The sequence below is a fragment of the Triturus cristatus genome, chromosome 8 (genome assembly GCF_964204655.1).
Source record: "Triturus cristatus chromosome 8, aTriCri1.1, whole genome shotgun sequence".
Lineage (NCBI taxonomy): Eukaryota > Metazoa > Chordata > Amphibia > Caudata > Salamandridae > Triturus > Triturus cristatus.
In genome coordinates, this window is record NC_140591.1 from 645,527,495 (window position 1) to 645,671,673 (window position 144,179).

Below are 144,179 nucleotides of genomic sequence, written 5' to 3' on the forward strand. Positions count from 1 at the left end.
GTGGTCCATCTCCCTACAGGGTATGGACTTTACGGTGGAGCATCGCCCTGGCACAGATCACGCCAATGCTGACGGTCTGTCCAGGTTTTTCCGCCTTAGTGATGAAGAACTCCCTGGGGTAGGGTAGTTCTCCCCACTTTTCAGCTGGAGGGGACACGTGTTAGACCTGGCACCATTGGCGTGGGTCACCCTTCCATTTTTGTCTGTGCCTCAATGTGTTTTTGTGTTGGTGTTAGCTGCTCAGGGCACTGTGCCACTGCCATCCAGTGCCACAGTGCAAGTAGTGCTCCCTATGGTAAAATGTATTATGTGAATTGACTTCCACGTTTGGCATATTTGGTTTACTGTCAGTCCCTTGTAGAGTGCACAAGGGGTGCCAAGGGATTGTATATCCAAATGCTGCTAGTGGGCTTGCAGCACTGATTGTGCCACCCACCGAAGCAGCGGGGTAAAATGTGTCTAGGATCTGCCACTGCAGAACCTGCGCGCGGTCTGGTACCGTCGCGCTGACTGAGCAAGTGTCCCCACTTGCCAGTCCCTAAAACCTTCCCTTAACTACATGTTAGTCACCCCTCTGGTAGGCCCAAGCACAGGGTGCATTGTAGGCATAAGGTAGGACATGCCCTGATGTGTGTGGCATGTCTTAATAGTGAATTACAGCCATTTTCGTTTTTCACTATTGAAGGCTACCTGCTCTCCGTAGGCCAGAATGGGCTGCTGGGATTGCTACACGCTGTGACCCCAGTGGACTCAGAGAGCATGGTAGAAAGTCATGGTTAGTATGCCTGAACTTGGGATAATAAAATACATCTTTTAGTAAAGGTTATTTTAATATCCTGGGTTTACAAATGCTACTTTTAGAAAGTTAGCCTTTGCGGGCCTGACCATCTCAGTCCGCCTCTGCTGTGGGTGTGGGTTCTGCCTAGCAACAGTACAGGAGCAGGGCTGGGGGATTCCAGGAGACAGGTTGGCTGCCAGGTGGTGGGTAGGGAGATTGCACCAGGATGGGTGGGAGGAGTACGCCCTGACTCTTGAATAGACCTGTGCTCTGCCACCACAAAGCCGGCTCCGCCCCCTGTGGAGCGGCTGATGTCTCTGCCCTGCTGCTGAAAGGAAAGAGCAGAGTCACCAAAACAAAGTACTCCAGAACTGGACTGAGCCAGGCCCAGGCCCCCTGGTGCTAAAGAACAAAAGAATCACTGTATAAAAGTAGGAGCCTGGCTCCTAAGAAATCAGATCCAGATTGAACCACGAAGGAACTCTGCCCGACTAGAAGGACCTGGAAGAAGCTGAAGGAGGAGTAACTTTCCCTGACCTGAGGGATTGGCCTGCAGTATGTGCCTTGCTGAGGAAGGAGAGGAAAAAGACTGAAAGAGACTTTTGCACTTTGTTCTTCAACTATCTCCAAGGGCTTGGAAGAAGAGCTTGCCCCCTGAACTGAACCCCAGGACCAGTGGGTTCACCGTGTCTCCACTCGTCTGAGAACTCGAGCCGTGTGCTTTCTCCCGCCGGAGTGCTCTGCGCACCTTGCCACCCCTCCTAGGGCTGTGACACCCAGAAGCCTGGCCGCCTCCCCTCGCCGAGAGCCCCGCTCTACCTGAGTCGCTCTGGCCCCATCGAGGCTGGCCGCCCCGCTTCCCTGTCACCTGCCTGCCACTGGAGCGTGCCTGGTGCCCTCTCGCCCTCCCGCCGGATTTCTAATTGGGAAGTGAAATCAAGCCTCGGACGGCCGCCCGTACGCCGCAACGTATCCGGCCGCCCCGCTTCACCTCCCAGCCTGAGTCTGACCGTGCCGCCCTCTGCAGTGACCTCCCGCACCGTCCGTGTCGGAGGCCCTGGGCCGCACCTGTCTACCGAGAGCCGCCCGCTGAATTATTGATCCGGAGACCCGCGAGGTGCAGACCCTGCATCTCCCCCGAAGACTCGTCCAAGCACATCGCACGTTCCCAGGTACAGTGAACTCTCTATCGGACTCGGGGTCCGCAACGTTCTGATTTCCCCGTATCACTGTACCTCGGGTGCATTGCGCATCATCGTGACTGGACCGACTCAACCGAGCCCTGTGAAGCGCTCGTGATCGAATAAGTTACCAAAGACAAGAACAGTGCCTAATTATCATCTCGTGGCTTCCATTTCGCAACCGTTATTTATGGTCTTGTACATGCCTGCGTAACAAAGAATATTTTATATAAAGCATCCATATTTTTGATACAACTTACGCCTGGTGTCCGTTTGTGGTGGATCGTTGTGGTTTACTGTGTGTGATCATAAATGCTTAACCGACAGCGCCCTGAAGTTTAGCCCTGACTGCTCGCGCCACACTACCTATAGGGTGAGCAGGGGTTGTTCTAAAGGGGTAATTCTCTCGCCCTGAATAGAAGAAGGGACCGCTGCTTGTCACAAGTACCTACCTGTGCCAACCCGAGGTTCCCCATTCTAACACCACTGCACTACCCTAAACCATAAAACACTTCCCCAGAATGAACCCCTACACTACCCAAACACAAATGCACTACCCTCAGCGCTAAAACATCATCCCGAGCATGAACCCCTACACTACACAAACACCACTGCACTACCCTAAACCCTAAAACTCTACCCCAGCATGACCCCCTACACTACACAAGCACCACTGCAATACCATAAACCCTAAAACACTACCACCAGCACAACTCCCTACACTTCCCAAACACCAGTGTACTACCCTAAACCCTAAATCTATCCCCAGGAGGATCCCCCTGCACTAGCCAAACACGATCGTACTACACTAAACCCTAAAACACTAACCCCAGTACGACTCCCTACTCTACACAAACACCACTGCACTACCCAAAATCCTAAAACACTACCCCCAGCACGACTCCCAACACTACCCAAATACCACTGCACTACACTAAACCCTAAATCTACCCCCAGCATGACCTCCCACACTACCCAAATACCACTGAATTACCCAATACCCTAAAACCTGACCCCCTACAGTACACAAACACCACTGCACTACCCTAAACCGTAAAACACTACCCACTGCATGACCCCCTTCACTACACAAACAACTGCACTACCCTAAACTCTAAAACACTACCCCCTATGCTACACAAACACCACTGCATTACACTAAACCCTAAAACACTACCCCCTTTAATGACCCCTACAATACACAAACACCACTGTACTACCCTAAACCCTAAAACATTATCTGAAGCATGACCCCCTTCACTACTCAAATACAACTGCACTACGCTAAACTCAAAAACATTACCCCCAGCACGACCCCCTACACTACCCAAACACCACTGCACTTCCATAAACCCCAAAACACGACCCCCTACACTACACAAACACAACTGCAATACCCTAAACACTGAAAAACTACCCCAGCACGATCCCCTACACTACACAAACATTACTGCACTACCCTAAACCCCAAAACATTACCCCAACACATCCCCCTACACTACACAAACACCACCGTAGTACACTAAAACATAAAATTCTACCCCCTACACTACCTAAACACCACTGCCCAACCCTAAAACCTAAAACACTACCCCCAGCACAACCCCCTACAATACACAAACACCATTTAACTACCCTAAACCCGAAAACACCACCCCAAGCAGGGCCCCCTACACTACCCAAACACCACTGCACTACCATATTCCGTAAAACACTACCCACAGCATGATCCCCCTACAACACTAACACCACTTCACTACCCTAAACCCTAAATCTAACCCCAGCATGACCCCTACTCTAGCCAAACACCACTGTACTAACCTAAACCCCAAAACACTACCCCCAGCATGAACTCCTACACTTCTCAAACACCACTGCACTACCCTAAACCCTAAAACACCACCCCCAGCACTACCCCATACACTACAAAAACACCACTGCACTTCCCTAAACCCTAAAACACTACCCCAGCACTATCCCCTACATTACACAAATACCACCGCACTACCAGAAACCCTAAATCACTACCCCCAGCACAACCCCTACACTATACAAACACCACTTCACTACCCTAAACCCTAAATCTACCCCTAGCACTACCCCCTACACAACCCAAACTCCACTGCACTACCCTAAACCCTAAAACACTACCCCTAGCATGATTCCCTACACTGCACAAACACCACTGCACTACCCTTAACCCTAAAACACTACCTCCAGCATGACCTCCTACATTACCCAAACACCACTGCACTACCCTAAACCCTAAAACACTACCCTAGCACAACCCCCTACACTACCCATACACCACTGCACTACCCTAATCCCTAAAACACTACCTCCAGCATGACCCCTACACCACTTCAAAATCCTAAACCCTAAAACACTACCCCAGCACGACCCCCTAAAATACCCAAGCACCACTGCACTACCCTAAACCCTAAAACACTACTCCAGCATGACTCCCTACACTACGTACACACCACTGCACTACACTAAACCCTAAATCTACACCCAGCATGACCGCGCACACTACACAAACACCACTGCACTACCTGAAACCCTAAAACACTGCCCCAGTGCGAACCCCTACACTACCCAAACACCACTGCATTACCCTAAACCCTAAAACACTAATCCCAGCATGACCCCCTGCACAACACAAACACCACTGCACTACCCTAAACCCTAAAACACTACCCACAGCATGACCCCCTACACTACACAAGCACCACTGCACTACCCTAAACCCCAAAACACTACCCCCTACACTACACAAACACCACTGCACTATCCTAAACCCTAAAACTCTACCCCAGCATGACCCCCTACAATACACAAGCACCACTGCAATACCATAAACCCTAAAACACTACCACCAGCACAACTCCCTACACTTCCCAAACACCTGTGTACTAACCTAAACCCTAACTCTATCCCCAGCACAACCCCCTAGACTATACAAACACCACTGAACTACCCTAAAGCCTATCACACTACCCCCAGCATGACCCCCTTCACTACACAAACACAACTGCACTGCCTTAAACCCTAAAACACTACCCCCAGCATGACCCCTACACTACACAAACACCACTGCACTACCCTAAACCCTAAAACACTACCTCAAGCACGACCCCCTACAATGGACAGACACCACTATACTACCCAAACCCTAAAACACTACCCCCAGCACGACCCCCTTCACTACCGAAACACAACTGCTCTACGCTATACCCAAAACAAAACCCCCAGCAGAACCCCCTATACTACCCAAACAACACTGCACTACCCTAAACCCTAAAACACGAACCCCTACACTACACAAACACCACTGCACTACCCTAAACCCTAAAACTCTAACCCCAGAATGATCCCCTACACTATAGAAACACCACTGCACTACCCTAAACCCTAAAACACTACCCCAGCACGACTCCCTACACTACACAAACACCACTGCACTACCCAAAACCCTAAAACACTACCCACAGCACAACTCCCTACACTACCCAAACACCACTGCACTACACTAAACCCTAAATCTACCCCCACCGTACCCTCCCACACTACACAAACACCACTGCACTACCCTAAACCCTAAAACACTACCCCAGCACAAACCCCTACACTACCCAAACACCACTGCACTACCCTAAACCATAAATCTATCCCCAGCACAACCCCCTTTGAATACACAACACCACTGCACTACCCTAAACCCTAAAACACTTCCCCCAGCATGAACACCTACACTACCCAAACACCACTGCACTACCCTAAACCCTAAAACACTACCCCTAGCATGATTCCCTACACTGCACAAACACCACTGCACTACCCTTAACCCTAAAACACTACCCCCAGCATGACCTCCTACATTACCCAAACACCACTGCACTACCCTAAACCCTAAAACACTACCCTAGCACAACCCCCTACACTACCCATACACCACTGCACTATCCTAATCCCTAAAACACTACCTCCAGCATGACCCCTACACCACTTCAAAATCCTAAACCCTAAAACACTACCCCAGCACGACCCCCTAAAATACCCAAGCACCACTGCACTACCCTAAACCCTAAAACACTACTCCAGCATGACTCCCTACACTACGTACACACCACTGCACTACACTAAACCCTAAATCTACACCCAGCATGACCGTGCACACTACACAAACACCACTGCACTACCTGAAACCCTAAAACACTGCCCCAGTGCGAACCCCTACACTACCCAAACACCACTGCATTACCCTAAACCCTAAAACACTAATCCCAGCATGACCCCCTGCACTACACAAACACCACTGCACTACCCTAAACCCTAAAACACTACCCACAGCATGACCCCCTACACTACACAAGCACCACTGCACTACCCTAAACCCCAAAACACTACCCCCTACACTACACAAACACCACTGCACTATCCTAAACCCTAAAACTCTACCCCAGCATGACCCCCTACAATACACAAGCACCACTGCAATACCATAAACCCTAAAACACTACCACCAGCACAACTCCCTACACTTCCCAAACACCTGTGTACTAACCTAAACCCTAACTCTATCCCCAGCACAACCCCCTAGACTATACAAACACCACTGAACTACCCTAAAGCCTATCACACTACCCCCAGCATGACCCCCTTCACTACACAAACACAACTGCACTGCCTTAAACCCTAAAACACTATCCCCAGCATGACCCCTACACTTCACAAACACCACTGCACTACCCTAAACCCTAAAACACTACCTCAAGCACGACCCCCTACAATGGACAGACACCACTATACTACCCTAAACCCTAAAACACTACCCCCAGCATGACCCCCTTCACTACCGAAACACAACTGCTCTACGCTATACCCAAAACAAAACCCCCAGCAGAACCCCCTATACTACCCAAACAACACTGCACTACCCTAAACCCTAAAACACGAACCCCTACACTACACAAACACCACTGCACTACCCTAAACCCTAAAACTCTAACCCCAGAATGATCCCCTACACTATAGAAACACCACTGCACTACCCTAAACCCTAAAACACTACCCCAGCACGACTCCCTACACTACACAAACACCACTGCACTACCCAAAACCCTAAAACACTACCCACAGCACAACTCCCTACACTACCCAAACACCACTGCACTACACTAAACCCTAAATCTACCCCCACCGTACCCTCCCACACTACACAAACACCACTGCACTACCCTAAACCCTAAAACACTACCCCAGCACAAACCCCTACACTACCCAAACACCACTGCACTACCCTAAACCATAAATCTATCCCCAGCACAACCCCCTTTGAATACACAACACCACTGCACTACCCTAAACCCTAAAACACTTCCCCCAGCATGAACACCTACACTACCCAAACACCACTGCACTACCCTAAACCCTAAAACACTACCCCGGCATGACTCCCTAAACTACACAAGCACCACTGCACTACCCTAAACCCTAAAACACTGCCACAAGCATGACTCCCTACACTTCCCATAGACCACTGCACTACCCTAAACCCTAAAACACTGCCCCAGCATGACCCCCTACACCACACAAGCACCACTGCACTGCCCTAAACCCTTAAAAACGACCCCAAGCATGACACCCTACAATACCCAAACATAACAGCACTACCGTAAACCCTAAAACACTACCACCAGCCTGACTCCCTACAATTCCCAAACACCAGTCCACTACCCTAAACCCTTAAAAACGACCCCAAGCATGACACCCTACAATACCCAAACATAACAGCACTACCGTAAACCCTAAAACACTACCACCAGCCTGACTCCCTACAATTCCCAAACACCAGTCCACTACCCTAAACCCTAAATCTATCCCCAGCATAACCCCCTAGACTACACAAACACCACTGCACTACCCTAAACCCTAAAACACTACCCCCAGCATGACCCCCTACACTATACAAATACCACTGCACTACCCTAAACCATAAAACAATACCCCCAGCATGACCCCCTTACAACACAAAAACCACTGCACTACCCTAAACCCTAAGGGCCCGATTCACAGAACTAACTTAAGACAAAATCCTAAACTTACTACCATTTTGGTATTCACAGAAGGCACTTACTCATTTTGGTATTCACAGAAGGCACTTACTCATTTCGGTATTCACAGAAGTTAGGAGTCCTAACTTTAGGACTCCTAAATGCCTTCTGTGAATACCGAAAGTCTTAAAATTAGGATTTTTCTCAGTTTAGTAGTAGTATAGTTAGGACTCCTAACTTTAGGACTCCTAAATGTCTTCTGTGAATACCGAAAGTCTTAAAATTAGGATTTTTCTCAATTTAGTAGTCCTAAATCTAAATTTAGGACTACTAAATTGAGAAAAATCCTAATTTTAAGACTTGCGGTATTCACAGAAGGCATTTAGGAGTCCTAAAGTTAGGGGTCCTAACTATACTACTACTAAACTGAGAAAAATCCTAATTTTAAGACTTTCGGTATTCACAGAAGGCATTTAGGAGTCCTAAAGTTAGGAGTCCTAAACTTAGGACTACTAAATTGAGAAAAATCCTAATTTTAAGACTTTCGGTATTCACAGAAGGCATTTAGGAGTCCTAAAGTTAGGAGTCCTAACTATACTACTACTAAACTGAGAAAAATCCTATTTTTAAGACTTTCGGTATTCACAGAAGGCATTTAGGAGTCCTAAAGTTAGGACTCCTAACTTCTGTGAATACCGAAATGAGTAAGTGCCTTCTGTGAATACCAAAATGAGTAAGTGCCTTCTGTGAATACCAAAATGGTAGTAAGTTTAGGATTTTGTCTTAAGTTAGTTCTGTGAATCGGGCCCTAAATCTACCCCCAGCATGACACCTACACTACTCAAACACCACTGCACTAACCTAAACCCTTAAAACACTACCCCCAGCATGAACCCCTACACTTCCCAAACACCACTGCACTACCCTAAACCCTAAAACACCACCCCCAGCACTACCACCTGCACTACAAAAACACCACTGCACTTCCCTAAACCCTAAATCCACCCTCAGAAAGACCCCCTATACTACACAAACTCCACTGTACTACCCTAAACCCTAAAACACTACCCCTAGCATGACTCCCTACACTACACAAACACCACTGCACTACCCTAAAACACTACCCCCAGCATGACCTCCTACATTACCCAAACACCACTGCACTACCCTAAACCCTAAAACACTACCCTAGCACAACCTCCTACACTACCCATACACCACTGCTCTACCCTAATCCCTAAAACACGACCCCCAGCATGACCCCTACACTACTTCACTATCCTAAACCCTAAAACACTACCACCAGCACGACTCCCTACACTTGCCAAACACCAGTGCACTACCCTAAACCTTAAATCTATCCCCAGCACAACCCCCTAGACTACACAAACACCACTGCACTACCCTAAACCCTAAAACACTACCCCCAGCATGACCCCCTTCACTACACAAACACCACTGCACTGCCTTAAACCCTAAAACGCTACCCCCACCATGGCCCCTACACTACACAAACACCACTGCACTACCCTAAACCATAAATCTACCCCCAGCATGACCCCTACACTACTGCACTACCCTAAACCCTAAGACACTACCCCAGCACGACCCCCTACACTACACAAACACCACTGCACTACCCTAAACCCTAAAACATTACCCCAGCATGAGTCCCTACTCTACCCAAACACCACTACACTACCTTAAACCCCAAATCCACCCCCAGCACGACCCCCTACACTACCCAAACTCCACTGCAAGACCCCAAACCCTAAAACACTACCCCTAGCATGACCTCCTACACTACACAAACACCACTGCACTACCCTAAACCCTAAAACACTACCCCCAGCATGACCTCCTACATTACCCAAACACCACTCCACTACCCTAAACCCTAAAGCACTAACCCAGCACAACCCCAACACTACCCATACACCACTTCACTACCATATTCCCTAAAACACTACCCCCAGCATGACCCCTATACTACTTCAATACCCTAAACCCTAAAACACTACCCAAGCACGACCCCCTATACTACCCAAACACCACTGCACTACCCTAAACCCTAAAACACAATCCCCAGCACGACTCCATACACTACCCAAACACCACTGCACTACACTAAACCCTAAATCTATCCCCACCATGACCTCCCACACTACACAAACACCTCTGCACTACCCTAAACCCTAAAACACTACCCCCAGCACGAACCCCTACACTACCCAAAAACCACTGCACTACCCTAAACCCTAAAACACTACCAACAGCACGACTTCCTACACTTCCCATACACCTGTGCACTACCCTAAACCATAAATCTATCCCCAGCACAACCCCCTAGACTACACAACACCACTGCACTACCCTAAACCCTAAAACACTTCCCCTAGCATGAACACCTACACTACCCAAACACCACTGCACTACCCTAAACCCTAAATCTACCCCCAGAATGACCCCCTACACTACACAAACACCACTGCACTACCCTAAAACCTAAAACCCTACCCCAAGCACGACCCCCTACACTGCACAAACACCACTGTACTACCCTATACCCTAAAACACTACCCCCAGCACGACCCCCTTCACTACCCAAACACAACTGCTCTACGCTATACCCAAAACAAAACCCCCAGCAGAACCCCCTATACTACCCAAACAACACTGCACTACCCTAAACCCTAAAACACGACCCCCTACACTACACAAACACCACTGCACTACCCTAAACCCTAAAACTCTAACCCCAGAATGATCCCCTACACTACACAACCACCACTGCACTACCCAAAACCCTAAAACACTACCCACAGCACGACTCCCTAAACTACGTAAACACCACTGCACTACACTAAACCCTAAATCTACACCCAGCATGACCGCTCACTACACAAACACCATTGCACTACCTGAAACCCTAAAACACTGTCCCAGTGCGAATCCCTACACTACCCAAACACCACTGCATTACCCTAAACCCTAAAACACTAATCCCAGCATGACCCCCTGCACTACACAAACACCACTGCACTACCCTAAACCCTAAAACACTACCCACAGCATGACCCCCTACACTACACAAGCGCCACTGCACTACCCTAAACCCTAAAACACTACCCCCACACTACACAAACACCACTGCACTACCTAAACTCTAAAACTCTACCCCAGCATGACCCCCTACACTACACAAGCACCACTGCAATACCATAAACCCTAAAACACTACCACCAGCACAACTCCCTACACTTCCCAAATACCAGTGTACTACCCTAAACCCTAAATCTATCCCCAGCACAACCCCCTAGACTATACAAACACCACTGAACTACCCTAAAGCTTATCACACTACCCCCAGCATGACCCCCTTCACTACACAAACACAACTGCACTGCCTTAAACCCTAAAACACTATCCCCAGCATGACCCCTACACTTCACAAACACCACTGCACTACCCTAAACCCTAAAACACTACCCCAAGCACGATCCCCTACACTGCACAGACACCACTGTACTACCCTAAACCCTAAAACACTACCCCCAGCACGACACCCTTCACTACCCAAACACAACTGCTCTACGCTATACCCAAAACAAAACCCCCAGCAGAATCCCCTATACTACCCAAACAACACTGCACTACCCTAAACCCTAAAACACGACCCCCTACACTACACAAACACCACTGCACTACCCTAAACCCTAAAACTCTAACCCCAGAATGATCCCCTACACTACACAACCACCACTGCACTACCCAAAACCCTAAAACACTACCCACAGCACGACTCCCTAAACTACGTAAACACTACTGCACTACACTAAACCCTAAATCTACACCCAGCATGACCGCGCACACTACACAAACACCATTGCACTACCTGAAACCCTAAAACACTGCCCCAGTGCGAACACCTACACTACCAAACACCACTGCACTACCCTAAACCCTAAAACACTACCCCAGCATGACTCCCTAAACTACACAAGCACCACTGCACTATCCTAAACCCTAAAAAACTACCACTTGCACGACTCCCTACACTTCCCATACACCACTGCACTACCCTAAACCCTAAAACACTGCCCCAGCATGACCCCCTACACTACACAAGCACCACTGCACTGCCCTAAACCGTTAAAAACTACCCCATGCATGACACCCTACAATACCCAAACATAACAGCACTACCCTAAACCCTAAAACACTACCACCAGCCTGACTCCCTACAATTCCCAAACACCAGTGCACTACCCTAAACCCTAACTCTATCCCCAGCATAACCCCCTAGACTACACAAACACCATTGCACTACCCTAAACCCTAAAACACTACCCCCAGCATGACACCCTACACTATACAAACACCACTGCACTACCCTAAACCATAAAACAATACCCCCAGCACAACCCCCTAACAACACAAACACCACTGCACTACCCTAAACCCTAAATCTACCCCCAGCATGACACCTACACTACCCAAACACCACTGCACTAACCTAAACCCTTAAAACACTACCCCCAGCATGAACCCCTACACTTCCCAAACACCACTGCACTACCCTAAACCCTAAAACACCACCCCCAGCACTACCACCTACACTACAAAAACACCACTGCACTTCCCTAAACCCTAAATCTACCCTCAGAACGACCCCCTATACTACACAAACTCCATTGTACTACCCTAAACCCTAAAACACTACCCCTAGCATGACTCCCTACACTACACAAACACCACTGCACTACCCTAAACCCTAAAACACTACCCCCTGCATGACCTCCTACATTACCCAAACACCACTGCACTACCCTAAACCCTAAAACACTACCCTAGCACAATCTCCTACACTACCCATACACCACTGCTCTACCCTAATCCCTAAAACACGACCCCCAGCATGACCCCTACACTACTTCACTATCCTAAACCCTAAAACACTACCACCAGCACGACTCCCTACAATTGCCAAACACCAGTGCACTACCCTAAACCTTAAATCTATCCCCAGCACAACCCCCTAGACTACACAAACACCACTGTACTACCCTAAACCCTAAAACACTACCCCCAGCATGACCCCCTTCACTACACAAACACCACTGCACTGCCTTAAACCCTAAAACGCTACCCCACCATGACCCCTACACTACACAAACACCACTGCACTACCCTAAACCATAAATCTACCCCCAGCATGACCCCTACACTACTTCACTACCCTAAACCCTAAAACACTACCCCAGCACGACCCCCTACACTACACGAACACCACTGCACTACCCTAAACCCTAAAACATTACCCCAGCATGAGTCCCTACTCTACCCAAACACCACTACACTACCTTAAACCCTAAATCTAACCCCAGCACGACCCCCTACACTACCCAAACTCCACTGCAAGACCCTAAACCCTAAAACACTACCCCTAGCACGACCTCCTACACTACACAAACACCACTGCACTACCCTAAACCCTAAAACACTACCCCCAGCATGACCTCCTACATTACCCAAACACCACTGCACTACCCTAAACCCTAAAACACTAACCCAGCACAACCCCCTACACTACCCATACACCACTTCACTACCATAATCCCTAAAACACTACCCCCAGCATGACCCCTATACTACTTCAATACCCTAAACCCTAAAACACTACCCCAGCACGACCCCCTATACTACCCAAACACCACTGCACTACCCTAAACCCTAAAACACAATCCCCAGCACGACTCCATACACTACCCAAACACCACTGCACTACACTAAACCCTAAATCTATCCCCCCATGACCTCCCACACTACACACACACCTCTGCACTAAACTAAACCCTAAAACACTACCCCCAGCATGAACCCCTACACTACCCATACACCACTTCACTACCATAATCCCTAAAACACTACCCCCAGCATGACCCCTATACTACTTCAATACCCTAAACCCTAAAACACTACCCCAGCACGACCCCCTATACTACCCAAACACCACTGCACTACACTAAACCCTAAATCTATCCCCACCATGACCTCCCACACTACACAAACACCTCTGCACTACCCTAAACCCTAAAACACTACCCCAGCACGAACCCCTACACTACCCAAAAACCACTGCACTACCCTAAACCCTAAAACACTACCACCAGCACGACTTCCTACACTTCCCATACACCTGTGCACTACCCTAAACCATAAATCTATCCCCAGCACAACCCCCTAGACTACACAACACCACTGCACTACCCTAAACCCTAAAACACTTCCCCTAGCATGAACACCTACACTACCCAAACACCACTGCACTACCCTAAACCCTAAAACACTATCCCAGCATGACCCCCTACACTACACAATCACCACTGCACTACCCTAAACCCTAAATCTACCCCCAGAATGACCCCCTACACTACACAAACACCACTGCACTACCCTAAAACCTAAAACACTACCCCAAGCACGACCCCCTACACTGCACAAACAGCACTGTACTACCCTATACCCTAAAACACTACCCCCAGCACGACCCCCTTCACTACCCAAACACAACTGCTCTACGCTATACCCAAAACAAAACCCCCAGCAGAACCCCCTATACTACCCAAACAACACTGCACTACCCTAAACCCTAAAACACGACCCCCTATACTACACAAACACCACTGCACTACCCTAAACCCTAGAACTCTAACCCCAGAATGATCCCCTACACTATACAAACACCACTGCACTACCCTAAACCCTAAAACACTTCCCCCAGGATGAACACCTACACTACTCAAACACCACTGCACAACCCTACACCCTAAAACACTACCCCAGCATGACCCCCTAAACTACACAAGCACCACTGCACTACCCTAAACGCTAAAACACTACCACGAATGTTAGAATGGGGAACCCCTGGTTGGCACAGGTAGGTACTTGTGACAAGTAGCGGTCCCTTCATCTATTCAGGGCAAGAGAATTACCCCTTCAGATCAACCCCTGCTCACCCTATAGGTAGTGTGGCGCGAGCAGTCAGGGCTAAACTTCAGGGTGCTAAGTCAGTTAAGCATTTATGACGACACACAGTAAATCACAACGATCCCCCACAAATGGACGCCAGGCATGAGTTGTATCAAAAATACGTATACTTTATATAAAAGGTTCTCTACTACGCAGGCTTAGTACAAGACCATAAATAACGATTGCGAACTGGGAGCCACAAGATGATAATTAGGCACTTGGGGCCATATGTAGGTAAATTATATTTACCGATTCTTAAATACCGAATTTTACCGATTCGGTATTTATGAATCGGTAAATGTAATGTAGGTAAATTATTACCGATTCGGTAAATATCGGTATTTAAGAATCGGTATTTACCGCCTGGGCCTGGAGGCCCATAGGAATGAATGGGAAGCCAGTTGCCATTACCGATTCGGTAAATACCGAATCGGCAATAGGGGAGGCATCATCATGGGTGGCAGGGTGTCACATTGACACCCTGTTGCACCCCTGATTCGTGCATGTGTGCACATGTGGCGCACATATGTCTGCCACATTGCACTTTTCAAATGGCACAATAATGCTTTTGTAAAGGTATTCATCATTTACCATCAACTTTTAGTTGGTGGTAAATAACGAATCCACACACCGACGATACACTCCCCCTACATATCATTTCAGGATTCAGTATTTACCGAATCGGTAAATTTACCGATTCTGTCATTTTACCGATTCGGTAAATTACCGAATCCTGAAATATGCCCCCTACATAGCAAATGCCTAAATACCGGTCGGTAACGGGATATTTACCGAAAATCGGCCGTAACCGACCGGTATTTGGCTTCCTACATATGGCCCATAGTCTTTTCTTTGATCGCTCCGTGGTGCTCTTTCGAGTTTGTCCGGTCACGGTGATGCGCAGGGCACCCTAGGCACAGTGAGGCGGGGAAATAAGAACGTTGCGGACCCCGAGTCCGAGAGAGTGTTCACTGTACCTGGGAGCGTGCGATGTGTTGGACGAGTCTTCGGTGGTGGTGTGCAGGTTCTGCACCTCGAGGGTCTCCGGATCGACAACCAGCGGGTGGCTTTTCGTAGACAGGCGTGGCCCCGGGATTCCGACACAAGCTGTGCGGGAGGTCACTGCAGGGGGGGCGGCACGGTCAAATCTTTCTGGGAGGCGAAGCGGGCGGTCGGGTATACTACGACGTACGGGCGGCCGTCCGAGGCTTGAGCTCGCGTTACGAGTAGAAATCCGGTGGGAGGGCGAGGGGGCACCAAGCGCGCTCCAGTAGCAGGCAGGTGACAGGGAAGCGGGGCGGCCAGACCCGATGGACCAAGAGCGACTCAGGTAGAGCGGGGCTCTCGACGAGTGGAGGCGGCCAAGCTTCTGGGTGTCACGGCCCTTGGAGGGAGTGAAGGTGCGCAGAGCACTCCGGCGGGAGAAAGCACACGGCTCGATTCTCAGACGAGCGGAGACACGGTGAACCCACTGGTCCTGGGGTTCAGTTCAGGGGGCAAGCTCGATCAAGCCCTTGGAGATTGCTGTGAACACAAGTCTTTGAGTCGATAAATAAAGCAAGTCTTTTGCAGGTTTCTTCTCTCCCTTGGCAGCGAGGCAACCACTGCAGGCCAGTCCTCCAGACTTAGGAACAGCGTTTCCTCCTTCAGCTTCAGGTTCCTCCTCCTCAGGCAGAGCGTTCTTCTTGGTCACAAGCAGGATCTGATTTCTTAGGAGCAGGGCTCCCACATTTATACTCAGTTTCCTTTGTCTTTACAGGCCAGGGGGGGCCTTTGCATACTCCTATTCCAGTTCTTTCCAGCGAGGAGCACTTTGTTGTTGAGACTCTGGCTTCTTCTTTCAGCAGGCAGGGCAGAGACATCAGACGCTCCCCAGGGGGTGGAGCCAGCATTGCGGAGGCAGAGCACTGTCCCATTCAGAGTCAAGGTGCACTCCTCCCACCCATCCTGGTGTAATCTTCTTATTCACCACCTGGCAGCCCCAGCCTGTCTCCTGGAACTTCCCAGCCCTGTCACTCAAGCTACACACAAAGAAGATAGCCCTCCCCTCCAGAGGCAGACTGAAATGGTTAAGCAAGCAAATGCTAACTTTCTAAAAGTAGCATTTGCAAACACAGGATATTAAAATAAACTTTACTAAAATATGTATTTTATTATTCTGAGTTCAGGCATACTAAACACAAATTTCTATCATGCTTCCTGAGCCTGCTAGGATTATAGGGTGTTATAATCTAGCAGCCCATTCTGGCCTATGGAGAGCAGGTAGCCTTACAATAGTGAAAAACGAAAATGGCTGTAATTCACTATTAGGACATGCCACACACTTCAGGGCATGTCCTATCTTATCCGTACAATGCACCCTGCCCTAGGGCCTACCATAGGGGTGACTAATATGAAGGTAAGGGAAGGTTTAGGGACTGGCGAGTGGGGACACTTGCCCAGTCAGCATGACAGTACCAGACTGCATGCAGGTTCTGCAATGGCAGACCTTAGACATATTTTACCCCGCTGCTTCTGTGGGTGGCACAACCAGTGCTGCAAGCCCACTAGCAGCATTTGGATATACAAGCCCTTGGCACCCCTGGTGCCTTCTATTAGGGACTGATAGTAAACCAAATGAGCCAAACAGGGAAGTCAATTCACGTAATACATTTTACCATAGGGAGCACTTGCCCCGTGGCACTGGATGGCAGTGTCACAGGGCCCTGAGCAGTTAACACCAGCACAAAAATACGTTGAGGCATAAACAAAAATGGAAGGGCGACCCACGCCAATGGTGCCAGGTCTAACAACGAGCATGACTCCCTACACTTCCCATACACCAATGCACTACCCTAAACCCTAAAACACTGCCCCAGCATGACCCCCTACACTACACAAGCACCACTGCACTACCCTAAACCCTTAAAAACTACCGCAAGCATGACACCCTACAATACCCAAACATAACTGCACTACCCTAAACCCTAAAACACTACCACCAGCATGACTCCCTACACTTCCCAAACACCAGTGCACTACTCTAAACCCTAAATCTATCCCCAGCACAACCCCCTAGACTACACAAATACCACTGCACTACCCTAAACCCTAAAACACTACCCCCAGCATGACCCCCTACACTATACAAACACCACTGCACTACCCTAAACCCTAAAACAATACCCCCAGCACGACCCCCTTATAACACAAACACAACTGCACTATCCTAATCCCTAAAACTACCCCCAGCATGACACCTACACTACCCAAAAACCACTGCACTAACCTAAACCCTAAAACACTTCCCCAGCATGACCCCCTTACAACACAAACACCACTGCACTACCCTAAACCCTAAATCTACCCCCAGCATGACCTCCTACATTACCCAAACACCACTGCACTACCCTAAACCATAAAACACTACCCTAGCACAACCTCCTACACTACCCATACACCACTGCACTACCCTAATCGCTAAAACACGACCCCCAGCATGACCCCTACACTACTTCACTATCCTAAACCCTAAAACACTATCACCAGCACAACTCCCTACACTTGCCAAACACCAGTGCACTACCCTAAACCTTAAATATATCCCCAGCACAACCCCCTAGACTACACAAACACCACTGCACTACCCTAAACCCTAAAACACTACCCCCAGCATGACCCCCTTCACTACACAAACACCACTGCACTGCCTTAAACCCTAAAACGCTACCCCCACCATGACCCCTACACTACACAAACACCACTACACTACCCTAAATCTACCACCAGCGTGACTCCTACACTACTTCACTACCCTAAACCCTAAAACACTACCCCAGCACGACCCCCCACACTACACAAACACCACTGCACTACCCTAAACCCTAAAACACTACCCCAAGCACGGCCCCCTATACTACCCAAACACCACTGCACTACACTAAACCCTAAATCTACCCCCAGCATGACCTCCCACACTACACAAACACCACTGCACTACCTAAAACCCTAAAACACTGCCCCAGCACGAACCCCTACCCTACCCAAACACCACTTCAATACTCTAAACCCTAAAACACTAACCCCCAGCATGACCCACTGCACTACCCTAAAACGCAACACACAGCATGACCCCCTACACTACACAAACACCACTGCACTACCCTAAACCCTAAAACACTACACCCTATACTACACAAACACCACTGCACTACCCCAAACCCTAAACCACTACCCCCAGCATGAACCCCTACACTACCCAAACACCACTGCACTACCCTAACCCCTAAAACACCATCCACAGCATGTGCCCATACACTACCCAAACACCACTTCACTACCCTAAACCCTAAAACACTACACCCAGCATGACCCCCTACACTATACAAAAAACACTGCACTACCCTAAACCCTAAAACATTACCCCAGCATGACCCCCTCACAACACAAACACCACAGCACTACCCTAAACCCTAAGTCACTTCCCCCAGCATGAACCCCTACACTACCCAAACACCACTGCACTACCCTAAACCCTAAAACATAATCTCCAGCATGAACCCCTATACTACCCAAACACCACTGAACTACCTTAAACCCTAAAACACTACCCCAGCATGACCCCCTACACTACACAAGCACCACTGCACTAACCTAAACCCTAAACCACTACCCCCAACATGACCCTCTACACTGCCCAAACACCACTGCACTATCCTAAACCCTAAAACACTACCTCCAGCATTACCCCTACAACATACAAACCCCACTGCACTATCCTAAACCCTAAAACACTACCCCCAGCATGACCCCCTACACTACTGAAACACTACTGCTCTTCCCTAAACCCTAAAACACTACCCCCAGCATGAACCCCTACACTTCCTAAACACCACTGCACTACCCTAAACCCTAAAACACTACCCCCAGCATGACCCCCTTCACTACACAAACACCACTGCACTGCCTTAAACACTAAAACACTACCTCCAGCATGACACCTACACTACACAAACACCACTGTACTACCCTAAACCCTAACACACTTCCCCCAGCATGAACCCCTACACTACCCAAACACCACTGCACTACCCTAAACCCTAAAACATCATCTTCAGCATGAACCCCTACACTACACAAACACCACTGCACTACCCTAAACCCTAAATCTACCCCAGGCATGACCCCCTACACTACACAAACACCACTGCACTACCCTAAACCTTAAAGCACTACCCAAGCACGACCCCCTACACTGCAAAATCACCACTGTACTATCCTAAACACTAAAACACTACCCCCAGCAAGACCCCTTCACTACGAAAACACAATTGCTCTACGCTAAACCCAAAACACTACCCCCAGCAGAACCCCCTATACTACCCAAACACCACTGCACTACCCTAAACCCTAAAACACGACCCCCTACACTACACACACACCACTGCACTACCCTAAACCCTAAAACACTACCCCCAGCACGACCCCCTATTCTATCCAAACACCACTGCACTACACTAAACCCTAAAACACTACCCCAGCATGACTCCCTACACTACACAAACACCACTGCCATACCCAAAACCCTAAAACACTACCACAACACAACTCCTTACACTACCCAAACACCACTGCACTACACTAAACCCTAAATCTACACCCAGCATTACCTCCCACACTACACAAACACCACTGCACTACCTAAAACCCTAAAACACTGCCCCAGCACGAACCCCTACCCTACCCAAACACCACTGCATTACCCTAAACCTAAAACGCGACACACAGCATGACCCCCTACACTACACAAACACCACTGCACTACGCTAAACCCTAAAACACTACACCCTGCACTACACAAACACCACTGCACTACACTAAACCCTAAACCACTACCCCCAGCATGAACCTCTACACTACCCAAACACCACTGCACTACCCTAACCCCTAAAACACCATCCACAGCATGAAACTATACACTACCCAACCACCACTGCACTACCCTAAACCCTAAAACACTACGCCCAGCATGACCCCCTACACTATACAAAAACCACTGCACGACCCTGAACCCTAAAACATTACCCCAGCATGACCCCCTCACAACACAAACCCCACTGCACTACCCTAAACCCTAAATAACTTCCCCCAGCATGAACCCCTACAGTATCCAAACACCACTGCACTACCCTAAACCCTAAAACACCATCTCCAGCATGAACCCCTACACTACCCAAACACCACTGCACTACCCTAAACCCTAAAACACTACCCCAGCATGACCCCCTACACTACACAAGCACCACCGAACTACCCTAAACCCTAAAAAAAAACTACTACCAGCATGACTCCCTATACTTCCCATACACCAGTGCACTACCCTAAACCCTAAATCAATCCCCAGCACAACCCCCTAGACTACACAAACACCACTGCAATACCCTAAACCCTAAAACACTACCCCCAACATGACCCTCTACACTACCCAAACACCACTGCACTATCCTAAACCCTAAAACACGACCTCCAGCATTACCCCTACAACATACGAACACCACTGCACTATCCTATACCCTAAAACACTACCCCCAGCATGACCCCCTACATTACCCAAACACTACTGCACTACCCTAAACCCTAAAACATTACCCCAACACGAGTCCCTACACTACCCAAACACCACTGCACTACCCTAATCCCTAAAACACTACACCCTGCACTACACAAACACCACTGCACTACCCTAAACCCTAAACCACTACCCCCAGCATGAACCCCTACACTACCCAAACACCACTGCACTACCCTAACCCCTAAAACACCATCCACAGCATGAACCCATACACTACCCAACCACCACTGCACTACCCTAAACCCTAAAACACTACGCCCAGCATGACCCCCTACACTATACAAAAAACACTGCACGACCCTAAACCCTAAAACATTACACCAGCATGACCCCTCACAACACAAACACCACTGCACTACCCTAAACCCTAAATAACTTCCCCCAGCATGAACCCCTACATAATCCAAACACCACTGCACTACCCTAAACCCTAAAATATCATCTCCAGCATGAACCCCTACACTACCCAAGCACCACTGACCTACCCTAAAACACTACTACCAGCATGACTCCCTACACTTCCCATACACCAGTGCACAACCCTAAACCCTAAATCAATCCCCAGCACAACCCCCTAGACTACACAAACACCACTGCAATACCCTAAACCCTAAAACACTACCCCCAACATGACCCTCTATACTACCCAAACACCACTGCACTATCCTAAACCCTAAAACACTACCTTCAGCATTACCCCCTACAACATACAAACACCACTGCACTATCCTAAACCCTAAAACATTACCGCCAGAATGACCCCCTACATTACCCAAACACTACTGCACTTCCCTAAACCCTAAAACACCACCCCCAGCATGAACCCCTACACTTCCTAAACGCCACTGCACTACCCTAAACCCTAAAGCACCCCCCCGAGCACTACCCCCTACACTACACAAACATCACTGCACTACCCTAAACCCTAAAACCTTACCCCAACACGAGTCCCTACACTACCCTAACACCACTGCACTACCTTAAACCCTAAATCTACCCCCAGCACGACCCACTACACTACCCAAACTCCACTGCACTACCCTAAACCCTAAAACACTACCCCTAGCACGACCTCCTACACTACACAAACACCACTGCACTACCCTAAACCCTAAAACAGTACCCCCAGCATGACCTCCTACATTACCCAAACACCACTGCACTACCCTAAACCCTAAAACACTAACCCAGCACAACCCCCTACAATACCCAAACGCCACTGCACTACACTAAACCCTAAATCTATCCCCACCATGACCTACCACACTACACAAACACCACTGCACTACCCTAAAACCTAAAAAACTACCCACAGCAGGAACCCCTACACTACCGAAACACCACTGCACTACCCTAAACCCTAAAACACTACCACCAGCACGACTCCCTACACTTCCTTTACACCAGTGCACTACCCTAAACCATAAATCTATCCCCAGCACAACCCCCTAGACTACACAACACCACTGCACTACCCTAAACCACTTCCCCCAGCATGAAAACCTACACTACCCAAACACCACTGCTCTACCCTAAACCCTAAAACACTACCCCAGCATGACCCCCTACACTACACAAGCACCACTGCACTACCCTAAACCCTAAAACACTACCACCAGCACGACTCCCTACACTTTCTATACACCAGTGCACTACCCTAAACCCTAAATCTATCCCCAGCACAACCCCCTAGACTGCACAAACACCACTGCACTACCCTAAACCCTAAAACACTTCCCACAGCATGAACCCCTACTCTACCCTAACACCACTGCACTACCCTAAACCCTAAAACACCATCCCCAGCATGAACCCCTACACTACCCAAACACCACTGCACTACCCTAAACCCGAAAACACTGCCCCAGCATGACCCCCTATACTACACAAGCACTACTGCACTACCCTAAACCCTTAAAAACTACCCCAAGCACGACACCCTACAATACCCAAACATAACTGTAGTACCCTAAACCCTAAAACACTACCACTAGCATGACTCCCTACACTTCCCAAACACCAGTGCACTACCCTAAACCCTAAATCTATCCCTAGCATGACCCCCTACACTATACAAACACCACTGCACTACCCAAAACCCTAAAACAATACCCCCAGCACGACCACCTTACAACACAAACATAACTGTGGTACCCTAAACCCTAACACACTACCACTAGCATGACTCCCTACACTTCCTAAACACCAGTGCACTACCCTAAACCCTAAATCTATCCCCAGCATGACCCCCTACACTATACAAACACCACTGCACTACCCTAAACCCTAAAACACTGCCCCAGCATGACCCCCTATACTACACAAGCACTACTGCACTACCCTAAACCCTTAAAAACTACCCCAAGCACGACACCCTACAATACCCAAACATAACTGTAGTACCCTAAACCCTAAAACACTACCACTAGCATGACTCCCTACACTTCCCAAACACCAGTGCACTACCCTCAACCCTAAATCTACCCCCAGCATGACACCTACACTACCCAAACACCACTGCACTAACCTAAACCCTAAAACACTACCCCCAGCATGAACCCCTAAACTTCCCAAACACCAGTGCACTACCCTAAACCCTAAAACACCACGCCCAGCACTACCCCTACACTACAAAAACACCACTGCACTTCCCTAAACCCTAAAACACTACCCCAGCACAACCCTCTACACTACACAAACACCACTGCACTACCCTAAACCCTAAATCTACCCCAGAACAACCCCGTTTGCTAAACAAACTCCAATGTACTACCCTAAACCCTAAAACACTACCCATAGCACGACTCCCTACACTACACATACACCACTGCACTACCCTAAACCCTAAAACACTACCCCCAGCATGACCTCCTACATTACCCAAACACTACTGCACTACCCTAAACCCTAAAACACTACCCTAGCACAACCTCCTACACTACCCATACACCACTGCACTACCCTAATCCAAACAAATACTGCCCCCAGCATGACCCCTACACTACTTCACTATCCTAAACCCTAAAACACTACCACCAACACGACTCCCTACACTTCCCAAACACCAGTGCACTACCCTAAACCTTAATTCTATCCCCAGCACAACCCCCTAGACTACACAAACACCACTGCACTACCCTAAACCCTAAATCTACCCCCAGCATGACCCCTACACTACTTCAGTACCCTAAACCCTAAAACACTACCCTAAGCACGACCCCCTACACTACCCAAACACCACTGCACTACACTAAACCCTAAATCTACCCCCAGCATGACCTCCCACACTACACAAACACCACTGCACTACCTTAATCCCTAAAACACTGCCCCAGCACGCTACCCTACCATACCCAAACACCAGTGCATTACCCTAAACCCTAAATCTACCCCCAGCATGACCCACTACACTATACAAAAACCACTGCACTACCCTAAACCCTAAAACATTACCCCAGCATGAACCCCTCAACACAAACACCACTGTACTACCCTAAACCCTAAAACACTTCCCCCAGCATGAACCCCTACAGTACCCAAACACCACTGCACTACCCTAAACCCTAAAACACCATCCCCAGCATGAACCCATACACTACCCAAACACCACTGCACTACCCTAAACCCTAAAACACTACGCCCAGCATGACCCCCTACACTATACAAAAACCCCTGCACTACCCTAAACCCTAAAACATTACCCCAGCATGAACCCCTCACAACACAAACACCACTGTACTACCCTAAACCCTAAATCACTTCCCCCAGCATGAACCCCTACACTACCCCAACACCACTGCACTACCCTAAACCCCTAAAACATCATCTCCAGCATGAACCCCTACACTACACAAACACCACTGAACTACCCTAAACCCTAAAACACTACCCCAGCATAACCCCCTACACTACACAAGCACCACTGCACTACCCTAAACCCTAAAACACTACCATCAGCACCACTCCCTACACTTCCCATACACCTGTGCACTACCCTAAACCCTAAATCAATCCCCAGGATAACCCAGAGACTACACAAACACCACTGCACTACCCTAAACCCTAAAACACTAACCCCAGCATGACCCCCTTCACTACACAAACACCACTGCCCTGCCTTGAACCCTAAAGCACTACCTCCAGCATGACACCTACACTACACAAACACCACTGCACTACCCTAAACCCTAAATCTACCCCCAGCATGACCCCCTACACTATACAAACACCACTGCACTACCCAAAACCCTAAAACAATACCCCCAGCACAACCCCCTTACAACACAAACACCACTGCACTACCCTAAACCCTAAATCTACCCCCAGCATGACACCTACACTACCCAAACACCACTGCACTAACCTAAACCCTAAAACACTACCCCCAGCATGAACCCCTAAACTTCCCAAACACCAGTGCACTACCCTAAACCCTAAAACACTACCCCAGCACTATCCCCTACACTACCCAAACATCACTGCACTACCAGAAACCCTAAATCACTACCCACAGAACAACCCTCTACACTACACAAACACCACTACACTACCCTAAACCCTAAATCTACCCCAGAACAACCCCCTTTGCTAAACAATCTCCAATGTACTACCCTAAACCCTAAAACACTACCCCTAGCACGACTCCCTACACTACACAAACACCACTGCACTACCCTAAACCCTAAAACACTACCCCCAGCATGACCTCCTACATTACCCAAACACTACTGCACTACCCTAAACCCTAAAACACTACCCTAGCACAACCTCCTACACTACCCACACACCATTGCACTACCCTAATCCAAAAAAATACTACCCCCAGCGTGACCCCTACACTACTTCACTATCCTAAACCCTAAAACACTACCACCAACACGACTCCCTACACTTCCCAAACACCAGTGCACTACCCTAAACCTTAAATCTATCCCCAGCACAACCCCCTAGACTACACAAACACCACTGCACTACCCTAAACCCTAAATCTACCCCCAGCATGACCCCTACACTACTTCAGTACCCTAAACCCTAAAACACTAACCTAAGCACGACCCCCTATACTACCCAAACACCACTGCACTACCCTAAACCCTAAAACACTATCCCAGCACGACTCCCTACACTACACAAACACCACTGCACTACCCAAAACCCTAAAACACTACCCACAACACAACTCCCTACACTACCCAAACACCACTGCACTACACTAAACCCTAAATCTACCCCCAGCATGACCTCCCACACTACACAAACACCACTGCACTACCTTAATCCCTAAAACACTGCCCCAGCACGCACCCCTACCATACCCAAACACCAGTGCATTACCCTAAACCCTAAATTATTATCCCCAGCAAGACCCCCTGCACTACACTAACACCACTGCACTACCCTAAAACGCTACACACAGCATGACCCCCTACATTACACAAACACCACTGCACTACCCTAAACCCTAAAACACTCTACCCTACACTACACAAACACCACTGCACTACCCTAAACCCTAAACCCCTACCCCCAGCATTAACCCATACACTACCCAAACACCACTGCACTACCCTAAACCCTAAAACACTGCGCCCAGCATGACCCCCTACACTATAAAAAAACCACTGCACTGCCCTAAACCCTAAAACATTACCCCAGCATGAACCCCTCAACACAAACACCACTGTACTACCCTAAACCCTAAAACACTTCCCCCAGCATAAACCCTTACACTACCCAAACACCACTGCACTACCCTAAACCCTAAAACACCAACCCCCGCAAGAAATGCGCTTGCGCGGGCATCCGCGCATGCACATTTGTCACAAGAAGTTGAAAACGAGGAAGAGGGAGCCCCGGAGACGCCGCGCCTCAGGTAAGTCACTTTACTTTTAATTATTTAACATGCAAGATATGATTTAAAAGGAGGGCGGGCGGGAGGCGGGTGGCGGGCGGCAGGCAGTTACGCTTCACCCTGGCGTGTGCGTAACGCTGCCTGCTTCACCTACTTCGAAAACTGCGAAGTAGGCAGCGCTACGTACACTACGTGGGCGAAGCGTAGTGTAACACCCAGGGTTACACTGCACTACCCTAAACCCTAAAACACTACATCCTACACTACACAAACACCACTGCACTACCCTAAACCCTAAACCACTACCCCCAGCATGAACCCCTACAGTACCCAAACACCACTGCACTACCCTAAACCCTAAAACACCATCCCCAGCATGAACCCATACACTACCCAAACACCACTGCACTACCCTAAACCCTAAAACACTACGCCCAGCATGACCCCCTACACTATACAAAAACCCCTGCACTACCCTAAACCCTAAAACATTACCCCAGCATGAACCCCTCACAACACAAACACCACTGTACTACCCTAAACCCTAAATCACTTCCCCAGCAAGAACCCCTACACTACCCAAACACCACTGCACTACCCTAAACCCCTAAAACATCATCTCCAGCATGAACCCCTACACTACACAAACACCACTGAACTACCCTAAACCCTAAAACACTACCCCAGCATAACCCCCTACACTACACAAGCACCACTGCACTACCCTAAACACTAAAACACTACCATCAGCACTACTCCCTACACTTCCCATACACCAGTGCACTACCCTAAACCCTAAATCAATCCCCAGCATAACCCAGAGACTACACAAACACCACTGCACTACCCTAAACCCTAAAACACTAACCCCAGCATGACCCCCTTCACTACACAAACACCACTGCACTGCCTTGAACCCTAAAGCACTACCTCCAGCATGACACCTACACTACACAAACACCACTGCACTACGCTAAACCCTAAATCTACCCCCAGCATGACCCCCTACACTATACAAACACCACTGCACTACCCCAAACCCTAAAACAATACCCCCAGCACGACCCCCTTACAACACAAACACCACTGCACTACCCTAAACCCTAAATCTACCCCCAGCATGACACCTACACTACCCAAACACCACTGCACTAACCTAAACCCTAAAACACTACCCCCAGCATGAACCCCTAAACTTCCCAAACACCAGTGCACTACCCTAAACCCTAAAACACTACCCCAGCACTATCCCCTACACTACCCAAACATCACTGCACTACCAGAAACCCTAAATCACTACCCACAGCACAACCCTCTACACTACACAAACACCACTACACTACCCTAAACCCTAAATCTACCCCAGAACGACCCCCTTTGCTAAACAATCTCCAATGTACTACCCTAAACCCTAAAACACTACCCCTAGCACAACTCCCTACACTACACAAACACCACTGCACTACCCTAAACCCTAAAACACTACCCCCAGCATGACCTCCTACATTACCCAAACACTACTGCACTACCCTAAACCCTAAAACACTACCCTAGCACAACCTCCTACACTACCCACACACCATTGCACTACCCTAATCCAAAAAAATACTACCCCCAGCGTGACCCCTACACTACTTCACTATCCTAAACCCTAAAACACTACCACCAACACGACTCCCTACACTTCCCAAACACCAGTGCACTACCCTAAACCTTAAATCTATCCCCAGCACAACCCCCTAGACTACACAAACACCACTGCACTACCCTAAACCCTAAATCTACCCCCAGCATGACCCCTACACTACTTCAGTACCCTAAACCCTAAAACACTAACCTAAGCACGACCCCCTATACTACCCAAACACCACTGCACTACCCTAAACCCTAAAACACTATCCCAGCAGGACTCCCTACACTACACAAACACCACTGCACTACCCAAAACCCTAAAACACTACCCACAACACAACTCCCTACACTACCCAAACACCACTGCACTACACTAAACCCTAAATCTACCCCCAGCATGACCTCCCACACTACACAAACACCACTGCACTACCTTAATCCCTAAAACACTGCCCCAGCACGCACCCCTACCATACCCAAACACCAGTGCATTACCCTAAACCCTAAATTATTAACCCCAGCAAGACCCCCTGCACTACACAAACACCACTGCACTACCCTAAAACGCTACACACAGCATGACCCCCTACATTACACAAACACCACTGCACTACCCTAAACCCTAAAACACTCTACCCTACACTACACAAACACCACTGCACTACCCTAAACCCTAAACCCCTACCCCCAGCATTAACCCATACACTACCCAAACACCACTGCACTACCCTAAACCCTAAAACACTACGCCCAGCATGACCCCCTACACTATAAAAAAACCACTGCACTACCCTAAACCCTAAAACATTACCCCAGCATGAACCCCTCAACACAAACACCACTGTACTACCCTAAACCCTAAAACACTTCCCCCAGCATGAACCCCTACACTACCCAAACACCACTGCACTACCCTAAACCCTAAAACACCAACCCCAGCATGGCCCCCTGCACTACACAAACACCACTGCACTACCCTAAACCCTAAAATGCTACACACAGCATGACCCCCTACACTACACAAACACCACTGAACTACCCTAAACCCTAAAACACTACACCCTACACTACCCAAACACCACTGCACTACCCTAAACCCCAAATCACCATCCCCAGCATGAACATATCCACTACCCAAACACCACTACACTACTCTAAACCCTAAAACATCATCTCCAGCATGAACCCCTACACTATACAAAAACCACTGCACTACCCTAAACCCTAAAACATTACCCCAGCATGAACACCTCACAACACAAACACCACTGCACTACCCTAAACCCTAAAACACTTCCCCCAGCATGAACCCCTACACTACCCAAACACCACTGCACTACCCTAAACCCTAAAACATCATCTTCAGCATGAACCCCTACACTACACAAACACCACTGCCCTACCCTAAACCCTAAAACACTACCCCCAGCATGACCCCCTTCACTACACAATCACCACTGCACTGCCTTAAACCCTAAAACACTACCTCCAGCATCACACCTACACTACACAACCACCACTGCACTACCCTAAACCCTAAATCTACCCCCAGCATGACCCCCTACACTACACAAACACCACTGAACTACCCTAAACCCTAAAGCACTACCCCAAGCACGACCCCCTACACTGCAAAAACACCACTGTACTACCCTAAACCCTAAAACACTACCCCCAGCACAACCCCTTCACTACCCAAACACAACTGCTCTACGCTAAACCCAAAACACTACCCCCAGCATGACCCCCTACACTATACAAACACCACTGCACTACCCTAAACCTTAAAACCCTACCCCCAGCATGACCCCCTTCAGTACTCAAACACCACTGCACTGCCTTAAACCCTAAAACGCTACCCCCAGCATGACCCCTACACTACACAAACACCACTGTACTATCTTAAACCCTAAATCTACCCCCAGCATGACCCCTACACTACTTCACTACCCTAAACCCTAAAACACTACCCCAGCACGACCCCCTACACTACACAAACACCACTGCACTACACTAAACCCCAAAACACTACCCCAAGCATGACCCCCATACTACTCAAACACCACTGCACTAGCCTAAACCCTAACACACTATCACAGCACGACTCCCTACACTACATAAACACCACTGCACTACCCAAAAACCTAAAACACTACCCACAACACAACTCCCTACACTACCCAAACACCACTGCACTACACTAAACCCTAAATCTACCCCCAGCATGACCTCCCACACTACACAAACACCACTGCACTACCTTAATCCCTAAAACACTGCCCCAGCACGAACCCCTACCCTACCCAAACACCAGTGCATTACCCTAAACCCTAAAACACTACCCCCAGCATGACCCCCTTCTCTACACAAACACCACTGCTCTGCCTTAAACCCTAAAACGCTACCCCCAGCATGACCCCTACACTACACAAACACCACTGTACTATCCTAAACCCTAAATCTACCCCAGCATGACCCCTACACTACTTCAGTACCCTAAACCCTAAAACACTACCCCAGCACGACCCCCTACACAACACAAACACCACTGCACTACCCTAAACCCTAAAACACTATCCCGGCACGACTCCCTACACTACACAAACAACACTGCACTACCCAAAACCGTAAAACACTACCCACAACACAACTCTCGCAGCATGAACCCCTACAGTACCCAAACACCACTGCACTACCCTAAAACCTAAAACACCATCCCCAGCATGAACCCATACACTATACAAAAACCCCTGCACTACCCTAAACCCTAAAACATTACCCCACCATGAACCCCTCACAACACAAACACCACTGTACTACCGTAAACCCTAAATCACTTCCCCCAGCATGAACCCCTACACTACCCAAACACCACTGCACTACCCTAAACCCCTAAAACATCATCTCCAGCATGAACCCCTACACTACACAAACACCACTGAACTACCCTAAACCCTAAAACACTACCCCAGCATAACCCCCTACACTACACAAGCACCACTGCACTACCCTAAACCCTAACACACTACCATCAGCACTACTCCCTATACTTCCCATACACCAGTGCACTACCCTAAACCCAAATCAATCCCCAGCAGAACCCCGAGACTACACAAACACCACTGCACTACCCTAAACCCTAATACACTAACCCCAGCATGACCACCTTCACTATACAAACACCACTGCACTGCCTTGAACCCTAAAGCACTACCTCCAGCATGACACCTACACTACACAAACACCACTGCACTACCCTAAACCCTAAATCTACCCCCAGCATGACCCCTGCACTACACAAACACCACTGCACTACCTTAAACCCTAAAACACTGCCCCAGCATGAACCCCTACACTACCCAAACACCAGTGCATTACCCTAAACCCTAAAACATTAACCCCAGCATGACCCCCTGCACTATACAAACACCACTGCACTACCCTAAACCCTAAAACTCTTCACACAGCATGACCCCCTACACTACACAAACACCACTGCACTAAGGGTGGGGGTAGTGGGCGCAGTGGGGCTACGTGAAGCAGCGCGTAGTGTGCCCAAATCTACGCACACTCCCACGCTCCGCGAAGCCCCACTACGCGCCGCCCGCCTCCCGCCCACCCTCCTTTTAAATAATACCCTGCATGTTAAATAATTAAAAGTAAAGAGACTTACCTGAAGCGCGGCGTCTCCGGGGCTCCCTCTTCCTCGTTTCCAACTTCTTGTGACAAATGCGCATGTGCGGACGCCCACGCAAGCGCATTTCTCGCAAGAAATGCGCTTGCGCGGGCATCCGCGCATGCACATGTGTCACAAGAAGTTGAAAACGAGGAAGAGGGAGCCCCGGAGACGCCGCACCTCAGGTAAGTCTCTTTACTTTTAATTAATTAACATGCAAGATATGATTTAAAAGGAGGGCGGGCGGGAGGCGGGTGGCGGGCGGCAGGCAGTTACGCTTCACCCTGGCATGTGCGTAACGCTGCCTGCTTCACCTACTTCGAAAACTGCGAAGTAGGCAGCGCTACGTACACTACGTGGGCGAAGCGTAGTGTTACACCCAGGGTTACACTGCACTACCCTAAACCCTAAAACACTACATCCTACACTACACAAACACCACTGCACTACCCTAAACCCTAAACCACTACCCCAAGCATGAACCCCTACAGTACCCAAACACCACTGCACTTCCCTAAACCCTAAAACACCATCCCCAGCATGAACCCATACACTACCCAAACACCACTGCACTACCCTAAACCCTAAAACACTATGCCCAGCATGACCCCCTGCACTATACAAAAACCCCTGCACTACCCTAAACCCTAAAACATTAACCCAGCATGAACCCCTCACAACACAAACACCACTGTACTACCGTAAACCCTAAATCACTTCCCCCAGCATGAACCCCTACACTACCCAAACACCACTGCACTACCCTAAACCCCTAAAACATCATCTCCAGCATGAACCCCTACACTACACAAACACCACTGAACTACCCTAAACCCTAAAACACTACCCCAGCATAACCCCCTACACTACACAAGCACCACTGCACTACCCTAAACCCTAAAACACTACCATCAGCACTACTCCCTATACTTCCCATACACCAGTGCACTACCCTAAACCCTAAATCAATCCCCAGCACAACCCCGAGACTAGACAAACACCACTGCACTACCCTAAACCCTAAAACACTAACCCCAGCATGACCCCTTCACTACACAAACACCACTGCACTGCCTTGAACCCTAAAGCACTACCTCCAGCATGACACCTACACTACACAAACACCACTGCACTACCCTAAACCCTAAATCTACCCCCAGCATGACCCCCTACACTACACAAACACCACTGCACTACCCTAAACCCTAAAGCACTACTTCAAGCACGTCCCCCTACACTGCAAAAACACCACTGTACTACCCTAATCCCTAGAACACTACCCCAGCCCGACCCCTTCACTACCCAAACACAACTGCTCTACGCTAAACCCAAAACACTACCCCCAGCACAACCCCCTATACTACCCAAACACCACTGCACTACCCGAAACCCTAAAACACGACCCCCTACACTACACAAACACCACTGCACTACCCTAAACCTGAAAACACTACCCCCAGCATGACCCCCTTCACTACACAAACACCACTGCTCTGCCTTAAACCCTAAAACGCTACCCCCAGCATGACCCCTACACTCCACAAACACCACTGTACTATCCTAAACCCTAAATCTACCCCCAGCATGACCCCTACACTACTTCACTACCCTAAACCCTAAAACACTACCCCAGCACGACCCCCTACACTACACAAACACCACTGCACTACCCTAAACCCTAAAACACTACCCCAAGCACGACCCCCTATACTACCTAAACACCACTGCACTACCCTAAACCCGTAAACACTATCCCAGCACGACTCCCTACACTACACAAACACCACTGTACTACCCAAAACCATAAATCACTACCCACAACACAATTCCTTACACTACCCAAACACCACTGCACTACACTAAACCCTAAATCTACCCCCAGCATGACCTCCCACACTACACAAACACCACTGCACTACCTTAATCCCTAAAACACTGCCCCAGCACGAACCCCTACCCTACCCAAACACCAGTGCATTACCCTAAACCCTAAAACATTAACCCCAGCATGACCCCATGCACTACACAAACAGCACTGCACTACCCTAAAACGCTACACACTGCATGACCCCCTACACTACGCAAACACCACTGCACTACCCTAAACCCTAAAACACTACACCCTACACTACACAAACACCACTGCACTACCCTAAACCCTAAACCCCTACCCCCAGCATGAACCCCTACACTACCCAAACACCACTGCACTACCCTAAACCCTAAAACACTCTACCCTACACTACACAAACACCACTGCACTACCCTAAACCCTAAACCCCTACCCCCAGCATTAACCCATACACTACCCAAACACCACTGTACTACCCTAAACCCTAAAACACTACGCCCAGCATGACCCCCTACACTATAAAAAAACCACTGCACTACCCTAAACCCTAAAACATTACCCCAGCATGAACCCCTCAACACAAACACCACTGTACTACCCTAAACCCTAAAACACTTCCCCCAGCATGAACCCCTACACTACCCAAACACCACTGCACTACCCTAAACCCTAAAACACCAACCCCAGCATGGCCCCCTGCACTACACAAACACCACTGCACTACCCTAAACCCTAAAATGCCACACACAGCATGACCCCCTACACTACACAAACACCACTGAACTACCCTAAACCCTAAAACACTACACCCTACACTACCCAAACACCACTGCACTACCCTAAACCCCAAATCACCATCCCCAGCATGAACATATCCACTACCCAAACACCACTACACTACTCTAAACCCTAAAACACTACGCCCAGCATGACCCCCTACACTATACAAAAACCACTGCACTACCCTAAACCCTAAAACATTACCCCAGCATGAACACCTCACAACACAAACACCACTGCACTACCCTAAACCCTAAAACACTTCCCCCAGCATGAACCCCTACACTACCCAAACACCACTGCACTACCCTAAACCCTAAAACATCATCTTCAGCATGAACCCCTACACTCCACACACACCACTGCCCTACCCTAAACCCTAAAACACTACCCCAGCATGACCCCCTTCACTACACAATCACCACTGCACTGCCTTAAACCCTAAAACACTACCTCCAGCATCACACCTACACTACACAAACACCACTGCACTACCCTAAACCCTAAATCTACCCCCAGCATGACCCCCTACACTACACAAACACCACTGAACTACCCTAAACCCTAAAGCACTACCCCAAGCACGACCCCCTACACTGCAAAAACACCACTGTACTACCCTAAACCACTACCCCCAGCACAACCCCTTCACTATCCAAACACAACTGCTCTACGCTAAACCCAAAACACTACCCCCAGCACGACCCCCTACACTATACAAACACCACTGCACTACCCTAAACCTTAAAACCCTACCCCCAGCATGACCCCCTTCAGTACACAAACACCACTGCACTGCCTTAAACCCTAAAACGCTACCCCCAGCATGACCCCTACACTGCACAAACACCACTGTACTATCTTAAACCCTGAATCTACCCCCAGCATGACCCCTACACTACTTCACTACCCTAAACCCTAAAACACTACCCCAGCACGACCCCCTACACTACACAAACACCACTGCACTACACTAAACCCCAAAACACTACCCCAAGCATGACCCCCCATACTACTCAAACACCACTGCACTAGCCTAAACCCTAACACACTATCACAGCACGACTCCCTACACTACATAAACACCACTGCACTACCCAAAAACCTAAAACACTACCCACAACACAACTCCCTACACTACCCAAACACCACTGCACTACACTAAACAATAAATCTACCCCCAGCATGACCTCCCACACTACACAAACACCACTGCACTACCTTAAACCCTAAAACACTGCCCCAGCATGAACCCCTACACTACCCAAACACCAGTGCATTACCCTAAACCCTAAAACATTAACCCCAGCATGACCCCCTGCACTATACAAACACCACTGCACTACCCTAAACCCTAAAACTCTTCACACAGCATGACCCCCTACACTACACAAACACCACTGCACTAAGGGTGGGGGTAGTGGGCGTAGTGGGGCTACGTGAAGCAGCGCGTAGTGTGCCCAAATCTACGCACACTCCCACGCTCCGCGTAGCCCCACTACGCGCCGCCCGCCTCCCGCCCACCCTCCTTTTAAATAATACCCTGCATGTTAAATAATTAAAAGTAAAGAGACTTACCTGAAGCGCGGCGTCTCCGGGGCTCCCTCTTCCTCGTTTCCAACAACTTGTGACAAATGCGCATGTGCGGACGCCCACGCAAGCGCATTTCTCGCAAGAAATGCGCTTGCGCAGGCATCCGCGCATGCACATTTGTCACAAGAAGTTGAAAACGAGGAAGAGGGAGCCCCGGAGACGCCGCGCCTCAGGTAAGTCTCTTTACTTTTAATTATTTAACATGCAAGATATGATTTAAAAGGAGGGCGGGCGGGAGGCGGGTGGCGGGCGGCAGGCAGTTACGCTTCACCCTGGCATGTGCGTAACGCTGCCTGCTTCACCTACTTCGAAAACTGCGAAGTAGGCAGCGCTACGTACACTACGTGGGCGAAGCGTAGTGTTACACCCAGGGTTACACTGCACTACCCTAAACCCTAAAACACTACATCCTACACTACACAAACACCACTGCACTACCCTAAACCCTAAACCACTACCCCCAGCATGAACCCCTACAGTACCCAAACACCACTGCACTTCCCTAAACCCTAAAACACCATCCCCAGCATGAACCCATACACTACCCAAACACCACTGCACTACCCTAAACCCTAAAACACTATGCCCAGCATGACCCCCTACACTATACAAAAACCCCTGCACTACCCTAAACCCTAAAACATTACCCCAGCATGAACCCCTCACAACACAAACACCACTGTACTACCCTAAACCCTAAATCACTTCCCCCAGCATGAACCCCTACACTACCCAAACACCACTGCACTACCCTAAACCCTAAAACACTATGCCCAGCATGACCCCCTACACTATACAAAAACCCCTGCACTACCCTAAACCCTAAAACATTACCCCAGCATGAACCCCTCACAACACAAACACCACTGTACTACCCTAAACCCTAAATCACTTCCCCCAGCATGAACCCCTACACTACCCAAACACCACTGCACTACCCTAAACCCCTAAAACATCATCTCCAGCATGAACCCCTACACTACACAAACACCACTGAACTACCCTAAACCCTAAAACACTACCCCAGCATAACCCCCTACACTACACAAGCACCACTGCACTACCCTAAACCCTAAAACACTACCATCAGCACTACTCCCTATACTTCCCATACACCAGTGCACTACCCTAAACCCTAAATCAATCCCCAGCACAACCCCGAGACTAGACAAACACCACTGCACTACCCTAAACCCTAAAACACTAACCCCAGCATGACCCCCTTCACTACACAAACACCACTGCACTGCCTTGAACCCTAAAGCACTACCTCCAGCATGACACCTACACTACACAAACACCACTGCACTACCCTAAACCCTAAATCTACCCCCAGCATGACCCCCTACACTACACAAACACCACTGCACTACCCTAAACCCTAAGGCACTACTTCAAGCACGTCCCCCTACACTGCAAAAACACCACTGTACTACCCTAATCCCTAGAACACTACCCCAGCCCGACCCCTTCACTACCCAAACACAACTGCTCTACGCTAAACCCAAAACACTACCCCCAGCACAACCCCCTATACTACCCAAACACCACTGCACTACCCGAAACCCTAAAACACGACCCCCTACACTACACAAACACCACTGCACTACCCTAAACCTGAAAACACTACCCCCATCATGACCCCCTTCACTACACAAACACCACTGCTCTGCCTTAAACCCTAAAACGCTACCCCCAGCATGACCCCTACACTACACAAACACCACTGTACTATCCTAAACCCTAAATCTACCCCCAGCATGACCCCTACACTACTTCACTACCCTAAACCCTAAAACACTACCCCAGCACGACCCCCTACACTACACAAACACCACTGCACTACCCTAACCCCTAAAACACTACCCCAAGCACGACCCCCTATACTACCTAAACACCACTGCACTACCCTAAACCCTAAAACACTATCCCAGCACGACTCCCTACACTACACAAACACCACTGCACTACCCAAAACCGTAAAACACTACCCACAACACAACTCCTTACACTACCCAAACACCACTGCACTACACTAAACCCTAAATCTACACCCAGCATGACCTCCCACACTACACAAACACCACTGCACTACCTTAATCCCTAAAACACTGCCCCAGCACGAACCCCTACCCTACCCAAACACCAGTGCATTACCCTAAACCCTAAAACATTAACCCCAGCATGACCCCCTGCACTACACAAACACCACTGCACTACCCTAAAACGCTACACACAGCATGACCCCCTACACTACACAAACACCACTGCACTAGCCTAAACCCTAAAACACTACACCCTACACTACACAAACACCACTGCACTACACTAAACCCTAAATCTACCCCCACATGACCTCCCACACTACACAAACACCACTGCACTACCTTAATCCCTAAAACACTGCCCCAGCACGAACCCCTACCCTACCCAAACACCAGTGCATTACCCTAAACCCTAAAACATTAACCCCAGCATGACCCCCTGCACTACACAAACACCACTGCACTACCCTAAAACGCTACACACAGCATGACCCCCTACACTACACAAACACCACTGCACTAGCCTAAACCCTAAAACACTACACCCTACACTACACAAACACCACTGCACTACACTAAACCCTAAATCTACCCCCACATGACCTCCCACACTACACAAACACCACTGCACTACCTTAATCCCTAAAACACTGCCCCAGCACGAACCCCTACCCTACCCAAACACCAGTGCATTACCCTAAACCCTAAAACATTAACCCCAGCATGACCCCCTGCACTACACAAACACCACTGCACTACCCTAAAACACTACCCCCAGCATGACCCCCTTCTCTACACAAACACCACTGCTCTGCCTTAAACCCTAAAACACTACCCCCAGCATGACCCCTACACTACACAAACACCACTGTACTATCCTAAACCCTAAATCTACCCCAGCATGACCCCTACACTACTTCAGTACCCTAAACCCTAAAACACTACCCCAGCACGACCCCCTACACTACACAAACACCACTGCACTACCCTAAACCCTAAAACACTATCCCAGCACGACTCCCTACACTACACAAACAACACTGCACTACCCAAAACCGTAAAACAGTACCCACAACACAACTCCTTACACTACCCAAACACCACTGCACTACACTAAACCCTAAATCTACCCCCAGCATGACCTCCCAAACTACACAAACACCACTGCACTACCTTAATCCCTAAAACACTGCCCCAGCACGAACCCCTACCCTACCCAAACACCAGTGCATTACCCTAAACCCTAAAACATTAACCCCAGCATGACCCCCTGCACTACACAAACAGCACTGCACTACCCTAAAACGCTACACACAGCATGACCCTCTACACTACACAAACACCACTGCACTACCCTAAACCCTAAAACACTACACCCTACACTACACAAACACCACTGCACTACCCTAAACCCTAAACCCCTACCCCCAGCATGAACCCCTACACTACCCAAACACCACTGCACTACCCTAAACCCTAAAACACCATCCCCAGCATGCACCCATACACTACACAAACACCACTGCACTACCCTAAACCCTAAAACACTACGCCCAGCATGACCCCCTACACTATACAAACACCACTGCACTACCCTAAACCCTAAAACTCTACACACAGCATGACCCCCTACACTACACAAACACCACTGCGTTAAGGGTGGGCGTAGTGGGCGTAGTGGGGCTACGTGAAGCAGCGCGTAGTGTGCTCAAATCTATGCACACTCCTGCGCTCCGCATAGCCCCACTACGCGCCGCCCGCCTCCCGCCCACCCTCCTTTTAAATAATACCCTGCATGTTAAATAATTAAAAGTAAAGAGACTTACCTGAAGCGCGGCGTCTCCGGGGCTCCCTCTTCCTCGTTTCCAACTTCTTGTGACAAATGCGCATGTGCGGACGCCCACGCAAGCGCATTTCTCGCAAGAAATGCGCTTGCGCGGGCATCCGCGCATGCACATTTGTCACAAGAAGTTGAAAATGAGGAAGAGGGAGCCCCGGAGACGCCGCGCCTCAGGTAAGTCTCTTTACTTTTAATTATTTAACATGCAAGATATGATTTAAAAGGAGGGCGGGCGGGAGGCGGATGGCGGGCGGCAGGCAGTTACGCTTCACCCTGGCGTGTGCGTAGAGCTGCCTGCTTCACCTACTTCGAAAACTGCGAAGTAGGCAGCGCTACGTACACTACGTGGGCGAAGCCTAGTGTAACACCCAGGGTTACACTGCACTACCCTAAACCCTAAAACACTACACCCTACACTACACAAACACCACTGCACTACCCTAAACCCTAAACCACTACCCCCAGCATGAACCCCTACAGTACCCAAACACCACTGCACTACCCTAAACCCTAAAACACCATCCCCAGCATGAACCCATACACTACCCAAACACCACTGCACTACCCTAAACCCTAAAACACTATGCCCAGCATGACCCCCTACACTATACAAAAACCCCTGCACTACCCTAAACCCTAAAACATTACCCCAGCATGAACCCCTCACAACACAAACACCACTGTACTACCGTAAACCCTAAATCACTTCCCCCAGCATGAACCCCTACACTACCCAAACACCACTGCACTACCCTAAACCCCTAAAACATCATCTCCAGCATGAACCCCTACACTACACAAACACCACTGAACTACCCTAAACCCTAAAACACTACCCCAGCATAACCCCCTACACTACACAAGCACCACTGCACTACCCTAAACCCTAAAACACTACCATCAGCACTACTCCCTATACTTCCCATACACCAGTGCACTACCCTAAACCCAAATCAATCCCCAGCAGAACCCCGAGACTACACAAACACCACTGCACTACCCTAAACCCTAAAACACTAACCCCAGCATGACCACCTTCACTACACAAACACCACTGCACTGCCTTGAACCCTAAACCACTACCTCCAGCATGACACCTACACTACACAAACATCACTGCACTACCCTAAACCCTAAATCTACCCCCAGCATGACCCCTGCACTACACAAACACCACTGCACTACCCTAAACCCTAAAGCACTACCCCAAGCACGACCCCCTACACTGCAAAAACACCACTGTACTACACTAATCCCTAAAACACTACCCCAGCCCGACCCCTTCACTACCCAAACACAACTGCTCTACGCTAAACCCAAAACACTACCCCCAGCACAACCCCCTATAATACCCAAACACCACTGCACTACCCGAAACCCTAAAACACGACCCCCTACACTACACAAACACCACTGCACTACCCTAAACCCGAAAACACTACCCCCAGCATGACCCCCTTCACTACACAAACACCACTGCTCTGCCTTAAACCCTAAAACGCTACCCCCAGCATGACCCCCTTCACTACACAAACACCACTGCTCTGCCTTAAACCCTAAAACGCTACCCCCAGCATGACCCCTACACTACACAAACACCACTGTACTATCCTAAACCCTAAATCTACCCCCAGCATGACCCATACACTACTTCACTACCCTAAACTCTAAAACACTACCCCAGCACGACCCCCTACACTACACAAACACCACTGCACTACCCTAAACCCTAAAACACTACCCCAAGCACGACCCCCTATACTACCTAAACACCACTGCACTACCCTAAACCCTAAAACACTATCCCAGCACGACTCCCTACACTACACAAACACCACTGCACTACCCAAAACCGTAAAACACTACCCACAACACAACTCCTTACACTACCCAAACACCACTGCACTACACTAAACCCTAAATCTACCCCCAGCATGACCTCCCACACTACACAAACACCACTGCACTACCTTAATCCCTAAAACACTGCCCCAGCACGAACCCCTACCCTACCCAAACACCAGTGCATTACCCTAAACCCTAAGGGGCCGATTCACAGAACTAATTTAAGACAAAATCCTAATCTTACTACTTTTGGTATTCACAGAAGTTAGGATTTTGTCTTAAGTTTGTCTTAAGACAAACTTAAGACAGACTTAAGACAGACTTAAGACAAACTTAAGACAAACTTAAGACAGACTTAAGACACACTTAAGACAAACTTAAGACAGACTTAAGACAGACCTAAGACAGACTTAAGACAAACTTTAGACAAAATCCTAACTTCTGTGAATACTAAAAGTAGTAAGTTTAGGATTTTGTCTTAAGTTAGTTCTGTGAATCGGGCCCTAAAACATTAACCCCAGCATGACCCCCTGCACTACACAAACACCACTGCACTACCCTAAAACGCTACACACAGCATGACCCCCTACACTACACAAACACCACTGCACTAGCCTAAACCCTAAAACACTACACCCTACACTACACAAACACCACTGCACTACACTAAACCCTACATCTACCCCCAGCATGACCTCCCACACTACACAAACACCACTGCACTACCTTAATCCCTAAAACACTGCCCCAGCACGAACCCCTACCCTACCCAAACACCAGTGCATTACCCTAAACCCTAAAACATTAACCCCAGCATGACCCCCTGCACTACACAAACACCACTGCACTACCCTAAAACACTACCCCCAGCATGACCCCTACACTACACAAACACCACTGTACTATCCTAAACCCTAAATCTACCCCAGCATGACCCCTACACTACTTCAGTACCCTAAACCCTAAAACACTACCCCAGCACGACCCCCTACACTACACAAACACCACTGCACTACCCTAAACACTAAAACACTATCCCAGCACGACTCCCTACACTACACAAACAACACTGCACTACCCAAAACCGTAATACACTACCCACAACACAACTCCTCACACTACCCAAACACCACTGCACTACACTAAACCCTAAATCTACCCCCAGCATGACCTCCCACACTACACAAACACCACTGCACTACCTTAATCCCTAAAACACTGCCCCAGCACGCACCCCTACCCTACCCAAACACCAGTGCATTACCCTAAACCCTAAAACATTAACCCCAGCATGACCCCCTGCACTACACAAACAGCACTGCACTACCCTAAAACGCTACACACAGCATGACCCTCTACACTACACAAACACCACTGCACTACCCTAAACCCTAAAACACTACACCCTACACTACACAAACACCACTGCACTACCCTAAACCCTAAACCCCTACCCCCAGCATGAACCCCTACACTACCCAAACACCACTGCACTACCCTAAACCCTAAAACACCATCCCCAGCATGCACCCATACACTACACAAACACCACTGCACTACCCTAAACCCTAAAACACTACGCTCAGCATGACCCCCTACACTATACAAACACCACTGCACTACCCTAAACCCTAAAACTCTACACACAGCATGACCCCCTACACTACACAAACACCACTGCGTTAAGGGTGGGCGTAGTGGGCGTAGTGGGGCTACGTGAAGCAGCGCGTAGTGTGCTCAAATCTATGCACACTCCTGCGCTCCACATAGCCCCACTACGCGCCGCCCGCCTCCCTCCCACCCTCCTTTTAAATAATACCCTGCATGTTAAATAATTAAAAGTAAAGAGACTTATCTGAAGCGCGGCGTCTCCAGGGCTCCCTCTTCCTCGTTTCCAACTTCTTGTGACAAATGCGCATGTGCGGACGCCCACGCAAGCGCATTTCTCGCAAGAAATGCGCTTGCGCGGGCATCCACGCATGCACATTTGTCACAAGAAGTTGAAAATGAGGAAGAGGGAGCCCCGGAGACGCCGCGCCTCAGGTAAGTCTCTTTACTTTTAATTATTTAACATGCAAGATATGATTTAAAAGGAGGAAGGGCGGGAGGCGGATGGCGGGCGGCAGGCAGTTACGCTTCACCCTGGCGTGTGCGTAGAGCTGCCTGCTTCACCTACTTCGAAAACTGCGAAGTAGGCAGCGCTACGTACACTACGTGGGCGAAGCCTAGTGTAACACCCAGGGTTACACTGCACTACCCTAAACCCTAAAACACTACACCCTACACTACACAAACATCACTGCACTACCCTAAACCCTAAACCACTACCCCCAGCATGAACCCCTACAGTACCCAAACACCACTGCACTACCCTAAACCCTAAAACACCATCCCCAGCATGAACCCATACACTACCCAAACACCACTGCACTACCCTAAACCCTAAAACACTATGCCCAACATGACCCCCTACACTATACAAAAACCCCTGCACTACCCTAAACCCTAAAACATTACCCCAGCATGAACCCCTCACAACACAAACACCACTGTACTACCGTAAACCCTAAATCACTTCCCCCAGCATGAACCCCTACACTACCCAAACACCACTGCACTACCCTAAACCCCTAAAACATCATCTCCAGCATGAACCCCTACACTACACAAACACCACTGAACTACCCTAAACCCTAAAACACTATCCCAGCATAACCCCCTACACTACACAAGCACCACTGCACTACCCTACACCCTAAAACACTACCATTAGCACTACTCCCTATACTTCCCATACACCAGTGCACTACCCTAAACCCAAATCAATCCCCAGCAGAACCCCGAGACTACACAAACACCACTGCACTACCCTAAACCCTAAAACACTAACCCCAGCATGACCACCTTCACTACACAAACACCACTGCACTGCCTTGAACCCTAAACCACTACCTCCAGCATGACACCTACACTACACAAACACCACTGCACTACCCTAAACCCTAAATCTACCCCCAGCATGACCCCTGCACTACACAAACACCACTGCACTACCCTAAACCCTAAAGCACTACCCCAAGCACGACCCCCTACACTGCAAAAACACCACTGTACTACACTAATCCCTAAAACACTACCCCAGCCCGACCCCTTCACTACCCAAACACAACTGCTCTACGCTAAACCCAAAACACTACCCCCAGCACAACCCCCTATAATACCCAAACACCACTGCACTACCCGAAACCCTAAAACACGACCCCCTACACTACACAAACACCACTGCACTACCCTAAACCCGAAAACACTACCCCCAGCATGACCCCCTTCATTACACAAACACCACTGCTCTGCCTTAAACCCTAAAACGCTACCCCCAGCATGACCCCTACACTACACAAACACCACTGTACTATCCTAAACCCTAAATCTACCCCCAACATGACCCCTACACTACTTCACTACCCTAAACCCTAAAACACTACCCCAGCACGACCCCCTATACTACACAAACACCACTGCACTACCCTAAACCCTAAAACACTACCCCAAGCACGACCCCCTATACTACCTAAACACCACTGCACTACCCTAAACCCTAAAACACTATCCCAGCACGACTCCCTACACTACACAAACACCACTGCACTACCCAAAACCGTAAAACACTACCCACAACACAACTCCTTACACTACCCAAACACCACTGCACTACACTAAACCCTAAATCTACCCCCAGCATGACCTCCCACACTACACAAACACCACTGCACTACCTTAATCCCTAAAACACTGCCCCAGCACGAACCCCTACCCTACCCAAACACCAGTGCATTACCCTAAACCCTAAAACATTAACCCCAGCATGACCCCCTGCACTACACAAACACCACTGCACTACCCTAAAACGCTACACACAGCATGACCCCCTACACTACACAAACACCACTGCACTACCCTAAACCCTGAAACACTACACCCTACACTACACAAACACCACTGCACTACACTAAACCCTAAATCTACCCACAGCATGACCTCCCACACTACTCAAACACCACTGCACTACCTTAATCCCTAAAACACTGCACCAGCACGAACCCCTACCCTACCCAAACACCAGTGCATTACCCTAAACCCTAAAACATTAACCCCAGCATGACCCCCTGCACTACACAAACAGCACTGCACTACCCTAAAACGCTACACACCGCATGACCCCCTACACTACACAAACACCACTGCACTACCCTAAACCCTAAAACACTACACCCTACACTACACAAACACCACTGCACTACCCTAAACCCCTACCCCCAGCATGACCCCTTCACTACACAAACACCACTGCTCTGCCTTAAACCCTAAAACGCTACCCCCAGCATGACCCCTACACTCCACAAATACCACAGTACTATCCTAAACCCTAAATCTACCCCCAGCATGACCCCTACACTACTTCACTACCCTAAACCCTAAAACACTACCCCAGCACGACCCCCTACACTACATAAACACCACTGCACTACCCTAAACCCTAAAACACTACCCCAAGCACGACCCCCTATACTACCTAAACACCACTGCACTACCCTAAACCCTAAAACACTATCCCAGCACGACACACTACACTACACAAACACCACTGCACTACCCAAAACCGTAAAACACTACCCACAACACAACTCCTTACACTACCCAAACACCACTGCACTACACTAAACCCTAAATCTACCCCCAGCATGACCTCCCACACTACACAAACACCACTGCACTACCTTAATCCCTAAAACACTGCCCCAGCACGAACCCCTACCCTACCCAAACACCAGTGCATTACCCTAAACCCTAAAACATTAACCCCAGCATGACCCCCTGCACTACACAAACAGCACTGCACTACCCTAAAACGCTACACACCGCATGACCCCCTACACTACACAAACACCACTGCACTACCCTAAACCCTAAAACACTACACCCTACACTACACAAACACCACTGCACTACCCTAAACCCTAAACCCCTACCCCCAGCATGAACCCCTACACTACCCAAACACCACTGCTCTACCCTAAACCCTAAAACACCATCCCCAGCATGCACCCATACACTACACAAACACCACTGCACTACCCTAAACCCTAAAACACTGCGCCCAGCATGACCCCCTACATTATACAAAAACCACTGCACTACCCTAAATCCTAAAACATTACCCCAGCATGAACCCCTCACAACACAAACACCACTGTACTACTCTAAACCCTAAAACACTTCCCCCAGCATGAACCCCTACACTACCCAATCACCACTGCACTACCCTAAACCCTAAAACACTAACCCCAGCATGGCCCCCTGCACTACACAAACACGACTGCACTACCCTAAACCCTAAAACGCTACATACAGCATGACCCCCTACACTACACAAACACTACTGAACTACCCTAAACCCTAAAACACTACACCCTACACTACACAAACACCACTGCACTACCCTAAACACTAAACCCTAAACCACTACCCCCAGCATGAGCCCCTAGACTACCCAAACACCACTGCACTACCCTAAAACCAAAATCACCATCCCCAGCATGAACATATACACTACCCAAACACCACTACACTACTCTAAACCCTAAAACACTACGCCAAGCATGACCCCCTACACTATGCAAAAACCACTGCACTACCCTAAACCCTAAAACATTACCCCAGCATGAACCCCTCACAACACAAACACCACTGCACTACCCTAAATCCTAAAACACTTCCCCCAGCATGAACCCCTACACTACCCAAACACCACTGCACTACCCTAAACCCTAAAACATCATCTTCAGCATGAACCCCTACACTACACAAACACCACTGCACTACCCTAAACCCTAAAACACTATCCCAGCACGACTCCCTACACTACACAAACACCACTGCACTACCCAAAACCGTAAAACACTACCCAAAACACAACTCCTTACACTACCCAAACACCACTGCACTACACTAAACCCTAAATCTACCCCCAGCATGACCTCCCACACTACACAAACACCACTGCACTACCTTAATCCCTAAAACACTGCCCCAGCACGAACCCCTACCCTACCCAAACACCAGTGCATTACCCTAAACCCTAAAACATTAACCCCAGCATGACCCCCTGCACTACACAAACACCACTGCACTACCCTAAAACACTACCCCCAGCATGACCCCCTTCACTACACAAACACCACTGCTCTGCCTTAAACCCTAAAACGCTACCCCCAGCATGACCCCTACACTCCACAAACAGCACTGTACTATCCTAAACCCTAAATCTACCCCCAGCATGACCCCTACACTACTTCACTACCCTAAACCCTAAAACACTACCCCAGCACGACCCCCTACACTACACAAACACCACTGCACTACCCTAAACCCTAAAACACTACCCCAAGCACGACCCCCTATACTACCTAAACACCACTGCACTACCCTAAACCCTAAAACACTATCCCAGCACGACTCCCTACACTACAAAAACACCACTGTACTACCCAAAACCATAAAACACTACCCACAACACAACTCCTTACACTACCCAAACACCACTGCACTACACTAAACCCTAAATCTACCCCAGCATGACCTCCCACACTACACAAACACCACTGCACTACCTTAATCCCTAAAACACTGCCCCAGCACGAACCCCTACCCTACCCAAACACCAGTGCATTACCCTAAACCCTAAAACATTAACCCCAGCATGACCCCATGCACTACACAAACAGCACTGCACTACCCTAAAACGCTACACACCGCATGACCCCCTACACTACACAAACACCACTGCACTACCCTAAACCCTAAAACACTACACCCTACACTATACAAACACCACTGCACTACCCTAAACCCTAAACCCCTACCCCCAGCATGAACCCCTACACTACCCAAACACCACTGCACTACCCTAAACCCTAAAACACCATCCCCAGCATGCACCCATACACTACACAAACACCACTGCACTACCCTAAACCCTAAAACACTACGCCCAGCATGACCCCCTACACTATACAAAAACCACTGCACTACCCTAAATCCTAAAACATTACCCCAGCATGAACCCCTCACAACACAAACGCCACTGTACTACTCTAAACCCTAAAACACTTCCCCCAGCATGAACCCCTACACTACCCAATCACCACTGCACTACCCTAAACCCTAAAACACTAACCCCAGCATGGCCCCCTGCACTACACAAACACGACTGCACTACCCTAAACCCTAAAACGCTACATACAGCATGACCCCCTACACTACACAAACACCACTGAACTACCCTAAACCCTAAAACACTACACCCTACACTACACAAACACCACTGCACTACCCTAAACACTAAACCCTAAACCACTACCCCCAGCATGAGCCCCTAGACTACCCAAACACCACTGCACTACCCTAAAACCAAAATCACCATCCCCAGCATGAACATATACACTACCCAAACACCACTACACTACTCTAAACCCTAAAACACTACGCCAAGCATGACCCCTACACTATGCAAAAACCACTGCACTACCCTAAACCCTAAAACATTACCCCAGCATGAACCCCTCACAACACAAACACCACTGTACTACTCTAAACCCTAAAACACTTCCCCCAGCATGAACCCCTACACTACCCAATCACCACTGCACTACCCTAAACCCTAAAACACTAACCCCAGCATGGCCCCCTGCACTACACAAACACGACTGCACTACCCTAAACCCTAAAACGCTACATACAGCATGACCCCCTACACTACACAAACACTACTGAACTACCCTAAACCCTAAAACACTACACCCTACACTACACAAACACCACTGCACTACCCTAAACACTAAACCCTAAACCACTACCCCCAGCATGAGCCCCTAGACTACCCAAACACCACTGCACTACCCTAAAACCAAAATCACCATCCCCAGCATGAACATATACACTACCCAAACACCACTACACTACTCTAAACCCTAAAACACTATGCCAAGCATGACCCCCTACACTATGCAAAAACCACTGCACTACCCTAAACCCTAAAACATTACCCCAGCATGAACCCCTCACAACACAAACACCACTGCACTACCCTAAATCCTAAAACACTTCCCCCAGCATGAACCCCTACACTACCCAAACACCACTGCACTACCCTAAACCCTAAAACATCATCTTCAGCATGAACCCCTACACTACACAAACACCACTGCACTACCCTAAACCCTAAAACACTATCCCAGCACGACTCCCTACACTACACAAACACCACTGCACTACCCAAAACCGTAAAACACTACCCAAAACACAACTCCTTACACTACCCAAACACCACTGCACTACACTAAACCCTAAATCTACCCCCAGCATGACCTCCCACACTACACAAACACCACTGCACTACCTTAATCCCTAAAACACTGCCCCAGCACGAACCCCTACCCTACCCAAACACCAGTGCATTACCCTAAACCCTAATACATTAACCCCAGCATGACCCCCTGCACTACACAAACACCACTGCACTACCCTAAAACGCTACACACAGCATGACTCCATACACTACACAAACACCACTGCACTACCCTAAACCCTGAAACACTACACCCTACACTACACAAACACCACTGCACTACACTAAACCCTAAATCTACCCATAGCATGACCTCCCACACTACACAAACACCACTGCACTATCTTAATCCCTAAAACACTGCCCCAGCACGAACCCCTACCCTACCCAAACACCAGTGCATTACCCTAAACCCTAAAACATTAACCCCAGCATGACCCCCTGCACTACACAAACACCACTGCACTACCCTAAAACACTACCCCCAGCATGACCCCCTTCACTACACAAACACCACTGCTCTGCCTTAAACCCTAAAACGCTACCCCCAGCATGACCCCTACACTCCACAAACAGCACTGTACTATCCTAAACCCTAAATCTACCCCCAGCATGACCCCTACACTACTTCACTACCCTAAACCCTAAAACACTACCCCAGCACGACCCCCTACACTACACAAACACCACTGCACTACCCTAAACCCTAAAACACTACCCCAAGCACGACCCCCTATACTACCTAAACACCACTGCACTACCCTAAACCCTAAAACACTATCCCAGCACGACTCCCTACACTACAAAAACACCACTGTACTACCCAAAACCATAAAACACTACCCACAACACAACTCCTTACACTACCCAAACACCACTGCACTACACTAAACCCTAAATCTACCCCAGCATGACCTCCCACACTACACAAACACCACTGCACTACCTTAATCCCTAAAACACTGCCCCAGCACGAACCCCTACCCTACCCAAACACCAGTGCATTACCCTAAACCCTAAAACATTAACCCCAGCATGACCCCATGCACTACACAAACAGCACTGCACTATCCTAAAACGCTACACACCGCATGACCCCCTACACTACACAAACACCACTGCACTACCCTAAACCCTAAAACACTACACCCTACACTACACAAACACCACTGCACTACCCTAAACCCTAAACCCCTACCCCCAGCATGAACCCCTACACTACCCAAACACCACTGCACTACCCTAAACCCTAAAACACCATCCCCAGCATGCACCCATACACTACACAAACACCACTGCACTACCCTAAACCCTAAAACACTACGCCCAGCATGACCCCCTACACTATACAAAAACCACTGCACTACCCTAAATCCTAAAACATTACCCCAGCATGAACCCCTCACAACACAAACGCCACTGTACTACTCTAAACCCTAAAACACTTCCCCCAGCATGAACCCCTACACTACCCAATCACCACTGCACTACCCTAAACCCTAAAACACTAACCCCAGCATGGCCCCCTGCACTACACAAACACGACTGCACTACCCTAAACCCTAAAACGCTACATACAGCATGACCCCCTACACTACACAAACACCACTGAACTACCCTAAACCCTAAAACACTACACCCTACACTACACAAACACCACTGCACTACCCTAAACACTAAACCCTAAACCACTACCCCCAGCATGAGCCCCTAGACTACCCAAACACCACTGCACTACCCTAAAACCAAAATCACCATACCCAGCATGAACATATACACTACCCAAACACCACTACACTACTCTAAACCCTAAAACACTACGCCAAGCATGACCCCTACACTATGCAAAAACCACTGCACTACCCTAAACCCTAAAACATTACCCCAGCATGAACCCCTCACAACACAAACACCACTGCACTACCCTAAATCCTAAAACACTTCCCCCAGCATGAACCCCTACACTACCCAAACACCACTGCACTACCCTAAACGCTAAAACATCATCTTCAGCATGAACCCCTACACTACACAAACACCACTGCACTACCCTAAATCCTAAAACACTACCCCCAGCATGACCCCCTTCACTACACAAACACCACTGCACTGCCTTAAACCCTAAAACTCTACCTCTAGCATCACACCTACACTACACAAACACCACTGCACTACCCTAAACCCTAAATCTACCCCCAGCATGACCCCTTACACTACACAAACACCACTGCACTACCCTAAACTCTAAAGCACTACCCCAAGCACGACCCACTACACTGCAAAAACACCACTGTACTACCCTAAACCCTAAAACACTACCCCCAGCACGACCCCTTCACTACCCAAACACAACTGCTCTATGGTAAACCCAAAACACTACCGACAGCACAACCCCTTATACTACCCAAACACCACTGCACTACCCTAAACCCTAAAACACGACCCCCTACACTACACAAACACCACTGCACTACCCTAAACCCTAAAACTCTACCCCCAGCATGACCCCCTTCAGTAGTTTCAAGTTTCAAAAGACCTTTATTCGGGTTTCATAAAATCCATAAAAGTACAACAAAACAATCCATTTACACAATAATACAATCCATAAAAACACCACAATCACAACAATTCATTTTCAAAGATGCAACTATCATAAAATAATTTTCAGGGATTTTCCATCATTTTGCGTGCGTGTACTATTAATCTCAGAAAAGTGCTAGTGCGGAAGATTATTTCATCTGTGTCCAGGGAGAATAATAATGAACAGGATTCCCCCAAAGAAAGGGCTCTTAATTTTCTAAAATAGGGAGTTAAAAACCAATTAATATATTTTAGATAAAATCTGCAGAAGAATAGGAAGTGGATATCATTCTGTTTACTAGTGCCATCACATGGGCAGGGGTTGTATTCTACTGTATGATGATACCCCAAAGGGAAAGCCAACAGGAATTTTACAGAACCTGCCCTTAAACGAAAAAGCAACGATCGTTCCCAATTAGACATGGGGAGAGTTAGGTAGGATGGTAGTGGATACCTACACAAGTCGTACCCCATATATGTGGCAACAGAAGATTTAAGTGACTCCCTCCCCATTCTTTCTGAGTTAAAAAGTGCATAAAGTGCTTGTTTAACTACAACCTTGTCATTATTCTCAATTCTAGTAGGTTCTGAGAAGAGATCGCCTGTATCCACGGCACATAATGTTTTAAAAACTTCAGCTAACCAAGGTATTAACATACAGTGATCACATTTTAGGCAATCCATTATAATGTTTTTTGTTAAGGTCGCTGAGTTATTTGTCCAGATCCTAATCCAAAATAGGGCTGGTCTGGCTCTAATAAAATCGCAAACGTAGGGGAGATTTAATTCTTTGTGGCAGATTAATTCAGAAGCGGAAAAAGGAGCACCCAATATTTTCCTGCAAAAACGGTTTTCCTCACGCTGAATCCCTGGATTTCTCCCTGAACCCCAGACCTCAGCCCCATACGTGGCCACAGGAATGCACTGTAATTTAAAAAATTTTAAGATAGCTCTAGTGGCACCTATTTTCTTCGGGCGTGGGAGGCTCAATATAGAATTGGTGGCTTTCGAGAACTTGCCCATGGCGTGGGCAGAGTGCCCACTCCATGAGCCGTTCGCAGCGAAAACCAACCCTAAGTACGGAAAAGAGGTTACGGATTCTAGTTTATCCGAACCTACATTTATAGTATTGAGCTTCCTTTTCCCAGGTCCGCAAGACATGATAAAAGATTTTTTTAAATTTACACGCAGATCTAGTGTCTCCATATGCTGGACGAATGCTCTAACGAGCAAGCGAAGAGCATTAGGAGTGCGGCCCATAATGACCGCATCATCTGCGTATAATAAAACTGGTAATGGGTTCCCCTGGATAATTGGAACATCTCTCGTCACTTGTTTCAAGGCTTTGGCAAGACCGTTAATATAAATAATAAATAGCAGAGGTGCTAAAACGCACCCCTGCCTCACCCCCCTACCTATTTTTATGGGTCCAGACACATCTCCACCAGACCCGATCCTGACTTGTGCTTTGAGGTCAGTGTGAAGGTAAGCCAGAAAGTTTACAAGAGTTTCGTCCAGACCATAGTTAGAAAGCATAAGCCATAATTTGGATCTATTAACTAGGTCAAATGCGGACGAAAGATCCATAAATGCCAGGTAGATTGGGCTTGATCGAGCAACATTATACTTATCAACAATCAATTTCAAGTTTAAACATTGCTCCACCGTACCCACGCCGCTCCTAAATCCCATCTGGCACGAATCCAATAAATCTGTATCTTCAGTCCACTCTATCATCCTGTTATAAATAACTCGTCCAAGGATTTTTAAAGTATTGTCCAAGAGCGAGATTGGACGATAGTTGGCTGGGTCTGACCTATCGCCCTTCTTAAAAATGGGAACTATGGTACTAGTGGCCCAGGTATCAGGCATAGGCACCATGGGTAAACTATTAAAAACATTAAAGAGAATTGGTGCCCATAAATCCATATTATGCTTAATAATATCTATAGGAAGTCCGTCGGGACCAGGGGCCTTGTTACCAAGGCTCTCTTTGATGGCTATAACTATCTCAGAGAGGTCAATCTTTAGACTGCATAACTCTTTCAAAGTAGGGATAATTACTTCTTTGGAAGGAGTAGCATATATTTTAGCAAAATAGGCCTCCCAGCTGCTGCTAGTAATGTTACAGCTAATTGGGGATAAATGTTTCCCCATGTCTCGCGTCTTCCTGACAGCTGACCAGAAGGGGCCACTGCTCTTCAAATTTGCGCTTTCAACCAGTATTTCCCACTGTTCTGTCAGCAGGGCGGCCTTCCTTTCAGATGTTTTTAATTTATAATTTTTCCTGGCCAACTGTACCTCTAATGTGCACCTTGGTTTGGAGGACAATGCTTTACGTAGTTCCCTATTTGCCATAAAGCAAGTGGAATCAAACCATCTTGGTTCTTTCGCTATCTTTGGCAGTGGGACTGACAGCAATTTTTTAATTACTAAACACAGTTTGCCAAAATCAGTGATTATTCTATTATTATTTCCATTTAAAAGTAAACAAGAATTGATTAATTCAGAATGGTCGTTCCGCACATTTTCTAAAATAGCTCCGCTATCAATTCCCCTCCATTTTAGCCGCAGGCCATCACCTGATGGTGTAATGTCTCTTGCGCCATTAAATTTCGCATATACAGGGCTGGAACCTAAATGCAAGGTAACTGTGAGGGGGTTATGATCGCCAAATGATGTCTTTATTACCTTGGATTCCAACACACGGTCCAATAAATCGGGGGACATAAAAATAAAGTCAATGGTTGAACAACAATCGCGCCCCCTAAACGTAGGGACATAGTCCATACCAGGTGTTTGGGATGTTTCAATGGCATTACTGAGGGTATGTTCGCTTAGTATCTTTGCCAATTCAAACCACCTTTTTTCAGCTTGGTCTATAGTATTGTTAATGTCCTTACCCAACACTTCTTTATTAATTTGGCATTAAAATCTCCGCCGATTAAAATCCCTATCCCCTCCTCTGATTCCAAGTTTATTTCCAATTTCCTTAAAGTCTTAGAGAGGGCTATATAGTTTGTATTGGGTGTGGAAGGAAAATCATTATTATAAATGTTAATTATATAAATCCTGGGTTTTAATTTCAACTCGAGAACCTGGATATTCGGATTTCCTTCTGATAGATCTTTGATAGTACCCCCCATCAGTGTACTGACACCTATGAATAATCCTCCCACTGCACGGCCAAAAATAGGCTTGCTTGAAGTTACACTAAAGCAGTGGTAGCCCTCAATAAATAAATTGCTAACAGACCATGTCTCCTGGAACATAACAATATCTTTGTTGTCCAGTAGCTTGATCCATTGAGGGTCAAGCAATCTTGGTTCCAACCCAGCGACGTTCCAGCTAAGAATGGACAATTTGGAACGTTTTAGGACACAAGAGGCATTATACCCACTAGGCTGCTTAAGTTGGATTGATAGGGTAGTTGTGTTCTCATGTGTAGCTAGGGATGTAGCCGGAGCAACGTATGGTGCCATTATCTCAATTTCATTGCATTGTATATAATGAGGGTTTTCCCTGGTGGTGATAGGTACATCCTCACTCCCTCTATTTCTTTTCCCCAGTCAATCCTGACATTCCAGGTTGGAGAGAGCATATTCAAAACGATTATGCGTTGGTATGTTATATATATACCTTGGCTCATTCTGGGGCATATTAAAATTTTGGTTGGGCCTTTCATAAGATCTCTCCCTTGGGCTGAAATAAGAGGGAGTGGGGAGAGGTAAATGTGACATTTGGTGTAGTGGGGGTATAATCCGATGGCCTAATAAGCGACCATTCCTAAAATTAGTATTAAGATCTTGATGAGGATATTCATAGCCATTAATAATATTGTGGTTAATACCTGGTTGATCTGCTAAAAAATTGAACCCAGGGTTAGAATAAAAGTCAATTAGATGTCTATAAAAATACCCAAGAGGAAGCAGAGTAGTGTTAAATTCCCAAGGTGAGGGCAATGGGACTTTTGAGAGTGTAGATTGCACCCATTGTGGGGATCTAAAGTTTATAATTATACAATCTCCTTCAAACATTTTTCTCAATGGGCCCACCCACCCTACTCTTTGGGTGTGGATAATCTCCCCTGCTCCTTCCATTGGAAAATTGCAATTTGCAGAAAGCCAATGGAGAGTTCTATTTCTTAAGCTTGTATGGTTTTCCTCTTGGGTTTCCCTCAGTTTTGGGACATTGGCTAAAACCAAGACATATGGTCCGCACTCTGGGGGTAAACTGATGCAGGCCGGGATCTGTCTCGCATTAGTCACTTCAATTATGTCGGGCTTGTCAGTCAAGGGGTGTTGGTCAACATCGTGCACTTGTGTCGTTGGTGGCCTATTGCTTATAGCAGTAAATTTCTCCCTTCCTCCAGAACTAGCTGTCTTAGTTGTTTTAATATCAAATACCTGTCTGGATAGAGATTCCGAGTTTGATTGATCTTTACTTGTACTCGGTTTGGATGTTAAGGGAGAAGCATTGGTCTGCACTATACTTTTCTTGTTGGCCATAATATGTTGTGATTTATCTGTGTTGATATTAGTTGTACCAGGGTGTGATGTAATTATGGGATTACACCCTGTGCCTAATTTTAACACATGATCATCTAATGCCCTCAACCTCTTGTCAATATTAAGGACCTTGTTGATTGATAGGTCCTAAGAGGGTGGCTATCAGGGTCTCCATTCTCCCCCAAAATCCTTCATTCCCCAGCAGTGCATTAGTTAGTGAAATTTGTTCATCCTTTTTACTAAAATACACTTCGCTATGACCATTGTTTTGTTCTACAGAAGTAGGAGGCCTCCTCACTTGAGGGCGCCCGCCATTATCTCTACGTTTGTCTACTAGTGGCTCTGTTTGTTTCCCTTTTCGCTTTGCTTTTTGTTTTCTTGCTTTCTGTCCCCTTGTTCGTGCTGGTGTACTATCACTTTTTTCCCTATCTATAATCGACACATCCGTATCTGAACATAATTCTATCCCTTCCGAGTGTGCCTGCTCGTTAACTAGGGGTGGGATAGTGTCAGCGCTCTTATTAGCACTTGATCTTAACATAGACGGGGTTAGCGAGAGTTTATTATCCATTGTACAATGGTTAGGGGATACTGTGTCCAAGATTATGCAGTTCACATTAAAATCAGTGCCTGGTAGCCCCGCGTAAGATGTTATATCCGATGTGGCAATCAGGGAGTCCAGTGAATTATCCTGCAGCAGAGGTGGTTGCAAGCTTAATGGGAGCGAAAGGCGCCTTTCGGTATTTTGAATTGCAGAAGCCACAACACCGATTGTCCTTTGGAGCATTTTATCAATAGCAGTCAGACTGGGCAGTGGGGTGGGGGCGGTGGCAGCAGAAGAAGATGTTGGCTGCTTGCGAGTAGACTTAAGCACAGGTGGAGCTCTTCAGTACACAAACACCACTGCACTGCCTTAAACCCTAAAACGCTACCCCCAGCATGACCCCTACACTACACAAACACCACTGTACTATCCTAAACCCTAAATCTACCCCTAGCATGACCCCTACACTACTTCACTACCCTAAACCCTAAAACACTACCCCAGCACGACCCCCTACACTACACAAACACCACTGCAGTACCCTAAACCCTAAAACACTACCCCAAGCACGACCCCTATACTACCCAAACACCACTGCACTACCCTAAACCCTAAGTCTACCCCCAGCATGACCTCCCACACTACACAAACACCACTGCACTACCTTAAACCCTAAAACACTGCCCCAGCACGAACCCCAACACTACCCAAACACCACTGCACTACCCTAAACCCTAAAACACGACCCCCTACACTACACAAACACCACTGCACTACCCTAAACCCGAAAACACTACCCCCAGCATGACCCCCTTCACTACACAAACACCACTGTACTACCCTAAACCCTAAAACGCTACCCCCAGCATGACCCCTACACTACACAAACACCACTGCACTACCCTAAACCCTAAAACGCTACCCCCAGCATGACCCCTACACTACACAAACACCACTGTACTATCCTAAACCCTAAATCTACCCCCAGCATGACCCCTACACTACTTCACTACCCTAAACCATAAAACACTGCCCCAGCACGACCCCCTACACTACACAAACACCACTGCACTACCCTAAACCCTAAAACACTACCCCAAGCACAACCCCCTATACTACCTAAACACCACTGCACTACCCTAAACCCTATAACACTACCCACAACACAACTCCTTACATTACCCAAACACCACCGCACTACACTATACCCTAAATCTACCCCCAGCATGACCTCCCACACTACACAAACACCACTGCACTACCTTAATCCCTAAAACACTGCCCCAGCACGAACCCCTACCCTACCCAAACACCAGTGCATTACCCCTAACCCTAAAACATTAACCCCAGCATGACCCTCTGCACTACGCAAACACCACTGCACTACCCTAAAACGCTACACACAGCATGACCCCCTACACTACACAAACACCACTGCACTACCCTAAACCCTAACACACTACACCCTACACTACACAAACACCACTGCACTACCCTAAACCCTAAACCCCTACCCCCAGCATGAACCCCTACACTACCCAAACACCACTGCCCTACCCTAAACCCTAAAACACCATCCCCAGCATGCACCCATACACTACACAAACACCACTGCACTACCCTAAACCCTAAAACACTACACCCTACACTACACAAACACCACTGAACTACCCTAAACACTAAACCCTAAACCACTACCCCAGCATGAGCCCCTACACTACCCAAATACCACTGCACTACCCTAAACCCAAAATCACCATCCCCAGCATGAACATATATACTACCCAAACACCACTACACTACTCTAAACCCTAAAACACTACGCCCAGCATGACCCCCTACACTATACAAAAACCACTGCACTACCCTAAACCCTAAAACACTTCCCCCAGCATGAACCCCTACACTACCCAAACACCACTGCACTACCCTAAACCCTAAAACATCATCTTCAGCATGAACCCCTACCTTACACAAACACCACTGCACTACCCTAAATCCTAAAACACTACCCCCAGCATGACCCCCTTCACTACACAAACACCACTGCACTGCCTTAAACCCTAAAACACTTCCTTCAGCATCACACCTACACTGCACAAACACAACTGCACTACCCTAAACCCTAAATCTACCCCCAGCATGACCCCCTACACTACACAAACACCACTGCACTACCCTAAAACGCTACACACAGCATGACCCCCTACACTACACAAACACCACTGTACTACCCTAAACCCTAACACACTACACCCTACACTACACAAACACCACTGCACTACCCTAAACCCTAAACCCCTACCCCCAGCATGAACCCCTACACTACCCAAACACCACTGCACTACCCTAAACCCTAAAACACCATCACCAGCATGCACCCATACACTACACAAACACCACTGCACTACCCTAAACCCTAAAACACTACGCCCAGCTTTACCCCCTACACTACACAAACACCACTGAACTACCCTAAACACTAAACCCTAAACCACTACCCCAGCATGAGCCCCTACACTACCCAAATACCACTGCACTACCCTAAACCCAAAATCACCATCCCCAGCATGAACATATATACTACCCAAACACCACTGCACTACCCTAAACCCTAAAACACTTCCCCCAGCATGAACCCCTACACTACCCAAACACCACTGCACTACCCTAAACCCTAAAACATCATCTTCAGCATGAACCCCTACCTTACACAAACACCACTGCACTACCCTAAATCCTAAAACACTACCCCCAGCATGACCCCCTTCACTACACAAACACCACTGCACTGCCTTAAACCCTAAAACACTTCCTTCAGCATCACACCTACACTGCACAAACACCACTGCACTACCCTAAACCCTACATCTACCCCCAGCATGACCCCCTACACTACACAAACACCACTGCACTACCCTAAACTCTAAAGCACTACCCCAAGCATGACCCCCTACACTGCAAAAACACCACTGTACTACCCTAAACCCTAAAACACTACACCCTACACTACACAAACACCACTGAACTACCCTAAACCCTAAACCACTACCCCAGCATGAGCCCCTACACTACCCAAATACCACTGCACTACCCTAAACCCAAAATCACCATCCCCAGCATGAACATATACACTACCCAAACACCACTACACTACTCTAAACCCTAAAACACTACGCCCAGCATGACCCCCTACACTATACAAAAACCACTGCACTACCCTAAACCCTAAAACACTTCCCCCAGCATGAACCCCTTCACTACCCAAACACCACTGCACTACCCTAAACCCTAAAACATCATCTTCAGCATGAACCCCTACACTACACAAACACCACTGCACTACCCTAAATCCTAAAACACTACCCCCAGCATGACCCCCTTCCCTACACAAACACCACTGCACTGCCTTAAACCCTAAAACACTACCTTCAGCATCACACCTACACTGCACAAACACCACTGCACTACCCTAAACCCTAAATCTACCCCCAGCATGACCCCCTACACTACACAAACACCACTGCACTACCCTAAACTCTAAAGCACTACCCCAAGCATGACCCCCTACACTGCAAAAACACCACTGTACTACCCTAAACCCTAAAACACTACCCCCAGCACGACCCCTTTACTACCCAAACACAACTGCTCTACGGTAAACCCAAAACACTACGCCAGCACAACCCCTATACTACCCAAACACCACTGCACTACCCTAAACCCTAAAACACGACCCCCTACACTACACAAACACCACTGCACTACCCTAAACCCTAACACACTACCCCCAGCATGACCCCCTTCAGTACACAAACACCACTGCACTGCCTTAAACCCTAAAACGCTACCCCCAGCATGACCCCTACACTACAAAAACACCACTGTACTATCCTAAACCCTAAATCTACCCCTAGCATGACCCCTACACTACTTCACTACCCTAAACCCTAAAACACTACCCCAGCACGACCCCCTACACTACACAAACACCACTGCAGTACCCTTAACCCTAAAACACTAGCCCAGGCACGACCCTTATACTACCCAAACACCACTGCACTACCCTAAACCCTAAAACACTATCCCAGCACGAATCCCTACACTACCCAAACACCACTGCACTACACTAAACCCTAAGTCTACCCCCAGCATGACCTCCCACACTACACAAACACCACTGCACTACCTTAAACCCTAAAACACTGCCCCAGCACGAACCCCTATACTACCCAAACACCAGTGTATTACCCTAAACCCTAAAACATTAACCCCCACATGACCCCCTGCACTACATAAATCCCACTGCAGTACCCTAATCCCTAAAACTCTACACACAGCACGAACCCCTACACTACACAAACACCACTGCACTAAGGGTGGGCGTAGTGGGCGTAGTGGGGCTACGTGAAGCAGCGCGTAGTGCACCCAAATCTACGCACACTTGCGCGCTCCACATAGCCCCACTATGCGCCGCCCACCCTCCTAATAAATAATACCCTACATGTTAAATAATTAAAAGTAAAGAGACTTACCTGAAGCGCGGCGTCTCCGGGGCTCCCTCTTCCTCGTTTCCAACTTCTTGTGACAAATGCACATGTGCGGACGCCCGCACAAGCGCATTTCTCGCAAGAAATGCGCATGCGCGGGCTTCCGCGCATGCACATTTGTCACAAGAAGTTGAAAACAAGGAAGAGGGAGCCCCGGAGACGCCGCGCTTCAGGTAAGTTTCTTTACTTTTAATGATTTAACATGCAAGATATGATTTAAAAGGAGGGCGGGCGGGAGGTGGGTGGAGGGAGGCGGGTGGCGGGCAGCAGGCAGTTACGCTTCGCCCTGGCGTGTGCGTAGCGCTGCCTGCTTCGCCTACTTCAAAAACTGCGAAGCAGGCAGTGCTACGTACACTACGTGGGTGAAGCGTAGTGTAACACCCAGGGTTACACTGTACTACCCTAAACCCTAAAACACTACACCCTACACTACACAAACACCACTGCACTACCCTAATCCCTAAACCACTACCCCCAGCATGAACCCCTACACTACCCAAACACCACTGCACTACCCTAAACCCTAAAACACCATCCCCAGCATGAACCCATACACTACCCAAACACCACTGCACTACCCTAAACCCTAAAACACTACGCCCAGCATGACTCCCTACACTATACAAAAACCACTGCACTACCCCAAACCCTAAAACATTACCCCAGCATGAACCCCTCACAACACAAACACCACTGTACTACCCTAAACCCTAAATCACTTCCCCCAGCATGAACACCTACACTACCCAAACACCACTGCACTACCCTAAACCCCTAAAACATCATCTCCAGCATGAACCCCTAAACTACACAAACACCACTGAACTACCCAAACCCTAAAACACTACCCCAGCATAACCCCCTACACTACACAAGCACCACTGCACTACCCTAAACCCTAAAACACTACCACCAGCACTACTCCCTACACTTCACATACACCAGTGCACTACCCTAAACCCTAAATCAATCTGCCCTGCCTTGAACCCTAAAACACTAACTCCAGCATGACACCTACACTACACAAACACCACTGCACTACCCTAAACCCTTAATCTACCCCCAGCATGACCCCTACACTACCCAAACACCACTGCACTACCCTAAACCCTAAAGCACTACCCCAAGCACGACCCCCTACACTGCACAATCACCACTGGATACTACCCTAAACCCTAAAACACTACCCCCAGCATGACCCTTTCACTACCCAAACACAACTGCTCTAGGCTAAACCCAAAACACTACCCCCAGCACAACCCCCTATACTACCCAAACACCACTATACTACCCTAAACCCTAAAACACGACCCCCTACACTACACAAACACCACTGCACTACCATAAACCCTAAAACTGTAACCCCAGCATGATCCCCTACACTATACACACACCATTGCACTACCCTAAACCTTAAAACACTACCACCTACACTACACAAACACCACTGCAATACTCTAGATCCTAAAAAACTACCCCAGCACGACCCCCTACACTACACAAACACCACCGCACTACCCTAAACCCTAAAACACTACCCCCAGCACAACCCCTAAACTACACAAACACTACTGCACTGCTCTAAACCCTCAAACACTACCCCAAGCATGATCCCCTGCACTATCCAAGCACCACTGCTCTACCCTAAACCCTAAAACACTACCCCCAGCATGACATCCTACACTACACAAACACCACTGCACTACCCTAAGCCCTCAAACACTATCCCAAGCATGACCCCTTACACGAACCAAACACCACTACACTACCCTAAACCCTAAAACACTACCCACAGCACGAGTACCTACGCTACCCAAATACCACTGCACTACCCTAAACCCTAAATCTACCCACAGCACAACGCCCTACACTACCCATACACCACTGTACTACCCTAAACCCTAAAACACTATCCCCAGCACAACCCCCTTGACTACCCAAATACAACTGCACTACGCTAAACCCAAAAACACTCCCCCCAGCACAGCCCCCTACACTACCCAAACACCACTGCACTACCCTAAACCCCAAAACACAACCCCTACACTACACAAACACAACTGCAGTACCCTAAACACTAAAACACTACCCCAGCACAACCCCCTACACTAAACAAACACTACTCACTACCCTAAACACTAAAACACTACCCCCTACACTACAAAAACTCCACTGCACTACCCTAAACCCTAAAACACTTCCCCCAGCACGACCCCCTACACTATACAAACACCACTGCACTACCCTAAACCCTAAAACACTACCCCAACACTACCCCCTACACTACACAAACACCACTGCACTACCCTAAACCCTAAAACACTACCCCCAGCATGACCCCCTACACTACACAAACACCATTGCACTACCGTAACCCTAAAACACTACCCCTAACATGATTCCCTACATTACCCAAGCACCGCTGCACTACCCTAAACCTAAAACACTACCCACAGCATGCCACCCTACACTACACAAACACCACTGCACTACCCTAATCCCTAAAACACTACCCCCTACACTACACAAACACCACTGCACTACCCTAAACCCTAAAACACTACCCCCAGCATGACCCCCTACACTACCCAAACACCACTGCACTATCCTAAACCCTAAAAAACTACCCCCAGCATGACCCCCTGCACTATACAAACACCACTGCACTACCCTAAACCCTAAAACACTACACCCAGTACGACCCCCTCACAACACAAACACCACTGCACTACCCTAAACCCTAAATCTACCCTCAGCATGACCCCCTACACTACCAAAACACCACTGCACTACCGTAAACCCTAAAACACCACCCCCAGCACTACCGCCTATGCTACAAAAACACCACTGCACTTCCCTAAACCCTAAAACACTACCCCAGCACTATCCCCTACACTTCCCAAACACCACTGCACTATCCTAAACCCTAAATCACTATCCCCAGCACAACCCCCTACACTACACAAACACAACTGCACTACTCTAAACCCTAAAACACTATCCCCAGCACGAGTCCCTACACTACCCAAACACCACTGCACTCCCCTAACCACTAAATCTACCCCAGCACGATCCCCTACACTACCCAAACTCCACTGCACTACCCTAAACCCTAAACCACTACCCCTAGCTCGACTCCTTACACTACACAAACACCACTGCACTACCCTAAACCCTAAAACACTACCCCCAGCATGACCTCCAACATTACCCAATCACCAATGCACTACCCTAAACCCTAAAACACTACCCCAGCATAACCCCCTACACTACCCATACACCACTGCTCCATTCTAATCCCTAACACACTACACCCAGCATGACCCCTACACTACGTCACTACCCTAAACCCTAAAATACTACCACAGCACGACCCCCTATACTACCCAAACACCACTGCACTACCCTAAACCCTAAAACACTACCCTAGCACGACTCCCTACACTACCCAAACACCACTGCACTACACTAAACCCTAAATCTATCCCCAGCATGACCTCCCACTCTACACAAACACCACTGCACTACCCTAAACTTTTAAACACTACCCCCAGCACAAACCTCTACACTACCCTAACACCACTGTACTACCCTAAACCTTAAAACACTAACCCCAGCATGACCCCCTACACTACACAAACACCACTGCACAACCCTAAACCCTAAAACACTACCCACAGCATGACCCCCTATACAACACAAACACCACTGACCTACCCTAAACCCTAAAACACTACCCCCTACACTACAAAAACACCACTGCACTAACCTAAACCCTAAAACACCATCCCAAGCATGAACCCATACACTACCAAATCACCACTGCACTACCCTAAACCCTAAAACACTACGCCCAGCATAACCCCCTACACTATACAAACACCACTGCACTACCCTAACCCCTAAAACATTACCCCAGCATGAACCCCTCACAACACAAACACCACTGCACTACCCTAAACCCTAAAACACTACCCCCAGCATGAACCCCTATACTTCCCAAACACCATTGCATTACCCTAAATCCTAAAACACCACTCCCAGCACGACCCCCTACACTACACAAACACCACCGCACTACCCTAAATCCTAAAACACTACCCCAGCACAATCCCCTACACTACCGAAACACAACTGCACTACCCTAAATCCTAAAACACTACCCCCAGCACGACCCCCTAAACTACACAAACACCACTGCACTACCCTAAACCCTCAAACACTACCCCAAGCATGACCCCCTACACTACCCAAGCACCACTGCACTACCATAATCCCTAAAAGACTTCCCCCAGCACGACATCCTACACTACACAAACACCACTGCACTACCCTAAAACCTAAAACACTACCCCCAACATGACCCTCTACACTACCCAAATACCACTGCACTATCCTAAACCCTAAAACACTACCTCCAGCATTACCCTTACAACATACAAACACCACTGCATTACCCTAAACCCTTAAACACTACCCCCAAGCATGACCCCCTCACAACACAAGAAGCACTGCACTACCCTAAACCATAAATCTATTTCCCAGCATGACCCCCTACACTACCCAAACACCACTGCACTACCTTAAACCTTAAAACACTACTCCCCGCATGAACCCCTACACTACCCAAACACCACTGCAGTACCCTAAACCTTAAAACACTACTCCCAGCACTACCCCCTATACTACACAAACACCACTGCACTAACCTAAACCCTAAAACACTATCCCAGCACTACTCCCTACACTACCCAAACACTACTGCACTACCATAAACCCTAAATCTCTACCCCCAGCCCAACCCCTATACTACACAAACACCACTGCACTACCCTAAACCATAAAACACTACCCCAGCACGACTCCCTACACTACCCAAACACCACTGCACTACCCTAAACCCTAAATCTACCCCACCACGACCCCCTACACTATCCAAACATCACTGCACTACCCTAAACCCTAAAACACTACCCCTAGCACAACCCCGTACACTACACAAACACCACTGCACTACCCTAAACCCTATAACACTACCCCCAGCATGACCCCCTACACAACCAAACACCACTGCACTACCCTAAACCCTAAAACACTACTCCAGCACAACCACCTACACTACCCTACACTACTGCACTACTCTAAATCCTAAAACACTACCCCCTTCATGTCCCCCTACACTACCTCACTACCCTAAACCCTAATCCACTAACCCACCACAACCCCCTACACTACCCAAACACCGCTGCACTACCCTAAACCCTAAAACACTACCCCCAGCACGACCCCCTACACTACCCAAACACCACTGCACTACCCTAAACCCTAGAAAAGGAAACCCCCAACCCATGCCCAATCCCCCTTACCTCTCACTCCTCGTGGTTCCTCTCTCCTCATGGTTCCTGCTCCACATCGTGTCTGAGGGGTGGTGCACGTCGTTGTGAGGAAACGGAAAAGCCTCTGTCTCCTTACAACTACGTGGATCGTCTACATGTTGTTTAGAACGCATGGTCATTTGCCATACATACCTTTACAATGAAATTCGTTGCAAAGGCATGTGTTGTAAATGACAATGCGTTCTAAAAAAATGCGTAGTAATGACTTCATGATGTACAACGCCTGCGTGGTAATGCATGCTTTGTAATGGTATCGCAAAGTAAAAAAGTCGTTGTATCGGCTGTTTACCGATTGAAGTTGGCCCGTTCTTCAGTGAGTCGTTTATTTGATAAATTAGGAGGAAGGAAATTGTTTTTTTTTCCGAAAAGTGCATTCCTGGATGTTGGATTGTGAAAGTGTCCACGTGGCCTGGTTTCACTTCCGGTGAGAGAGTGGAAGAGTATTTTTGGATCTAAAGGAGTTCTGTTGTTGGACGGGGCCGGCGCAACACGTCATCAGAAAACACAGCTAATGGAAAACGTCCTCACTGAAATGTGGAGCAGTGCTATGAGAGATCAACGAGCGTGCGTCCCACCGCAGTATGACTGTACCGCGTGACCCATGTGCTGCCTCCAGGGTACGGGAGGCAGAAGCGGCATCGCAGGTCCTCTTGAAGACCGTTGTAGCACTAATTCTACATTTTGGAACTAAGGCATTTTAACCTTGTTGTTCCTGCCAAATACAAAGAGAAAATCTTGTGTTATTTAGTGCCCTTGTTACCTTTTTTGTGAGTTGTGGTGCTTGTCACTTCGCTGCCCCGCCGGTGCACACATCTGGGCACCCCACCTCATGTACCATCTGCAGGGCCTCTGCCCTCGGATCACTGGTTTCAGTTTCTGGAGTGGCAACATAAACAGTTGCTCCCAAAGGACTAGCCTGAACACTTAGGTGAATATCCCCTGCACCAGCATTCCATGGAAATTCTTTCCTAGCTCTCACACGTCGACGAGGACATCATAATAGCACGGCTCTGCTCGCGACACCGTATGACGTCATCGGAGCCATAAGAGGACCTAGTCGGCGTGCTGACGTCAGTTCCACCCATTTTTTCCGTGCCACCGAGGCAAACAGGCGTACCGAGACATTTTCACATATATATATAGTATACTAAATATATCTCCTCATTCAGTCACATGTCTGTCTCATTTTAAGGACCTGCTGGACCGTACTGTATATTACAAAAAACAGTGGTCCTGGACCTATATTTAGAATGAATTAATCAAATTGCTTTGTATTTTATGATTCAGTTAACCATAACATTGAATGAATTAATACAGCAAAAAAGAGAACGACCTGGAAAGGAATTCATCATATGTTTATTCAATGATGTATTGGATAAAAGCCATACATGTTATATTAATCAAATGAATTAATCAAAAGGAGGTTGCACCAGAGGAAGATGTGCAGTGAAAAGGAGAGGGTGCTCAAGTGTAAGGAAATCAGAAAAAAGAATACTTCAACATATTATCTGGAATTTAATATGTCAGGGCAGGGAAGCGCGGTTACAAGTCACCGTCTTAGCTGGTCTGTCCCAATGGCATTCATATAATCTTTGACTTTTGTTCAATCACAGAAATCAATTCTGATGCAGCACATTGAAAAGGGTATTTCGGGACAGACTAAATACAAAGGGGCGTCGACGTTTCGATCCGACTTGCGACCATAAGGGAAATTTAGCCAGCCTCGGTCTTGCGGATCTTCATCAGGACTTGGCCTGGGCAACCTAAAAGGCAATTGGCGCCGATTAGTAGGTCGTTGCATTACAAGGGAGTTAAAATCAATAAAAGGTTTACAGGGGCTCACCTATCAATAATAGGCGATTGGCGAATTCACGGTTCATACTTGGGGTCCAATAGAATGAATATAGTCAACCTTGAATGACAAATGTAATCAATGTAGGATCAGCTAAAGTAATAACCTTCTAGCTACTACAAAGGGATACAGAGAATTTATTACCTTGACAGTGAATGTCCAAAAGTAAACCACCAGAGGCTTCAGGGCACGATTACAGCCAACTGTGTAAACAAAGAGGGAGCTGAGTTGTAGCCTCCGTACATGTTGAATGCTACGATTTAATTACGTTACTCAGTGGGAATACAGTAATACCCATGGAAGCGCACTGCCATAGTGAACCAAATTTATATTAGCAAAGAGTCTAAAGCTAAAAAACTTCTGTTAAAAAGACCGTATAACTCATAGCGCTCGACACTGGTTGTAAACAGCGCCCAGAAGGTGCCTGAATGCCAATTAAAGCCGGTATACTAAGTCCCACAGCGGGGGAAGTGTATCGGTTACATGTAAGACAAGACGCCTGAATGTTCAAGCTAAGCGCATTAATTAGGTCCTGCGTGTCACGGCCGCGTCTATAACAGACCATCATGATGATCCAAGGGGTGGAGGGTTTAACTTACTGTTCCAATGCAAAGTTGGGCGGTCAACTGGGGTTCCTTAGATTAATTGGTTTAAGCGCGCCTCGCCAGTACGCGGTCGTCACTGTGGAGTCAGGCACAAATGAAACGGGAGGTGGACTGTGTTCACGTTAGTTATAACGTTACCGGCAGCGTCAGGCAGTACGTGACCGGTGTGAGAGTAGGAAGGGAGGAAAGACTCCCGAAATGATAGCGAGTGACACAGCAAAATCAAGATATTTACAATTACATACAAACTTATAACAGCACATACCATGTTATAATTATGAGAGACATGAGCATAGAATATTGGATAGACATCACAATGGAGGTGATGTGGCAAATCCCACAGTATTACAATTACATGAGGGCCATACGACTGGAATATTTTAAACAGACAATGAATCAATTGATGGTAGACACCAGAGCCCTAATGTCTAAACCGGCCAGATGTAGTACAAAAGGATACAGTTAAATTAGTAATTCGGGAGTATTGAGACCTGTCTACTGATCTCTTCAAATTCGAAGAGATCAGTAGACAGGTCTCAATACTCCCGAATTACTAATTTAACTGTATCCTTTTGTACTACATCTGGCCGGTTTAGACATTAGGGCTCTGGTGTCTACCATCAATTGATTCATTGTCTGTTTAAAATATTCCAGTCGTATGGCCCTCATGTAATTGTAATACTGTGGGATTTGCCACATCACCTCCATTGTGATGTCTATCCAATATTCTATGCTCATGTCTCTCATAATTATAACATGGTATGTGCTGTTATAAGTTTGTATGTAATTGTAAATATCTTGATTTTGCTGTGTCACTCGCTATCATTTCGGGAGTCTTTCCTCCCTTCCTACTCTCACACCGGTCACGTACTGCCTGACGCTGCCGGTAACGTTATAACTAACGTGAACACAGTCCACCTCCCGTTTCATTTGTGCCTGACTCCACAGTGACGACCGCGTACTGGCGAGGCGCGCTTAAACCAATTAATCTAAGGAACCCCAGTTGACCGCCCAACTTTGCATTGGAACAGTAAGTTAAACCCTCCACCCCTTGGATCATCATGATGGTCTGTTATAGACGCGGCCGTGACACGCAGGACCTAATTAATGCGCTTAGCTTGAACATTCAGGCGTCTTGTCTTACATGTAACCGATACACTTCCCCCGCTGTGGGACTTAGTATACCGGCTTTAATTGGCATTCAGGCACCTTCTGGGCGCTGTTTACAACCAGTGTCGAGCGCTATGAGTTATACGGTCTTTTTAACAGAAGTTTTTTAGCTTTAGACTCTTTGCTAATATAAATTTGGTTCACTATGGCAGTGCGCTTCCATGGGTATTACTGTATTCCCACTGAGTAACGTAATTAAATCGTAGCATTCAACATGTACGGAGGCTACAACTCAGCTCCCTCTTTGTTTACACAGTTGGCTGTAATCGTGCCCTGAAGCCTCTGGTGGTTTACTTTTGGACATTCACTGTCAAGGTAATAAATTCTCTGTATCCCTTTGTAGTAGTTAGAAGGTTATTACTTTAGCTGATCCTACATTGATTACATTTGTCATTCAAGGTTGACTATATTCATTCTATTGGACCCCAAGTATGAACCGTGAATTCGCCAATCGCCTATTATTGATAGGTGAGCCCCTGTAAACCTTTTATTGATTTTAACTCCCTTGTAATGCAACGACCTACCAATCGGCGCCAATTGCCTTTTAGGTTGCCCAGGCCAAGTCCTGATGAAGATCCGCAAGACCGAGGCTGGCTAAATTTCCCTTATGGTCGCAAGTCGGATCGAAACGTCGACGCCCCTTTGTATTTAGTCTGTACCCGAAATACCCTTTTCAATGTGCTGCATCAGAATTGATTTCTGTGATTGAACAAAAGTCAAAGATTATATGAATGCCATTGGGACAGACCAGCTAAGACGGTGACTTGTAACCGCGCTTCCCTGCCCTGACATATTAAATTCCAGATAATATGTTGAAGTATTCTTTTTTCTGATTTCCTTACACTTGAGCACCCTCTCCTTTTCACTGCACATCTTCCTCTGGTGCAACCTCCTTTTGATTAATTCATTTGATTAATATAACATGTATGGCTTTTATCCAATACATCATTGAATAAACATATGATGAATTCCTTTCCAGGTCGTTCTCTTTTTTGCTGTATTAATTCATTCAATGTTATGGTTAACTGAATCATAAAATACAAAGCAATTTGATTAATTCATTCTAAATATAGGTCCAGGACCACTGTTTTTTGTAATATACATTACCCAGGTCCTTGACCAGATTGGGTTACCCCGTCTTTTGTAATGGGGACCGTACTGTAGGCCTGAGCCAGCGGCCAGCGCTGCCCTACAGACACGTGTTGAGCGCAGTGCTGTGGGAGGGGTGGGGTGCATCAGCCTGTGTGCAAAGGTGCGAACAACCGATGTTACCCTGCGTACTGATGTGATCTCTGACCTCATTCAGTTACATCTCTATCTCACTTTAAGGACCTGCTGGACCATACTGTAGGCCTGAGCCAGCGGGCTGCGCTGCCCTACAGACACGTGGCGTTGACTTTTGGGGCACTGTAGTGAGCTGATTACTAAGTGTACATGCACACAGGCTTGCGCCACTGCATTACACACGCACATTATACTTCTAGCATGCGCTCTGTTCCTATGTATGTGAACGTTGGCATAACACATTATTATTTAACCTTGTGTATTCTCGTGCACTCCAACTCCTCTTTGAACCATGATTACCACTAACAGTTTGAAGATCGTACTTCAAGAAGGAAGGATGCACTCAACTGGTGTTCCCTATTAACGTTAAAAGAAACCATCATTTACCTCAAGACGTTTCCAACATTATATTTTTTCTCCCTTTTCATACACTGGGTTAGTGGATCCAAAATGGGTGGAGCGGGTGCTCACCCCGTGATGATTACCTGGGCATTCTGATGCCTTCCACCGTGGTATCAAGACACTGTCCCCGACCGGAGACCTGGTGGGCCACCCTGATAGCGGCACCCCGGAGTTGTTGGAGCTTGTAACAGCACGTCCTTGGACACACTGATTGTGGCAGGTGAGCAGTCAAGCCTCGGTGCGTAGGAGCTGCAATTGAGCACAGTACGGGGGAAGGGGCTGGGGTGCAGCAGCCTGGGTGCACAGGTGCAGGCAAGGATGTTGCCATAGATAATAATGTAATCCCTAGCCTCATTCATATCTCTGTTTCATTTTAAGGACTTGCTGGACTGCGCTCTTTCTTGTGGACCCCAGCGTCCCAGACACACGGGTGACGGGAGGTGAACAGTGAGGGCTCGGTGCAGTAGGCCGGCGCTCTGTCTCCTCCTCCCTCTGTTCTTTTCACTCTCCCTCCCCTTCTCCCTTCAACCCACTCGCTCTCTGTCCCATTCTCACTTTCCTCCATTCATTCTCACTACCTTTCTTTTTCTCTTAGACATGACACACATACTTAGGTTTCTTTTTTGTCTTGCAGGTTTTGTACGCTGCTTACGGAGGAGTCCCACCCACTTCTTTCATATTTTACTGTTGTTCTAATAAAGTTACATTTCCATTTATTTGTGTTGTTTTAATAAAAGTTATTTTTTTTACCAATAAATAACTAAGTGTATGGGTCTTCTTTTCTGACAACACTTGTCTGTAGTTTATTGTGAAAATCAGCGGTTGTTAGTAGGTTATAAGGGAAATTTTGTTCAATTTTCCAGTGCACCTACCAAATATAAACCAACAGACTATTACATAAATGAAGCCTGGGCAATTGTACAATGGCAAGAATTCTATGAGTGTATCACTTTATAACACCATGAGTTCTGCCCGTGTGATTTCAGAACCAATAAGGCACTGCCTAGGGCCACCGAGGCTTCAAGGACTGGCGAGGCCCACCCTCCATATTTAAATAAAGCCCCGGAGGTTGCCGATCCCCAGTCTTGAGTTGGCCTCGAAGCCCCCTGAAAAATTTGTGATCAATATCTGGGGAGGTGTCGATCCCCTAGTCTGCGAAACGTCTCTGAGTCCTCCCATGCCTTATTTACATGTGAGATTAAGATCCCCAGTACTGCAGAGACACCACAATATAATAATAGGATTGGTCCCGGAACATTACCCACCAGTGTGCTCATTTAAATGAACGGGTGAGACCCTGCTTCATTTTTTTTCCTCCATATTTACCATCCGGTTCCGCTTTATTGAAACAATACAAGGTTTTCCTCCTCTCGCTTCAACGAGGCAAAAAAAGAATTTACTATCACAGGGTGCAAACAATTCACCCGCCCTGTAACAGCGAACATAAATCTCCTGCGCTTGCACACCCCGGGACATTGTATAACCTGCGCCTGGGAGGTGGCGCTCCATGGGACCATGATGCTTTGTTTAATGCAAAACTACAGAATTAGTATAAACGCATACTAACACTACTTGCACACTTGTGGTACAGCAACCAGAGTGTAGTGAAGAGGCAGAGGAAGCCCAAAATCAAAAAATATAAATCCTACCAGAGGTAGGATCACATAGTTCGATCAGCCGACGACCCTGGGATGAGTAGAAACAGATTCACCAAGAAAACGGGTCTTCAGCACACGACCCTGGGATGAGTAGAAACAGATTCACCAAGAAAACGGGTCTTCAGCACAACGCAAGCAAGCGCAAAATCTTGGTGAGTGCTGCCATGTCATGTCATGAATGATGTAATATGATACGTCATCAGCAGTACTTTGCAGGGGCGCGAGTTATAGTTAGCTGAACTAACTATAACGCCGGAATTTCTATGGTTTTATACAAATGAAATGTCCAACTAACTATAACGTTCCTGAAACCTATGGTCTTTTTCTGCGGGAGCCAGCATTGCTTTTCCACACGGGGAGCTGTTAAGATGCAGCTCCCTGTGTGGAAAAGCAATCAGCTTTCGTTTTTGGAAGAGAGAGCAGGAAACCAAAACAGATTGCTGCCCTGCCAGAGCAAACAGCAGTGTCCCGGGGGTATGCACTCCTGGACACTGCAGGAGCCGGCCCTGGGGGGTGGCAGTCCCCAGGGCCACCAAAGGGCTCCAGGAGGGGGGCCACATGGACCCCCTCCCAACATGTGCAATGCCCCAGGGGCGTGGTGGTCCCTGGGGTTGGGGGGTCCGTAACGGACCCCCAAATTTTAATAATAGGAGCCCCAGGGGGTGGTGTCCCCCAGGGCTGTGGGGGGGGCATGTGCCCTACCGCCAATATTTTATAAATGCCCTGAGGGGTGGCAGTCCCTGGGGCTTGTGGGGGCCTTTGAGCCCCCCACCCATTTACTGTTGAAGCCCCGCAAATACTTTTGAAAAGCCAAAGGGCTCCTAAAGCCTCGATTAAGGGAGGGGTCACTGGGGTGGGGGGGCAGGGGGGGGGAGGGCTAGTTGGTGTCATTTCCATCCTCAGGACTGAGTCCTAAAGCCTCGATTAAGGGAGGGGTCACTGGGGTGGGGGGAGGGCAGGGGGGGGGGAGGGCTAGTTGGTGTTGGTGGTGGGTTGGTGATAAGGGGAGAAAAAACAAAAGAAATTCCTTGACGGTTCCAAACGACAGTTCCGAAATTGATATTCTTGAACGATGTACGTATGCTATGAGTTCATTTTTGTATAATCTTCAGTTTGGTTGGAGTATAACTGTATTGTGGATACTGATTATATTGATTTTGATTTTGAGAGTAATGCCTAAATGTCTCGAAATGTAAAAATTTGTTCCTTTAATGTATCAGGGCTAAATTCTAGTAATAAAAGACGGAGAATAGCCGCAGAAATCCGTTTTATTCAACCTGATATTTTATGTTTGCAGGAGACACATCTTTCTTGGGACAATAGGTTTCTAATAGCTGATTTAGGCTATACGTTGATTGTAGCTTCTCAACAAATTAATAATACTAGAGGGGTTATGATTTTATCAAGACCTGGATATTGTATAGCGGGTCGCAAATTAGCCGATAAGTGGGGGAGATGGGTGATTGCGGAACTCACAGTACGGAATTGGATTTTCACAATCTGCTCAATATACGGATCTAATATGGATGAGGCTGAAGTTTTAGATTCACTAAATATGGAGCTAGCTAATTGGAGAGCCCCGTTAATCCTATGTGGAGATCTGAATATTAACTTAAGTACTACGGAATTAATGAGAGGTCTAGCATACTATCAGGGACGGAAACCACGGGTCTTTAAAGCCCTATATAATCTAGTCGAAGATCACGGATTGGTGGACATTTGGAGTAAAAAACACCCCTCTTTCCCAGGATACACGTATTATTCAGCACCACATAGAAAACTTGTCCGATTAGATTATTTTTTTATATCTTCAACTTTTCATACACATATAAGGATACAGACTTTCCCCAGAGTTACTTCGGATCACTCTCCTCTTATGATTGAGTGTTCAATGTCGGCCGAGATAAATACTTCAAAAAGTTTCTCATTTGATAGGAAGCTGTGTCTTGATGTACAATATAGAAATTATATAATGAAATGGATGACAGAATTTTTTAGTATTAATTTAGGATCGGCTAATATCGCGACAGTCTGGGATACATTTAAGGCTTGCTTTAGAGGAGAAACAACAAAGTTTGGATTATTCCATCAAAACAAATTGCGATCACAAATGAGGGTGTTTTATCAGCAATTAGAGGCTGCGGAAGTTGATCTTGCTAAAGCTCTGACAAAAAAAGATAATTTAACTCAAATATTGCTCATGGAAGAAAAAATCACACAATGTAAAATGACCATCACAGGAGTATGGGCTGAAGAGATCGCGCGTAAATATCTGGTAAATAGAAGACATATTTACGAATATGGTGAATCCAGAGGCCGCTCTTTAGCCTTGAGATTAAAAATGAAGTCTACCTCTCGGGTGATTTCAAAGATACGGGACCAATTTGGGGTGGCTCGGGAAGCTCCGTCGGAAATTCTAGAAGTATTTCGTCAATTTTATGCGGAACTATATACTCGGCAATCAAACCCTACGACGGCTCAGATTCCTGATGCTGCCGTGCTAAATCGATTAAACAAAGTGGATATTTTAGATAGTCCCTTTACCATGGAAGAACTAGAGGAGGCGATTAGGCAAATACCCAACGGAAAGGCAGCTGGCCCTGACTTTATTCCCGGGGAAGTATATAAATGCTTCTTCGAGCCATTAAAGAATGTATTATTAGATACGTTCAGGATGGCACAAATGGGAATAGCACCTGCTACATGGAATGACGCCTCTATAGTCATTTTCAGTAAAAAAGGGAAACCCCCTGAAATACCTGGATCATATCGTCCAATTTCCTTACTTAATTGTGACAGCAAACTATATTCTAAAATGTTAGCCAATCGTCTATCCAAAGTTATATCTTCTTTAGTAACTTTAAATCAGCATGGTTTTATACCAAAAAGAGGTACGGTCTCCCATATTAATAAAGTTATCACTTTATTTGATTTTGCAGATGTCAAAAAAAGGAATTTGGCCCTGATACTTCTTGACGCTGAGAAGGCTTTTGATCGCGTGGAGTGGGTTTATTTATGGGAAGTGATGAGAAGGATGGGTTTTGGGATAGCTTTTTTAACGGCAATTCAGGTATTATACAATGCACCAACTGCCAGAATTACATCTATGGGTCTAAAATCCGAAAAGATCAATATCACTAGAGGAACAAGACAAGGGTGTCCTTGTTCTCCCTTACTATTTGCTCTTTATATTCATCCTTTTATTATAAACTTACAGAATTCTCCATGCATCAAACCCTTTTCAGCTACTGGTATTTCATATACAGTATTTGCATATGCAGATGATATCGCTATAGTGACCACTGATCCTAGGGAGGCTATTGAGGAGATCGAATTACTGGCTAAAAATTTCGGAAGGATGTCTGGGTATAAATTAAATGCGGAAAAAACCCAAATTCTTTGTACAAAGAATATACAATTTAATGACTCTCGGGTTACAAACGAAGTAACGTACCTAGGCATTCGGATTAAAACCCAAATGCAAGAGATTGTTGAAGATAACTGGGAGGTCACTACAGCTCAAATTAAACACTCACTAGACAGATGGAGTAGACTTCAATTATCAATAATTGGTAGGGGGAATATAATTAAGATGAATGTTTTAGCCAAGATTTTGTATTTATTTCGAAGTATACCTTTGGAATTTCCATCTAAAAATATACAGCAATTACAAACTATGTGTGGGAAATTCATGTGGGCTCCTGGTAAACCTCGTCGAGCCATGAAATGGCTTACATTACTGGAAGAAAGAGGAGGTCGCGGTTTACCTGATTTTCTTTCTTATTATTACATCTGTTTTTTACAGAAAATGAGCTATATATTGTTAGGAGAACCTCCAAAAAAGGAGGCGGATGCTCCGTCTATCTTTTTTTTGCTTTTAGGAGAACAGGCAAAAAGCTGTTTATTAAAAGAATTAGAGGGCAACTACTACAAACACACACGATTTAAGGTACTTGCCGCTGCATTTAAGGTGTGGAGAAATGTCAAAATAATGATTAAATTTGGTAAAATTACTTATTATACCCCGTTTGATGCCTACAAAATACTTCCCTCGGTGTTCTGGGATGACAATGCTAAGATATGGATCAGAAAAGGGATTTCTAGAATTGGTGACTTATTTGATAAAAACGCTGTATTCGTAACTTATGCAGAATTATCGGATAAATATCAGCTTTCACAGGCGTTTTTTTTCAAATATCTCCAAGTCCGTGATTTTTGTTTAAAAAATCAGATTGGTATTCTTCCTAATGATTTAATTGAGGGTATCCATCTTCAAAAAAGGATTGGTCCACTATATGCGATTTTAAATGAACACAGAAATGATGACATTCAAAAATATAATCAGTATTGGATTAACCAACTGGGTGACCCTCAAATTGATATTGGGGAATCTTTATGTCTCGCAAAAAAAATATGTCTAGCAGCCAATTTAAAAGCTCAAATTTATAAAACTATATTTAGGTTATATTACACTCCTAAGCGTATGGCAAATTGGGGAGATAAATACGACGGTAAATGTTTTCGGTGTGGAGAACAGGATGCTGATATGTCACATATTTTTTATAATTGTACAAAATTGTCGCATTTTATTGCTGAGGTTGAAAGATTTATATCTATGGTATTAGCTTGTCCTTTAAAGATCTTCCCATCACTTATGATACTGGGAAGGTGTCAAAAAATATATAGCCATCAGGTCTTGAAAGAACATGGTCATTTTCTATTTCTAGCAATGACGGTTGCCCGGTTATGTATTGCAACAGAATGGTTATCACCGGACCCTCCTACTTTTGAATTTTGGAGAGCTAAGTTGTATCGTATGTATGAAATTGAAATGCATTTGTATGCCTTAAAAGGAATGAGGAAGAAACGTTTAGGAATGCTAATATGGGGTGCCCTTATGAATTTTCTATCGGATAGCAGTGATACATCGTAATTTTTTTTTTTTTTTTTTGTGGTCTGTTTTTTCTTGTCACTTTTTTCGCTTTTTGTTGCTATTTGATGTCATGTATGTTTATAAAAAATGGAACTGTCTCGGAAACAATAAAAATGTAAAAAAAAAAAAAAATGAAAAGCCAAAGGGGTTGGCAGTCCCCGGGGATTGGGAGGGGGTTTGGATGCCCCCCAACGTAAAAAGTCAAAGCCCCAGGGGATGGCGGTCCCCGGGGCTCAGGGAGCCATGTGCCCCCGCAAATCATTTTGCAAAGCCCCGGGAGGGTGGCGGTCCCCGGGGCAGTGTGAAGGGGATTGGGGCTCCCCCACACTTTTCTGCCCCCAGGACCTGGCCCACCTGGGGGCTTTATTTAAATGTAGCACGGGAGCCCGCACTTTGTTTTTTTTATTTTCGCGGCCGGATCCGAAGATCCAGCGCACATCCCTCGATTTAAAATAAATAAATAATAATTTGTCCCTGGGGGTCTTTGTGGGACTCCCCTAAACAGGCCTAGGGGGTCAGGGTCTTTCTACCCAGGGGCATTTGTTTTTCTCTTTTCCTGTACCTCGGTTCTACCAAGGCACAAGATGGCTGTCAACACTTCCTGGTTTGGAGTGCCAATTAGCATGAAGCTCGTGATCGTGAGGGTGCGCGGATCCTCCGCGGCCATAGATATCACTATATTTATTTCTTAATTTCTCAAAAACTACTAAACGGATTTACACCATTTTTCAAAAGGTTGCTTTCTGAGCCAAGCAGTACCTTTTTGCCAGGAAGAAAAACGGGCCGCACTCCCAAAGTGACAATTCACGATCGTGAGCAAGGTGTCAGGAGGCATCGAAACGCGTAGATCATGCTCTGCTAACCCCTAATGTAAAGAAATAAATAACTGCGTGAATTGTCACTTTGGGAGTGCGCCCCGTTTTTCTTCCTGGCTAGGAAGATTGTGTGCAAATTAAGGAGCGGTGTGGTTCAACCGCAGGGGAACGCACCCACAATGAGCGCTGCATAAAAAAGCGGCTAACAGGAACCAGTTTGGAGGATATATATATATATATATATATATATATATATATTTATATATATATATATATATATATACCTGACAGTAGCGGGTGGTAGCTGGTATTTCCCTTTGTTTCAATAATGAACTGTCTCTTGTAACAAATAAATGTTCCCAATAACTATCACCTTGAAGTTGTAAAGTATTGCAGGTGTTCTTTTCATTTATGAGACAATATGACAAGAGGAGCTCTATGAATTATCAATGGTTTTAAATCTTGAATAGATCTTGGTGTAAGAACTGCCTTAAAATTAACTAATTCTTACAATAGATTATTCCTCAATGGATAAAGTATGGCCACTCTCCCAGATAGACTCCCAGCCCAGTAAGAGGGCTTTTTAAGACAGTTAAATTCTATTTGAATGATTTAAGGTATGTTGAAATCGTCAACAGGAAAATTATTAAACAGGTTAATTAATTAAGTTCAAGCGTGATTATTATGCACAAAGTTTACAGTATCCCGTATCAAGGAGAAGGCCAATATGAGATGGAAGAAAAGAATCAATTTACATTTGACAACTGAAACAAAAACACTATGGATTAAGGTGAGATACCAGAGAAAGGGGAATTAAAAGTAAACAAATCAAACTTAGGATATGAAATTAGGATCCTTTTCATAATTTTTACAGAAAACCGGAGATATTTTTACTAAATACTGGGGTAGGTCTATTTAAATAAGGTTGAATAAAGGATCAAGACAAAGTAAAAGTAAGTCTACGAAATATTTACAATACTAGGATTAACCAGAATTCAGGAAACATAAGAGTTGCTGATTACATATTGATCTTTCCCTTACATCTCATTCCCCTTAAGCACAGAAAAGTGTAATCTGAAAAGGAGGTTATAACATACAAAAATCTAAGCATCTTGAAAATTCTAAAGAACAGAAACAGCAAGGTAAAATATGTTCTTATCCAATTAACATTAGCTGTAGCAAAATTAACAGGATCACTGCTGCCCCGTTATCTGAAACTGATTGATTAGATATACATGATTTATTTCATAAGCACAAGAAAATATCCCTTAGGTACAGGAGTCGATATAAGAAAATTGTTAAGAGTTGCTTGACACTAAAGAACATGATACAAATGCTTTTTGCACATTAATGATTATGGTTTTCATGAAATGATTCACAAGAAATCTTTATACTGTAAAACATATGTATATAGAAGAAGTTAGGATGTATTTAGAAATGCCTGTGTTGTTCTGTTGGTTATGCTTAATTTTATTTAAAAAACAATTGATTTGCATTTCGTTCTATATCACAACCCTGAAGAAGAGTTTTTGAGCGCGAAACTTGTGTTGGCTGTAAGCAGTATCACCAAATTATCTTGATACATCATGAGAATAGGAATAAAAGAATAAGAAAAAAGAATATACTACGAGAGCGTCTGATATTTTGTTGGTTAAACTCAGAAAAATGTGGTTTACATTATTGTTAATATACTGGTGTGGATCAGTAACTGAGAAGTCAAATTTCACTCATGTAAGAATGGAGCCGACACAGCTAGGGAACAATACAACGTGGCTTTATTGATCCCAAATCCCAAAGCGCGGGTTCAGGTGAGCTGGCAAAATGCTAAGGCAGACACGTTTCAGCCTAATGGCTTTTATCAGTGCCGGTTTCATTGCGGGGTTTGAGCCCCTGGGGGCCTGGTTTAAATGCTGACGGATACTCACTTTGGAGCATGTATCTTTGCTCCGCCCCTGTTTTAAAGATGCAATTCACCTCCAAGCTGTAACCTTCGCTTCTCATGCTGCAAAGGCAGTCTTAATCTGCCGTGGGCACCCATTAAGTAATGCGACTTCCGAACACACAGTGGTGCCCCAAACAATGTCGGCCCGCAGAGTACCCGACTTCCTCTGCAGCAGGCATACGTTGAAATCGCTGCTGTTTAATCCACAGGTAAGGCCTTTTTCAGCAGTAAAATACTACTCCTCTCTCCCCATTGCAGTGACGTTCTCGCTGTAAAGTTTACACCTGCTGGGGGGGGCAACGTGTAGTAAACATATGGTCAGTCCAATAGTGCGGGCAGACGCGTCGCTCCAAAACGAGAGGGCGTGTCAGCTACCAGCGCCAGCAAAGCTGGTTAAACAACAAGTCCAATTCCACTCATGTAAGAATGGAGCTGACACAGCTAGGGAACAATACAAAGCGGCTTTATTAATCCTAAATCCAAAAGCGCGGGTTCAGGTGAGCTGGCAAAATGCTAAGGCAGACGCGTTTCAGCCTGACGGCTTTCATCAGTGCCAGTTTGGTTGCAGGGATTTGAGCACCTGGGGGCTGGTTTAAATGTTGACATGAATACTCACATTGGAGCATGTATCTTAGCCCCTCCCCTGTTATAAAGATGCAGTTCACCTCCAAGCTGTAACCTTTGCTTCTCATACTGCAAAGTCAGCAGGTGGGGAGCCGGCAGGGACCGCAGGGGCATTGGGGATCCCCCCGGTCCCCAACGTAAGGCCAGGCCCCAGGGGATGGGGTCCACGGGGCCAAAAGTGGCGCAGGGCAGGGGGGCCAGACAGCCCCTTCCCCTAATTCTTTGTTTTTAAAGAGTCCAGGCCCAAGGGAATGGGGTCTCCGGGGCCAAAATTGGCCTCAGGAGGGGGCGCACAGCCCAAAAATTACTAAAAGAAGGGGGGGCCACACAGCCCCCTTCTAAAAAAAATAATAAAAGAGAAGCCAGCAGCTTTCCGGAGGCCCTGCCCCCTCCCTGCACCACTCTGCAAACGCACCTCCTGTGCCGTTCTGGTTGGGGGATTAAGTCCCCTAGAATGTTAAGGGTCCTTAGGGGCCAACTAGCCCACCAGGTACCTCCAGTAAGCCATACTCAGCCGGATTGTTGAGTGTGGTCCGAGGCCACACACCCTTTTTACACCCCTCTGCAAACACGCCTCTTGGCGCACTGCTGGTGGGGCAATGAGGTCCTTTTGTGTCCTAAGTTGGTGTGAATGGTGTGCAAACCACCCTTGCTTCTTTCTGGGCCTCTCTTGCCTCTTTCTGCTGTTCTATTGCCTCCTTCTGCAACTCTGTTGCTTCTTTCTGCACTTCTCTTGCCTCTTTCTGCACCCCTCTTGTCTGTTTGTGCACCTCCGTTGGTTCTTTCTGCACTGTTCTTGCTTCTTTCTGGACCTCTTTTTAAAATTTCTGCAGCCCTCTTGCTTCTTACTGCACCCCTTTTCCCTCTTTATGTACCTCTCTTGCCTCAGTCTGTCCACCTGTTCCCTCTTTCTGCACTCCTTTTGCCTGTTTCTGCAACTCAATAGCCTCTTTCTGCAGTTCTCTTGCCTCCTTCTGCACATCACTTGCCTCTTTCTGTAACTTGTGCCTCTTTCTCCAGTTCTCTTGCCTCCTTCTGTACCTCTCTTGCCTCTTTCTGTGCCTCTCTTGCCTCTTTCTGCACCTCACTTGCTTCTTTGTGCACCCCTTTTGCCTTGTTTATCCACCCCTCTTCCCTCTTTCTACACCTCTTTTCCCTCTTTGTGCAACTCTCTTGCCTCTTTCGACACCTCTCTTCCCTCTTTCTGCACTTCTCTTGCCTCTTTCTGCACCCTTTGTGCCTCTTTCAGTACCTCCGTTGCTTCTTTGTGCAGTTCTCTTCCTTCTTTCTGCACTCCTCCTGCCTCTTTCTGTAACCCACTTGCCTCTTTGTGCACCTGTCCTACCCCTTTCTGCATCCCTCTTGCCTCTTTTTGCACCTCTGTTGCTTCTTTCTGCTCCTCTTTTGCTTCATTCTGCACTTCACTTTTTTATTTCTGTACCCCTCTTGCCTCTTTCTGACCTCTGTTGGTTCTTTATGCACTGCTCTTGCTTCTTTCTGCATCTCTGTTCCAAATGCATGCATCCCTCGGCCTCTTTCTGCACCTCTCTTGCCACAGTCTGCTCACCTGTTCCCTCTTTCTGCACCTCGTTTGCCTGTTTCTGCAACTCTCTTATCTCATTCTGCAGTTCTCTCTCCACCTTCTGCACATCTGTTGCTTCTTTCTGCATGTCTCTTCCCTCTTTCTGCACCCCTGTTGCTTCATTCTGCACTGCCCATGCTTCTTTCTGCACCTGTCTTATTTCTTTCTGTACTCCTGTTGTCTCTTTCTGTACTTGTCTTCCCTCTTTCTGCACCTCTCTTGCCTCTTTCTGTACCTCATTTGCCTCTGACTGTTCTTTTCTTGCTTCTTTCTACACCTCGGTTGCTTCTTTCAGCAGTTCTCTTGCCTCTTTCTGCTTTCAATGTACCTGTTCCTGTACCTCTTGCCTCTTTCTGCACCTCTCTTGCCCCTTTCTGTGCCTCACTTGCTTCTTTCTGCACCCCTCTTGACTCTTTCTTCACCCCTTTTTTCCCTGTTTGTGCAACTCTCTTGCCTCATTCTACACCTCTCTTCCTTCTTTCTGCACCACTCTTGCCTCTTTCTGTACCTTTGTTGCTTCTATCTGCACTTCTCTTGCCTCTTTCTGCACCCTTCGTGCCTCTTTCAGCACCTCTGTTGCTTCTTTCTGCACTTCTCTTCCTTCTTTCTACACCCCTCCTGCCTCTTTCTGTATCCCTCTCGCCTCCTTGTGCACCTCTCCTACCCATTTCTGTACCTCTCTTGCCCCTTTTTGCACCTCTAATAGTTCTTTCTGCACTGTTCTTCGTTCTTTCTGCACCTTTTTTGCAAATTACTGCATCCCTCTTTGTCCACCTCTCTTGTTTCTTTTTGCATTTCTCTTGCTTCTTTCTGCACTGCTCTTGCTTCTTTGTGCACCTCTCTTGCAAATGTCTGTATCCCTCTTGCCTCTTTCTGCACTCCTGTTCCCTCTTTCTGCACCTTTCTTGACTGCTTCTGTACCTCTCTTCATCATTCTGCACCTCTGTTGCTTCTTTCTGCACTAATCTTGCATCGTTATGCAGCCCTCTTGCCTCTTTCAGCACCTCTGTTGTTTCTTTCTGCACTTCTCTTGCTTCTTTCTGCACCCTTCTTGCCTCTTTGTGCACCTCTCCTTCCTTATTCTGCAACTATTTTGCCTTTTTTGCAGTTCTCTTACCTTTTCCTGCACCTCTTTTGCTTTGTTCTGCACTTCACTTGCCTCTTTCTGTACCCCTATTGCCTCTTTCTGCACCTCTTTTGGTTCTTTCTGCACTGCTTTTGCTTCTTTCTGTACCTCAATTTCTGCTTCCCTCTTGCCTCTTTCTGCAACCCTCTTCCCTCTTTCTGTACCTCTCTTGCCTCAGTCCGCCCACCTGTTCCCTCTTTCTGCACCCCTTTTGCCCGTTTCTGCAACTCTCTTTCCTCTTTCTGTTCTCTTATCTCCTTCTGCACGTCTGTTGCTTCTTTCTGTACTTCTCTTGCAAATGTTTGTACCCCTCTTGCCTCTTTCTGTACCCCTCTTCCCTCCTTCTGCACCTCTGTTGGTTCTTTCTGCACTTCTCTTGCTTCCTTCTGTACCCTTGTTGCTTCCGCCTGTACTTCTCTTGCCTCTTGCTGTACCCCTCTTGCCTCTTTCTGCACCTCTGTTGCTTCTTTCTGCAAATTTGTTGCTTCTTTCTGCACCTCTCTTGTTTCTTTCTGTACTCCTCTTGCCTCTTTCTACAGCTCTCTTTCCTCTTTCTGCACCCCTGTTGGTTCTTTCTGCACTGCTCTTGCTTCTTTGTGTACCTCGTTTGTCTGTTTCTGCATTCCTCTTGCCTCTTTCTGCAGCTCTCTTGCCTCTTTCTGCACTTCTCTTGCCTCCTTCTGCACCTCTTTTGCTTCTTTTTGCACTTCTCTTGCTTCTTTCTGCACCTCTCTTGTTTCTTTCTGTGCCCCTCTTGCCTCTTACTGCACCTCTCTTCCCTCTTTCTGTACCTCTCTTGCCTCTTTCTGTACCTCTGTTGCTTCTTTCTGCACTTCGCTTGCTTCTTTCTGCACTTATGTTGCATCTTTCTGCACCTCTCTTAACTCTTTTTGCACCCTGTTCCCTTTTTTCTGCACCTTTCTTGCCTGTTTCTGCAACTCTCTTGCCTCTTTCTGAAGTTCTCTCATCTCCTTCTGCACCTCTGTTGCTTCTTTCTTTATTTCTCTTGCCATGTCTGCATCCCTCTTGCATCCTTCCGCACATCTGTTGGTTCTTTCTGCACTGCTCTTGCTTCTTTCTACACCTCTCGTGCAAATTTCTGCAGCCCTCTACTTCCTTCTTTCGGCACCTCCCTTGCCTCTATCTGCACTCCTGTTAGGCCTGGGCGAAAATTTCGTTCCGTTCACGAAAATTGCGATAATTTGAAATTTTCGCGTTCCGCAGGGAGCGCGAAAATGTCAAAAATTCCGGTTTCTGCATCTTGGCGATAATTTGTTTCTTGCTCGCGCTGTAAAATAATACATTCTCGCGCGTGCGCGATCGCCTTACCTGAATCACTGCGTTCGCTGACCAGTTTTCTTGATCCGGTCGCGTTCTCCATGAGATGTTGTATTGTTTTTAGCCATTTGCGCTGTCTCGCGACAGTTCGCGCCCGCAGTGACGTCATGCGTCGCGCGATCACGTCTTTCTTCTCGCGATCATGCACCGCGAGACAACTCAAAACAAGATGGCCGCGCCCGCAAGCAACCACTTGGGTAAGTTGGCGACCCGCAACCATGCAGAAAATCTCGCGAACATGCTGGAAAAAAACTTCCGCATCTTTGCGATATTTCCGCTTGTTTGCGATAATTTTAAACATTTTCGCGATAATTTGCGAAAGTTAATTTCGCAAATTCCGCCCACCCCTAACTCCTGTTCCCTCTTTCTGCACCTCTTTTTCCTGTTTTTGCAACTCTCTTGCTTCTTTCTGAACTTCTTTCACCTCTTTCTGTACTCAAATTGGAAGTTCAAGCTGTCAGGTTTAAAGGTCTGCATGCTCTCGTGACTGAGGTATATGTCTACTTGTGTATATGTATTCTTATATGTGTTATTCATCTGAAGATGGTAGCTTAAAAAGCCGGTAACGTCTCCTATAGGTAGTCACATCTTCACAGTACTGCTCTGTCTTTCTGTTATATATATATATATATATATATTATCTACTGGCGGTCGCCAGTAGATAGTTATAGTTAGGACCTATTTTCCATAGGAAATCCGCAACAATAAGTCTGGTGCTGGTTGACGAATCTTCGCAAATTTTTCCAAACTTTTGGCCAGCTCCACTCCGCTCCTACCCTGAAAGTTTTGTGGTGATTCGTCAAGCGGGGGCCGAGAAAAAAGGTGGGTCCCAAAACACGTTTTCCCCATGCAATTTCCCATAGGATCTGTTGTCGCAGCTACAGCCCGAACCGCTGAACGGAATGACACCAAATTTGGCAAAGAGGTAGTCCTCAGTTCAGACTCGTGCCTTTTGCATAAATGGTGTGAATCTGTTCAGTAGTTCCTGAGAAAATTAGGGTAAAAAAGTTAGTGATCTCTATGGCCGGGGAGGATCCGCGGACCCTACCCGCACCGTAAGCGCACCCTCCCCGAACCGAGCACGCACCCTCCCGATCGCGCACCGAATGCTAATTGGCTGTCGAGTGTCTCTCTACACTCGAAACCAGGAACTGTTGGTGGCCATTTTCTGCCTCGGTAATAGCGAGGCTGAAGAAGCAAGGGGAATAAGTGTGTAAAACATATAAAGAGGGCAGAGTGGAAATACTCTGACCCTTTAGAGGTGCTTAGGGTGTCCCAGATTGACCCCCTGAGGCCCCCTTTTTTTTTTTTTTTAAACGGCGATTTACGCGCATGGTGCGCGCATCCTAACGCGTTGGGAGCACGGATTCTCACGCGTTGGGTGCGCGGATCCACGGCAATGTTTTTTGAAAAAAGACAAGAAATCATTGGTTGTATGACTACTTTCTACACTGAAAGGTAGGGTGTATATTTCTGTTTTTTAAAGGTATGATTCTTATTGGTTAACAAAAATAGATTGTAAGGAACATTATATATGATAAGCTGATATGTTGAAAAGTCAAGCACACTTCCTGTCCTGTTTAGTAACATTGTGTGCTGAACTTGTGACCAGTGAGCTCAGTGCAGTGTTCCATGACCTGTTTCTATGGTAACAGGCAGAAGGGAGATTGGGGGAAGGGTTGAAATGTATTTCAGTTGGAAAGGGTTGAAATGTTTAACCAATAGAAATTTGTGTTTGCTTTTGAGTTTATGTGTGAAGGATTGTGATTTGATGTTTACATGTATATGTGTGGAAATTGAAAGGGAAACCTTTCCATTCTTTGTTTTTGCTGAGAGGTGCACAGTGCAGAGATTCTGTAAAAGAAAATATGGTGAGTGATTGATATACTTTTTAATCTACAAAAGAACTTGAAAGATGAGTTATTTAATTGTGAGGGGATGTATGTAGACTATTTTGATTTTAATCAGACTAATGTATTTCTCCTGCTAAAGTGTAGGGAGTACTTTTTTTCTCTACAATGTGTGTGCATGTAGAAACCATTCTGTGATATGCATTTGTGTTTTTAATGTGTTTGTAGACAGATAACTGTGCTGTTTTTATATTTTGGTAGAATTAGAAACCGTAATTGTTTATGAATTTGTGAAATGAGTTATGTTATGTTTCTATACTAAAATGTAGTACTACTTCTAGATGAATAAATGTGTTTTGGTATAGTGTAAGGGATAGGGTTGTTTGTCTAGAATCCCACAGTGAGTCTGTGTGCATTTGGGAACCACTGTGAGAGAAGCATTTGGTAACATCGTGTATTTGCTGACAGATAACTGTTTTAACTTGTCATGTTGTCAAGTTTTTGTAGCATTAGAAGACAGTTATGGCTTATGCTTTCATTAAATGAGTCAGGCACTGACAGTAAATTGCAGTTGTGAAATATGTAGATTGTGTGCAGTTCCCTTACCACTTGCACTGTAGTGAATGAGTTTTGGTAAACTCATAGGGATAGTGGTGCTTGTCTAGAGTCACACTGTGAGTTAGTGTGTATTTGGGATCACTGTGAGAGAAGCATTTGGTAACATCATGTATTTGCTGACAGATAACTGTTTTAAAACCTGCCATGTTGTGAAGTTTTAGTAGCATTAGAATCCAGTCTTTGCTTATGCGTTGATTAAATGAGTCATGCTTTGACACTGATGTGCTGTACTTAAATATGTAGATTGTGTGCAGTACCATTAACTCTTCCAGACTAGTGAATGAGTTTTGGTAAACTCCTAGGGTTGTGTTGCTTGTCTGAAATCACACTGTGAGTCTGTGTGCATTTGGGTAAGGATTGTGAGAGAAGCATTTGGTAACATTGTGTATTTGCTGACAGATAACTGTTTGAAAACCGGTCATGTTGTCAAGTTTTAGTAGCATTAGAAGCCAGTCTTTGCTTATGCTTTGATTAAATGAGTCAGGCGTTGACACAAAAGTGCAGTCCTGAAATATGAAGATTGTGTGCAGTTCCCTTACCACTTCCACAGTAGTGAATGATTTTCGGTAAACTCCTGGGTATAGTGGTTGTTGTCTAGAATCACACTGTGAGTGTGTGTGCATTTGGGAACCACTGTGAGAGAAGCATTTGGTAACACCGTGTATTTGCTTACAGATAACTATTTTAAAACCTGTCATGTTGTCAAGTTTTAGTAGCATTAGAAGCTAGTCATTGCTTATGCTTTGATTAAATGAGTCAGGCATTGACTCTAAAGTGCAGTTGTGAAATTTGTAGATTGTGTGCAGTTCCCTTACCACTTCCACTGTAGTGAATGAGTTTTGGTAATCTGCTAGGGATAGTGTTGTTTGTCTAGAATCACACTGTGAGTCTGTGTGCATTTGGGAACCACTGTGAGAGAAGTGTTTGGTAACATCGTGTATTTGCTGACAGATAACTGTTTTAAAGCATGTCATGTTGTCAAGTTTTAGTAGCATTAGAAGACAGTTATGGCTTATGCTTTCATTATATGAGTCAGGCATTGACAGTAAATTGCAGTTGTGAAATATGTAGATTGTGTGCAGTTCCCTTACCACTTGCACTGTAGTGAATGAGTTTTGGTAAACTCATAGGGATAGTGGTGCTTGTCTAGAATCACACTGTGAGTTAGTGTGTATTTGGGATCACTGTGAGAGAAGCATTTGGTAAATCATGTATTTGCTGACAGATAACTGTTTTAAAACCTGCCATGTTGTGACGTTTTAGTAGCATTAGAATCCAGTCTTTGCTTATGCGTTGATTAAATGAGTCATGCTTTGACACAGATGTGGTGTACTTAAATATGTAGATTGTGTGCAGTACCATTAACTCTTCCAGACTAGTGAATGAGTTTTGGTAAACTCCTAGGATAGTGGTGCTTGTCTAAAATCACACTGTGAGTCTGTGTGCATTTGGGAACCACTGTGAGAGAAGCATTTGGTAACATCATGTATTTGCTGACAGATAACTAATTTAAAACCTCTCATGTTGTCAAGTTTTAGTAGCATTAGAAGCTAGTCTTTGCGTATGCGTTGATAAAATGAGTCAGGGTTTGACACTAAGGTGCAGTACCATGTACTATTCTGTTCACTGTGGCAGAACTGAAAATTTAAAAGTTTTACCTAAGCACTGTCCTAGAAGTAGTCTGATTATTTAGTCAGTTTCTAAGTACCAAATAGATTGCTTCAAATGTCTATGCAGTATGCATGTAGTGTTCTAACATACTATACACTTGTCTTTTACACCTTCAATTCCATAGTCAGTATTCATACACGTCCAGGAAACATCCTGTCACTTCCTTTGCAGTCCTCTAGAGACCCATTCAACAGCATTTACTAATCCATTCAGTGTGCCAAAACCCAAACACTTATAAATTCACCAAGAAACTCTTTTTCCAGTACTCTAATGATTCAGTCACTGCCTAAGTATTCATGCACTGAGCCAGGTCTTAGCACATGGACTTCTTCAAACCCCTATCCACCATGCATGCAGTCCTCTAACCACCTACACACTTGTCTTTCACACCTTCAATTCCCCAGTCAGTATCTGTTCACTTCCAGCAAACACCCTGTCACTGCCGTTGCACTCCTCTAGTGACCCATTCAGCATCATGTCCTAATCCATTAACTGCGCCAAACCCTAATACAATCACCCAGGCACTCTCCTTGCAGTACTCTAATCATTCAGTCAGTACCCAAGTACTCATCCAGTGACCCAGGCCTTAGTATATGGACTGCTTCAAACCCTTATCCACTATGCATGCAGTCCTCTAACCACCTACACAATTGTCTTTCACACCTTCAATTCCCTAGTCAGTATCCATACACTTCCAGGAAATACCCTGTCACTCCCTTTGCAGTCCTCTAGTGACCCATTCAGCACCCTGTACTAATCCATTCACTGTGCTAAAACCCAAACACTTATAAATTCACCAAGATACCATCTTTGCAGTACTCTAATCATTCAGTCAGTGCCTAAGTATTCATACACTGAGCCAGGCCTTAGCACATGGACTGCTTCAAACCCCTATGCACTATGCATGCAGTCTTCTAACCACCTAGACACTTGTCTTTCACACTTTCAATTTTCTAGTCAGTATCCATACAGTCCAGCACTTGTCACTGCCGTTGCACTCCTCTAGTGACCCATTCAGTACCAAGTACTAATCCATTCCCTGTGCGAAAAGCCTAGCACTTATAAATTCACCTAGGCACTCTCCTTGCTGTACTCTAATCATTCAGTCAGTACCCAAGTAGTCAAGCAGTGAGCCAGGCCTTAGCACATGGACTGCTTTAAATGCCTATGCAGTATGGATGCAGTCCTCTAATCACCTACACAGTTGTGTTTCACACCTTCTATTCCCTAGTTAGTATTCATACTCTTCTAGAAAACACCCTGTCAATCACCCAGTGTGTCTCCTTATAGTACTGTAATCATTTAGTCAGTTAGCATGTAGTCTTTTAGTGAGGTAGGCTTTAGGGCATGAACTGGTTCAAAGTAGTGTGCAAAACCTGTTTATATGGAAAATTAAAAAGAAACCAAGAGAGAGAAGTTTTGAAACCTAAAAGACTCAAGGAACTATTCCAATTTGTTCTTGTATTTATGTGTGGAGCAACAAAATTATAGACGGAACAGCACCAGGAAGAGGAAGAAGCAGGGAATGGGGGGACGGGGGGAGATGGGCAGAATGGCAGACATGCACAATTAAGTATAGCACAAGAATAGACAAACAATGGCCAAAATGAAACACACTAACAAGGAGCACAAGTCACACAACTCGCCAACATCACACCAGTGACTGAGCATAGAAGTGAAAACCACGCTGCATTCATTGAGGATGTGTACAAAGGCGAGTCGTTGGTGTTGTGGGATGTCTGCAACCATGGTCATCATGGATGAGATGCCCAGCATGTGGCACATGGGCGAGTTCACTGTCTGTTACATTGCAAACAGCTGCTCCTCCCACCCACGAGCTCCCACACTTTTGTACGGTGCGCTGTTGTATCTCCTGCACTCGTACGGCACACCATTGTAATGCCTATTTGCGCATGTGCTGCTGCATTCCAACTACACCATCACAGTGCCGTTTGGAGGTGGTACATGCCACTTTACAACATCGACTGCTGCGGCCCTTGTGGCAGGCCACACCAGAACACAGAGACACACGTACCGCACTTCCTGTACACGGAGATGTCCGAGACAACCCGTTCCCGTTGTCGGATAGGCACACTCCTGCGCTGACCTGTGTACTCCAGACCAGCACACGCCGGTTGTGCATGCAGGAGGATGCGTGCGTAGCTCCATGTCCAGGCTCACTGCCAACGCTGAGGTGATAGCACACTGTGATGTTGCAGGGCTGGTGCCTATCATGCTAACACAATGACCAGAGGGAAACACTTGCTCAGATGCGGGTTTGGGGGCGTTGGCGGTCCCGGAGTCGTTCCGAAGAGTCTTGTGGCCCTCATGGGTATCCCTGTTTCATGTTCATTTATTCTATGGCACCTGTGGGTGTTCTGGTGTGGCACTTGGCTGTGTTCTCTTTCATGGTGCAGGTAGACGTCCTGCCTAACAACATCAGAAAGCAGGTGTAATGTCCCTGGTGCTAACGTGGCTTATCGCCAGAATTTGTTTCACATTGCAGTTGGTGTGAAAGTTGTGATGTGATTTTTTGCGTGTGCAGGAAAATATACAAACTGGGCAGTGTATCTCATCAAGATCCAGCACCTGACGCCCAATACCCAATCAATATAAATACAATGATGTTTCATAAATGATTTTGTGTGTACACTGTGAGTGCAGCCACTTTGTCAATGCAATTCAATACAGGATTTTAGTATTTAGAATAAATCGCAAAGGTGCACTTCGTGTCTTTTTGCACGGAAACAGCTAGTCTGTGTTTCATTATCAGCACTTTAATGGAAGTAAAGTTGAGATAAATCTAACACACTATTCAGAAGTTGGTGGAAATTGCAGTAATAAGAACAAGAAAGAGTTACACAGCAGTTAAGAAAACAACCAGAAACGTTATAAAAAAAATATTCAAACTTTATTTTTTATTACCATATATCAACGATAACGTAATAAATAAAATTTATCAAAACAAATACAAAATAACAAGGTGGAACACTGCTGTGGGGACCATGGATGTGGACGACAGAGCCTGGAAAATAAAGCACAAAATAAGGATGTGTGTAATGCGCATATCAAAGGAGAGAGACATAGAGGGGAAAAAAAGCCAGAGAGAAAAAGAGAGGGAAGGAAAGAAAGAAAGGGAGTGAGAAAGGGAGAAGGAAGAGAGAGAGTTAGAGAGATAGAAGGAAAATAAGGAAGAGAGAGAGAGAGAGAGAGGGAGAGAGAGAGAGAGAGGGGAGAGAGAGGGGGAGAGAGAGAGGGGCAGAGAGAGAGACAGGGGGATAGAGATAGATAGATAGAGAGAGAGAGAGAGAGAGAGAGAGAGAGAGAGAGAGAGAGAGAGAGAGAGAGAGACACTGCCGCCCCTGCGCATCCATGAGCAAATAATTACCTGGTGCCACCGGAGTGTGCAGCTGTGGGCACTCCACGTGCCCGTCAAAACTCATCCCAAATATGTCTCTGAGTCCCTAGTAATGAATGGCGGAGACCACATCAGGTGCTTGGCGGATCGCACAGATGTTCCTGAGTCCTGAGTCATGAATGGCAGAAACCACATCATCTTCTCCACGGCCTGGCAGATCTCACACATCTCGCTGAGTCCTGAGTCATCAATGGCGGGTACCAAATCAGCTTTTGGGGCTGCTAAGCCTGTGGAAGATAAGTTCATGCCACGTGGTGGTAGGCCCCTGATGGCCATATGAGTTTCGGGTGGCACTAACCCTGTGCATCTGAAGTCTGCGCCAAGAGGGTGGTAGGCCCCTGAGGGCTATACAGATTATGGTGTGAGTAACCTTCTGTGCAAGTTTTGAAAGACTCTTTATGGTTGAGACACGTGGAGCGTCCGGCATCTAGTCAGCACCGGCAATAAAGGATGTGATGTTGTCGATCGTTTATATTTGCGTGGTCACATGGCCTGTGACACATGTGCCGGACGGGTGTGGTGTGTGGGTAAAGCTGCCCTCAGGGAGTGGGCGGGAGATGTGGAGAACTAGACCACAGACCTGCACAGGAACAGTGAGTACACCTGCGACAGGTAGGTATGTGGGGCCATCGTCGGAACGTAATCTGAGTGGCGTGGCATAGCGTGGCGTACGACGGAACAGGGCAGGGATAGCTACAATGACACGGACAGTTCATAGTACTGCATCTCTGAGTGGAGTGGACGGGCTGCAGCTGTCCCTCTGCGAGCCAGGGTGCGAACTGTTCATAACTCACACTACATAAGTATTAAAAATCATTTTGTGATTCAGTCTGTCAGCTGGCATTTGTCCGAGGTATTTGTGAAAACTTATTGGAGTTCTTTCTGTGATAGATACCCCTTTGATGCTGCCTCTCCCCACATCAGCAGGTAATGCACCCTCTTCCCACATTACCATCATACCCCCAACAACGTCTTGGGCTCGGAAGTGTCCCTGTGCGGTTGGACAAAGAAGAGTCTTAGACATGTATAGATTTACATGTAAAAAAATGTATTTGAAGAAAAGAACAACAAATAAGACTGAAGGGAGTCTGGTGCTGTGGTCGCTGCCTCGGACTTGGGGTCACTGCCATTCAGGACTCAGGACACAGTTACACATGTGGGATCGGCTTGTGTTGGACAGTGTTAGTTGGCACCACATGTCCAAATTTCAAATGGCGAGGTCTGCTGCCCGCAGTGTAGACTGCTGAGTGTTCGTTTGTACTTGAAAATGAATTTAGTGATTGTACTAAAGGTATAACTGATATAAAAAATATTCAAGAAGAAAGGATACTAAAAGGATATTATATAGATTTGAGGCCTGTAATAGTTACTTGCCAAGTGGACTCTGTAGTTAATGAATGAAGAAATGATTTCCATTGGGAGCCCAAGTAAGTGCAGTGTAGGCGTATGATGAAAACATGAAATAAGTATAGAATACACCGACGAAGTGTTGTATTTTCTGAGTTGTTGTTAGAAATTAGCATTTAAAAATGAAATTGCGAGCTGTACTGTCTGCAGTGTAGATTGGTATTCCATTTTAGTTTTCATTTGAAGATTAATTTGGTCATTTTAGTAAAGCTATAACTGATATAAAAAAAAGTTCTTGAAGCAAGGATACTAAAAGGATAACATGTAGGGTGTAGGACTGTGATACTTACTTGCCTACTGGAGTCTGTAGTTGCATATGGATACCCCTCACTGATCAAAGGGAGTGTGGTGGTACAGAGTAACCCTGGGCGTAGTGGGCGTAGTGGGGCTACGTGGAGCAGCGCGTAGTGTGGCAAAATCTATGCACACTTGCGCGCTCCGCGTAGCCCCACTACACGCTGCCCGCCTCCCGCCCGCCCTCATTTTAAAATACTTTAAAGAATGTAAAAAGTAAATAAATGACCTTACCTGCAGTGCGACATCCCAGGGCTCCCTCTTCCTTCTTGCCGGCAACTTCTTCACACAAATGCGCATGCGCGGACGCCCGCACATGTGCATTTCTTATGAGAAATGCGGATGCACGGGTGTCCGTGCATGCGCATTTGTGTGAAGAAGTTGCCGGCAAGCAGGAAGAGGGAGCCCAGGGACGTCGCACTGCAGGTAAGGTCATTTATTTACTTTTTACATTCTTTAAAGTATTTTAAAATGAGGGCGGGCGGGGGGCGGGTGGCTGGCAGCTCTGCTTCGCAGCGGCGTGTGCGTAGCGCTGCCTGCTACGCCTACTTCGTAAACAGCTAAGCAGGCAGCACTACGTGCACTCCATGGGTGAAGCGAAGAACGACGCCCAGCCTTAGTACAGAGTTGGGGTCACTGCCATTCAAGACTCAGGACACAGTTACACATGTGGGATCGGCTTGTGTTGAACAGAGTTTTTGGCACCACGTGTCGCCGCTGTTGCACATGGAAATATGTCTAACTGTTCAAAGAGAGTATTCTGATGTGGTTGCTGCCCCGGACTTGGGTTCACTGCCATTCAGAACACAGTTACACATGTGGGATCGACTTGTTTTAAAGAGGGTTAGTGGGACTACGTGTCGCTGGCCTTGTATATCGAAATATGCCTCAGTGATCGAAGGGAGTGCGGTGCTGTGGTCGCTGCCAGGGACTTGGGGTGACTGCCATTCAGGACTCAGGACACAGTTACACATGTGGGATCGACTTGTGTTGAACAGGAATAGTGGTAGTACATCTACATTCCTAGTTTGAATTTTATAATGAGTACGTCGGCAATAAATATAAACATAGTTGGGATTTTCACCAGAAACTACTTTAAACTTTGTAATTTCTTTTTCAAACTTCACAACAGTATTATCTTCCATTTGTTGATCAACACCTAGACATATCCAACGGTTATTTTCTGTACAGTTCTATTGACTAGCAAAGAAACGTAAGTCTATATTATCACAAATTTGTTTTATAAAATTTATATTAAAACTTGATTTTGTGCCGCATGAAAACCTAGACTTATCCAGATGGTTCCTGTTGACTTTGAATATAAACTTGCAGATGTCTATTGATCCGAAGATTGGTAGGATCCAATTTCTCGATGTGAAAGTATCTTCAAACTGAAGTTGTACATTTTTTTCCTAAGTGTCTTCTCCTGTGAAATTTCTTCCCACATTTCTTTCAATTCTGTCTTCTCAGAGTTGGTAATATATAACGTGACATAGTGAGAAACAGCAATTGAGTTTTGTGCATCATATTGTAGGGTTATATTTGCATTTCACATCTTCAAAATCTCTGTATTGTAATCATTATTGTACTTCGATGCTTCTGTTCTTTTTAAACTATAGGTATTTTTGTGTGATTTTCGAGTGATGGTATGTCTCATTGCTGACATAAAACTGTTCACTCTTCCTTTGAAATTACTGGACGTGGAAAGGGAAATCGACAGTTTGTGTCAAATTTATCTTTTGCGCTATCTTTTCGTCTGCAATACTTTCCACATAGATGACTTCGATATGCAAATACGTCACACTAATCGAAGGGAGTCTGGTGCTGTGGTTGCTGGCAAGTTGGGGTCACTGCCATTCAGGACTCAGGACACAGTTTCACATCGGCTTGTGTTGAAGACGGTTAGTGGTACCATTTGTCGCCAGTCGCCCACAGTGTAGGGCAGAGGTAGCGGTGAGCTAGGGTCCACAGCCACGTGCATACGTTGGTGACCCAAACAAACCTTACGTAGTACAGGTTCAGTGGCACCATGTGTCGCCGGTCTTCCATGTGGAAATACCCCTCGGTGATCGAAGGGAGTCTGGTGCTGTGGTCGCTGTCACTGAAGACTCAGGACACAGTTACACATGTGGGATCGGCTTGTGTTGAACAGGGTTAGTTGGCACCACATGTTGCCGGTATTCCACAGTGTAGGCCGGAGGCAGCGGTCAGCAAAGGCCCACAGGCAGGTGACGTTGACTTGAGCTGCACAGATTGGGAGCATTTGGTCTTCTTAACCCATTATAGTCTCTTACACAATTTGCGTCGCTACTAATGTTGAATTGTGAACCATGTAACTCCAGTGTAGGGTGGAGGCAGCGGTCAGGATGAAAGCACAGCCATGTGGCGTTGAGTTTAGCTGCACAGTTAGTGGCACCTGGAGTACTCACCGTGTGTGCACTCTGTGATGAGACGTGGTCCCAGCGGGCCGCACTGGGAGCAATGTGTTTTGTCTAATGAATTCTGCGTTGATAAGGCCACGTGGCAATGACTTACGGTGCAGTGAGCTAGTGGAACCTGAAGCACACAGTGTGTGCGCACCCTGCGATAATGCGTGGTCTGGGTGGGCCGCACTGGGAGCAACGTGTCTTGCGAACTGGACTGCAATATCTGCAATCGCCCCTACATCTGAATTGTGAGCCGTCCTGTCCGTAGTGTAGATGAAAGGCAGTAGTCGGTACAGACATAAGTCTGCGGTGCTGTGCCGCTGGGTTCGCAGGGGCCCTGTGACGAGGATGCCCTCGGTTATGGCAGCTGCCACATGCCAGGGTGAGGGCTGCGGTTCTGACAGACTCGTTGGTCTTCCCACAAGTGAACCACGCCTAGGGCCTGGTCTATTTCTTCATACTCCTATGCTGGAGTGGCGTGCGTTGGAGCAGCCCACTCCGCTTCCGCTTCAAGCGGGGACAACACAGCTACATGACCGAGCTCTTCCCCACTGCTTGAGGTAACATGGTTGCGTCCACTGTGCACTACACTACATATATCAATAGTATATCTCCACATGGAGTGGTTTGTGCTTTGCATAGTGAGGTCTGTGCAGCACATGAGCGTTACACTTGGCATTGTGTGCTTTATCAGTGATGGGTGACTTGCCTCCTTCATATATAGTTGGTTGTTCACCTCCCAACATTCAGCTATTGTGTGGCTGAGGGGCATGCCATTTTGGGAAGGTCCGTTGTTCTGTTTTGTGCTGCCTCAGTGGTAGTAGAGGGGGTGGTCGGGGGGAGGTTCTGGTGGTGGTGGGGCTGGGTGTTGTGGCATTGTTGGGTGTCAGAGCTGCATGATCAGTAGCTGTATCACGTGTTGGTCTTTAGATGTGGCTGTGAGTTGGGTCAAAATGACGGAGTAGATAGTCGACCTACTTACACCAGTTAAAGGTTGATGTTAATTTTTTACTGCTAACTCGGCTTATCGCTTTCTTTTTGGATCGCATTGCAGATTTGGCTGGTCGTTGAAAATATGGGGAAGTGGTGTTTTTTTTTTTTTTTTTTGCATGGGAACGCCTACTGTGCATTTCATTAGCGTAAGATGTGGCTCTTGTTTGTGGTGATTTTGTTTGTGGAAGGTATTGATGGAAGAGTGGTGAGATTTGCAGTTTTCACCAAGTTGAGAATGGGATGATAATGAAAAAAACACAGAAAAAAAAGAGAGGTTTAATGAACGTTATAAATAGAAATTAGCATTTAAAAAAACCTTTAAAATTCACTGAAAAAACCATAGGTTTCAGGCACGTTATAGTTAGAAATGAGCATTTAAAAAACCTTAGAAATTCACTGAAAAACCATAGGTTTTACAGACGTTATAGATAGGAATTAGCATTTAAAAAAACCTTAGAAATACACTAAAAAAATATAGGTTTCAGGGACGTTATAGTTAGTTGGACATTTGACTCATATAAAACCAGAGACATTTGCCTGTTATAGTTAGTTGAGCTAATTATAACTCACGCCCCCGCAATGCACTGCTGATGACATCACATATTACATCACTCATGACAAGGTCAGTGACATCACTGTTGACATCACTGATGACATCTCAAATGACATCACTGATGACATCACTGATGACATCATCCATGTGAAAATCAGATGCACCTGATCAGACCCTAATATAACACTTGATACACCCAGTCTAAAATACAGACTATAATTTTCGAAACCGTGACCACACCAATACCAGTTAGTGAATTTCCACTCTCTAATTTGTAGGACTATACACATCCATTCATTCACCTATGCACTCACTCATACATACAGTCAGACATCAATACAGCATTATCATATCCAGTCACATATCTATACAGATACTCACACACTGCCTCTTATTCTTAGAGTTATTCACACACCTAGTCAGTAATGGAAATAATCAATAACACTTTAATTTACTCACCTGTACAGTTATACACATACCATGTCACTTATTTAAACATATACTAACACATACTTACACTCTAATTCAATAACTAATACAAGGACACAGTGATCCATACAGGCACTCTCACAATCACTCATTCTCACATATAGTAATTTATATAGTCCAACACTCATCTATACTGCCTTTCACATATGGAGTTACTCACATGTGCCACTGATGCATCCATTCACTCACCGAGACACTCATATACACACTCCCTCAGCCATACAAGCGGTAAGGGGAGGACAGTGGCAGTGTCTCCCGACCCCGCTTGGTGCCAGGTAACGATTTTCAGAGCGGAGCACTCTGAACAGCTAGCGGACGAATTTGTGTCACTGCAAAATTGATCTAATAATTTTAAAGTCACTTGCGCTGCTTTTAATTTGCCCACATACTTTAAACATCTTCACGCTGTGTTGTATTGGAATTGATTGCTAATTTTAATATAATCACTGATAGTGCACTTACGATCTCCCCGGAACTGTAAGGGGCTTTAGGGGCCCAGTCCTTGTCTTTGCTTGGTGTTCCAGCCTACCCGCCCTGGTCCGACTCGGTATCCAATACCGTTGAGCGGAGGGTGGGGTAGACAAGAGCAAGACACGCCCAGCAACCCCGAGACAGTCGAGCGGTTAGCGCTCTAGCAGCACTCCTCACAGGGCTATTTAGGCGGCGAGGAGGCTTGGCCATTTGTGGTAAGGGGAGGACAGTGGCAGTGTCTCCCGACCCCGCTTGGTGCCAGGTAACGATTTTCAGAGCGGAGCACTCTGAACAGCTAGCGGACGAATTTGTGTCACTGCAAAATGGATCTAATAATTTTAAAGTCACTTGCACCGCTTTTAATTTGCCCACATACTTTAAACATCTTCACGCTGTGTTGTATTGGAATTGATTGCTAATTTTAATATAATCACTGATAGTGCACTTACGATCTCCCCCGAACTGTAAGGGGCTTTAGGGTCTTTGCTTGGTGTTCCAGCCTACCCGCCCTGGTCCGACTTGGTATCCAATACCGTTGAGCGGAGGGCGGGGTAGACAAGAGCAAGACACGCCCAGCAACCCCGAGACAGTCGAGCGGTTAGCGCTATAGCAGCACTCCTCACAGGGCTATTTAGCCATTTGTCGGCCAAAGCACGCAGCGGTTGCGCGCAGAGGGGCGCCATTGACGGCGCCGAAGACAAGCCAAAGACCTGCCCGTCTGCGCCCGTCCGCGACAGGACGGGGCCAGGGGCCATGGGGACTGTTACACCTGATTCACAAAGACTCACTCCTAGGTGGATTTCCTATACTCCTCAGGTACTGCGGGGACTTAACTCAGAACCATTAAAGGGCTGCAGGTGTGGGGAATACCCTGAGGTAGAAGGGCCATTTTCTTGCCTTCATTGTCACACTCAGTGTACCATACATACGCGGGACACTAACAGCACTGAATGTCCCAATCCAATCAATCTTGACATCAATATTGTTGCTGGAAGCAATCATACTCCCTTGGGGAGGAAAAACATCCTTTGTAATATTAGGTCACTCTCCAAACACACTGCGGAGGTTTGGGACCTAATCTCTTCTAAGCAACCCGATTTGTGTTACCTTACGGAAACGTGGCTAAAACCACACTCTACCCCTGCCATAACCCTGGGAGTCCCAAATAACTATAAAATAGTCAGATTGGACCGCCCCACTAAAATAGGTGGCGGGATTGCTATTGTGCATAAACAAGAAATCAATATTTCGGTTTTAGAAGAATTAAGCACTCCAGAAGTTGAACTATTAATCTTTAAAATAATATTGTCCCCCAAAGAAAGTCAAAAGGGTGCCCTAGTATACCGTCCTCCTAGACCATGCACTAATTTTTCCAGCTTGCTGATGGAGCTACTTGCCCCACTTGTCAACAATGATAGCGACTTCATATTAGTAGGGGACTTCAATGTACATAGCGATAGGTTGGATTGCAGCGAGGCGCAATCTCTATTAACCGACCTGTCCTCACTAGGACTAATAAAATGTAACTGTGGGCCCACACATCAGGCAGGTCATACCCTGGACCTGATCTTATCCAACTTCTCGTCAGTCTCTTGTCTACCTGCAATACAGGTTAATTGGACTGATCATTTTATTGTTGAATTTTTTACTCCTCACTCCAAGCCCACCTCCTCACGCCCGATCTTACTACCGAGTGTACGTAGACAGTGGCACAAAGTTACCGATACCACCTTCAAGAAAAAGTTTAACTCCCCCTTCTTTTCCCCCCAAGAAAATATTGGAACCGCTATTAAAAAAATTTGAAAGAGCTACTAAGGAAGCTATAGATAAGATTGCCCCTTTGAAACAGTTCAAACCCAGACCGGCTAACAAACAAGAAATCTGGTTTTCTGACCACTTAAGGACACTAAAATTAACTGCTAGGAAACTAGAAAAGAGGTGGAGAACCTCCCACCTGGTAGAGGATAAGAATAAATATTGGGATTCATTATCTATCTACCATAAAGCTATTCGCATTGCTCGCAAAACCTATATTGCATCACAAATCACAGCTGCAGGGAACTCTCCAAGGGTCCTGTACCAAATTTTACAAACCTTTGTCAAGCCAGTAGCATGTGAATCCTCTGAGTTAGCTTCTCAACAGCTATGTGATTAAATCTCCTGCTTCTTCACCAATAAAATAGATATAATTTATGATAAAATAGTTTGCGCCAATAGAGCAACTACTATAGATACGGCGCCCCTTGAGATGGATACCGAACTGAAGCAGGACAAATATACATTAGATACCTTCCCTCTCATCTCTTTACAAGAAACTTCCTCATTAGTATCACAGATCAAAAGTGGTAGTCCAGATGATACTATCCCAGCTAGGATAATGCCTGCCCTGACTGAACAGTTCTGCCCCGTGATTGAAAGACTGGTGAATCTTTCACTTAGCTCAGGCAACGTCCCCAGAGAATGGAAACGAGCCCTTGTTAGACCTATCAGGAAAAATACTACCATCCCATGGACCGAACTAGCAAATCTCAGGCCCATATCCTTATTACTATTTCTAGGGAAACTGATTGAAAAGCATGTAAACCACCATCTGTCCAGCTACATCGAACTTGCTGGCGGCCTGGACTACTCTCAGTCAGGGTTCAGGCCGAAACACAGCACGGAGTCCACTCTTCTGTCTGTCACTGATGATCTACATATGTACCAGGACAAGGGCTTCTCAGTGATCCTGGTTCTTTTAGATCTGTCGGCAGCGTTCGACACCGTGTCACACACCATCCTGACCGATCGGTTGTCGAACGCTGGCATCAAGGATAAAGCCCTTGACTGGTTAAAGAGCTTCCTATCCGATCGCTCCCAGAGAGTCACCATGGATACGTATCGTTCAGCGGAGGTAGAGATTTCAAAAGGGGTGCCACAGGGCTCCTGTTTAAGCCCAACCCTTTTTAACATCTATGTGGCACCCCTGGCAAGAGTGATGCGCATGTATGGTTTCATCCCAGTATCATATGCTGATGATACACAGCTCCTCTTCCCCTTTAAGACTCTCTCCGCTGATGTAAGAAGCTCTTTCTCTTCAGGCATGAAGGCAGTGGCACAGTGGGTGTCCTCCAATTATCTTCAGTGCAACGTCAGCAAAACTGAGGTAATGCTGTTTGGAGAAGCTAAAATACTATGGACCCCTGATTGGTGGCCACACGACCTGGGAACAGTTCCCAAACCCAAACAGGTCGTGAAGAATTTAGGGATACGATTGGATCAAGATTTGTCACTCAAACAGCATGTTAACTATATTTCAGGAATATGCTTCCATACCATTAGCCTGTTACATAAAGTTTTCCCTCTACTACCTGACTCCTTTAGGAGAACTCTTGTTCAGGCTTTGGTTTTAAGTCGGATTGACTATTGTAATGGCCTGTTGCTTTTTGCCAACGAAGGCGTATTGGCCAAGCTTCAGGTCATTCAGAACACGGCAGCTCGCCTTGTCCTCAACGTCCCCCCGAGAACTGCTTCTAAGCCCCTCCTTCAGCAACTGCACTGGCTCTCAATCCGGCAGAGAACTAAATTTAAAATATGTTGTCTGATTCATAAATGTCTACATGGACAAGGGCCCGCCTACCTTCTAAACAAATGTGTTCCCTGTATTCCAACTCGATCGCTCAGGTCCAGCAACAATCCTCTCTTAGTGATCCCCCGTGCAAAAAAAGCCAGACATGGGAGCAAAGCACTATCAATTACAGGACCCACATTATGGAACAAACTCCCTCTGTCTTTGAGACGGTGTAAAGAACACCTCACTTTCAGGAGACACCTGAAAACTGTACTGTTCAGAAATGAGATCTAGCCCCATTCTTTCACACCTCTGTTTCGACCGGCTCCAAAAGCGCAGAGATACTCCACCAGAAGTCAATTCCAGCGCTATACAAACCAGCAAATAAATAACTAAATAAATAAATACAGACCTTCACAGATACAGACTTGAACACATATAACTAGTGAATTAGTCACTCACACATCTATGCAGAGAGTCACACCCCCCACCCACCCATGCAGACACTCAGGTACTCATACAGGTACTCAGCCAAGCCATGAATAGCTCATATAGATCCTCATTTAGTTGCTAACCAAACAATGGAACTGCTTACACACCAACTAACAACCTAAACTGAGTGAATGTCTATATCAGTCGCCAAGACATGCATTAAGCAAGACACAATAAATTAGTCACTTCTACAGTTAGTCACACACCTACTTAATCATCCATCCTGAGTCTTATACACTCATTCATTCTTCATTACACCTTGGCATATATATATATATAACATGTTTAAACTTTACAGAAACACACATTCACTGTATGATATAATCAGTGATGTAATCAGTGATGTCATTTCAGATGTCATCAGTGATGTCATCAGTGATGTCACTGACTATGTCATGAGTGATGTAATATGTGACGTCATCAGCAGTGCATTGCGGGGGCGCAAGTTATAGTTAGCTCAACTAACTATAACAGGTGAATTTCTCGGGTTGTATATGAGTCAAATGTCCAACTAACTTTAATGTCCTTGAAACCTATGTTTTTTTCACTGAATATATATATATAACATTCTTGAACTTTTTAGAAACACTAAGTCTCTGGATGATGTCAACAGTGTTGTCATCAGTGATGTCATTTGAGATGTCAGTAGTGATGTCATCAGTGATGTCACTGACCATGTCAAGAGTGATGTAATATGTGACGTTATCAGCAGTGCATTGCGGGGGCGTGAGTTATAGTTAAGGGTGGGCGTAGTTCGCGAAGTAGCACTTCGCGAAGCTACGCAAAGTGAAGTTCGCACTACGCGAGCTACGCGTAGCACTTCGCGAACTGCGAAGTAACATGTTCGCACTGTGCAAGATATTGTTTTCAATGATTGCACAGTGCGGACAAGCAACCGGCACTGTGCAATCATTGAAAATGGCATCTTGCACAGTGCGAGCTGTAGTTTTCTGCTGCTCGAGTAGATTTTTACTCGAGCTGCAGCTTTCTCAACGCGAACTGGTAGTTTCTCATCGCGAGCGGTCGCGAGCATACGCGACCCCTCGCAATGAGAAACCTGACCTTCTCGCGTTGGGAATCTCGCCGGGAGGTTTATTTTCCATGCTCGCGATCGCGAACAAGGAAAAAGTCTCGCCAGGATGTCATTTTGCTTGCTCGCGGTCGCCAACTTGACGTTGAGGACCGCGAGCAAGCAAAAAATGACCGCAGCACTACGCAACACTACGCTACGCGTGTTCGCACTGTGCTACGTGCAGTTCGCGTAGCGCGAAGTAGCGCGAACTTCGCAAACTACGCGAGCGTAGCGTAGTGCTTCGCCCAGGCCTAGTTATAGTTAGCTCTACTAACTTTAACTGCCACATTTTTCTGGTTTTATACAAGTGAAATGTCCAACTAACTACAATGGCCCTGAAACCTGTGTTTTTTTCAGTGAAACTCCAAGGTTTTTTAAATGCTAATTCCTAACTATGATTTCCCTGATACCTTTGGTTTTTTCTGTGAATATATATACATATGTTCACTGAAAAAAACATAGGTTTCAGGGACGTTATAGTTAGTTTTGAGATTTCACTCGTACATAACCAGAGAAATTCGGCCATTATAGTTAGTAGAGCTAACTATAACTAGCGCCCGTGCAATGCACTGCTGTTGACGTCATATATTACATCACTCATGACATTCTCAGTGACATCACTGATGACATCACTAATGACATCTCAAATGACATCACTGATGACATCACTGATGACATCACCCAGTGAATGTGTGTTTCTGTCAAGTATAAAAATATGTTTTTTAGATATATATTTATGCCAAGGTGTATTGAAGAATGAGTGAGTGTATAAGTGTGTGAATGGATGATTTAGTAGGTGTGTGACTGACTGTATAAGTGACTGATTAAGCGTATCTTACTGAATGCATGGGTTAGTGAATAAACTGTGTAAATGTCTCTATCAGTCTGCCTATTGGTGTATAAGCGGCTGCATGGGTTGGTGAGGAGCTACATGACTGTCTTGGGTTATTTATTGGTTGTCTGAGTATGTGTATGGGTGCCTGCGTGTGTTTGTGGGTGGGTGGGGGATGTGTGACTCTAACATAGATATGTGACTGATTGATTCACTGGGTGTATGGGTTCAAGAGTGCATGTGGAAACAGCTGCATGGGTGTGTATGGGTGTGTTGGTGAGTGAATGGATGTCTCAGTTGTGCATGTGTGAGTAACTACATACGTTTTAAAGCACTATATGTGAGTGTTGGAGTATATAAATGACTATATGTGAGAGTGGGTGATTGCAAGAGTAGCTGTATGAATGAGTGTATGTTTCTTTGAGTGATTGTTTAAGAGAGTATTATCTGTATAAATAAGTGCGGGTGTGTATGACTTTATAGGTAAGTTGTTGGTGTGTGATAGTTTCTTTGCATGACTGACTGTGTGCGAGTAACTCTTTGGGTGAGTGGCAGTGTGTGAGTGTCTATATGGGTGTATGAGTGGATATATCAGTGGCTGTATTGATGAATGACTGTGTGTATGAGTGACTGTATGGGTTAGTGGGTGGATGTGTGTGTAGACGTATGAATCACTGAGCGGTTATGTACTAATTGCTATTGGTCTGTCTATGGTTTCGATCTTGTTGCTCTGTACTTTAGAGTGGGTGTATGACAGGTTTTATTAGGGTGTGAGGAGATCGATCAGATGATCATGTGGCTGATGTAATCAGTGATGTCATCAGTGATGTCATTTGAGATTTCATCAGTGATGTCACTGAGCATGTCATGAGTGATGTAAAATGTGACATCATCAGCAGTGCATTGTGTGGGCACAAGTTATAGTTAGCTCTACTAACTATAAGGGCCGAATTTCTCTGGTTTTGTACGAGTAGAATCTCCAACTAACTATAACGTCCCTGAAACCTATGGTTTTTTCAGTGCATTTCTAAGGTTTCTTAAATGCTAATTTCTAACTATAACGTCCCTGAAACCTATGGTTTTTTTCAGTAAATGTCAAAGGTTTTTTAAATGCTAATTTTTAAGTATAATGTCCCTGAAACCTATGGTTTTTTCAGTGAATTTCAAAGGTTTTTAAATACTAATTTCAAAGTATAACGTCCTTAAAAGCAAAGGATTTGCTCTACCTATCTAAAATAATATGAACGCTGAAAAGTCGTTACATCAAAAGGTCACTCAGGCTGGACCATATGGAAAACATAAGAAAAATAGACAAACAACTTATATTGGCAATATTTATTTTTGTCTTTGTTAGTATATACAAAGAAATAATTAAATATCAAAATTCATTGGTATAATATAATGAAAAATATACAAAATCAATAATAACCCCATCAGGTTGATCATTTAAATGGACAACCTAACTCATCAGGTGAGTTCAGGATACATCTTTTTCTATATGTATTATCGTGAAAGTATGTTCATCTTTACTTCGTAGGGTTCACAACCATCTATCATTTTTTACCTTCAATTAAAATCTATATATTGTGATTCCCTTGTGCTCATTATTCATTCTTTCCTTAATCCCATTGTGTTTTTCACTGATCCTTTGTCAAAATTCTCCTTATGTGGCCATTTTCTATTTATTTACTTTTTCATTTTTAATTTTTCTTATTTTTCTTGTTCTCCTTAGATATATTCTCTGAGCTTTCACTGTACTTGTGATATTTTGTGTATTCATTTACTGTCTGTTTTCTGTTTTTGATTCTTAACAAAATAGTTTTTTGTGAAGTTGGTAGATAATGTGCAGATTTATTAATTTTCAGATTTATTATTTTATATTGAATCTGGTTACCCTCAGGCTACACCATTCACTTGTGGTAAGGTGATTAATCAACACCACCGCATCTCAATCTATGTACTTGTAATTGATTTTTTGCTATATTTCAGCAAATAAACTTTATATATGTTGGGATATATATAATTATTTTTATATCTCTACAGGCCCCTTGGACTCCTGAAACATATATATTTTACGTGCTAGCACCGAAACGCGCGTTGGCGTGTCCTCTTGTTTTTCTGTCTTTTAGACCGATCCCAGTAACATATACCAACCTCAGGTTGGCACGATCCTTTTGATATAGACTGAATGCTTTGGAGATGAATGTGTTGCATAGAATTAGGTTGTGAATGTATTTATTGTATGCGTGTGTTGTATGAATGAGATATGTTAGGTTGTCCATTTAAATGATCATCCTGATGGGGCTATTATTGATTTTGTATATTTTTCAATATAATATACCAATGAATTTTGATATTTAATTATTTCTTTGTATATACTAACAAAGACAAAAATAAATATTGTCAATATAAGTTGTTTGTCTATTTTTCTCATGTTTTCCATATGGTCTAGCCTGAGTGACCTTTTGATGTAACGTCTTTTCAGCGTTCATATTATTTAGATAGGTAGAGCAAATCCTTTGCATTACTGGTCTTTTCCCCTATTGCTCTACCTACATCATTTTAGGGGTACCCCTGTTACTTAGTGGTTATAACATCCTTAAAGCCTATGTTTTTCTTTCAGTGAATTCAAAGGTTTTTTTAAATGCTAATTTCTAAAAATAACGTAGCAGTCGCATTTGTAGAGTGGTGGAGAAAGGTAGGCGTGGCCTTCAAACACCTCTGTTCCTGTTCTAGGTGAAGAAAGCTTGCACTGCTGCCAGTCTATACCTCTTCTAGGTGAAGGAAGCTTGCACTATTGCAGCCAGGAATAAAAAAAAAGTGACATTCTTTTTAGCTACCACAACAGCAAGAAGACGACTCATTGGAACTAACCTTCTATCTTCGATCTAGACGCCATATTTTTTTACTAATGGACACACATTGAATGCCTGCCTCTCCTACTCCACAAACCCGAACATTATCTCCTTAACTCGTTCACCTGCATACCTCCCGTTTATCAAGTGGGCCATTCCACATTGAAGTCACAAGCCATCTTTTCCCAGTAAGGGTTCCAGTGACAGGCAGGAGGGAGGTCTCGTGTTTATCTATTATTAAACACGTGGGAATACGCAGATAATCATGTGGCTGCTGTCGTCCTGCACACCACGCTTCAAGAGGGCTCTCGTAAGAGACAGGAGTGAGGCCTCCATGGTCCTTTAATGTAAAAACATGGGAATGCACAGATGACCAGCCAGGCCTTATTCCACGTTCATCCCACACTCACACTCATGTGGCACTCGCAAACTCGCTCCCCTTTTTTAAAGAAATAAATAAGTCAGTGTCTGAAAGAGGAGCCACTTGGGTTTGTATAGTTATGGCGAACAAGAATACATTGTAATACAGTATACTACCTTATATACTAATTCATATCGTTATTGCTGTTACACGATTTAATAGCGCACTTTCGACTTTAATGCGATTAAGTTGGTCCAGCTAGGTTTCTACGCAGTGGCTTCCAGGTATCTGGTCGGTCTGAGCAGGTCACAGGTTTCGAATTCGGACAGGGCTATCTTATGTCTAGAAAGTAGATAACATGAGGAACACTGTTTTGAATAACTGTGTCACCTGTGATAAGAGACACATAAAAAAAAATATAATATCTTTGTACATATTAGTACAACATTAAATGCTACATTTCCCAGCATGCACCTTGACATGTCCAGACATCGCCACATCTGCTGTGGGCACCACGGTGGCATCTGTATTCCTCCTGCCAACGGTGTGCTCCTCTGCATTAAATCAGTGCCCATTATTAGCTCGACACCACCAGTGAATAACAGATAATGAGTCTCACAGCAGAGGGCACCCTGCTAGGCCCTGGGTGGTGGGGGTAGGTATGCAGACCCCTGTAGCTCCCCCGAGGACAGTGAGGCCTCACCAGGAGGTCTCCACAATAAACACACACCTTATAAGACCCCAAGAACAGGGCACTCTGAGCCCCAGAACTGCCCACTTTTCAGATTCAAAATGTGCCCCCTCTGGGGCAAATCAGCCCACAACTAAAAACTCTGTCAAAAGCACCCAGTGCCCGTCCCGTGCCAGCTGGCGCTGTAATGTCAAGGGAGGGGCACCATGAGAAGTGAAGTGCATATTTGGCACATGCCTCGCTTGCACTTTATTTTCCTCACCTGTGTAAAGCTTGGAGCTCTTAGAAACAGGAAGCACGCGTTTTGGCACTTCACAGAGCACATTTCGGCCACCTTTTCAGCATGGAAGCGTTCAGTGGCTTAATTTCTGGGAAGTGCACCACGATGCGGCGCCCCTCACTCGGGGGTCTGTGCGATAAAGCCCAGAGTTTTAAATGAAAATAACGAAGTGCGGGTACTCAATGTGTAGAGTACCTGTTTGGCTCTGAGAAGTGCGGTTACTATCCCAATAAATCCATTGCAGGAATGCTGAGAAGAGCAGGTACTCTCCCTTTCAAATTAAAGAAGTGAAGGCACGCAGTACCGGACAGCACCTGCCCATTTAAAGCACTGGATAAAGATATGTTGCTAACCAAGGTATTAACGGCCAGTGCAGGGAGCTAAAGCCTGGCACTAACTGCGACCCAGGTCTTCAAAAACACACATAAATGCGGACAACCAGTACAGGATTCAGATGAAAATAGCACGCCTCTCACTAGGATGCTCTGCTAGGCTGTGGTTACCACAGCGTCCCCACAGTGCATTCTCTTCCTCCTACGGGATGTTCAAGTCTGAGATTATCACAGCGCCCCCTCAGTCCCTCCTCTCCCTGTCACTCGATGTTCAAGTCTGGGATTACCACAGCGCCCCCACAGTCCCTTCTCTCCCTGTCACTCGATGTTCAAGTCTGGGATTACCACAGCGCCCCCACAGTCCCTTCTCTTCCTGTCACAGGATGTTCAAGTCTGGGATATCTCCATCACCCCACTGTCCCTTCTCTTCCTCCTATAGGATGTTCAAGTCTGGGATTACCACAGCACCCCCAAATCTGGGATTACCACAGCGCCCCCACAGTCTCTACTCTTCCTCCTACTGGATGTTCAAGTGTGGGATTACCACAGCGCCCCCAAATCTGGGATTACCACAGTGCCCCCGCAGTCTCTTCTCTTCCTGTCACTGGATGTTCAAGTCTGGGATTACCACAGCGCCCCCACATTTTTGCCACCTTCTTTAGTTTTTAACAGATGTTCACAAACTAGCATGTTGGCCCATCATAAACTGCAGACAAAACCTGTACCTGTGAGCACCCCAGGGAAGAGCAGAGTGCATCACTGACTCAAACACCGCTTTGAGGGTCCTTGGACAGGGCACACCCCTCTGCAGCCGCAGCGCAACCCACTCCTTTAACTAAGCGAACCCCCTCCCCCCCATATCACTAACTATCCCAGAGGGTCACAAGTTTTCCGCACAGCTTCTTTCCCCGTTTCCCCGGGTCTTACCAAGACATCAAACTGAATGCACAGCCCTGAATATTCTGTTCCGTTGTTAGGAACTCTGCTTTTTATTGAATACCCCCTTGTCTTATGCTATATATTATGTTACATTGTTAGGCTGTGTGAAGGGGGCATCATGCCTCTATAAATGCATGCATTATTTCACAACTTGCAGTGGGGTACCAAGAACAATACTTAACTCCATAAAAGTTATAACATGCACGTTAAGTTGTTATTAAAACGGTAGGATATTGTAAATACTGTATTTCCAACACCCATTCATACAGATGGTGTTCGTATACACCAGCATGCTGTTGCCAATATGTTAAAGACAACAGGAAGAGCCCTTCGCTCACTGAGGCGTGATGGGGAATAGTTTGGGGCGTCCCAATCATATGGATCAAGGGCGCACATGCGCTTTGCCTGGAAAACATAACGTGTCAATCAAACTGATGAGGTTTGTCGCTTTCAAGGCATTGGAAGTGTGGCGTGGGATGGGTAGAGGGGGTGAAATAATGTTTTCGAGAAAGACATGGAGTGCGCCAATTATGGGGAACCTTGAAGGCCCTGACCGACCTGCAGGAAGGATGCAAAGAAACATGCATTGGAGGCGCTAACCGCCGCTGGAGGAACAACAACTACAATATAGCGCCAGGCCACCTCATTCATATCACTGCTAACTCTGCCTGTATCTTTGGTCCTTTAGCTGAGATGCCCACCTACCCTCCTGCAGCATTTACGACCCTCCCCCATTAAATCCCTATATTAAACTAGATGGAAATGGCAAGCAAGTAAACACAAGGCTTTGCTGCAGCTCATTGGTATTTGTGGCAGTACAGAGCTAAGCTTTCAGAGGTGAAATGCCTCCCTGCTTGCCCCCATTTATTTCTCGCCAATATTTTTATTTTGCAAAACATCTTGTTTGCCTGTGTCTCGGTGAGCACCTTTCTACAACAATTTGTAAAGAAAGGTTGCCACAATTGAGGTTTTTAAATAATACAATAACCCATATCCGTGAGGTGTACTCTAAACCATGCTGATTCCAACGATAGCGCTCTTGGTAATTCTATTGGTGCCATGGGGCAGCGCCATCCATAGAGCACCAGGTGCAGTGGCACCGGGCCCAGGGGATATGAGGGGCCACTATACCTAAAATATGCCTGTCTTTTATTGCCCAACCAAGGTGTGGGGGGGCATTTCCATTGCTTTCATTTAGATTCACTGAACCTGTGCTGCGTCACTGATGCCACTTCCGGGCTGTGCAACGTGCCTTTTTCCCATATGTGCACTACTCTTCTTCTCCCAGGCTGTGCCATCCTGGAGACGCTCTCGTGGGGGTCTGCCCCTCTACCCTTTTCCTGTGCTCAGTGCACTATCCTCAAATCTCTTTCCTTCCCAAGTGCACCCCAGAGTCTATTCCCAGAGTCTCGTCTCTCAGCCAGAGTCAGACTGGTCCAGGACCACCTGGCAGTGCCGGACAGGCTGGTCTCATATGTCAGTGTGTGGGACGCTTTTTTAGCTGCATATTGCCTGTTTGAAGGCTGAAGGGCCGGTTTATACTGTTGGTGGCCCGCCTGAAGCAACCACAACTAAGTACAGTCTCCCATACTTCGCATAACATCTGTACAGTGTGACTTTACAAGTTCAAAACTCCCCCAATTGGCAAGCGTGGAACACTTGTTCATAGCTATTTCTCATGAGGCACTTTCATTTTGGTGCACGGGCCTATTTTCTGCCCTATCCGACCTTGTTCTCAGCTACGCCTAACCTGGGTCCTACTTCCATAATATGCCCCTCCCCTGCTCTATCCAGAATTGCCCTCTCTCACCTGTGCTCAGTGGACCAATCCGAGTGGTGCCCCAGTTTTGTGTAGCGCTCTTCTTCACAAAACGGTGCCCACTGCCCACCAGGGTATAATGGTCCTACTCCCAGAGCGATGCCCCTCCACATCTGTACATGTAGCCAATAAACCAAGACTATGAACCCCTCCCAGGAAAATTGCTTTCACTTTGATGCCAGATTGGAGTTTCAAGATCACTCCATAAATGTTATGGTTGTAATAATAAAGTTCTTAGAGCAATGTTTATCCTCTTGGCAGATCAGCAGATAAATCTGTATTGATAGTATGACTGCGGAAAAATAGTTCAACAGTTTCTTGCTTCTTAAGAACTATGCCGCTTTTATTGTCCTCTGCATGCATTCAAAAGTAATCACAAAGGTTCTCAACATCTATTGAAAAGGAAGTCTGTTTGCAATTGCTGGTTACAAATAATCTTAATTGCCCAGTTTTAAAAAGCTCTTGTCTTACCGAAATGTTCTCACACGCATTCAGGATATTCTCATTTTACCATTGCCTGGTAACCTGTTTGCTGAAGTCTTGTCTATTCAGGAAGGGAACCGGAGGACTGTATTCTTCGAGGGACCAGAAAGAGTTTGAAGGGACTGGAGTCCGACAGGAACTGGAGACCATCAGAACGCCCAGAAGGGAAGAGCCACGCCGATGCAGGAATTTTGCCTCCTAAAAAGGGACAACAAATACTCCTTCCATGGGAAAGCAAAAGAAGGGGATGAGGTGGAAGAGGCATCAAGGGAACAGCCAAAGAAGATGACAACAGAGATGTAAAGAGCAGCAATCCTGGAATGGGAACAAGAGATCAGCGAGCAAATGGCAGATGAGAACCAACAACAAACGGTAATCAATCTCTCAGACAGAAAGATTTCTATAACTAGGGAGGAAGTTTTAAAACTTGGCTTGACTTTCTGTCCAGAAACACCCCTTGACTATGTCCAAACTTGTGTTGACTTATACAAGTTTGCACGTAAATTGAATCTATATAAAGTATATGCAGTAAGTAAAAGACACACTGAACTGATAATCTCTCTGTCAAACATCACACCTAGGTCACCCTTAGACATAGAAGACATTGACACTCTACATACACTACACGAAACAGGTGATACAGAACAGTTTTGCACTCCAGAAACATCACGAGATCCATTTGATTCAAGACACGTCATGGAGTTACCGGAAGTATTTGGTCTTCGCATGGGGGAAGCTGGGGACACTAAATTCAGAGCACCATCGAAACATGTCCCACAGTTAACTAGAGACAACATTGATCTATTCAGTGATATGGTTGCACAAGACATACTATTGCTGACTAAACAAACACCAAAGAGAAAGAACCACTACAAAAGGATGACAATTTGGTCATCAAACCCTCAGACAAAGGAGGCAATGTTGTCCTAATGAGCAGAACGAAATATGTAAAAGAAGAGCTCCACCAACTCAGTGACAGAGCGTGCAACATGAGAGTAGAAGTATCATATGTTAAGAGCCTACAGGAAAGTTACTTTAACTTACTACAAGGTTTGTATGACAAACAACTTTTAAATTAGTATGAACGACAATTTCTAAAAAAAAAGAGACCCCCTTTACACTCACATTCTTCCTCCTACCAAAGATGCATAAAAACCTCACTGATCCACCAGGGCGACCAATTGTTTAATCTAAAAACAGCTTATTTGAGAATACTTCCATCTTTGTTGATTAAGGGCACCAAAGATATCTTACAAAAAACTTGAGAATGTATATTGGGGGAGCGAATTGTGGTTGGTCACCTTAAATGTAGAGAGTCTATACACATGCATAAGACACACTGACAGATTAATAGCATGTAATAATTCCCTCAAATCAAGAAACATCCATAAATTGGAACATACTCATATGATTCTACACATGAAATTTGTTTGACTGAAAATGTTTTCATGTTTTATAACCAGTATTACAAACAAAAAGCAAGGGACTTCCATGGGAACTTGCTTTGCCCTAATTTACTCCAATCTCCTGGCATGCTGGTGTAAGTCTGGGTGGTAAAATCCGATCCACTCGTGGAGTTTGTGGATTTTTGGCAACTTCACGCGTAGAACGCGTAGAACGCGGAGTTACCGAAAACTCCGCGATCCGCGGCGTAGTGGAATTTTTCCCTTGTTTGCGCTTTCAAAATGCATTTTTGCGCACGTGGTAGCGACTTACTGGGATCCCTGCGTACGCCGACGAGTTTTGCTATCCATTCGCGTGCGCCATGATGTTTTGGTAGCCAGTCGCTAATCACTCAAGAGTGTGCGATGCGAATACATCATTCAGAAGCGCCATCGGACATCCGGCGGAAGTTTAGTGAAGCTCGCGATGCCGAACATGCAAAATTTGTAATTTGAGAAGAATATCTCTTGTGCAGCATTTGAGAAGAATATCTCTCGAGTAGCATAAAACCTTCTAAAAAATGATGATTTGGAAGAAAAAAACTCCTCAGATTGACATTTGGCTGTACTTTTTTGTGCAAGGGTCCTTTTTCTTTTTTTACTTTTATTTGGGAGAGGAAGGAAGTGCCCCAGAGTCTCCAACTTCCTGTTCTTGTCCAGCAGGCTTCTCCCAGTGCTTTGTCCATGTCCTGTTCACTTTTCATTTGGATTTGGAGCTGGAAGGATCACCCTTTGTGTCTGCTGCATCATATATCATTGGATTTGAGGACTTTTGGATTTGAGGACTTTTGGATTTGAGGATTTTGGGATTTGAGATTTTACAAGTAAGTTGGTGTTGTTTGTTTGATTGGGGCATTGCAGTTGCTGCAACTACAATTTTTGTACTTTTCATCATTAAAAAAAATATATATTGTGGGTAGCCAGTAGGCCCAGAGCTAGTCATGGGTGCATGAAACAACTGTTTCTGTGGTGTCTGTTGAATTTAAACATCATTTAGGGCATGGATGGCATTGGATTGAATTGCAAAATGTATATTTTTGGGGGTATTTCACTTTTTTGGTGTGTGTTAAAGAAATGCCTTTGTTGTGTGTGTGTGTGTGTGTGTGTGTGTGTGTGTGTGTGTGTGTGTGGTGCTGTTGTTGTGTAACTTGCATACCTTATTTTCATTTTTGCATTGTATTGCATTAAAGCTGTGTTGTTTAGCATGCCTCCTTTGCCTGGCCATTATAGACCTGTTTCAGTTCATTGTTTTCAGGCCTCCTGCTTGTTGTGACTGTGAAGGACCATGTGGCTGATGGCCATTTTGTGGTGGTAGTTTAGAAATGTGCTGCTTTTTCCACATAGGCCTGCATGTGTTTCCTTTGTTTCTTTAGGCCTAGGTTTCTTGTTGGTATGGGCCCTGGCGGCCATTTTGAAGCCAGGCAGTGTGTTTTTGCCATAGGCTTGCATTGTCTGTCTTCCCTTTCTTGTTGCTGTGGGTGGCCCGGCCATGTGGCTAGCGGCCATTTTTTGGAGCCAGCCAGTGTGCTTTTGCCATAGGCTTGCAAGCTTGTGGCATAGTCTGCCAATAGGCCTTTCATCCAGAAGGCCGAGAGCTAGTCATGGGTGCATGAAATGAAACAACTGTTTCTGTGGTGTCTGTTGAATTTAAACATCATTTAGGCCATGGATGGCATTAGATTGAATTGCAAAATGTGTATTTTTGGGGGTATTTCACTTTTTTGGTGTGTGTTAAATAAATGCCTTTGTTGGGTGTGTGTGGTGTGGTTGTTGTGTAACTTGCAAACATTGTTTAGCCCTGTGGATTTTCGTTTTTTGCATTTTTGCATTAAAGCTGTGTTGTTTAGCATGCCTCCTTTGTCTGGCCATGTAGGCCTGCTTGAGTGAGTTCATTGTTTTCCAGGCCTCCTGCTTGTTGTGACTGTGAGTTACTGTGTGGCTGGTGGCCAATTTGTGATGGTAGTGTAGTAGTGTGCTGTTTTTGCCATATATGCCTGCATGTCTTTCCTTTGTTCCTCTTTGACTAGGCTTCTTGTTGCTGAGGGCCTGGCCATGTGGATGGCGGCCATTTTGAAGCCAGGCAGTGTGCTTTTGCCATGGACCTGCATTGTCTGTCTTCCGTTTCTTGTTGTTGTGGGTGGCCTAGCCATGTGGCTGGCGGCCATTTTGTTGAGCCAGCCAGTGTGCTTTTGCCATAGGCCTGCAAGCTTGTGGCCTAGTCTGCCAATATGCCTTTCATGATCCTCCAGTAGGCCCAGAGCTACTCATGGGTGCATGAAACAACTGTCCCTGTGGTGTCTGTTGAATTTAAACATAATTTTGGGCATGGATGGCATTGGATTGAATTGCAAAATGTGTTTTTTTGGGGGTTATTTAACTTTTTGGGTGTGTGTTAAATAAATGCCTTTGTTTGATGTGTGTGTGTGTGTGTGGTGTGGTTGTTGTGTAACTTTCCAACCTTTTTTAGCCCTGTGAAATTTTGTTTTTGCATTAAAGCTGTGTTGTTTAGCATGCCTCCTTTGTCTGGCCATATAGGCCTGCTTGAGTTCATTGTATTCCAGGCCTCCTGCTTGTTCTGACTGCGAGTGACCATATGGCTGGTGGCCATTTGGTGGTGGTAGTTTAGTAGTGTACTGCTTTTGCCATATAGGCCTGCATGTCTTTCCTTTGTTCCTCTTGGCTTTCTGCTTCCATCCCCTTTACCAGCTGCAGCTCCCTGAATGACGTGATGAGCAAATTAATGCCAAACAGGTTCCACTGCCAATACATTTGTATTTTTCTTTTTGTTCTTCTTCTTTCCTATCCTTCCTGAGTGTACACAGTATACCATGAAAGCCCTTGTTGTCAAAGTCTCACAAATGGCTACACTGTTATATTTTTTTATAACTTAAACGGAGTTAATAATATGTAATAATATAACACTAACAAGTGTGAACACCACACACTAAGTTATATATTATATTTGTTTGTTTGTACTAGTAGTAATTGAAGGGGGCGGAGCTTGCCGGCATTGATGGCGGACGTGTGAGCGCGGCGCTCCCTGCCTCGTTCCTCACAAAATCCGTTTAATTATCCTCTGCTGCCGAGCTACACGGCGCTGCGACTTTGGGAACCCCTACGGGTGCTGGCGACTGAAGTCACGGATCCCGGCTGACCTCGGAGACGACGACAGGAGCGCGTGAAGGAGGTGGAGAGCTGCGCGCTGGGCTGGGCCTCAGTCCTCGGCCTGTAGTGCGCGGAAGCCCGTACTGCGTGCTCTGGCGTGCGGCAGTGCTGTGAGACGCGGACCCGGTCTCTCGGAGGGCCTCGAGGAGGGGCGGCTGCTGGGATCGGCGGCAGTGGAGCCGACATCGAGGAGCCCCCACACGCTCTGGAGAGTAAGCGTGGCCCCCTGCCCCTGGCCTTGTGGAGATTGGCGCTAGCGGTGCCGTCAGCGCCGGCCTGGGATCCCGGGAGACATCGGCGACGTGCGGCCCTTGGGGCGCGGACGACATTGAGCGGCGGGGCTCTCTTCGGGGGATCTTGTGAGCGGCGACTGGGCTCCGGAGGAGCGGAGTGGACCCCCACGGCCGCGCGGGTGGTTCCCGTCGGTGAGTCCCCCAGGTATCTGAACCGATCTGGAGGGGGAGACAGGGTGAGCGGAACCACGCCGTGTGCGGGGTGGGGTGACACCAGCTTGATTGCCCCCAGGGGCGGGACGCCCTAGTGTTAATAGCGGAGCCGGGGAGCCCTGCACAGCGGAGTGTGGTGATTCTGGTGGCCGATTGGAGCGACCCGCGGCGAGACTGCGCTCCTGAGTGGGATCTCTGTGGCGGCGTGAACCTGGTCGCAGGAGTGCCTTGTGCAGTTGGCCCAGACGAGGGATTGGTGGCCCTTCCCGGGAGTTTCCTTACATACTTGCTCCATTTGAAGAACCTGGATTCTGCAGCGTCGCCCTGACTGAGGATTGCAGGCTTGGTGGTGTGGAGACTAAGAGACATAGCCATGGTGAAAGGCGATAAAACGCAGCCCAAACTCTCGTTTGACCCGCGCAAGCCAAAGGGAGCCACAGGCACTGGCGCGGGGCAGGAGGCACCTGCGGGCGGGGCAGGAGCAGAGACCTCGGCGGGCACGGACATCAGGGAGATGCTGGTGGCGATGGAGAAGGGCCTGCAGGGCAGCCTGACCGCTATTGACGCAAAATTGGATGCGCTCACCTATCGCATGGACCGTATGTCGGAGCGTGTTGACAAGAATGCGGAGAGGTTGGACACGGCCGAGAGCAGAATCATGAAGGTGGAAGAGGCCCAAACAGAGTGGGACGCGGACCGCAAACAGCTCAGCAAGCTCCTACAGGTTATCCAGGACAAGTCCGAGGACTTGGAGGCCAGGTCAAGACAGTCGAACATTCGCATAACGGGAGTGGCGGAGTCGACCCCGACTGGTAAGATGGAGCTTTTCGTCGAAAAACTGTTGCACGCATTGCTGGGAGACGATGTGTTCTCGCCCATGTTTGTGGTCGAGCGGGCTCACAGATCGTTGGGCCAGCGCCCCCGGCCGGGAGCACCGGCGCGGCCGATCATTGCGAAGCTCCTGAATTACAGAGACAGGGATGTGGCTCTCCGGGTGGCCAGGGAAAAAGGCAAGCTGCAGTATGAGGGCATGGACATCTCGATTTTCCCAGACTTCATGGCGAAAGTTCAGGAGGAGAGACGACAGTTTGCACCGTATAAACAACAGCTTCGGGATCTTGGCCTGGACTATGCCATGCTCTATCCGGCCAGGCTTCGGATTAACAGGCAAGGTCATTCCCACTTCTTTACGGACCCGAGAGAACTCCAGAAATCCCTGAAGGTATGGTCTAGAGAGCGGCAGAACAGCCCCAGAGGTCAGGGGGACGCTTTGGAGGGGGCCTCTGGCCTGGACGGGCAGGACTAGGTGCGGATGGGAGGCCTGACGCGGTTTGCAAAAGGGTCTGCTTTGCCGCGCATGCCGCTTAGGGGTGGCACGATGTCCAGGGATACCCGAGTCCGGCTCTCTGCTTGCCGTTTGACGCACTGGCATTTATGTACTACGGGGCACCCCTCCTGTTGACTATTTTGTTGTTGCCAGAAAAACGATGATGTTCCCATAAATCACACAGGTCACTGATGCATAGGAGACTAGACGCTGGGTGGTGGCAGGCTGCCGGCTGGCCTACGCGTTGGGTGTGGAATAGAGGGAGCCCTCATTGGGCCTGAGTGGGTGGGGTGGCTGTTGGGATCTGGCGCTGGGTGAAGACTGCGGGGGGTCCACCGATATCTTGGAGAGAGGTTGGGAAGTAGCTCAACACGCAGCTAGATTCTCTGAGGGCGGGGCGGCGGAGGCGCGCTTAGGGCTGACCAGTCGCCTGATTGCGACTTGCGAAGCGCCTGGCGACCTTGACCCCAGCGCAGTTGTCTAGTAGGAAGAGGCGAGGTGTGATTGGCGGGATGTTTGTGAGGCGTGCTTGTTTTGGGGGAGGGGGAGGGAGTTTAGGGGAACTGTCTGACCAGGTTGGGGGAGGTCAGCTGTGGGTGGGGGGGGCGGGTTGGAGTTGAGGGTTGGGGGATCGCACGTGCTGTGGAATGGCAGGCAGTTTGTTTCTTGGCTTTGTCTTTGGATCGTTGTGTCTGGTTATTATCGATGGGTGGCGTGTCTCACTGGATCGATTGGGATAAGATTGTTGAAGCGCGAGGTTCCTGCAATGGGAGACCCTAGGGATTTGACTGGTGACAATGACAATGCTTCACTGAGGGCGCTGACATGGAATGTGAGGGGACTGAATGATTACCGCAAATTGAGGAAAGTGCTGAGTTACTTGCATAGACATCACATAGATCTGGCGCTCTTGCAGGAGACGCACCTCCCACTAGCGAGCCATATGCTTAATGTGAGGGGCTTGGCGGGAACCAGCGTGGCGGCCGGCTTTACCTCGCACTCCAGAGGGGTGATCACCTGGGCGAACCCCCGTTCCAGGTTGGTGTTAACAGTACTGGAGGCTGACTCGGACGGGCGTTATTTGATCGCCCGATGCGCTGGGAAAGGTCATGACCTCATAGTAGTGAACGTGTACGGTCCCAACTACGACAACCCCGAGTTCTATGCAGCATTGGCCGTCAGTTGTCGCCGCTACGCTAACGCCCGCATGGTGTGGGGGGGTGACTTTAACTTTACGTTTGACCCGGCTTTGGATCGCTCCTCCGGTCCGACGCGTCGTCCGGCGGCAGCGGCTTTACTCATGCAGGCGGAGCTCACCAGACTAGACTTGGTGGACGTCTGGAGGCAGGGACACCCGGGTAAAGGGGGGTATACGCACTACTCTGCTTTCCACGATGTCCACACCAGAATTGATTATTGGCTAGCGTCCAAGGCGATATTTGAGTTGGTTAAGAGTTGTGCGGTCCTCCCGCGTACGCTTTCGGAACACTCCCCGCTGCTCCTCATACTGGACACCCCGGTTAAACGTATCCCTCCATTTACTTGGAGATTTCCGCCGTATTCGCTATTAGATGAGGTCTTCCGGGGTGAACTAGCGGAAGACATAGAGACCTTCTTCGCCACCAATTTGGGCTCGGTCCAAAGTTTCCACACGATCTGGGACTCGTTTAAAGCATACATCAGAGGCATGGCCAAGCATTCCGGTGTTCTCAAATCTATACGGGGGAGACTTAAGGAGATAGAGGCCCAGCTGGTGCAGCTGGAAGAGAGACAACAGTCGTCTGTCGATACTGCGGTGGAGGCCCAGATTCAAGCGCTAGTCTCGGAATATCACGAGGAGGCGGACAGGGAGGTAAGGCATATGGGCAAGTACGCTACGGCCCGTGCATATGGGGAGAGCGAGCGTCCGGGATCGCTGCTAGCCAGAATACTGAGAAACAGCAGGAAGCCCCTGGTCATTGACGAGTTGGTCACTGTGGATGGTACAGTGGTCTCCGGGGTGGAGGCGATTAACGCCGAGTTTAAGAACTACTATGCGGGGCTCTACGCAGCCAGGTCTACCCAGATGGAGGAGGAAATTGAGGATTACCTCAGTTACATCAAAATGCCCTTCTTATCCGACTCCCAGAGGGAATTCCTGTCGCTCCCCATTCAGCAGGACGAGATCTTGGAAGCACTAGAGGGAATGAGGGCGGGCAGCGCCCCTGGGGCTGATGGGCTGACTGTGGCATTTTATAAAGCCTACAAAGAGAAGCTCCTCCCCCATCTGATCACCTTGTTTGATGCAATATGCCAGGAGGGCTGCATGCCGGACACTATGCGTGAGGCGCTCCTAGTCACTATCCTGAAGCCAGGGAAGCCCCCTAACGAGTGCGGGTCATACCGGCCGCTCTCACTTCTAAATGTGGACGTGAAGTTATACGCCAAGGTGCTAGCCACGCGTTTGGCATTGCTGGTGCCGGAACTTGTTGCGCCGGAACAGGCGGGATTTATACCGGCCAGGAACCTTACGTATAACATCCGCACAGTACTGGGGACAATGCAACATGTGCGCCCGGACACCAAGGCCTTGGCCATTTTCCTCGATATGGAGAAAGCCTTCGACTCGGTGGAGTGGCCCTTTATGGTACGTGTGCTGCGCAAGATTGGATTGGGTGAGCCATTCCTGCAGATGCTTGGAGCACTATACCACCAGCCTACAGCCAGGCTTCGCATGGGCGATCGGGTAACAGAGGCCTTTGGGATCAGCAGAGGGACACGGCAAGGCTGACCTCTCTCCCCTCTCCTTTATGCCCTGGTGGCGGAACCATTAGCGTGCGCGATCAGGGAGTACCACCGGTACGAGGGCATTAATTTCCCTACATACCAAATTGGTATTTCTGCATACGCAGACGATACGCTGCTTTATGTCCGTGACCCGGAGGAGAATCTTTCGTCAATCTTACGAGAAGTGGTCAGGTTCGGGGAGCTGTCTGGCCTTAGAGTGAATTGGAACAAGTCTCTGGCGTTCCCGCTGACGCCGGTAACGACCCAATTCCCGATGGAATTCCCACTGCAATGGACAACGGACTCGGTCAGATACTTAGGGATACAGTTACATAAAGACCCTGAGGTACTTCTCAGAGAAAACTATGGCGTAGCCTACGCTAAATTGGTAGACGATGTTGAGTCGTGGATTCGACTGCCGTTGTCCCTGCTGGGCAGAATAGCCATCATGAAGATGGTCATCTTACCGAGATTTTTGTTCCTCTTTACCAACATACCCATAGTACTATCTAGGGCTTTTTTTCAGCAGCTGACTCACACCCTGATTAAATTGGCCTGGGGGGGCAAACAGCCTAGAGTACAGTGGAAGGTGTTAACCCTTCCGTACGACATGGGGGGGCTGGGTGCTCCGGACATGGAACGATATTACAGGGTCGCGCAGGCGGCGCACCTCCACACGTGGATACATGCCAGCGCGGATGTCCCTCACGTTATTCTGGAACGTCTGTTTGCGGACCCGCTCCCACTACCTGCGGTCGCCTTCCAGCCTGCGGGCCGCTCGGTTGGGTGCCTGGACTCCCTCAAAGCTACGACACATGCATGGCAGGAGTTGAGGAGGGCGCACGGCTGTACATTGCTGTACTCACCTTTGCTACCGGTGGAAAGGGCAACTTGGCTCCTGCCGCTGAGGGAGAGGGGAGTGACCCAGGCATTGAGTGCGCTGGGCATCGTGCGGATGGAGGATTTATTTTTGGATGGGGTTGCCAGGACGTGGGACCAGCTTGAGCTGGCTCAGTCCACCCCCACGCTCCTGCAGCGTTTTCAGTTCCATAGGGTCCGTCGGGCGCTGTCGGTCGCGCTGAGTCCGGGCATGGTGGAGCCCTCGGTGGTTCCGGAACTCACCTATGTTATCAAAACGGTGGCTCCGCCAAAATTGATTTCGAATCTTAAAAGAATAGGAGACCGGCAGCTGGCGCGTCAGTACGATGTGGCGCGGCTAGCCTGGCAAGAGGACCTACAACTGGAACTCACGGACGAGAAGTGGAGATATTGCTGTGTTAGCACCAAGAAGATATCGCTCAACGGCCGGCACAGGTTGGTGCACTTTAAGTTTCTGCAGAGGGTGTACTATACCCCGGAACGGCTGCATAGGTATGGGCTCAGGCTGTCGGCGGAGTGTGAGCGCTGCCATTATCTCGTGGCGGACTTTATGCACATGGCTTGGCTCTGCCCGGGAACGGCAAAGTTCTGGATGGAGGTCTTTGCAGAGTTAAGCCGGATCTTGGGCACTGAGGTTTCCCCTGACCCCGCTCTGGCGTTGCTGGGGTACTCAAGGCCTCTTCCGGTGGCTCAGCGACGCTTGGTTGACATGGCGTTGCTTATTGCTAGAAGAGTTGTCGCAATTTGTTGGATGAGAGGGCCCCTCCCCACCATGAAACGGTGGGCTAGGGACATGCTGTACTGCAGCACACAGGCTGAGATATACAGTGAGTTGCTGCCGCTGAGGAGTCGCCCTAAGAATTTCTGGGAATTATACAAAACGTACCTCACCACTGAAGCTCCAGCGCCAACTGATGGTGGTGACTCGCGGGGGGAGGTCATCGATGTGCGTGCTCTTGCTGAGTGCGCAGCTGCTTCTGATACGCTCTCAGGGTGAAGGTGTGGTTGTGCGGTGCGGTATGGTGAATTGGAGGGGCCGATTGTCTAGGGAGTATGCGGGAGGGCCTACAGTTTGTCCCGGGAGGTCTGGGGAGCGGGAGTCCTGTGAGAGTGGTGGCGCGGGGCAGTGAGGTGGACGGTCTGATAGTGGTGGAGTGCTGCGCCTGGCTGACGTGGGCTGCAGTGACAGCGGATATACTTAGGCACGGACGCCTGACCAGACAAGCCGATGTGCGTGCGTGGGGTGGGAGGGAGAGTTGGGTTGGGGTTATGTTTGGAGTTCATGGGAGTGTGGTTGGGTTCGCCGATACAGACCGACGGCCTTCGACGGCCTGAGTCATGGGCAGCCTATCGCGTAGGCTAGAAGTAGCGTAGCTGCAGTACGCTGTCATGCGCATGGTCGCGCATTTGTCATGGGTTGGGTATTCAAGACGCCGCCGGTCCTCCGGGATGTCGGCTGAATGGCTGTGTTATTGCTGTTGAGGGGACCCGCCCGTTTGGCAACACTTGGCTTTTGTATAGTGTACGGCGGACTACTGCCCTATGTTTCTCCTATATTGTAAATAAAGGTTTTTGAAACTTAAAAAAAAAAAAAAAAAAAAAAAACTAGTAGTAATTGAACCACAACAACAAATGCAACATTTCACTGATGTTCTTCTCCTGGTTTCTTTGCTTTTTGGTGCACAAAAAGACAGAGGAGGAGGTGTCATCATCACCCATTGTACTGCCAGACAGAAGTCCTGCTGCGCACCACGTCACGTCCACGTGTGACCACAGACATCTCTGCAACTTGTGCACCTGTGTCCTGCTGACATTGGAAGGAAGAAGATGGCCCCAAAGAAAGGTACCAGGTCATCCAGTACCAAGAAAGTTGCCAGTGAGAAGAAGGAACAAAAGAAGGAAGTGGCACTGCCACTTACCAAGACTGGTGTGCCGGCCAATACTTTTTTTGGGAAACCAAAAATTATGCCTGCATCACCGGTGTCCAGGGACCAAGCTGGGAGCAGCACCTCCGCATCAGCGGGCCCACCCCACCAACTTAGGCCCAAGCCCATGAGTGTCGCAGAGGTAGCCAGTCTACTTGCTCAAACACCAAAGAGCAGTGATGTTGAAATATCAGTATTGCAAAGTAGTACCAAATCAACGCAGGCGGAAACACAGCAGATAAATAGGCAACAACAGCCAGAACAACAGCCGTAACAACAGCCGCAACAACAGCCGCAACAACAGCCCACAATAGTAGTTGTTCCTCCTGAAGTAGAAGCAGTTCAGGAAATCGAGCTTCCTGCAGACGAAGAAGAGCAAGCCACTCTTTCAGAAGATCCATTGTCTTCTAGATCCCCAGCAAGGAAAAGGAGGGTTAGTACATCAAGTTCTTCGCCAAGCCCCCCTTCTGATGATCTAGATACCACTTGGAAGCCATCATCTCAGTCTGAGAGTGAGGCACGCCATGCGACAAAGCTAAGGAAAAGGAAGATTCCAGAAAGCCTTAGAGTTATGGAGGAAGATGTAGCAGAGGAGGATGATGACGAGTCAGTCATCATGAAGATCACTCCTGCCCCAGTGGAGATGGAGACCAACATTATTATTACCCCATCCCAAATTGCTGTGAGGGAAGTGGCACGGATACCACCAACACAGGTAACACCAACATGACCTCCAGCTTCCATACTTGCTTAGGCCCCGCAGGGACCTACATCCAGCTCAACCACCACCTCAGTAGGTAGTGGTACTGTAAGTGCACAGAGTCAAATTCCACACCCACCCTCCAGTTCATCTGGCATTGAAAGTGGCACCTCCAGCAGCACCAAAAAGTTCACCTCCCCAGTTTGGGACCTCTTTTTGGTTAGCAGTAAAGGGGAGAACATAGCTATATGCTCAATTTGTCGACGAGCTGTTAGTCGGGGTAAGCTTGATACAAACTATGGTACCGGAGGAAAATACAATTAAAAAGGTCACATAAGCAAAAGGAGCAAAATTAGAACGGTCATATAAGCAAAAGGAGCACAATACAAAATACAATACAATACAACTCTAGGGCAGAAAAGCAAACCTACGGCCTACCACTGGCCACCAGGGATAAGGCGCAGGTGGTAGCCTGCGGGTGGAGGCGGGCCTCGAACTCGGCACTCGGCAGTAGCTGGGCACAGGAGCATGGGCGCAGCCAGGTGGAGCTGCGTGGCATGGGGGCGACCTGCCTGGAGACAGCATCAAGGGTCGCTCCATTGTCTTCCAGACCCCCAGCAAGGAAAAGGAGGGTTAGTCCATCATCTTCTTCTTCAAGCCCCGCTTCTGAGGATCGAGATGCCACTTGGAAGCCACCAGCTCAGTCTGAGAGTGATGCACGCCACAAGACAAGGCTAGTTAAAAGGAAGGTTCCAGAAAGCCTTAGAGTTATGGAGGTAGATTTACAAGAGAGGGATGATGTTGATGACGAGCCAGTCATCACGAACATCACTCCTGGCCCAAAGGAGATGGAGACCAACATTATTACTCTATCTAAAATTGCTGTGAGGGATGTAGCACGGATACCACCAACGCAGGTAACACCAACACAACCTCCAGCTTCCATATTTGCATTTGCAAAGGCCCGGCAGAGACCTACATCCAGCACATCCAGCACATCCTCCACCTCAGTAGGTAGTAGTGGTACTGCCCAGAGTCAAATTCCAGGCACACCCTCCAGTTCATCCGGTATTGCAAGTGGCACCTCCAGAAGCGCAAGAAAGTTCACCTCCCCAGTTTGGAATTTCTTTTCGATTAGCAGTAAGAAGGATTATGTTGCTATATGCTCAATTTGTCGACAAAGTGTTAGTCGGAGTAAGCTTGGTGCAAACTAAGGTATCGGAGGCCAAACAACTCATCTGAAAAAACACCACTTGATCCAGTGGGAGGAAAAACTTAAAGGCCTAAGAAGTAAAACTGCACCCATTGCTGTTGGTGTGGATAAGGAAGTAGAAGAAGATATGATCGCGGAGGAAGGTGTACTAGAGGAAGACATTTTCTCTGGTAAACAAAGTAGGCCTATCCCCAGCAGTGTAGTGGTACTGCCCACATCCTCAGGAACATCTCAGTGGCACCGTAGTAAGAGTCAGGCTAAGACACTAAGGAAACAGAGTACTGCAATGAAAAAAAGTGTGTTGTTGAGACTAACTGGGTTCAAGAAGTCACCTGCATCAGCTGCACCAGAAAGGAAAATCATCCAGACTACCATTGTCAGCATGCTTGGGTCGGAGGGGCACTATGAACGCAACCACCCAAGGGCATATTTGTACAATGCGAAGCTGGCTAAAATGTTAGCCCTGGACCTTCTCCCTTTTTTTCTTCTGTGGAAGGGGAGGGTTTCCTGGAATTTGTGACAGCCATCTGCCCAAAATAGAAGGTTCCCAGCAGGTCCTATTTCGCCAGAGTTGCTGTTCCAGCACGACATCAGGATGTGCTGGAATTGCTTGGACAAGCTTTGCAGCAGAGTGTTGTTTACAATATCCACCTGACAACAGACAGGTGGACCAGTTTCCAAGCCACTGATTACATGTGCATCACAGCACATGGGATCTCTATTGTGGGTATGAGAAAAAAGATATCTGAAGCAGGTGTTGTTGACACAACTGAGATTTTTAATGCTACTCAGAAACATACAACTGTTGCCATGTTCGCCATGGAAAAATCTCATACTGCTGCAGACATTTTGGAAGAGTTTAACAGCAAGATCTTTGAATGGCTGCGTCCAAGAGGGCTTAACATTGGTTTTGTTGCCACGGATAATGGCAGTAATATAGTTAAGGCCATGGAGGATGGTGCCTATTTCAAGGTCCTTTGTTTGGCGCACTGCATTAACATTATTGTTAAAGACTTTCTGAAAAAAGAAGCCCAAGTCAGCAACTTACTGACCACCTGCAGAAGAATATGCACACATTTCAGCCATTGTTGTAAAGCCTGGAAGCAGCTGAGGATCATTCAATGTGAGTATAGAATGCCAGTCAAAGCACTCATCCAGGAGGTGCCAACATGTTGAAACTCAACTTATTACATGCTTGAACGTCTGTTTGAGCAGTACAGACCAATCAATGAATATGTCATGCAAAGAGGGGATGCTACTGTGAAAGGCATGACCATTCAGATAGACCAATGGGGCCTAGTTAAATGCCTGACAGAGATGCTACTTCCTTTCGAGCTGTTCACACGTGAAGTCAGCAAGGAGGACTGTACTATGGGCCAAGCTATCCCATTTTTGCACATGCTAGAGCAACAGCTGAAGGAGGTGTCTGAAACGTGTGGAGAAACAAAATGAAGCATATGAGTTGGTGAAGAGCTTATCCCGTCGCTTAGCTGAAAATACAAGGGTGCAAACTCGCATTGTTTCAGAAAAACATTACATTTGTGCCACAATTCTGGATCCACGGTACAAATTGGCACTGAACAGTACGACATAAATTGAAAAATGAACGGCTGGTAATTAAAGGCCTGCTACACAAACCCACAACAAGTACTGCGTCAAGTTCAACTTCAAAGCCTGAGGGCAGTGCATTTGGCTCAGAGCTGTCACCAACACTATCGACAACAGCAGGAACCGGATCATCAGCCCCAGTAAAATCGGCACGGGATTGGTATTTACAGCAAGGGCTTGCTTGGTCCAGTGATGATGCAAAGACAAAAGAGGCCCAGCAAAGTGGAGCACCCCTGAACATTGAGCGGATGGTCCAAGCCTATCTGGATGACCCAACAGAGGTCTACATTGATCAAAACCAATTGCTGTATTGGTATGGTAAAAGGTGCCAATGGCAAGTGCTCAGCAGGCTGGCGATAAACTATCTGGCTTGCCCTGTTTCTAGTGTCTCTTCTGAGAGTGTTTTCAGTGCTGCTGGTGCCACTGTAACAGTAAGAACGACCGGTCTCTCACCCAAAAACGTAGAGGTTAACCATGAACAAAATGAATCAGCACTTTATACCACCGAACTGCAAAATATGTGACTCAACACAGGAAGATGAGGACATCGACTTAGGTGATGGAAGTAGTGTCTTAGATGATTACTTACTTCTGGTTGGACCACCAGAGTTTGAGGACGAGCTATACTTCCCTGACAACTAGGCTTTGAACTTTTTACTTTCTTTCTTCCTTATTTTACTTTTATTTGTTGTGTGTGTGCCTCTTTCTTTCTGTTTCAAAACTTCGAATCACAATAAATCCATCACCAGTGCCACCGTCTTCTAGTCTTTCTTATTTCCATATTGGAGTTGCAGCTCTGTGCATTTAACTTAAGATCACTCCTCTGAGTCCTGATCCATCCTCCTGACTCGCCCTAAATCCATTTCTCTCATGCCATATGATGATTGAATGGAGAAAAGTACAAAACAATTTTGCCTCATCTAGTCACTCCAAAAGAAGTGGAACATGATGACTACTATAGCTATTCTCCTTTCAAAGCCAAGAGAGACTGCCCCTTAACTTAAGATGGGAACAACAACTGGTAATAATGATGGCATGCATTGGTCGCTGACTCTGAGTGATTGGTGTTTGTGTGTTGTTTGTTGTGCATGAAGTGAATTCATTGTGTACTTATATTTAATCTACACACTAAAAGTGACTCAAGTCAATGCTTCCCTTCTTGTTGTTTAGTAACAAAATTGTACTTCTACTGCAGGCCGATCCATTGCATTTTTGAATATGGAATCTGGAGGACTCGCTGCAGACTGAGTTGGACAACACCATGATGATGACCACAGTGACATAATATCTTGCAGTCAATCAGTAGGATCAGAGATGATTGATAGAATAACTCAGGGCATTTCATGAGTGGAATAAAAGGTAAACAAGTCAACAACAACCACAGCAGACCTACATGTCTGTGTAGTGGTGGAGTCGAGTCACGAGTGTAGTAGCGGTGGTATGACTGACATCTGTGCATGCCATTGATTTAGTTACTTACTTAGGAAAATGCTATGTTGCTGTATATGTGACATGTGTGCTCTGTGTGGCATAGTCAAAAAATCTAAGCTAAGTTGAGGTTGGGTGGGTGCCGTGTGCCTGCTCTGTCCTGTTGCTGGTGTAGGTTAATGCTGGAAAAAGACAACAGAGTAGACATGATTTAGCCATGCCACTCCGAAAGTGTTTGCACTCCTCCGTAATTTATGTTTTTTTCCTCCATGATTTTTAAATATCCCTTTTGCTTTTCCATCTACACTTACATCCCAGCCTTTACCCTGTGCTAAACAAAGAAAAACAACTCACACTCACTTACCAATCCGCATCCGCCAGGCAGGCAGTGGCACCCAAGATTGACAGACGCAGCGTCCATGGAATGGAGGACCAAGTGGAATGCCGAGATACAACTCCCCAATTTGACCAGGATAACATACAGTAACACTTTAGTATCAACATTCATCATCTTTTAAATAATTTGATTCATTTTTTTCTCTTCAATCGTTAAGCCTGTGTGTTGTTGTTGTTTGCTCTCTGCTTATAATAGATCCCTTCAGCTATTATTTTATTTTCTTTGCTAGCTTTAAAATGTAAGCCCGGTACAACAGAAGCAAAAATGTATGTAATTTGGGTCTCTCTGAGGGCAGACAGGCATGGCAAATTGCATAATAATTAATAATATACTGCTGCCCTGTACTGTCTACTTGTCTAGTTAGTAAGTACTACTTATCATTAACCAGCAAGTCATCATCATTCATGCATTTCCCATTTCTCTCTTAACAGATTCATGGATATGATGGTTGTCTGCTACGATTGTGTTTTGTTGTTTGTCCATGAGTAGTATTTTTCTTTGTCAAACCTTTCCCCAAACCCCCCTTCCCAACCTTTCATCAAACCTTAACCCATTTACCCGGGCTGTGTGATTTATATTGAGGTGTGACTAAATTAAATGTACACCAATAATTGATCACACGCTTGCTGGGGCGGATGTGGTGAAAGCAACACTGATTCAATTTCAAGTCAGAGCGAGGATCTTCTTCTGCTTGCCCGCCCATGCTCAGTATATTTGTAAGTCAAATTTTTTTTCCAAAGGAACCTAATCCATCATATTTAATTGCCGGCATCAATTGGATTCATCATCCTCCATTTACAGTACTAAAGGTTACGCTTGTGTCGAGTGACTCAACACAACTACAGTTTGTAACTTGTTGTTGTACTAGGCTATCCCCGCCACCATTATGTTTTATTTTACTTTAGCATTGCTAATCAGCATTATTATGGTTTATTGTTTGGCAGTATTCTTGTGTACTGTACTGAACTTCGTTCTACTACTCCTTCCAGAGTCTTTCAGGCAACTGACTGTCTCATTTTCTTTTTTTGCAAATGCTACTGCCAGTGTCTATTACTACCACCACAGCCATGGCATCTTGGGAAACCAAAGCATCATCACCAACCATGCAGCCATCGCAGTGCCTAAGTTTAAACGTCAATCACAGTTAAGAGAAAAAGTTTGGGGGATGCATAATTAATAATGGAAATTCATACACCCTTGAGTCCAGTTGTAGAATGCATAGACTAGGAGAAGGGATTGACAGTACTAGTAGGACAAGTCACTCAGTAAGGGTACCGCATCTATCTGTTCGTATGTTACAAAAAATCTGCAGATTATTTAAATCAAACACTGGCTGCGGCCCTGCAGCAGTAAATGAAACCGTGTGACGTGAAAGAGTAACCCCCCACAAAACATTTACATCATAAGTAAAGTTTAAGTATAAATATAATTTAATCCCCTAACAAACATATACTATGTAAAAAATAATCCCACAACACCTGACCCACCCCTCTCCCTAACCCCCCCAACCAATGTCCAAAAAGAATAGTCCAATCAATGTCTATTAAAAAATAAAACTGTCCATATAAGTGATAACCCCAACTTTTTTCCCAACGTGCGCCCAATGCCCACCCACCAAAAAAAGGAATAAAAAAGGGGTAATCCAATGGGATATCCCTATCAGTGGCCTCGCAGTCGCCGCTTAACTGCCAGGACCTCCTGCTTCAGTTTCTTTACCTGCTCCTGTAGATGCGCCATTTGGAGGGGCATGCAGTGCTTAAAAGCTCGGCAGTGGTATCCCCGGGGGGCTTAAGTGCTGGATGTAGTGCAATCGGCAGCTGCCAGACCGTGGCGCCTTACCACTCGAGCGGCCTGGCTGGGGCCCGGGGCATTGGAGGAGGCTGAAGCTGCTGCCACCTCCTTCTCCTCCCCCACCAGAGCCACCAGCCGCTGATATTCATTTCAGATGGCTATATCAAGAAGAAAAAAGAATATTGTTGTTGTACCCAATATAATCTTAACGAAACAGTAACACAAATTACTTCTAAATATAGTGGCACAGTTGCAATAGCAAGCACATTACATAACATTTGTGTTATCCATCTATCCTCCCACTTCCTCTGCCTCTAACATTTGTGGGAGTTTCAGGCATTATACTAGCACTATGAACTCACTTGAGTAGTACACCAGTCTTCTTTTTCTCTCTTGTTTAGATAAATTAATTAACCTTGTTGTAGCCAGCATGCCAGCTCAGTCAGCTAGCGCCCAAGACACATGCTTGTCTCGTGACGCAGACTCACGTTAGTTTTATTTACTACTGTCTGCATGTGGGGAAGCTGACTACTAAAAAATCATCTTATTTTTCTATTATGGGTGGCACTGGCCATACTCTGTTACATCAAGGGCAACTGCTCAATTTAACTTTCACCCTGCCCTGACTACTATACTACAACAAGGCAGATGATATCTGATCCAAATGATCATTGCTTATATTGGGGACGACATGAGGTACTTTGTTTTGATTGATTGTGTAACCATGCAGCCGATAGCCTAAGCCCACCCATGGCAGGCTGACACAGTAAAAAATAAATTACCATAGGTAGGAAGTGGGCCTTGGAGTCGAATGGAGGTGCTTGATAACAACATACATACACAATATATATGCTGTGTTTGCAAACTACGGTGAGTCGAGGGAGTACTCTGAAAATACAACTTCTATTCTCCTCGGCTTTGCTACTCTGGCGTGGTTTCTTTTTCTTTTACATTCCCTTCAAAGATTCTTCATCCAGTGACAGTCTCTACCTATGCTATCTATGATGAATACCACCCAGGCATCCATCCATTCAAGTAAACATGTCTATCATAGGTCGGTTAACCCCTTCGATGCTCATGACGGAACGGTTCCGTCATGAGCATCGGTTGCGCTGTGCGGATGACGGAACCGTTCCGTCATGGCCCTGCCCGCGCTCGAACCCTTCAGCACAGCGCGGGAATCCGCGCCGCGCTGAAGGGGTTAATAAAATATCAATGTCTTCAGTAAAAGTCAGTGTGCAACTTGCAATCACTTTTACCAAATGTATTCTTTGTAAATAAGGCCTGAAATGTATGTCCTTAGGAGTGGATTGAAAGACCTTATCAGAATGGCTTATTGTTGTTAGTGGTTAAGAGTTATTAGATATGGTTGCGATCTTGGACCTAGAATACAGGTGTGTGGCCCAGTTTCACATTAAATTGATGATCCTTAACTGCAAATCAGTGCTCAAACACACAGCTGATATTGCTGACCTCATTCTCACACACAAACTGGACATCATGATCTTAACTGAAACCTGGCTTAATGACTCCTACTCCCCAATTTTGGACATTCTAGTGCCTTCTGAATACATCATCATTAGACTGGATAGATCTCTTAAAGTTGGGGGTGGATTGCTTGTATCTATTGGTCCAGTCTCACCCTGAGACTCGTACAAACGGTGCTGATGTCTTCCTGTGAACACCTATTCATTGAAATCTGGAACACTGACAAGATAATTTGTGTGAACTACACGATCTACCATCCACCCCCCCCCCCCCGGGACAATCTTCTCTTCATTGAACAAATAATGGAATCCATTGCTTCAAACCCTGACCAACCCACCAACCATATTTTTCTTGGGGATTTTAACTTGCAATGGAATGACTCAACTGATCCCTCACTGTGCACCTTCAAGGCTTTCCTCTACGACCTAAACTTCTCCCAGGTCTGAAATGAACCCACACACAACAAGGGATCCACCCTTGACTTATTCATAGCAAAAGATAACTTGATACAACTTGAAAGCATATCACTGTGTGACTGGTCAGATCACTACATAATCTTGTTTCCCATCTTGCTAAGGGTTCTGTTGAGACAAGGTTAACCGCAAAAGACCAAACAGTGGTCAAGTACTCTGAGAGATGTTAACGTAAATTACCTAACATCTATTAGTATAACCAAATTTCTCCACCACCTAACATGACCCATCCAGACGACCTCACTGATCACTACATCCATACCATGGCAAATATATTCAACACTGTTGCCCCGAAGCCGATCAAACAGTCCAAACCCTGGTTCAACAGCCTTTTAAAAAAAGAAAGACGCAAACTAAGGCTCGCAGAGAGATCATGGAGGAATTCTCTTTCCATAACAAACCTCAAACAGTTGAGGATGACTAGAAGCTCTTACAACAAACACATCTATAGTACGAAAGCAGAACACTTTAGGTCTCAGCTTGACAATGCCAAAATCAGACCCCAAAACTTTTTGAAATCATCAAACAACAAGTTAACCACTCAACCAACCAACTATCTGCACCCACAATATCACGTCCTAGGGATGAGGAATTCTCAGCACACTTTATCGAAAAAGCAAGATGGATTGAACTTGCTTCACAAATACCACATCATCAGACCCAGCTCATTCCACCAACAGGGCAGACTTCTGAGAGTGCCCCTACCTCCTACTCCATATATCAGACTTGGAAAAGAATACATCGTGGAGCATCATTATACTACCAGAAGAGGTCGAGCTAAAGAGAACTATAACTTCATTAAAACCCTCATATCATTTAATTCATCCTTTACCTGCCAAATTCTTCAAAGAGCTTAGATTCGCCATTCTCCCTCTCTCCTCCTTGATAATCCATGAATCGCTGGTACAGGGTAGGAGTCCTGATTGCCTAAATATAGCACAAGTCACACCTATACCTAAAACGCCTAATGCAGACTTATAAAATCCCAACAACCTTCGACCAATTTCCAATATCATGACTCTAGCCAAACTTTTTGAGAAAGTCGTACACAAACAGCTATGCAACCACATCGAAAAGTTCCAGCTCCTTGACCAATACCAATTGGGTTTTAGAGCAGGTCTTGGACTGAAACTGCTCTAACTCACATCGTTGATGGCACCCTGAGACTGCTGGACCAGAACGAACCATGTCTACTTATTCTCCTGGATCTGTCCTCAGCGTTTGACACTGTCAATCAGGAAAACCTGAGGGATCTTCTTGAAAAAAGGATGGGTTTATCGGGGCCTGTCCTAAATTGATTTGCCCCATTCCTACATATGATCACACAAAGAATCAAAGTTAACCATTCCTCGCTAACAGTACGCCAGTCTCAATTGGAGTACCTCAAGGTTCCACACTCTCTCCCATGCTTGTCAACTTGTTCATGGAACCCCTCACTAATATTCCGAAGCATTCAAGCATACAGTATCACATGCATGCTTTTGACACCCAACTGTATATGAAAATTGCCTCATCGGATGACATCAAAACTCTAAACAGTGTACTTCTGAAAGCTCAACAATGGTTAGCTCACAATCACCTTTTGCTAAATACTCTCAAAACGGAATTTCTCTTGATTGCGCCCCACAACCACTCTGCATCCATCCAAGACTGGCTCAAGCATCTTACGGCCTCATTATTCGTATTGCTTGCCTCAGCAGAACACTGTATTCAGCTATTATTTCCTTCCCTGCTCAAGGTTGGATTCTGACTTACTAATGAATAGGCTATTCTGCTCTCGCATTCCTATCCTTGTGTGTAACTTTGCTCTCACATTAGGAGACGCTGAGACTCAGCTCGGTAACCTTGAATTACAGATAACATGTATCCATCTGGCAGGTGGTAGCCCATCCTTCTGTGCCCCCTTTGTTCATGTTCGGCCCAGGCCTGTAACTTTTCCACTGTGGGCGTGGTTGGAAGCTTCTTGGGAAGGATGATTACTCATTGCAGATGGTTGGGGGGCCAGTCTCTCGGCAGACATCTTAGGGTGCAGGTCAGATTAGACTGCTCTGCAGAGTATTGCTGATTAACAGTGTTTGTATTCTCTACTGTCTGACCGACTCTTCATTCTTGGAAGGCATAGCAGGTGGTTGTAAGTAACCTGCTAAGCCCCTAAGGGCCACTTCCTTACTAATCATTGGCAATCAGCAGAAGTAAAGGGATAATGCTTTTTCGTATAATACAAAACACTTCATGATCATAGATTTATTGTGAGAGATACAAATGTTGTACATATGTTGCACCACCCTTTTCAGCTAGTGGGTCTCTTGCACGTGCATTTTTCCTGATTGCATGTGCACATCTACCTAAATAAGAGTGCATGTTATTACCTGGGCTGATTGGCCAAAAGTTTACTTTGCCAGTGCTTTTTCTTCTAATCAATTTTCCATTTTTTTGTAGTCATCATTCTGTGTCTAAATTTCAGGTTACATGTATTCGAAGCCTATAGTACATTTTGTTTGCATCAACAATGTTTTCATGTGATGTGCCTTAAAACTAGGCCTGGGCGGTAAATTCCGTTCCGTTCGCAGAATTTGCGGAATTTCGGTAATTTTGCGTTCCGCGGAGAACGCGAAATTGCCCAAAATTCTGCTTTCCGCGACTTCGCGAAATTTTTTCTTGTTCGCGTTCTCAATATGCGTGTTCGCGAGTTATTTCTCCCCGAGCACGCAAACAGCAACTGTGAACAGGAAAAAAGCATCGCGAACAAGCAATTCCGCGTGTTCGCAGAATTTCTGCATGTTCGCGGATATTTTTTACCGTTTCGCGGAGATTTGCGTAACGCGATTACGCAAATTCCGCCCACCCCTACTTGAAACTAAAAAGAGATTCAATACCTTTTGTTTGTACACCTGCCTCCCAGGAAAATCTCTGTACACCATTTCTTTTACTATTATATGTGATTTATTTTTACTTACATTCCATTAGAAGAATTTGACCAGTCCATTTAGATGGTGTGTTTTCTTTTTCTTTTTTTTCTTTTTGTGACATATGTGCACAATAATAAAAAAAACATAAAATAACCATTCTTCCATCTTGCTAAGGCCGGGCCTATTTGTTTTGCTCAAACTTGTTCTCTGTTGCCTTTAAAATAAAGGAAAGGGGGCAAGTTTAATTGGAACCTACAGGCTTGCTATAAAATGGGGAAAACATTTCTGGATTTTGCTAGTCTCTGCGATGGTTGCATAGAGTCTCGGTATACTAAATTGTAATCTTAGTGCCTTTAAACCTTCTACAAAAATATTGTAATACCATTGTTATTATATTTTGATATTGATTTGCAGTGCGGCTTGCCACAACACAATCTCAAGAATCACTTGCCTTACAGAGCAGAGGGTTTCATTATGTGTTAGCAGCTGAAAATCAGCCACATGCTCCCGGGCCTTTGAAATACCCTCATGTTCCTTATTTATGGGATCTTATAAATAAATACAAGGAAAACACAATGTAGGCATATGAATGTGGCGGAAGGGAACACATCACAAAAAGTAGACAGTCAAGGGGGCAGATTTATAAGCCCCTTGCGCCACTTTTGGGCCACTTTTAACATGGGAAAAGTGACGCAAAGGTGGCACAAGGGGCTTGTAAATAACCCAAAGGACTTTAATAATAGTGCCACAATTCTCACTATAGAACCGTAAAATAAAATGTGTAGTAGATAGAAGAACAGAGGACTGCATAAACAACCTAAAATGCATAACAAAAGGCCGCAATTCGTTTACATCTAAATTCATTTTCTTTCAATGTAATAACATCGTGAGCTCTCATTCGAAGAAACTGTTTGTAGGAAAACAAACTTTGGGTGTGTATGCTACACTTCATTTTTATATCATGGCTAATTAGTTATTACTACCATAATTCATCTTCATTTATATTCGGAAGTTTGCTCCGTTGTGAGATGCTGAGATTAATATTACTATGACCTGGGTTCTGCTTATTATTAATGGGAACAATCTATGGCCCTTATTAATAAATTAAAGCTGCCAGAAATGAAGATAAAGTTTATTAAAATTCATATTAATAAATGATCTCCCCGTTTTCATTAAATTTCATCTGCTGACAATGCTTTCATCTACTATACTGGATTTTATGATCTACTCATCTAGAGGATACACACAGATATGTATGCAATGGCTGGTAAAAGCAAAATGAAGTGGATGCACAGCATTATGCAAAGTGGCTCTTCAGCTGTTTTCATTTGCATTCATTTAATTCCTTAATGCTAACTCGCAGCTCTGTGGCTAAAGCGGGGTCTCTCCAGGTTGACTAAAAGGTTTGTGCAGATAATAATACAATGTGGGTGTTGTGAGTAGGGCAAATGCACATTTCCTAAAAGCGTGTCAACATTTTACAAAGTGATTGAATGGAATGCGACATAGACAGATTCCAGTAGCGGTCGCAGCCCGCGCAACGAAATTCGTTTTATTTATTTAAATGTGTACTTACCTCCGTTCATCCATATTCCGGTGTTTACATTCCCCCACCCTGCCCCTCCCCCGCCCCGCCTCACCGCCCCACGGAACTCCCTACACGGACCGTTACTGGCAGATTCCATCCTTGAACTGACACCGGGATCAAGCCCTGCCCCAGCGAATCCTTCTGGATACATCCTGGTGCAGTTTTAGAACACCAGATGACAAGCAAGAGACAGGAGACGAGCAGCAGCGCGTGCACACTCTGTGTATTTTGATGTGCAGAGTAGCTGCCTGCAAGGCGTTAGTAAGGGCTCTTTTTCTGCAAACGGATTTTATTGAAACATTGGCAATCCACATTCATTACACAAGATGGAGTACATCGCACTGTACATCAAGGAGGATCTATGATAACCCCACAATGCATCCCCAGGAGTACAGTCCCATTTCCAATAAGACCAACATCCCTCCACCCGAGTTCATACTTAGTGCTAGGCAGATGTTTGTAATTGGTACAAGGCCCTTATCCATGTAGAACACTAAACACCTCCCTCCCTTCCCTGAACTGTAGAGTACCCACCCCCTCTCACTCCATTTATGCACTGTGCAGGGTTATGTGGACTGAGGAGACCAACCATCCGATCGAGTGGGCAGCACTCACACCCTCACCACGTATTATAGGGGTTAGCCGGGTCCGCCATTACCAATTGCCTTACCCTGGTGGCCTCCTGCAGCTGGAGATTGCCCCAGGCAAGAGCACAGAGCAACTAATCTGATTCACCATCTCCTTTCCCGTCCTCTCCTGCTCTCAAATCATCAGTCAATGCCTCGCAAGCCTGTGCAAAATTCATAGGTTTCCTACCCTGGGGTGCGTTCCCTAACAATGCACCTCCCTCCCAACCCGCCACCAAAAATAGGTTAGTCCTCCAGTGCCCTACTCTAGGGCCAGCAGTGTCCTTCCACTGCATCGTAAGACATTGCTTGGCCACCACCAGATCAATTAACCCGGACTATACCCTAAATTTAGCTAGTCGTAGAAAGATCCCCAGTAAACAAAGAGAAGAGTCCAGTGGGCACTCCATGATCACAGTGAGTAAGCACAGCACCTCGGACCAATGAGAAGTTAGGGGACACAGCTCCATAGCATGTGGAGCAGACTGCCATCTCCAGCATGGCACTGAGGACACACAAGATGATGGACGGAATGTTGCACAATAGCAAAACATTCACCCCCAGTCACAGATCTGGGTTTAATCCATCGTTATTTTGCTCACCACGCCACCCGAGTTCAGACATGGCCATATGCAAATCAGTCTTGACCCTGTGCCTCATGGGAACAGTCCAGCCCGAACTGCCAAGCCATGTCTTCCCTGGACTGGAATCAAGCATTCTAGGACCGGTTTCGGGGTTTCACCCCTCTTCAGCCAGGATAGCTTGACTCCAGTGGCCTAGTGAGCACGGGACCCACGTCTGGGCATACCCTTCCCACATAGGGCGAACAGCAAAACACACAAGATGATGGACGGAATGTTGCACAATGGCAAAACATTCACCCCCAGTCACAGATCTGGGTTTAATCCATCGTTATTTTGCTCACCACGCCACCCCAGTTCAGACATGGCCATATGCAAATCAGTCTTGACCCTGTGCCTCACGGGAACAGTCCTGCCCGAACTGCCAAGCCATGTCTTCCCTGGACCGGAATCAAGCATCCTAGGACCGGTTTCGGGGTTTCACCCCTTTTCAGCCATGATAGCTTGACTTCAGTGGCGTAGTGAGCACGGGACCCACGTCTGGGCATACCCTTCCCACATAGGGCGAACAGCAAAACACACAAGATGATAGCCGGAATGTTGAACAATGGCAAAACATTCACCCCCAGTCACAGATCTGGGTTTAATCCATTGTTATTTTGCTCACCATGCCACCCCAGTTCAGACATGGCCATATGCAAATCAGTCTTGACCCAGTGCCTCATGGGAACAGTCCAGCCCGAACTGCCAAGCCATGTCTTCCCTGGACCGGAAACAAGCATCCTAGGACCGGTTTCGGGGTTTCACCCCTCTTCAGCCAGGATAGCTTGACTCCAGTGGCGTAGTGAGCACGGGACCCACGTCTGGGCATACCCTTTCCACATAGGGCGAACAGCAAAACACACAAGATGATGGACGGAATGTTGCACAATGGCAAAACGTTCACCCCCAGTCACAGATCTGGGTTTAATCCATCGTTATTTTGCTCACCACACCACCCCAGTTCAGACATGGCCATATGCAAATCAGTCTTAACCCTGTGCCTCATGGGAACAGTCCAGCCCGAACTGCAAAGCCATGTCTTCCCTGGACCGGAATCAAGCATACTACGACCAGTTTCGGGGTTTCACCCCTCTTCAGCCAGGATAGCTTGACTCCAGTGGCGTAGTGAGCACGGGACCCATGTCTCGGCATACCCTTCCCACATAGGTCGAACAGCAAAACACACAAGATGATGGATGGAATGTTGCACAATGGCAAAATATTCACCCCCAGTCACAGATCTGGGTTTAATCCATCGTTATTTTGCTCACCACGCCACCCCAGTTCAGACATGGCCATATGCAAATCAGTCTTGACCCTGTGCCAAATGGGAACAGTCCTGCCCGAACTGCCAAGCCATGTCTTCCCTGGACCGGAATCAAGCATCCTAGGACCGGTTTCG